The sequence below is a fragment of the Pseudopodoces humilis genome, chromosome 1 (genome assembly GCF_049639895.1).
Source record: "Pseudopodoces humilis isolate 2021_Gansu_Grassland_sample_001 chromosome 1, ASM4963989v1, whole genome shotgun sequence".
Taxonomy (NCBI): Eukaryota; Metazoa; Chordata; class Aves; order Passeriformes; family Paridae; genus Pseudopodoces; species Pseudopodoces humilis.
In genome coordinates this window covers 112887758-113031936 of record NC_142200.1, presented here as the reverse complement: position 1 = coordinate 113031936, position 144179 = coordinate 112887758, and the positions used below count along the sequence as shown (strand labels likewise).

At 40.2% G+C, this 144179-nt stretch overlaps 1 protein-coding gene across 2 annotated transcripts; it reads left to right on the top strand.

Annotated features, from left to right (window-relative positions):
* The first annotated feature begins 55406 nt into the window (after positions 1–55406).
* Positions 55407–100850, top strand: LRRC3B (leucine rich repeat containing 3B). Of its 2 annotated transcripts, none has more exons than XM_005518966.3 (2): positions 55407–55523; positions 98963–100850. In XM_005518966.3, exon 2 carries the CDS (start codon positions 99128–99130, stop codon positions 99905–99907), a length of 780 nt encoding a protein of 259 aa, XP_005519023.1. In that variant the 5' UTR covers positions 55407–55523; positions 98963–99127; the 3' UTR covers positions 99908–100850. The 2 variants fall into 2 exon arrangements, with proteins under 2 accessions (XP_005519023.1, XP_014103917.1); XM_014248442.2 differs by lacking the exon at positions 55407–55523 and adding an exon at positions 67568–67637.
* Positions 100851–144179: the final 43329 nt, after the last annotated feature.

The following is a 144179-nucleotide window of genomic DNA, read 5'->3' as shown; positions in this document are numbered from 1 at the left end:
CTTACTTAAGATCTACAATTACTTCTGGCTGTATTTTCTCTTTTTTTTTTTATTTTAAATTTCTTCCTGCAGTTAATTCTTATCTTTATATTCTTTACTGTATTAGTTGCCTAGAAAGGTCTTATTTTTATACTCTTGATGCATATTTTCAAAAACAGTTCATTAAATTCAAGGTAATATTATTTTTAATCCTAAAATCTTCATGGGGAAAAAAAATCACATCTTGTTAATAAAGACTATGTTTTATTTAGCTATTGTCTAAGAGGCCCAAGTCTTATTCTCCAGTACTGGAACAAGAGTATTTATATTGTGGTGTTAAGAACACAAGTTCTTATCCCCATATTTTACACAGAGAACAGATTATATGTGTTGGAAATGAGAAACAAAAACCCAGAAAGCTTTTCTCCCTGCCTCCACCCCCCCTTTTCTGTATTCTAGAACATCTCCTTATCTTTTTCAAATTTTGAAGTTGTTGGCAGGAGTCACTGAGATTACATGCATCCTTTGACTTACAGCTCTCTTCTGAAAACTTCTGAAGAGCTTAAATGTCAGCAGTTTTCCTAGTGGAAACATTGATCCTCAATAAGGGAACAATGGTTTAGGAAATGGAAATACTGTTTTAAATTTGGTAAGATAAATCTCTGTTCCTGAGAATTGCATTGGACATGAGAAGTATTGATGCTATATCTCATTTTTAGAACTAAGTTTTGTTCTTTTCTTTGTTAGTATTAAGGTTCAGAATGATAGTGAACTTGTTTTTAATTAATATTATTAATATTAATTAAATTATTAATGTTTAAAATGTAAAGTTAATTCAATTTGTTTAATTAAATTAATTAATATTATTAAAACAAGAGAGCCTTATTAATTGAGTTCTTCAGTCTTTTCACATCCCCTTGGAAGCCTTTTATTCTCAGTAAAAGCACTTCACAGTGTGGTACAGGGAGAAAGACCATACATGTCCACTTGTTCAGTTACATAGAAGTATATAGTTTGTATCAAAAATATGGATATTACTCAGCAAGTTTGAGAAGGCCTCAGACTGAAGTCACACAGTGTCCAGGATGCTTTGTATATTAATCCTCTTTTATGTATCTTCTTAATTTGCTGGTTTAAAACTTGTTAAGAGCTTTACATGTGCTTAAGTTACAATCAGTTATGGTTAAAGAGATGATTGCATCACTGAGATGGCAATAGGCATATGCTGGTTTGGGGTATATAAAATTTTTAAGTATCTCAGATGGGATTTTTGCTCCTGTCTTCTTTCAGTGGTTTCAAATGTGAAATATTTTTAATGAACAAAGAAAAATGTTCCCTTTCTAAATCAAGATCTCAATGTTTCAGAAATAATCTTCTGAAAATATTATCTTCATAATTTTCTGCCATTTTTCTCTCTGCAGTTGTTCTATTGTTAGATGCTATGTTTTAAAAATATCTGAACTTATTTTATGATGGGAAGAAGTATTTTGAAAGAGTAGGAGTTGATGAGGGAAGAAAGCCTTAACTGTTCTGTGAGGAAGAATGAAAAAATTGGTTCTAAGAAGAATCAAGAAGATAAAAATGGTGCTTCGCCTCACACTGAGGATTAAATCTGTTTTATTTGCTCTTACCAGGAAAAGTCTGACTTTATAAGAGTGGTTAATGGAAGGCCTTTGTTTCAATTTTAAAGTAATTCTAAATTACTTTAAAAAAGTAAAAGTAATTCTAGGAATTCTGCTAGAGTGTGTATTTCAGAGTGAGATAGTAAAGATCCTTTTCTTTCACTGTTACCATTTTCCTCATCCATTGAGCATCCAGCATTCCAGCATTTGGAGCTGGGTTGGGATTTCGACCTCAGCAGTGGAGACACCAGCCATGCCCAAGTCCCTTCCTGCATATAAATTCTTCCCCGAAACATTAATTTCTCCTCCTTTCTGTTCTTTCCCTTCCTGCCCCAGTGTTAAAAAGGAAAACTTTATATCTTTTTATTTCCCAGTTAACTTCTTTCAGCTGTGTTTCCTGTTGTCTTCTCATCAAGTTGGTCTCTCTAGAGGATTGGCATTCCCAGCATGTAGTACAGTGCTCACTTGTCACTAGCCTTGATGTCCCCACTGAGCAGCAGAAAGTTTGCCATCAGGTGGCTATCCTAACTAGGGGATGTTCACTGGAGTTCTACATTTTAGCTAGTCTTGTTCTACGCAAAAAATTTGGTTACATCCTCTCCTATGGAGGTCAAGCTCTACAGAAGAGCAAAGCACAGCAGAGAGGATAACCAACTCTGCATTGAAACTGAAGACTGGAATTTCATGCAAATACCCTGAAGGACCATGCTGGGTCACATTCATCAGCTCAAACAAATCCTCCAATGTGTCACAGATTTTTCTCTCTCTCTTCATTTTCCAATTTTTTAAAGATTTGTCATTTTAATATTCTCAACGTAACTTTGTCTTTGCATATTATGTTAGAAGTCATGATTAGAAAGCAATAAAAGAAAGCAATTTTGCAGTAATATGTATTCACATTCCCTTTCTTATTTCTCTTACTGTTTGCTAGTGGTACTTCTTACTCCGGAAATTTGAATTATTTCTTCTAATAATGTTTAGTTGCAATGTGTGCCTTGTGTCCTTGTTTTAGACTTTTTTTTAACTGCACTTTCAGCAAAATACACAGCTTAAATTATGGAGAGACAGCCTAAAATAATACAGTGTCATTAGAGGTTTCTTGCCTGTGTTCATTATAGCTGATATTTTTCAGATTTTTCACATTGTGCTGTAGTGGTAAATGCTTCCTTTATGCCTCTGACCTTTAATACATTCATTAAATTTAATGAGTTTAAAATGTAAAAGAAAAATCATCTTGCCAAACAGAATCATCATGACTCTTATTTAATAGGAAGAAGAGGACCAGATTCACAAAGCAGGTCTATACAAAACTGCTTTTTAATCTTTCTACTTCCTATAGTATTCTGTTGGTACAGTATGTTCAGTCTGAAAAGTGGAAGGAAAAATAACAGCAGGCACTTGAATACCATTCTCCCTATGTGGAATTTGCTATTTTTCATGGTTAGGAAGGCACTGTTTATGTCCAGGCATGACCAAAAGGTCTACTACAACATGTAAAAAGTGTCTTGTCAGAGGAATCAAACCTGGTTTGTTGTTTGTTCACTTTTTATTTTATAGGGAGACTTTAGCCACTGCTGCCTTAGTTACCATTACCAGTAGTTCTTGAAAATTGTGCCAGAGTAATACACTATGAAAAATTTACTTGCTTGTCCTCTTGAGAAAGATCTCCCCATTGTATCAGGCTGGCATGTTTTGGGAGTGGGACATGCCCCCTGTGCTGTGTTACAATGAGAGAAACTCCTACAGTACCACTGCAGAGGAAGCCTCCTTTCCAGGGACAGATTCTGCAAGTGGCCATATCTCACTTTGTCAAACTGGAGACTGCTGAAGTCCTTCTACAGACATGCAGGTTCTTTGTTGGTGGAGAGTGAGCCCTTGCCTAACCTTTTCTGCAATTATTTACTTTTTTTTCTGCTGGGCTTGTGAAGAGATGAATAAATTCAGACTGCAAACCCTGTAGCTTCTGTTATGATTTTAACAGTCAAAATTTCTAGTCTATGTGCAGAAACTGCAAGAAGTCAACGAGATGTGGCACAGTATCAGCAGTGACAATGCTGACATTGCCCAGGCTTCTCCTGGGTTTCTCTTGGACTAATCACACTCAGCATGATACCACTTGTGTCCATGGGCTCTTTGCCCCAGCTTCTCCCCCAACATTCATACGTGATCTCCTACCCTGAGCAAGGCATCCTGATACGATCATTTGATTCATACAAGCAAAACCAGAAATACAGCATGGAGTCAAAATTATATTTGCCACTATTGGATTATTCATTCTGTGCATAAGGCACACTTTTATCTGCTTCTCTTTGCCTTGATCATCTAAACAGTAAAGTGTCTGGGACAGGGACTGGTCTGCAGAAACATCGTGCTCAGCTAATTGCAAGGGTGCTCCAGCAGTTGAGATAAGGATGAATTATAATCGGCAGATATGATTAAGAGGGAATGACTCTATTGCTTATTTCCTCGTGATTTACATGCCATCTTGAGCACAGGCAAGGCATGATGATGAACTATCTTTTAAAGAAGGAAGACCAGCCATATCCTTCAGATAATAATTGTGTTTTGTAATTTTTAATTGCAATTACTTTTAGACCATAAAAAGAAATAAGATACAGCCTTTTTACTCATCAGGTTTATAAAGGTCTTCAAAGGGTTAAATATGAAAATATTGGCATCCTGTTTGAAGCCTTCATAAGAAAGGGGAAAAACAGAGAGGGGAATTACCTCAGAGTAATGGTTTGTGTGATATATTTAGCATGGGAGAAATTTGAAGCAGAGCATAAGACTTGTGCAAAGCCACTGCATACATATGATTTTTTGGGGTATGACCAGAGGATAAAGATAACTGCATTGATGATCTCCCAAACTTGTGCAATGACACCTCTGGCCATTTCAAACTGTGAGAACTACAAGATGACTGAACAAAAATTTCTGCTACAAGGAAGTTGCATAAAAGGATGGAGATATTTCTTTCATTAAACATCTTGCCTGTCCACTGCCTAGACAAACCTGCAGAACATCAGTTTTAGGGTCTTCTGAGGGAAAAGAGTATTTTGTTTCTGCTTAATCCTACCATTCTTTAATCTGACACTGTACCATGAGCACTTAAATTCAGGGTGGTTTTGACAGGTTTCATGCTTCATAAGTCTATTTTCATTCTCTAATTCTTGTATTCTAAACCTATGGCTTCTTTTTCTGTTTTCAAAATCATATTTCAGCAAAAGTCATTCGAGCTAAATCTTATTGGAGATATATGAAAAAGGGTTTTGTATGTATTCAGTAAGGTTGTCGTGAATTGGCTCTATAAAGCTCAAATATCTTTACAGTAGCTATTGTCTATTCCATAATACTGCTCTGAACATAAACTATGGCATTATACTGGAATTAACCAGCTTGACAGATGACTTTCTTGTTTTGAATACATTGATTGATGTGTCATTTTGACCTGAAAATAATAACGGAATGCTGGAAACAGTCTACAAATTTAATCATGAAAGAATTGCTCAATTTACTTCAATAACATAACATATTATATATAACATATATAATATAATATCTTCAACCTTTATAACATAACTGCAGAATACATTAAAGATAATTTTGGTACTACAGGATCAGCAAACTGAAAATATTATTTCCATTCCTATTTAAAATATTATTTACTATTTATTACTTATGCTATTAGTAAATTCAAAGCTGAAGAACACACTATATTAATTAGAAAAATAATCAGATTTCATATGAATTCTTACCTCTCTCAGTTGCTTACAGTCTGAGAATGGATAGCATGAAAAGTATTTTTCATAAAAAAATGTTTATTAATTGGATTTTACTGAGACTATGAGCAGAGAGGAGGCATTAGGATGATCTGACCCAATTTTTGTTAGGAGGTACATATTTTACTTTCCAGTATCTAATGAATTCTGACAGCTCCAGCTTTTCTGTTTCCTCCTCCTTGGAATGGTTTTAACACACAACTTTCATTTTCTTGTTTTTAGTTGGCCCACGGTATTATGTGCTCATATGGAGTGTTGTAACTTGATACCTATCTACTGCTTTTCTAAAGAATACTCTGTTTAAGATCAGCTTCTTTCTACAAAATGCTTTGTATTAAGAACATCTTGTGTTACAATCATTATTGTCCTTTGTATTTGTTAAAAAAGCTGAAACTCCTGGAAATACAAAACTTCCATGCTTTTGTCATGGATCCCCTCCGCATCCATCTCTGTTCTCCTTGGTATGATTTAAGTAGGGTGTTATTGGTGTTTTTTAAAGTTGTTAGCAATTTCATATCCCTCAATTTTCTCAACTTTATCTTTTCCACACCTGTAGCAAGCCTGTTCCTTTCTGTACCATAAGCAACCAAAAATATAGACAGTGATTGAAATTAATTTTCATTCCATTGTGTTGGTATAATTTCCTTTGGGTTACATTATTCAAAATATACTCATAGACTGCGCTGGTATATAATCTGATTTTTTTTTTTGCTGACATTCATTTTGCTCAATAATGGCGATAATTACTCCCAGCTTATGGTACCTTAAAATGAAGGGGCACTTATCACAACGCCTCTTAAAATAAATAAAATTAAAATCCTTTCAGCTTTCTTATTTCATAAGCTCTCCCTATTTCATTATTTTTTTATATTTAATTGTCTGGCTCACTTATCTACACAATGCTATTATCCTGACCAGTGTATTTTGAGTTTTGCTTTTCCCTGCTTCAATTTACTGTAGACTGTTCACCCTTCCACTTTACATCACTCCTGACCTTCCATTATTTTTAAACTAAAATTTTTATTTTCTTTCCTCACATCAGCCAGGAGTAGTGAAAAACACTTAATCCCAACACACTTTAGGAGTTGAATCAGCCTCTGTGGCACTAAGTTCAGTCACACTTACCCATTACATGAGATTTTATAACTAGTTTTTATCCTTCCATATCCAAACTTCCTAAGGTCTGATGATCTTCCTCACAGTGAAGAGAGCCAATGGTATTAGGAGCCATGAATGTCCAAGGATGTATTTTTCATTAATTTTCTAGTGGTGCTCTGAGAGTAATTCTCAAATTCACAGAAATTCTCATTGTTCTTCCTTCCCTTTCTCTAGATATTGATTATGAAGAAGAAAAGTCTTAAAAATTATGACTAGCATTGCCAGCACCTTTATCACTAACACAGCACACTGAGTTGGTGGCAGTCCTAAACTCAAGGTTTATCAGAAAAATCCTCTAATGTATCTGCCAGGTATCAGGGCAGGCCTTTCCTGTGAAGAATTGCTATGTATCCAGGAAAATGCCTCTGTGGTAGGAAATCCCCACTGCACTGGATTTATACAATAAACTTCAGGCAGGCGTTCATGCTCCATTTTTCTATAGAGTAGTGACAAGATTATAACTATGCAGTTCAGGTTTTATTTAATCACTGATGGAATTTCTTTTAACAGAATAACATTTGTTTTATTTGGAGAACCTTGAACAATATAAAATGATATTTTCCTTAGCAAAAGATGATTGCTAGTGACAAGCTGGCAGGAGGACAGCTGTATTTTCGGGCTTAATACTGCTCTGACAAAATGAATGGAATGATGCTGTTTTTTACCAGCTGAAGGCTGGTCCCACAACTTGCTTCTGCTGCCTGGCAGAAGGAGAGGCGAAATGTAAAGTTCTGTGGATGTCAGGGCATAAGTTAAGGTTCTTCACAAGTGCTGCTGCCCCAATGTCAAGTACTGCTGTGGTAGCTTAGCACCTCTCCACCTGCATCTCTAGAATTAATCTGGTGAGCAATTGCTGAATTTCTGAGACAAGTGAGCCCCTCTGCAAGCAAACTTGGGCTTGGAGGAACACAGTCTTGCTCCTTGTGGCAAGCCTGGTTGAGCTGGCTCGCCTTTCCCAGCCTGTCTGGCAGCAGATCACACCCCTGTCTCATGGGCTACTGTTTAGGTCTCCCCACATCAGGACTTTGTCTGGTTATTACAGAATCCTACGGAATCTCTATTTTCTTGAAAATACCTCCATCCACTATGCTTTCTATGACTATGCTACACAGTCTTAAGCTGTGTTACTCCAGCTGTCATTATCCCAAAGCAGTCACAGAAGCAGAACTGTGCAGTCATTGGGGGAAAATACTACATAATCCAAAGAACTTTGTATATTTTCCTTTCCATCTCTGGAAGTGTGCATCAAATTAAATTTACTCGCAATTTGATAAACTTGTCCTGGATAAAAAGTGATGAAATGGAATATATGTTTTCAAACACGTGTAATAGAATTGATTTACAATTCGTCATACAAAATGATTTTTATTTTTATTTTATTTTCTCTAGTCCGTGTCTCTGTCACAGGCAGAAGTACAAATATTCTATTGGGCCTATTCTCTTCTTTGAGTTGCATATGCAGTCAAATAAGGCAACAGCTAAAGCAACAATGAAGGATTTAGACTTTTCCAAAGTTTTTGGCTAATAACTGTGAATGTAGAATCACATTTGATTTCAGGAGATTTCTGAATAGCATTCACTGATAACCTCTATAATTAGGATCTGCTCAGTGCTGGTGATGTTTTCAGCCTGGTGTAAACTATCAGAATAAGAATATCCCATCTTTAAGAGTGTTCAGGTTAATCAACTGAAAGAGAAAAAGCTAAGGCTCTGCATGAAGAAGCATGAAAGCTGCAATGAAAGCAGAGTTCTCTCCTCCACCAGCTTGGTTGATTAACATATAGTGGACACTGCTGGTAAAACAAATCTTAAAGAAATTGAAATTGAAAGTGATAAGAGGGAGCCTATTTTGTGAATCCAGATAAGAAAGGTTGCCAGGAGGTCTGTGTAAGATGAAGGAAAGGAGATGGAGGAGAATAAAACAAACACAGCATTGACACTGACTTGGATTTTGTTCTTCAGTTTTAGCTCTAATTTTTGTTTTGCTTTGCTTTTTTTTTATAGAAGGCTATAAATAATCTACCATTAAATGTAAAATAAGTGATTCCGGCATAACAGTCCCCTAAATCTTGCTCCAACCCTACCTTCTTAGTCACTTGAAGTGTATGAAAAATGCAAATCACTGAATTCAAAAACTTACAGCCTCAGTAACTGAGGTAACAGGGTTTTGTTTATAAGAATAGCATAGCACTCTGCAGCATAAACCTTCAATTAATCCTTTAGTGCAACCTACAACGATAGACTGCATGGCATTATCAAATTCTATTTTAGCTGTACCATAAGCAGAGTAAGTTAAAAGTGCTTCAGGCAGCTAAAATGACACACTTGAAATTTTTTGTTGTGTTTCTCTGTTCTGCCTTCAATTGTGCTAACAGGGGAAAAAGGTGAAGGGGAGAGAAGATCAGAGAAACTCACACAGGTTTTAAAATAGAATTTGAAATTCTTTATTTACGTATTTTACTGTGTTTTTTACATTGTGTACGCATATAATCCTTTCAATCTTTGTTTTTTTACGTGGGTGTGGGTACAGATCCTTACCTAAGGCAGGCAAAACAGGTGTCAGTGGGAGTGGCGTGGTGCCACTCTAAATACAGGTTAGATGTAAAGGCTCAGTTTTGACTGCCCAGGTCCTGGTGCTTACCCTAGATTCAGGTTAGGTGCGTAGGATGAACCTGTGGGTCAGGGAGAAAGCAGGCTCTTTGCTCAAGCAAGACCTAGGCGTGCACCAGCCTCTCTCCCTGCACCCTGGGACGTTGATACAGGGAGGGGGAAGCCAGCAGACAAGTGTTCTTATTGGGATAGTGAGTATGTCATGCTCTGCCCACTGTCTCTATTTGCCTTTGAGATGCAGACATACCTGGCTCAGGTTTCCTTGATAATCCTCATAGGTGTCTGCAGAGCTTAACCTTACTCTGGGAAAGCCAAAGACTTTCCTCCAGCCATGAAGGAAGTTAGGACTGAATATATTTCCAATATAGACTATTCAAGAAAATGTCTAAAGCTAGTGGGAGGAAACTACTGAAAAGATCTGTGTGGGGGAAAAAAAAGAATGTGCATGGGATGTATACAGGAAACTATCTATAATGTACCTTTCTTTGTCTGTATTCCTAGTGTGCAGCCTGAATTCTGCTAACATTGAGTGTATGTTTGGCATGGGAATGCACTTAGTGCATCTCAAATATGATGGGATTATTTCTCTGTTCTCCTTTGGCTAGTCTGACAAGAAAGAGAAATGTGTTTCTTCAGTTTATTTGTATAGCCTGTATCTTCTCAGCCAGGATTTCCATTCCCACCTTCCTCAAAAGCTTTTATTGCCCTGTTTTATTTTCTGTTGTTAGTTTTTCTGCTGGTATTCATAAGATATACAGGCACATATGCACTTTCTGTGGACTGTAATGCAAACAGCTGCTTTACTCTAACAGGAGTATTTGCATGAAAGAGGACCAGAGATCTTTAAATTTAACTTTATTCTGAAAAAATCCTGAAGGCTCTGAAGAACATGTTCTGGTTTCATTCCACTGCTTTGAAACAGTACTGATAATGAAATGTCCTGTAGGGATGGCTTTAGAGAGAAAAGAAGTCAGTGTTGCAAGGCAGGGATGGCAGTGCCTGTGGTGCTTTGGACATGTTATTGCCACTGCATTGTGTTCTGGAAGATAAGAGAAGCAGAGTAGTTATGGGCTGTTTGACCAGTATTGTTGGAGTTGTGGTTTCTGCAGTGTGGACTCCCCTCAAGCTATCCTGTGAATGATAGAATCTAGGAGGAAGTAGTGGCATTACCCAAGAGAAAATGAACTAATTGATTCCTTGGAGTGTTATTTCTGGCAAACAATGTTTTTTCCTTGGATAGTTTTCGAATTGCTGGAAGGGCCACCAGGCATCAAAGTGCTAAGGCATGCTATGTTTTCAGGCACCTGTGAAAGATAAATTGGTTGTGAATTTTGGGGTTTTGAGTTAAGTGCCCTCAGGACAGGAGATGAAAAATTAGTCCTCCTGTTTGTGAAATAGTTTCTGTGTAGTTGAAACAAATTTTTAAAACCTGGTAAATTTTTTCTAGTGAAAAACAAATCTGCATAGAAAAATAATTTCCAGATTAACCCCCATTTGTGTGCGTTTATTTTTTCCAAACTGTTGCAATGTGCTCCAAGGCATTTCATTTTACTTTCAATATTTCTGCAGAGGATAAACTCCAGTCTCACATGTGTGATTTCAGGGAAGTTTTATTTTCTTTCAGCATTTTGTGCCTGTGTTAAGATGGGCTAATCAAAGGTATGGATTCACTGCTCTGTTTCTCTCCAGGTAGCACCAGGCAGAATAGTGTGTACACCTTACCACCTGCAGTCACAACTGCAGCTAGACGTGTGCCCACTCCCTCTTTTCTCCCTCATAAATGATAATTATTTTCTCTCACCCTTTATCTTATCTCCTCAGATTATTAACACTGTGGGGCAACTGTATTTCTTTGCTTTGTGTTTTTCCTTCACCAAGAAAAATGGGATGCTGATCTGTTATAGTTTCTGGGAAAAATTGAACCAACCAAAATAAATTATTTATGCATATTACAAGGAAAGGATATGACTCCAGCTAGCAGGAAAGCAACCACAGACATTATTTTTGTCTGTTTCAGGAATGGAAAGAAAAGACTCACGTTATTCAAAAGGCTTTGTCTTCCTTTTATATTACTTTTTCTTCCTATTATGAGTAGTTCAAGTGCTGCCTAGAGCAGCTTCTAGATTTCTAATCTAATGGCCATGTTGTTAAAGGTCTTTTTCTAAGCCCCTGGCTTTGTTGTCTCTTAATCCCACTCATTTTTTTCCTCTGTGTCACTGGCCCTGGTGGAACTACCAGGTCCCTCTTGTCCCTGATGAGCCAACAGCCCAAAAAGTACCAGGGACCTCATTAGTTACAGAGCTGTCAAGTCCCCTTGTGCTGCCTGTGTTTGGTTCTGTGGCTTATACAGACTGCTTTATTTTTAAAAATCTCTTTGTTTTCTGTCCTTCTGGGTTTTTTGTTCAAGAGCTTCATTCATAGCAAGCAGAGAGGGCTGACAATTGATAACTTGGAATAGGTCCTGCATCCACAGTCCTTGATAAACTGGGAAGAGGCTACCCTTCATTACTGATTCTTTTTATTCCCCTGAATATGAGAAAGATGGAAAATGTTGGTGAGCTTTCTGTCCTCATTGTCTGACTGGTTAGAGAGAGAAGTGAGAACTGCAGTGGGGTAGATGCCTCTTTCCCTGTGCTGCCATGGTTATGTGACAGGGAAAGGACAGTAAGAGCTGAACTGATCCACAAAATTCTCTCTCTCACATGTGTTCAGTCTTCTTTCCTATGACAAGTGGATATCTCAACTGAGAAATTACATTTGTCCTCTCTAGCAGATCTGTCCCACAGCACTGCCAGCAGTGGAAGTGGATTCATTACCAAATGTGCATTATCAATCCATACCATATGCAGTCCTTTAAGTTTCATCAGAAAATGAGCTATTTTGGAAGAAAAAAATGCTGCTGCTACTCAGGGTGGGGTAGATGAAGGCCACAAGAAGAGGATCAATGAAGCTGGTGTGTAATGACATTAGTCTCCTTTGAAACCGGCTGAGGTGTTTGAATTTGAAGCCTTTGGATTTCACAGGAAATCCTTGCTGTGGTGTCAGATGTTGGCTGCACGGTTTAATATGATTCTTTATAATTTTTTCCACTTGTTAAATCTGTGTACATAGCCTCATGTATTTTTTTAATGTGAATATTTGCATTTTTATCTTGGGATCACTGAAAAGAAGATGTAGTGAAGCAGTAATGTGTACTGTTGCCCACATTTTCTTCCTTTGCTGTGTGGAAAAATAGTAAACATGATATTTAAAAATATCCAGAGGTCTTGAATGTCACTTTTGCAAGAATAGAGTGCTGCAGATGAAGTCTTTGATCTCTGAGAGGTTCCTTACAACTAAGCTTTAATGAATGTGTTACCTAACTGTCCTTCAAGAAAGGCCATGATTATTATTTGTTGTGTAACATTTCAGAAACTGAAATGCTGAGATTCTTCACCAGAAATGATCATTCTTTCATGTACCTGGCTCTGATTTGCAAGGAAACAGCATCTTCTGTGCTGCTAGAATACAAGTTTGTTAAATGTTGTTTCAGGATGGTCAGTGTGTACAGATGGGCTCCCTTTAGGTGAGGGTGATGTGCCTGCAGACCAGAAAATGTTGCTGCTCACCAGCTGACCTGTCTGAATCATTGAGTCTCTGATCCACAGGGTGTGCTGACATGCAAAATCTGTGGTTTTGAAAACCCACAAAAATGAACAGCCTGACACCCCATTTTTCCCTGGTGGATTCTGGGTAGAATGAAATGGGTATCTGGAGGAATCCTGTGCTGCTTATCTGTGGCAGAAGTGCAGAGGAGACCTGTGAAGCTCTCCTAAAGCAAACATTGCTTCCAGCCAAGGCAGCTCTGGAGCAGTGCAGTTACCAGAAGGCCAGGAGAAACCCATGAAATCCACAGTTCCTGTGGCTCTGTGCTGAGCCTTGGACACCACCTGAGTGAGCTATTAATGGGGAGTACAAAAACCTATCCACTGGTTTCCAAATCCATCAAAAGTGAGGGATTCTCTACAGAGTTTTTAGGTTTAAGGAATATCTTACAAATAAACTTGCAAAGCTGCTTCATGAAGAAATTTCTGTCTACTCATAACATTAGGCATTAATTCTGAGCCTCTGTACTCCTCAGTCCACTGGCTTCACTTCTGACTGATGTTCAGCATGCCTTACACCAAACAAAACAGAACTTTTAATTATAGTTTCTGAAGGTGGGGTTTGGGCTTTAAAATTTTTTTCCCAGTGATTATTCAGTATGTCGTGCGTGGTTAGTGCTTTCCAGAATGTTTAAAAAATGTGGCTTAAAGCGTCTTCAATTTCAGAGCAAAGCAGGGAATGCAAAATCTGGGCTACTTACAAGATTTATGCTTTTGTTTGCCGCCAGCCAGACGGATTGTTGACTTGCAGGTGGGAGAGATTAGAAAAGAGTCAATGAATCATTGGGGCAGCCACTGGTAGAAATGCCTCCAAAAGCTCAAATGAACATTCCTAACAACCATCTATTCAGAGCCTCAGTCTGCAGTGCTCACTCTGCACAGCTTACTTCATTTTACTTGCTCATGAAGAACAAAGCACTTGTCTTGGCAGATTTGTCAGTAGTGCCACGCTGCTCACAACTAAACTCCATTTTCTTCTAAACAGGAATAAAACCTTAAAGAGAGCAACAAAATGTTCTCACACATCATATGGTAAATGATGGCCCAAAGTCAGGGTGTGATATTTACTAACCAGAAGGGAAATGTCTGTGTGCACACTCATTCACAAAGAAGAAAAATTTGCTATATTATTTGTCTTTCCTTAGTAATTAAAGATTAAAACTCCAATCCTGATTTGGCACCTCCTGCATAGCTTAACCCCTGCAAAGATTTCAGCAGTCTCAGGAACACCACTGATACTTTCATGTAATGCTTGACAAATTCTTTAACACTGTGATCAAGAAGAAAGCAAGATTTCATCCTAAAAACTGTGTTTGGTTTATAACCCTGATTTTACAAACAGCTATCTCTGTCACTGCCATGAGATCTGGATGTGTGTTACCTATCTGTGAATGCTCAGAGAGTCTTTGAGTGCATTTGAGGTGCCCCTATGGATATGAGGAGCTGGTGTGGGACCAGCAGCCTGGCTCTGGTCTCCTCTGTCTGCTGCTGTAGGGTCTTCATGCAGGAACGCTTTCAGGTCAGACTTTAAATGTCAGTGAGATGTCAGCAAGATAATTTCCTTTAAAAAAAACCAAAAACCTGAACGCAAAACCCTCAGCATGTTATTTTGCTGTGGAAAATACCACAGAGAATTACATGACTTTCAATAAAGTATGTATTTCAGGAGTTTAACTCCCCACTACTTGGGGGCTACTCTGCCCAGGTCTGGGTTTCACCACCAGGCACCCATTAAATGGCAGTGGGTGCACAGTCTTTACTCACATGATCCTGTTTATACTATGCCCACTCATTTCCTGGAGCCTACCCTGCTGTTCTGATCCCTATTTTGATGACTCTGGACTGCATTCCCATTCATTTCACACTTGGAACTGACGGGTTTTTCAATCTTTTTTTACTCGCTCATCTTGACCTGCCTTGATTGTGGCCTTTGTCACTTGCTTCCACCTGATTGTCAATGCAGCCTACAAAATAGATTTATTGCCTTGTCTCTGTCAAAAGGGAGAGAGCCTTTCTCTCGTTGTTCAGTAATCAGGGGGTTTTGTGCCTTTCCTTGTCACAGCAACCACTAGTTACTGGTGATAAGGCAATGGAGCTGGCGAACCACAGAGCTTTGATCAGTTATAGAAATGCTTTCTTGCTTGCTTTGTGTCATTTGTAACTGCTCTAATACTTGAAGTCAGATAGAACTAAAGAAATCATAGCTAATAAGGATATAATGGAGATGTGTTATTTAACTAGAAATCCCTTGTTCTCTAAAAAGAAAGTTAGACTGTTGCAGAAGGAACTAATCTGGGAGTTAGTTCAAGTACTGAATTTGAGTAGAACTGGTAGAAGGTTGAGATTACAACATGTAACTGTCTATATTCATTACCTTTTCTTGATTTTTGCACTTCACATACAACATGATTCATAGCTTTGTACTCCACTGTATAAAATGAATATTTGTTGTGCTGGAAACACTGATTCTGAAAGTGTCTGACAGTCTGTTTCTCTGCCACATTGTTCTTCTGCTAAAAAAAAGATGATAAGCTCCTTTTACAAGGAATTTCTGTGAGTCTCCCTGGTGTACACCTTGTTTGGAATTCAGATTTTTGTATTATTATCATGGGATCAAATCCCTCTGCCCTTATTCAGTCAAAACTGCCACAGATTTCAACAAAGCCTTGCCTAACTAAGTAGGGTGTGAAAATCAAGAAGGAAGGTCTACGTTTTTGCAGGGACAATATTTAAGAAGTCACAAATATCTGTGTTACTTTCTGTTTACAACATCTGTGGAGAGGATTTTTAAAAATAATTGGCATTTTTCTGGGTATCTAGGAACAGGGAATGAAATACCTATTATGCCACAGGGTCCAGTTTCTTACTTCACAGTTTGTAGGTCTTCAGCCACTGTTAACCCATTGTGGTTTTATTAAATTTCAAGGCAATATCCAGGTTACTGGCAAAACTGGAAGTGCCAATGATCTCTAGATCTGTTGTTTTCCTATAAATATTGAAGACTTTTGTGATTGCAGTTATTTGATAAAATTACACTAGAGATGTGAGATATTTACAAATACAGAATTCAAATACAAATTCAGAATGGGAAGTTTAGCATGTTGGAGGAGAAGAGCTTAAGGTTATTATGCAAGTAACCTTCATTCATTTATGTCTTGCAGTGTGCTCAGGTTAACCCACTTCTCTTGCAGTATTCAAGATACTTGCCCAATTGCTATAGGCAACTAGAAGTCTGAAATAGCTAAACAATTAAATTATTTGATTTTTAGTAAACTGGTAGCTACATTAATCAGCCTTGACACTTTTCTTTCAGGGTTATTTTTTCAGCTTAGGTTTTTACCTTTAGGAGGAGTTGGAATAAGCAGACTAGTTGGACAGCTGAAACTTTACAGCTTAGCACCAACAGAATTGTTCCAGTCAAATTTCCCACTCAATCCAAATCCCTTGCTACTTTACTGAGAAATAAAGTAGCACAGAAAAAGTACTCCCCAGTCTAGAGAATAGACAAAAGCTGGTTCTGCTCAAAAGAGAAGCAGGGACTGCAATAAAGCTCACTTTTTCCAAGTGAAGAATATAAGTGAGAACACTCACTATTTCTGGCAATGCCAAAGAAAGATCTGGTCTTTAAAGCAAATCTGACAGTGACAATGCAGTATAAAACTACTTCAGTTTTGAGACCATTGCAATTTCCCAGCTAATGTGTGTACAGATTGCTTATGAGGCACTCCTGTGAAATGCATTTGCCTGAACATCAGGCTAGACTGCAGTGTATTAAAGGGCACACAGGAATGAATCCTTAATAAGTCACCCACCCAACACCCTCTGTTTCAGCAAAAGCGTTACAAAAAACTGGTAGGGAAGATTATCTTCTTCTGGTGACCAAAAAATCTCATGCATGCCCAGCATGAACTTCTGGGGCAGTTCAGTCCTGGCTAACAGCATGGGCTTTCCAGATACACAGCGCCTCTCTGTTCACACACACTGTCCTCATTAGGGAATCTTTTTACAGACTACTACTCTTTGTGAATTTTGCCAGTGGCAATATTGACAGGGGCTTCTCATGGAGCACAGTATGGTGTCTTATGAAGACTTCTTTATTTCTATTTTTGCAGGCTAGTGAGCCTTTCGTGGTTTTATAAGGGTACTTCAAAATATGAACAAGAACCGAAGAAGAATGTACTTTTTGCTATCACACTGCTAGTCAGAGTGTTTAATGATTTACACCAAGGAGCTTGTATTTTCATTATCTTCCTTTAATGAAAAACTACAGGAAACAAAATTAACATCATCAGGCAAAAGGTCATTGTCAAATTAGCCTGAAATCTAATAATGAAGACTGACCACAAGTTCACATCAAATAGCAATAGCTTGGTTTCTTTTGCATTAGTAAAATGTTCTATAGGTAGGTGGCTTGCCCCTCTGAAATACTTCTGGAAAGAAGAGCAGATGGGCTGTGATGTCCCCTCCTAAAAAGAGCCAGGTGTTCAATGACAGGTACAAAAAGCTGAGCAAATGTATGGCTCCAGATGCAAATCTGGAGTTGTGCTATTTCATTACAAGTAAACCAGGAAGAACAGAACATGTTGTTTGATGTCCTGCTTTATTTGCCTTTTTTCTAAGACTGAAAAATATAAGTTCTTATGCCTGTTCTCTTGTTATGTCTGGTGCTCACCTATTAACCTGGTCCAGGTCCAAGTTGTTGTTTATTAAATCATAACTGAAACAATGATTCTCCCCTGTAGGCATGCAGAAAATTAGAATAAAAATAGATTTTCTTCTCAGTAGCTGAGCTGCATTAAATGGAGACTTATACTGTGAGAAGCATAGAAGTAAATTATTCCATTTTCATATTTATCTGTCCAAATAATCAGTATCTTGTATAAGTGAAGTTGAAAGGAAAGTCTGGTGCAGTTACTGTCCATCACTGCAGCTCAAGTGCTGAGCTGTCAGCTGCAGTGTGGGGATGGGAAAATGAGAACAAACTCTCCTTCTGACCTCTGTAATTGCTATTCATATGTTTATGTTAGGTACACAGATGCAGTATTTGACAGGGCCTTGTGTCTGTCCATTTGCTGGTAAATCAGCACCAACGCTGGCATTTTTTGGGGAGGGAGAAGAGGATAGGAGAGCGGGAGGCTGGATCTCTGAATTTTCCTCAGTACTTCAGAACTCACAATGTGAGCACTGGCCTTGTGTGTTTGGCACCCTACCTCTGCTCATCCCTTAAGTTTCAGCTTTCATATTTTCCAGATTCTGTACTGCCTTAGTGTGTGACTCTGAACTTCATATAAAGTGTTAGCAAGTTTGCTCCACAGCTTAGTTAGATAAAACAATCCTTTTCCAGCCTGAGAACCAAGGACACCATTGCAGCTTCAGACCCAAAAAGTACAAATAGCAGTGGATTGAGGAGAGCAATCTGGAAGGATGGGACTTCACAACCTGAAGCTGTAACTGGGAATTTAACCCAAATATGTGAATGGACCAAAACTTATAAAAGTGGGAAAATGTGTGATCCATCTTGGGTGATCCATCATCCATCTTGGGTGGAGCCTCAGCTGGCCCAAGGTGTATCCTTTGAAGGCCTATTTAATAAATACCTACTTTATTCCTTTAACTCTGTCCAGCCTCTGTTCCAGGTGGTTTCTTTAGGCATCAGTGCTAGTAAGAGATAAAAGAAAACTTGATTTGCTTACATATTTTGACCATCATGGCTGCAGCAAAACTACTACTATTACTTTGATGCATAAACACAATCTCTCACCCACACCCAGAGCACATTTCTACAGACTACATTTGTAAAATAATTTTCTCAAGTGTTTTCTGAGGCCTGGAATCATTGCCAGGTAAATAGTAGCAAATTATAATAATGAAAACTAGTGATGAAACTCCTAAGCCAAATTTATATAGAAGAGAACTTGGTTACTTTTCAGTATTCATATGAAAACAGATCATGATAGTATGAAAGTATTTTTTGTTTTGAATTTTGGAAACACTGAGGAGCACAACAGAAATGAGGTCCTTACTATAGCAATCAATAAAAAATAATTTGCAGAGCTGCCCCTCTGTTTGGAGAAAAGTGAAATTAAAAAGAAAACATTCATACCTTCAATTTTGCTAAAGAACACAGGCACAGAGCTATTAATTGGCTTGCCCAGTGTCATGCAGGATTTGTGTGACTGATCAAAGAACGGAAATCAGGTCTCCCGAGTCCTGTTCTTCTGCCTCGACCACAAGATAATCCTTCGTTTCAAATGCCTGCCAATCAGCTCTCCTGGATATAATGCTGGCTGAAGTGCTACCACTGCAGTATGTAAATGAAACTAGTCAGTGTTCATCAAAGCTGGATGAACAACAGAAACTCCCATTACCCCACCTCAGGACTCCAGGCACTGCTTTTTTAGGATTTAGAACAAAATCAAATGAGACAAACTCTGTGAAACTAGAAAATTCAATAAATCCCCCTTAGAAAACTGGACAGTCTGAATAAAACATGGCCATGGGCAAGGGGATCACCTGCTGTTATATTACTCCTTCAAGAATAATTTAATTTTCAACAAACAACTGTAGATCTCTTTGATTGGGTTTTTGACAAATGCACAGTCAAGCAGTCCAGATTTGCTCTCCTTGCTGTGGTCCAGTTGTTCCCTGTGCCAGAAGGACATGCTGTAGGGAAGCTCCATGGTGCCATGTGAATTTCTTTATTTTTTTTTTTTTTATTTTATTTTGCTGTGCTCAGCTTTGACACGTGTGTTTCGTGTTCTCTGCAACAGGACAAGGGAGGAAAACTGCCCATGAGCCGATATAGGCTGTGATTTCCTCCCTGTAGAGACCTGATAACCCATTTAGGGGAGCAGCAGAAGAGTTTTGTGTATTGAAAAGGGGTCCACAGAGCTGAAAAGATGCACTGACTTGGCAACTGCCCATGCTGTGTGCCAGCCCCTGTCGGCTTCTGAGCAATGAGAGCTAAGAGCCCCTTCCCTGCATGGGAAACCTCAGTTAATAATTTTGTAATTAATAAAGTAATAAAGGGGAAGTAAGGTGTGTAGCCGTAGCCTGAGCACCACTACGATGCAACTCTTTAAGGAGATAGAAGTGAGTTAGAAAACTAAACATAGAACTTTAAAAAAGAAACCTTTCAACTATTTGTGTTAGAATCTTACCCTTAAAAATGAGGCCTAACACCTGAGGCTTCGAAAATCCAGCCTTATACCCCAAATCCTCAAAGGTCTTTAGACAGCCAATTCCCAGCGGCATAAATTGCTTTTGGAAAGATATTTTATGTGTCTAGCACACACAAGTATTTTTTAAAAGAGCTTGCAAAGGCAGCATTGCTGCTGTTGATAATGGAGCTTCTGCATGTTTAAATTTCAAAGAAATTATCTTTCTGAATGAGGAAATTATGTGTTTTCTAATTAAAAAAAACAAACCCAAACCCTAATGTTTTGACTTATTTATTTATATCAATTATTGAAAAGTAAATTTCAGTCCAGGCCTACAGTATTTATCTGATTACACACATAGCTGTATGATGCTGTCGACAAATTACAGGCTTTGGTCTGCTCACCCAAGAGCAATTATGATAAATTTGGCTAGCTTACCTGGAAACATTTTATTTGAATTTTGGACTCCTTTCAGACAGCTGCATGATTTTCCTCCTCTGGGTACCATTCACTAATAGGTAGCTTTGAACTGCAAATTAAAATTTTGCTTTCTGTGACCAAAGTTAATTTTTGAACTGTTTCTTCTTACCCAAAAAATCTCCTCCTCTGAGAGACAAATTTCATTTTATGTTAAAAAGAGGGAACAAGAATCAATTTGCACCAGCTCAGTGACTACAAAAGTGTGATGTGTCATGAGAGCTGGCAGCACTGCAGCTGCCTGGACCTCCCTTGCTAAAGCTGCTGCACGGAGTGAGTCACTGAAGGTACAGGAATATCTGGTCCATAGTGCTCCCACTCCTCAAGCAGGGCATGCTGGTTATGTTCAGGAGTTCTGCACGGTGCTGCTACCCACTGGTGGTGTCACAGCAGCTCAGCCCTTCTCCCAGCAGCACTAAAAGCATCACTGCTTTAGTCTCAAGCAGCTGATGTTGAGTAAACACATTGTTTGTGCTTGAGTGCACGTGTGCTCAGCACAACAGGCTTTTGGGAAACTCTGTGTGCCCTTGCAGCTAATTCCATTGCTGGGGTAGCTGGGAGGGCAGTGAGCTGTAGACTGGTGGTTTTGTTTTTGTGGATAAAACCATGATGTATTTTCCTTACTAGATCAAGCCAACTTGTAAAGCCTGGAAAGTTCAGTGAGGCATTACGGACACTGATTGTACTGTCATTCCTTGATTCACGATCTCTAAACCAGGAACTCAGTTTGGCATGCTGAAGTCTTGATCCCAGCTGCTGTATCTAGCAAGAATTAATGCTTTCACTGATCTGGCCCTTGATGCTATTAGGCACTGGAGCTAGTAGGAATCCTTTCACTACACTGACTTTTGTCAGTGTAGTGAACAGACTTTTGTCTGTTCTAACTATATGGTACTAGAATTTGTAATGAGAAAAAGAGAAAATTATTGGTAACATCTGCATCTTCTTTAGTATCAAGTACTCAATATTATTTGATAGTCAAATATATGCCTCTCACTTCATTAAAAGGGTAATTTGTTCATCTTAGAGCTAACTTTCAAGTGTGGGTTGTGATATTTTTAGCTCCAGACTGTGTGTTTTCTCATTGCTGTATCATATTACCTCCTTGTACACCTCAGCTGCAAATGTCAGAAGTGAAGGATTAATTCTAATTGATAAGAGAGTTGATTTAATGTAACTTCATTTGTTGAAATAACTTATTACCTGAACCAGTGCTTTGTCTTAAGAAACAGACTACACACACAAGACAGTAAAAAATTTTTCAAAGTGTAGAGTCTTTGCCTCATCACATGTCAAAAGATAATATTTGTTTCTCAGATAAAGGGAATCAAAGAAAGAAACTTTCTATTTCTGCACTTTCTAGATAGCTTAGAAAGCTTAAATTCATGCTAGAATTTCATGGTGCATTTAATTAATTGATATTGTCATTTTGAAATCTCATTGATAATGAGCTTGTTCAGGTCATGCTGGTAATTTCACTCCTTGCCCTAACTGGACTGTTTCCCCAGAGTGGCAAGACTAAGCTAGTGATAATTGTTCCTCTTTTATCTTTTTACAGTACCTATGGGCACTGACCTGCACCTGAGCTGAAAAACCTCTTGAATCTTCTTCATTTTTCTGTGTCATATATCTGCATTAAAAACAAAATGAAGAACATTTTAGAGCAAATTATTGTCCAATAAAATATACCAGTGAGTATCATCTAGGCTTAAAAAGCTTAAATCACCTATTTACAGGGCTTCCCTTCTTATCCCACCCTCAAAAAGGCTATATAATTCTGAGTGAAAGGCTCCAGTGATGGCAATCCATCATATCTATTTATGTGCTCCATTTTCTTAATGACATAGAATAGTTCCTAATTTTGCCTCTGAATCCTCTTTGCTGCAATTGAGAACCACATCAAAACTGGCAATAACAAGTTGTTCCCTCCCCCTTTGCAATTGTCTTGTCTGTATTTTTGAGATAAACAAAATTATCTCAATCACTTTGCATTGGTGATGTTTTTTAGTTCTCTGGTACACTCTGCTGTTCTTTCTTATGCTCTCCAGGTGTTCCAGGTCATTCCCCAAATGTTTCATCCAAAACTGGACATACCACTCCACTTGAGATCTTGCCAATAGGTCATCTTTCAGATTTTATTCCTCTTGTTATAATTCAGGGTGATTTTTTCACTTTTCAATAACATTGGCTCATGCAAACATTATAATTAATTGAAATTATTAGACATTTTTCTAGATCTTGCTATCCAGTTCAATCTATACTCATCTGGTTAGTTGTCTGTGCCTGGCTGGGTGTAGTACACTGCACTCACCCCTGCTGAGAACCATCTTGATGTTTTTCCAGAAAGCTTTTCCAATTTATCGAGAGTATTTTGTATTCTAATCATATTCAGCCATCAAAAATTTGCCAAATATTTATTCTCCTGACTTAGGCTCACCTTAACAACTCAAATACCTGTTTAAAATTATCAATGTATTAAAAATTAAAAAGTATCTACAAGATTACATTATCAGAATGCTGGAACTAGCATAATTATATATCTTCCTCTTGGCTTGGTGATTTTTCTCAGTTCCATCACCATACCCATGCCTTTGGAAGAAGGAAAGTCAGAAAGCGTTTCCTAAAGTTACCCTGATTTGATCCTTAGACCTAAAGGCTGGTTTACACCAGCTTCTGCTGCCAGCAGAACTGCCCCAGCATTCAGCTGTGGGTGGGCAGCTCCAGAGTGGTTGTGGGTGACAGGGCACAGGGCACTGGGTAGCAGTGGGGAGAGGATAGAGATAAGACTTTTATTCCCTCTTTGCCATCTTTCTCCCCCCTCTCTCCTTTCTTTCTTCTTTTTTTTTTTTTTTTAATTTTTTAATTCGTCTCCCAAGGACAGCAAAGGTAAAAAGTCTAAATAATGAGAAGCCAGAAGTATTTCTGGGTAAGAACTCAGGCTCATCTCCCCTTACACAGCTGTTCAGCAGAAAGTTTAGATTACAGCTCTTTATGTCAGTTTTGTCTTCTTGCTGTAGACTAATGACTTTGCTTAAAAGGTACCATAAGTAAAGCACAGGTATAGCTTTATGAATAATGTTCAGAAATTTCTGTTAAACAGTGCACAGCTTCCTCCTTCCCTGTCTTCTCTCTCTGTGAAAAAAAAGCTGTGTTTATGAGCCATTCACCCAAACATTTTTCCTTCTTGCGTTCATGGCATAGAGCAATCTGGGGACAGTGAATGTGCAAAGAGCAGCTAAAACTCAAGTCTGCCAGGATTGGGGGTAGCTTTGAAGCTGCTTGATGTGTTGGTTTGTACACTCACATTTTTATATGCATATTCATTGCTTAGAAGCTTATGTAGTTGTTTCTTTGAGGAATCTGGAAGATAAATGTTAAAATGGCACAATCTCAGCATGTCCCCATGGCAACCCTTACACGTGATGAGCTCAGAGTCAGTGGATCAGAGATGTTTTTCTGGAGAAACACCAAATGTGACAGACTTTGACCCAGGCAAGAGGCTCTCGTCTTTACAGATGCTGGTCCTACTCATGCCATAGCTAATGCTAAGGAAGTGTTTATAGACCTTTCAAAGCTGGTTTTATTTCCCATCTAAAGATGTTCTAATTTGCACCCTGATCCAGCAGTTCCTCTAGAGTCAGAGCAGCAAAGGACTCCCCTGTCTCCTTTTCCTGACAAGTTCTCCTGGCCTGCTTTGACTCCCATGGAATGTCTGTGGCAATAAGCACTGAATAGAACTCCTTAATTCCCTGCTTCCCCTAATATTTCTGAAGCTTATTTTGTGCTGGTCTCTGCAATGGAGCAGGGTGGCTGGGGAGCAGTGGGAAGTGCTATTTCCTGTCACTAGTAGTGACTGAACTTCTAGTAATCAGATATATGCTGAAATCCCTTATTAATACAGGACCACTCTCTTCAGTCTCCAAATTCTTCTGCTGTCAGCCGGATCAGGACAGATGCCCAGTAACATCTGTTGAATACAGAGATTTTTTGCCAGCATTGTACAAAGTGTCTGTGTTGTGTTAAATGCCCTGGCTTTGGAAAGGATAGCATGAAAGTGTAGGGTGCCAAAGGAAATTACACATTACAGGCACACTCTCTGTATTCTCCCGCTGTCCTTGCCATTGCAACAGCTGTAGCCAGCAGCAGTACCTGTGCTGGAATAGTTTGAAGTGTGAAAGTGTGGGCGTCTAGCGCTGTTTCCCTGCAGGTCCTAAAGAAATTGTCCTCATCATCAGGAGATGAGCACAGGGCTGAGTGCATGAAGAGAGCTGCACTGGAAAGGGTTTAAATAGGGAACCTGTACAAGGCTGACTTCAGTATTGGGTTGTTTGATCTAATTGGAACTGGTGTTTTTGTCAAAGTATCTTAAAGGACAGTTAACAGTACCTGGAGTCCTCTTGTCAGGTACTTAAAAAACCTCGGGAAGAAATACATAAATAACAGCAGGACCAAGGAACACTTTAACATACATAAGAAATCTGGTCCAATCAAACCCTTTATATGCATCCAAATAGAATTCATGGGAAAACAGCACAATTGCCTGTCAGAATCAAAGGACAATTGCAGCTGCTGTGAACCAAAATAAATCAAGATGGCCAAACCTCAGAGCACAACAGACCCCATCTGACTCTGGTTCTAAATGAAAACTGTGTATTTATGAAATTCATAGCCTTTTTCTTCTTTCCTGGAGATCTCCTTTGACGCTGTAAGCTAATTTTGGTTGCTGTGAACCATGTCTTTTGTTACACTTACGTATCTGCTTATAGGGAGCAGCTGTACCATATCCTGGGGTGTTGAGCTAACCAGATGAAGCAGTTAAGTAGGCCTTTATAAAATGATGAGATGTTACAGGAAGTCATTGCTCACCAGGCATCCTGGCAGCAATGAAGCTGTGGATCTGGGGAGGGTTCCCTAAGGCAGGTGTCAAAGGAAAAGTTTTGGGAGTTGCTCTCTGAAATGGTTCAGTGAGGAGGGAAAAAAAGAAAAGATACGAAAAACAAAATAGAGAAATCAGAGAAAATGAAAGTGATATTTAGTGCAAACCCCTTTGGGAAGGCAGAATCTCTGAATATGGTGATTGATTCTGTTTTGCTCCTGCCATTTTCATGGAAATAGTGCCCTCGGCGGAGTCTTTGTAAATAGAGGAGGGCACCAAAGGAAGTACTTGGCTAGCATCAGATGTTTGTCTTTGACATGAAAAAAAGAGAGCTAGATCCAAAATATCGTCCACATCCTCAGGCAAAAGTATGACAAAAATACATGTGTAATTATATTCCTCACTTTGTGCTTTTCAGAGGGCATACAACTGCCTCTCCCTGCCCCCAAGGACTTTCTGAGATGAAGATAGAGATTATGTATCACCAGCACTCATAGTTAAGAGTCTTCTCATCAGACAGTTGACATTTATGAAGGAAACAGAAAAGCTCAAAAACAGCAACACTGCTGAAGAATAAAAAGTTACTGTGCAAGCATAAAAGGTTTATTGTTTTCACAGGAGTTAATTTTCATTTTTTCAATGAAATTTCAAAAATTTTTCAAATTTACCATTTTTAAAAAACACTCAACACCTCTTACCTCTTCTTCGTACGTAAATACTGTGCAAACAATATCTAATTCTTAGTTATTTAATAAGTAGATATTAATATTTTCATCTTGGTGATAGAACAGGGGAGCAATTTCTTTCTTAATGTCATTTATTGAGTCATTTTCTTGGCAGTGCTTGGGCATGGCTGGCTGGAAAGGGGGTTAAGCGCTGGGGTGTGCCATGAACTAAACAACCTGATCTTAGTCTTCCTGAGTAGACGCACAGCAGCAGAGAGAACATATGTTTGTTCTCAAAATGGGAAGAACAGAAGTGAATCAGGCCTGGCCACCACTCTCCAAAACACTGGCTACCATCTGGCCTATTGAGATCAGACCACAGTGATGATACAGGCCAACTAATAAGACTACTCCCACAAGGAAGCAGGGGAAGAACTGCCCTGATGCTGGCTAACAGGCTCTTACGGAAGCTCTTCTTGCTTGCTACATTTTGGGTACGTTGTCTTGGTCCTCAGCCCTGCCTGATACATAAGGTAAGCAAATTGCCCCAAGTGAAAAAGCAAGCTTGTACTGGTAGGGCTGTAATAGAGCAGATGTGTGGCTGATCTGGGGGCTTCTAGGTTAGATGATTAGTGTTAACTTATTAAATTAGGAATATCATCATCACAGAAATATGTGCCTGTCTTTTTGGTGGATGGTGTAACAAGGCTAGGCACCTCCACAGAAATGCTCCACTATTCAGTGCTCCCAGGAATGAAGAACAAGAGGCTTCACCAAAGAGGTTTCTCTTTCTGCCAAAGAGAAACTGCAAGATGGGTGTGTATCTAATGGGCATCTGAATCAGGTTTTCTCATTGAGTACATCCGTCCTTAAATCCATACTTTCAGTACTTAGTTGTCCTGGGGTGACTTTATGATACTGGTATCCCCAGTCGTCTGGTTTATGTTATATATTAAGTTCTTCACCTTTAAGACTGGCTCTGAGAGTGAAGGGGGGGAAGAAGAAGCGCGCAGTTTGTGGTAAAGAAAAACATCACTCCCACACATCCCGCTCCTGGACTGTGGTGTCTGCAGCACGGACAGACAGCGGGACAGAGCTTCTCTCTGGCTTTTAGTTAGTTTTAGCTAGCTGAGGCAGAAGAGTTCCCTGGACCTTTTTTTCTTTTTTTTCCTGGATCTGTGCAAACCTGCTTTGAACTGTGTTGAGGGTTAGGTGTCCTTTTTTTGTTGTTCTGGCCTGCCCGTGGAATTTTTACCCATTAGTTGCGGAGACAACCTAACTGTGGGTATTTAGTGGGTGCTCGACAAAGGACAAAGAGTAGCCGGGCCCAGGGAGGGGGAAGGGGCAGGAAAGGAGGGTGGGGACAGTTTTTGGCTGGCTTTCTTCGGCTTCGGGGGAAGACATTCGTTTGCTGGGTCGTGGAGCTGCTGCGGTGGGGAGAAGGGAATTTCGCCATCACCCAGACGGAGCTGCTGCTTCTTCTCCTTCTTCCCTCTTTGTTGGTGGCCTCGCACCCCCTGTCCTGCCGGGACGTGTGGCAGTGCCAGGCACCGCCGCGGAGCTGCTGATACACCTCAGCCACCGACCCAGGATCTCAGCTCATCCCTGCTGATACACCTCATCCACCAGCCCAGGATCTCAGCTCATCCCTGCTGATACACCTCATCCACCAGCCCAGGATCTCAGCTCATCCCTGCTGATACACCTCAGCCACCGGCCCAGGATCTCAGCTCGTCCCTGCTGTTCCAGCCGACTGTTCCTCAGAGCCCTGCAGGAGCACCGGGACTGACTGCCCGAGGGGTTTGTGGAAACAAAACCTCTCCTCCATCCCATCTCTGTTGAGGAAGCTGTCACGGGGCCCCTGGTTCTGTTTTCTTGTTAATGTTGTAGTTATTGTTGTTTGTTTGCCTGGTTATACAATTTTCTAGTAAAGAACTGTTATTCCTATCCCCAGATCTCTGCCTGAAAGCCCCTTGATTTCAAAATTATAATAATTCGGAAAGAGGGGGGCCTACATTCTTTCATCCCAAGAGAAGCTCCTGCTCTCCCTAGCAAACACCTGTCTTCTAGAACCAAGACAAACTGAAAAACACCCAGCCAAACCCCGGGAGCTCACGCCTGTGGCCCACCGGGGCCTGGGCCTCGGCACTTTCCAGCGCCGGAGGGACTGATAAGAACCTGAGCGAGCCGAGCTACACCACATGAAAAGGACTTTTCTTCCTAGATTTGCCATCCCATTGAACAGTGAGGGGTTTTATTATTTAATATTATTCAATTTCTGTTAAATAAACAGCTTTTTCCACTTCTCTCCAAGGAAATTTTTTTCCTTTCCCGGACCAGTTGGGGGGGAGGGGTCATTTGAATTTTTTCCCTGGGAAGCCCCCCATTTGGAGTTTTTCTCCCAAATTTGCCCAAAACTAGGACATTAGTCTAAGCCAGAGGGTGGCTGTTTGCTGGAAGGGGAGGAGACAGCTAGAACTTGCTGAGCTCACCTGGGAAGTGTGGGCTCTTCTCAGCCTGAGGGCTTGTGTGTCCCTTCTCTAAAAAAAGCTGAGTCTTTCCCACGAGGCTGAAATTGAGTTTCTTGCCGTTTCTCTGCAGAGAGGCCACTGTGCAGGAAGGCAGGATGAAGCAATGAGGAAGGTCCTGCAGCAGCACAGGGACAGGTACGGGACCGGTTAGAGAGCAGCAAGGAGAATATCATTATAATGGTGACTTTCTTGACCTACTTTATTCAACTATTGCACTTTGAAAGCAGGATCCCTAGCAACAGCATTACAGTCCTGAGGCTTCTTGATAGGGGCTTGGTGTTTGGTTGTTTTCAGCTGCTGTTCCACATCCTGAGCAAGGCAACTTGCCAGCAGCTTAACAAGGACATTGCCAAAGAACCTGTCTCTCTTACCCATGATCTCTCACCCGTTCACAAACCAAACTTTATGCTATGTGAAAAAAAATGTTGAGGAAAAGAATGCTGAAGGCTGCTTGTGCTGAAATGAGGGTTGCTCTGTGTATCTGAGCTCATGATCCTCTGGTTAGATACAGATAATGAGTCACAGCTGAATGCTTCCCATAGAAGCATTAAATTTTCCGTAGCTCAACAACACACTACTGGGGTGGTTTTATTAAGTTAAAAGCACACACAGACATGCACCGATAAATAGACAGTCTTGGGGGAATAGGGAGGGTCCTAAGAGCATTTAATGTGTTTAAGAGTCTATTTAAGCAATGGCATTTGCCTAGCAAAAAAATTTATAAATACTACTTGGATTTCTTTTATTCAGACATTTGCCTCCTTGCTTTTTTTTTACATTTCTAGGAACTCAGATAGAAAATAAAACATTACCAAACCTTTTACCATTTGGGTCCTGCTGGCCATCATATTGCTCATGTAACCAGATGTGGTGTCTATATTGTATAGGTCATATGAAATAAGTTACTGTCTTTAGTTCAGCCTGTAATAGACTGATGTTGAATTAGGTGCAGACACCCTTGTTACCATCCGGGTTTGATGACAATACCTCAAAACCCTGGTAATTCAGATGTAGAAAAAAGCTGTCATACCTGTCTGCTCCCTCCCACTGCTCCATGGCCTTTCCTTCCCCCTGTAGGCAGAGGCCCAGAGCAAGATTTGTACCTCTCATCCGTGTTTCAGTCTCTAATGGGTCTCTGCAAGCAGCGCCAGAAGCATCTCAGGCCATGAAGGATGTTAATTCTTAAAGGAACTGGTTCCAGAACATCCTTCTTTTAATAAACCCAAACAGTTACTTAAATTTTCCTGTCTGTTAAACTGTTCCACTGAAGCCATTACTCTAACAACCTTTTAGTACCACAAATGAATTTCTGTTCTGTTTTCAGTTCTCCTGGCTGTAATAGTTTCCAGGTCCAGAGCCAGTCTCAGATAGAAGAGGCTTTCAGAGACCACCTTGTTGTTCCAGAGATAGGAATCCATCTTATTACAGCTGGCCAGCAGCCTGATGTATTGTTGCTGCTGGAGTTAAACACATTGTGGGAGGAAAGAAAGATGAGCAGTATTACCTGCTATGAACAGCACAATGTAGAATGTCAAATCTCCTAGCACCTAAGGAAACTGAATCCCAAAATATCCATGTTTTGTGGTCCTACATAGCATAATCCTGCCCACAACTTTGACTTGATGATATGAGACTTTGCAATAAAATGTTCAGATTTCCAGAATCACACAGAATCACAGAATATGCTGAGTTGGAAGGGACCAATAGGGGCCATCGAGTCCAGCTGCTGTCCATACAGAACTAAAACAGTTTGCATGGTTCATGTGGGGTTTTTTGAGTAGTTGTTAATAATCTGTTTACATTGATCCAAGTCAGATGCCAGGGGGGCTGGGCTCGGTGCTTTCAGAGCTGTTCCAGACCCGGGGCCACTGAGCACACAGCAGGGACACAGCACAGCAGGCGATCACACACTGTTTGCTCTTTATGGGACACTATGTTGCCTCCTGGGTTAGTATCCAGCTTGATTTGCTAATCCTCTGAGCCAAAGGAAGGAAAGGAAACATTGCCCTGCAAGCAGAAGCAGCTGTGTGTGAGTGAAGACGGAGAGGTGGAGCTGGCAGCCAAGGGGTGTCACAGGGGCAGAGCAGCGCTGTGGTCACCTAGAGCTGGGGCTGGAGGCACACACAGCTTCGTAGGGTGCCAGCTGTAGTTACAAGCTGCAGGCCAAACAGCAGACTGAGGGGGTTACATCATTCTATTGCTTTTGCCCAGACTTTGGAGGCTGTTTTAGAGACAGGTGGCATTTCATCCATGCTGTGATCTATCAATGTCATCCATCAAAACTCTGGCTACAGGGAGATTAAGGAATGAAACATCATGAAGGGGAGCCAGGATTTCATCCTTTGCTACCAGATATCCTGGTGTATACACTCCCTGCTTGCAGCAGCACTGTGGCTTTTCTCCCGGAATGCTGTGGGTGTGCTTGTAGGAATACCCTAAAAGAGGGGCAGAGGATGGTCAGCTGCTCATGTGGATCCCCTGGTCTCACCACACAGCTGTTAAGACCCTGATGCTCCAGCAGAGCCTTAACAGGGACTGAAGCCACCCCTCTGAGCACAGGTATTTACAGAAAACCCCCCTATTTAAAACATGAGTAATGTGTAAGTTGAGTTAGTCTCTCTATATGCATACATGCAACAGGGATCTTGATTTATTGAGACAGGTCTCAGCTACCTGTTGTCAAAAAGGATCTGGGTGTGTGCTACTAACACTTCTCTTTGTTTGCTTTATACAGCTTGAAGGTGTGCAAACCCATGGCTGGCTTTACTTGTGCATAAGGAAAACTTTTTCCTTATTTTTCCTTTCTAAATAAGAAGAAAGGAATAATGGAATTTTATAATTTTTTTAACAGATAGGCAGTTTCTTTTAATCTGTGTTTTACCTCCCAGAATTCACTTCTTTCAAATGCAGCACTGAAAATTCTTCGTTATAAATCGTGCAACAGTGGATGTATTTTATTTGGGCTGATACAGATTGTGTTGCTTTATGCTACTACTACACTATGAGCTGTGCTCTCCTTGTTATGGGTTTTTTTCATGTCCTGAGGTATTTTACCCTGTTTTAGAAGTTCGTGGCAGAACCTTGATTGATTTGAAGGTGCAGAGGATTGCAGTATAATGAAAAATTACATCAAGTTTTTGCTGAGCTCACGGGTCTGTGAACAATAACACCCTCATTGCTATTCATAAACAGTGAGATACTGTATGCTGCTTCTCAAGGATTTAATTGCAGTTGGCATTATAGACCTATTGCTGGTGGCAAGCATCATTACGAAATGGGGTGTTTCTGAGGATATCTGCTGTGTGAAAACTTCCCAGGAATCATTGTCATCCAGTTTCCAGCAGGGCTAAAAAAGAAGCTATCTGCAGGTAGAAGAAAAATCTCACATTTCACTTCTAGAGGTGCATTTAAAGCAGAAAGTTAAATTTAAGCCTAGTTTCTGTTAGAGTGACTTTGGAGGTTCTGATGCCTGCCAATGAGGTGCTGAAAGCTGAGAGGTGTTTTGATGCATGAACTTGGGTCTGGGCAAGTCCACATACGAAAAAACGTGAAAGTCATAACCCAGTGTGCGCACGATCCTCATCTCGTGTTATCAGGCCTTCTGAAGCGATGGTTTCCCAATGTTTCACTTCAATCAATGCTAGTTTTCTTTGTTGTCTCATTCTTTCTTCCTGTTCATCTCCTTGTGAACACTCATTGTTCAACAGTTCACCAAGTTTGTTGCTTTGAAAGTACATGTAAAACTAAGGGTTGCCTGGGGTCACCCAGTTTGAATGTAGACCTCCTTGGTATTGCTTTGATGACCCTGAAAGGGTGGCATAACCAAATGCTAAGTTGGGCCTGACTTGCACTCCCTCCTCTTCTGGCAGAAATGCTGCATGAACATGGTGATTTGAACTGGCTGTATTGGGCAAGAGTGAGAAACAAATGCAGAATAATAACTCCACATACAAGGTCCTGATGGCAGGGAGATTCAGTTCGTGGTGAATCTTTGGGGAAGCATGAATATCTTCAATAAACAAATGGGACATAATCTCTGAGGTTAGGCAGAGGAGGAGGGAAACTGCTGTCAGCCACAGTCATGTTCAATTAGTGGCTGTAAAAGTGACATTTGCTCAGTGTATTCTTCTTAGGACCATTGCTGAAAATGCATCTCATCTATTAGTACATCTGACAAGCCATGGTGTTTAGCCCACTTTCTCAACATCTTGCCCAGGGGAATAGGTGAGTCTGTTTACTGAGATATTTTTCAGCATATTTTTATACCATTACTGAGAAAATGGTCATATTTCAAACAGCAAAATTTTAGGATATTTGAGAATATGTAGAGCACTGTCTGTCATATTGGGCATGGATGGGTGGTTCAATCCTCAGCTAGTGTAGGATGGCACTGCTTGTGCCATAGCTATGAAGTGACTCGTGATGGGTTAAAGGAGAAGCTCTCTTCCTATTTGGAGGCTTATTCATAAGCAAGAGATATAGTTAAATAAGAAATCTCTTCTGCTCTTTAGATAGCTAGATAAACACTTTAAATTACCTCCCTGTGCAGGAGTTCTGAAGTTCTTATTCAGCTGATTCACTCAAGCCTTCCTTGAAAATGCACTTTATTACTGCAGAATTCTTGTGTTTAACCAGATGAGAAACAAAAACATTGTTTGAGGTCTTTGGAAAAGTGCGGTTGAGATCTGAACCAGATAGAAGGGATAAATTGCTGAATTGAATGATGATATGAAGGCAATGGGAGAATGTAAAGTTGCTGTGTCATGACTGCAGCAACAAAAGTATTTTAAGGGGGTGTTTTCTGCTAATTGCCTTGAGCTCTTTGCTGGTATCTGGTGTACCTTACCACTGTTCCAACAAGATCTTTCCTATTTTGGATTGTGTTCTGTAGGGAGAGATTAGTGTCTTCATGTTATTTGGAAAGCACCCTGCCTGTGACTGGGCAGCCAATAATGAGTAAATAACTCATGTATTTTGGGAGCCTGTAACAGTAGCTGTGTGGAAAATGGCAAGTCTTTCTGGCTTGCACTGCTGTGTGTGTGTGCTGTACACAGCACGTGTCTCTCTGGCTGATGTGATCACCAGTGACTGTGCAGATTGTGCAGAGTGAACTCTACAAAACCAGAAGTGAACTGAATAAGTGAGCGTTTCACACAAAGCAGATCTGAGAGGACCTTGTGGCCTCTGCAGCCACCAAAGCTGGTGTTTTGCACTTCTCTGTCCCCATTTTCAGCACTGGCCACAGCAGCACAATAGCATCCTGACTTCTTGGGTCAGGATGAACTGCTCTCCTCCATGACAAGGATTATAAACATGCTGTTTCTTCCACCCTTTCATCATGTCTGGACAATAGCTCTCCCAGGCTTCTCTCAGGGGCTCCTTTTGTGCCCCATGTCCTACTCCTTTTGCTCGGGGAAGGACATTAAGATGAAAGTATGATACCATCAACTAAGCCAAAAATCTCCTGACATAGTTTATGTAACAGAATGGTATGTGCCTTTGTAAACCTTGTGCTGCCAAAGTCATAATTTCTTTACTTTCAGCAACATGAGGATGCTAAAGCCAAGTGCATAAACTGGGTCACTTAATTACCATCACCTTCAAGAATTCAAAGGTATGGGAAGGCAATGCTTCCAGTTCCAACACTGGGGACCTAGGGCAGGCAGCAGATATCTTTCTTGTACTGGGCTGGAAAATAGTTTTTCCTTGGTTCAAACTGGTAAGGTATGTTTTTTTTAATTTTTTTTTTTTACTTTGAATTGAAAATAATTCTTTGCCATTTGAGAGAAAAAAAAAAAAAAGAAAGGCACACTCCCTAAATCCCATGCTGTATTAGTTCAGCATGTATATTAAAAATTTCCTTTTACAGAGGGTTGGAAGGTTGGGAATAGTTCTGCTAGGATTTGCTATGGGAAATGGGAAAGACTAAGTGTGTCATTGCCTGATGTGCTTAAAAAAAGGCTGACTGCCCAGTACTAAGCACTGGAATGGATAGGTGAAGAGCAGTCCCTGTCACCAGAGGGAAGCAGACTCTGATCTGTTGGCTCTTCTGCATCTCCTGCAACTTACAATCCATGAGAAAAATTTATGTATAATGTGGATTTACTGGGATATATTTTGCTTCTAACACATTGCCTACAGCTAGAGCTCACTTTCCCAGAGCCCAGCTTTGCTAGATTCCCAGTTACAGGAACTAAGGCCACCTCTGGTCCTTTAATGCTTGTACGTTGCTTTTCTCACATCCTCTGTGGATGCTCTTCTTTCACCTTCACCAGAGAAATTTGCAGATAAAAACTGGTTTTTCAGCCACTTTGGATAATCAGTCATCTTTTGGTGTATTAATATTTGTTCTTACAGATGTCTTGCTGAAGTTTTAGAAAAATTTTCCTTTTTCTCTTGAACTTCTTGATGCTTTATCTGAACCCTTACAAATAAAGCAGAATTTGAACTGTGGCACAACTTTTAAATAGAAACTTGCTGCAGGGTATTGTTTTGGCTTACTATGTGCAACAACAAAAAATATTCTGGCAATTCCTACACAGTGAAGAATTTGCAGGATGAGAAAAAATTAATTACTGTAAGTAATGGAGCCACTGCACACATCAGTTTTATAAAAAGAAGAAATAACCATCAGATTAAGACACTGAGCTCATCTAGAGTTATTGCAGTCATACAATTCAACAGAGACATTTCTCATGCAACACAATGTATGCTTTCTGAAAATATAAATCACAACAAGCGAGCTGGGAAAGGCATGGCAGTGACACATAAAATTACAGAACAAAAGAAATCTCTCTTGCTTTTCTTTGTTTGATTACAAATAGCTGAAAGACAAAGATTTGTTTATCTTATTGCACAGGGGTATAGCAAGATTAATCTGTCAGGTCTTTATGCTCAGGGCTGTTTCACGTGTGTGGTTATGGCACAGTAACATTTTAGGCACACTATTATTTCTTATAAATACTTGTTAGGGACTTATGGTTGTACTCAGGTAAGATCAGCACACAAGGAACTCAGCAGTGATTGACTTGAAAGGTAAATACCTGTTGGGGGCAGCCTCAAAAACAAAATGCTCCCATCAGAAGCTGATTTGGCGGCTTGGAGGGGGATTTTATAGCTACTGAAGAAGTCTTGCAGCATAAGTTTAAAGGCTTTTCTTGATTCAAGTGGCAATAGTTAGCAGTTCAAAACATGGCTCAAGGCAGCAATTTCATTTCTCTGGATTTCAGCAGGAGAAAAATGTAATAGTTCACATAGTTGTGCTCGACTTGCGACTGAAAAGGAGCTTGCTTGCTCTAAATGTATTTCAAATGCCAAGACAAAGCAGATGTGTTCTTATAATCAGCTTTGTAAAGTCAGGTAATCTAGTCTCTGCATGTATTACACTCTCCTGGTCTCATAAGTCATGAGATATGCACAGAGAGTAGTTTATAATGTGAACACTCAGAATTTATCTGTCAGATATTTACAGGTTGGTACATATTTTTCTTTTTTTTTTCATTATATGTATTAATTTCTTGTATCTGTTTCAACTCACTTAATCTGAGAGACAGATTTTAAAGGAATTCCAGATGTAAGGCAAACCTTGAAAAACTCTGAAGTCTGTCTGAAGTCTCTGAAGGCACCTAATTTTACATGGAAATGTCCAATGGAATTTCCAAAACATCAGGTCTGTTTGACATTTAATATGCATTACTTCTCAAAATGAATTAGTCCTATATCCTGCGTAGGCTTTTTTACAAATCCTATTTGATAACTATCTGCACCTCTAAGTATCTAAATGCCTTTGCAAATCTGGATTCAAACTCTTTAATACTATCTCAGAATTTAATGATAAGAAGAGTTTTGCCTAAGAAAGCATTTCAGTATTCAGCCTTGGAATTAAGCAGGTGCAAGCCAGGGAAGGTTAGGTTCTAGATAATCCCTCCAAAAATTAATATCTTATCATTCCTTTGAGTGCTTAGTCCCATATACTGTAATACAACAAGACAAAGATATATTCCACATCTTTTCAGCAACTCAGTTATTTTCTCTTTTAACAAAGGACAATAGATCAACTTCAGCCTAAGAAGTCAACTGAGAACCTAGTGTCAGATTTTGTTTAATTGGACTGAAGTTCCCAGAAGTGTCTAAATAGAAACATACTTCAATGAGAAATCTTTTTATATTACATTTTTTTCCAGATACTTGAGTCTCAGTTTAATGTAAAAGTCTTGTACTGCCATCCATTTTGCTAGAAAGTGCTTTGGAGAGATACTTTTTAGGGTTTTTTCTTTGCCCTAAGAAGCACTTGAAAATCAGCACATCTCAAATGCAAACCAACAGAAAAAGTAATCTCAGTTTTCTAAATGAGGAAAAATATCAGAATTCTTGCTGTTTATCTTGCTCGCTCCATTGCATCTAATTTTCTAGTTGATATGAGAAAGAAAAGTAAAACAAAAATCAATTTTAGAAGTGAAGGAAGACATCGAAAGGAATACTGCAATATGTTAAGACCATAATGACCCCAGATCTTTTTGTCTTCCCAAATGCTATTGTTTTCAACTCTACACAGATTGCAGCATTAAAAAAAGAAAGTGGCACATACACAAGCTTTTATGACTTCTTTCTGTTTTCTACGTAAAAAAATAAAGGTCAGAATCTTCTTTTGATATATAAGTTACGGATGAAGTACCAGGCAGGTAGCCTTTATATAATATATACATGTTTAATGATAGACATACTTAAAATTAGCCATCTTGCTCTTCCCTGTAGAACCCCACACACTTTCTTCCTGTCTGTGATATTTACTCCAGTGTGTAGTCTGGCCTCTGCAAAGATTGCTAATAAATACCAGGTGCCCATGAACAGAAACAGAGAAGAAATGAACAGGTCTAATCTTGGCTGTGGTGGTGATAGCCTCAAAGTAAAACTGATCTTGCTAGACCCCAAAAACCAGGGACAAAGATGAGCACTGTTCCAGGAGGTGGGACCCTACCTGCACTTAGTTGAGTTCTCATGGCCATAGTAGGCAACAGTTTGCTAAAATGAGGAGTTATTTTTATATATCTTCTCTTTTTTGTAGCAAACTAACTTGTGAAACAATGGATTCAACTTTTCACAATGAACCTAGCTAAGGAATGTTTTGATACCATATTTACTGTTTTGAGTTTGTCCAGCTGAAATGTCATGTAGCTACCTGGTTGCACATATTAAGTCCACTTACAGACCAGCCCCTCTTACAAACATAAATCTATATATTTTATCTCACAAACTCTATTGTTCCTGCAGAATCAGTATTTCTGTAGGAGCTCACTGAAGCATAGGCATGCAACACCACTTCATAGAAAATTAAAAAATCATCAGGTTAAATAAAAAAAAGTTTTCTATTTACTGGACCAAAGCCAGAGGCATTTACAGTGTGGGGGATAAAATCAGAGCTGCCTGGAAGTTGGTCTGTGAGAAATTTGAGGAAGAGACTAAAAATGCAAGTTGACCAACAACTGCTTGTCATGATGAGAAGAGAATTTTGGCATTGTGACATGAATTTAATAAAAATAGTGAACTATTTATAACAATGATAAAAGTGTTTAACTTAGCTAGTTGTCTACTAGTATCATGAAGGATAATTTCCCCTCCCATTGTGGGTACACATCTTCTTTTGCTTTGTTTTCCTTGTTCCCCTTCAGGTTCTCATAAGACCTACAATATGTGAATATCAAAATCTTGTTTGTTTCAGCCAGTATTAATGATCTCATTTTTGATCTTGTTTGCCAATAGACTAGAACTTTCTGCATGTGCCACAACAAAGACAATCTTCTTTGTGAAATGAGCAATATTAATTCTGATCATTTTCTGAAGTAGGAGAGCTTTTCACAGGAGCATTATTTTTAAGTGCTGTTACCGGAATTACTCAGGAGAACTTAGTATAAATTAGTGATGCTTAAATTAATTAAAGAGAACGGCCTCTGAATTTTCCCGTCTGAGTTAGGATTCAAGATCTTATTTGTGAAGGTGATTTTTTTTGTGTGTATATTTTCAGCAACAGCAAATTTGAAGAAAATCTCATTTGAATGTTGTCTGCTGCATCGGAGATTACATTAACATTTCAATTAAAAATTACATGCAGGCAACTGCTCATTTATCCTGATTCCATACATCTTAGTCTTGTGTAACTCAACAAGCAGTGATCTTACAGTACAGTCAAGATCCTAGAGAGGATATATTTGTTAGTGAGAAAAGGACATGGGAGGTTTGGACACCTGCCTCCTTTTTTGAGTACTGCCCTCATTGCACTGTGCCTTCATGGAATAGGGCAGGAGGAGATGAACTTCATGGAGCAAATGTGTGACTGATGAGTCATTTGAAAGTGCATGAGCTAATTCAGCTTCCACGGACTTCAAGTGGATGGGCTAAAGGCAAGAATGAAAAGTACTGCACCTATTTTGAATCATTAATTCATTTATCTAAAGTTGTCTGCTGTGTCTGGGTGCAATAGAGATCAGTGGTCTTAGGGCCTCTAGCTCCTGCAGGACTTGCAGGTTTTACATTATTGAACAGGGATGAGATCAAATGGAAGTTCAGGCAGGAGCTGCTAAGGAAAAATATGACTATAGATGAAGTATGGATGGTGAGAGGTAGTTTACAAAATGTTATGGAAATGTTTCCAAACATAAGCTCATGAAATTTTGTTCTGAAATTTGTAAAGAGGCCTTCTGAAAAAAAATCGTCTTTGCAGTGAAGGTCAAGTTGGCTGGAGCTGACATTTATTTAAATAGCATGAGTTGCTATCCTTTCTCTATATCTTTCACTCTTTTTTTCCCTTTCTCTTGTAAATAATCAAATCCCGTTGAGAGAAATAGAGGGGTTAAAATTTTTACTTTAGGGAAACTGTTGGAATGACAAAGCCTACCCACTAGACCTAATTTATTTAACAGAGATCCCAAAGGCTTTGCTGAATGAAATCAATTAGAAGCTCTTCCTAAGGAAGGGTGTTGGACTCCTGGGATGTATGTATGTGTATTGAACATTTTCCATTCATAAGAAACCATTCCTCCTGAAGACTTTGTTTTTGCTTGCTCACTGGGACATAATCTTCTTTATTAACATAGGTAGCACAAACACCTGTGAAAATAACACAGGAATGTTGAAGATGTTAGGCTGGCATGATGAACTGAAAATGGAGTAATCCCATTTTATGCAATCCCACTGCTCTTCTGAAAAGAAATTAGATTTCTGATTGTAACTGGTTTAATGGTAAGATTCTATCAGTTTTCAAGTTCTGATTTTTGTGGCCCCTCCTCCTCTCAGATAGGAAAACCAGAGTGAAGAGGGCTTGTTTTACATAGTGTTACCTGTAGAAGCAAAAAAAAACCCAAACCAAAATACCTCTAACCATTACAGATGTGTTTGTTCCTTAGAAATTTCTTTCAGGGGCTTAGCGTCTCTGATGAATAAAAAAGGCAGTTTTAACATATATCTCCACATTTAATTCTTCAGTGCATCTACTTGGCAGAAATCATTACAATGGGGTTGACACATCTCTGAACCTGAGAGGCGTTGTCAGAATACGCAGGAAAGAGCACACAAGATGAAGTGAGAGCATTTGTTCCTTGACAGCTCAGAGACACTGGCAGCCAGATAGGGCTGGGAGAAAAAAGAGAAGGCACTCTAGTTCCTCCTCACTGATCTGAAACCGGCAAACAGATATCATTTCAGACATAAACACTCTGAGCAGCACGGTTTCCTCGGAGGTTGTTGCAAGAGCGAAGCATACTGATGCCTTCTCTGAAGGTTTATGTTTCGTGACCCCATTTTAATGACTGATTTTTTTTCTAACAGTCAGTCTCTGCAAAGATTCACACTTAAATAACCTATTTATAGTATGAATAAGAGGTTTTTGGGGCATTTTGAAATGAAATTTATCTCCTTATCCTTATAGCTTGCAAAAAAATAAAGTTCGATGTCTGAACTGAATTATTAGATTTTACATAAATCAAGGAAGGTAAAATCCATTAGATATGCTTACTTTTTTTAGGTTATTAACAAATGTAACTTCATGTCTGTAGGTCTCTTGTACTGTAACTGAGAGTATGCCTACATTACTATCAAGCAGCTCACCTTGTATCAGTATCAAAAATGTCACAACAATGTCACCATTGAAAAATGTTTTGAAAGCTCAATATTGGAAGCCTGGTAGTTTCTACTCTCACTTTTTTTTTGGTTGTTCATTTTTTGTATGGGTTTGGATTCTTTTTTTGTTTTTCCTCCTAGAAATGGAAGGTCAGTGAATTTGAATGCTGTAAATATTCACCCTATGATGTGTTTATGCTTTTGTATCCAACTACTACAATGGCATGCACAGAGATGCATCCATTCTCAGCTGTCCTTTAAGCTGGAAAGCTTGTCCTATAGTATGACATGATTAGTCTTAGGAAAAGAGAGATTCCAATATTCAGTGACTAAAATTTTAGAAGTCTTTTTTCTTCTCTGCAATAAACCTAAAAAGCTTGCTCAGGATTGCTCCTTCTGCAGCTGGTATCCCAGTGTCTGTTCTACTTATAGTGCTATTTATAACTGGTAGTAGTGTCTTACAGAACCCTACCCCGAGTTATTGCAGAGAAACGCATGAAGAAAGGTGCAAAGATGAAACCAGGCCACTTGTATCTGCCTAATTGAGACAGAACATGTCTTTTCCAGTGCAGAGAGACATCAAATAGACATTGGCCCAGCCAAAACTGGAAAGTTGTGTTGCTGTCTCTCATGGCACAATGTTGACTGAGGTTATTTGGTGAACCAACACAGGCTTCTGTTGGTTCAGATTTGGGAAGTCTGCTCCTTCCACCCTGGAAGGAAGTGGATGAGGCTGGTTTTTGGGTGCAGTCAGTAGCAAGGAGAGATCAATTGCCTGGCTGCCAGGCATTCTGCCATGCAGCAGGATGAGTATGTGTTGTGTTCTTCACAGCACAGGTCTTCTGACATGTAATTCAGTTGGCATCACTGAACATAGAGAAAAGGAGTCTAATAACAACTCTTGGGAATTTTAATTCTGCAGTCCTCATTCCCCTAATCATACATGGATATTACTTAGATTCACAATGTTTCAAAATGTATCTCTACATGTCCAGCTCCAAAAATAGGTCAAAACACCTATCCCAGCATCAGTACTAAAAATTCATAGGGTAAGAACAGAGGAAAGGCACCCATAAATGTACATCCTGCAGCCCACCCTGCCTTAACTGCAAGAGGAAAGTGAGTGCAGAGAAAGATGCCTCAAACAAAAACAAACTGCACGGCTGAGAGAAAGATCTAGACCTATACAGAGGATTTCAGGCCAGCACCTCCCTTTATGAGTTTGCCTATTGCCCCAGTGGCACCAGGACATGGAAATGCAGGGCATTTCTCAAATTCCAAACCATTTAGGGCATACAAGGTTAAAGATGACCTCTTTAGTCCCATGAAGAAGCTTGTTGGAAACAATCAGTGGTTCCAGAGCATTTGTACAATGCATTTTCAACAGCTTCTCTGTGTAGGAAAGGGGCTAAGCATCACTTCAACTACACTGGCAAGCTCTAGCCTGGGTGGCACAAATGACTTTAAAAAAGGCTATTCTATTTGCTATAAGATTAAGAAAAATAATCTTTTTGAACAACAGTTCTACACTCCAGTCCACTTCTTAATACCGTACTCTTATGGTTGGAAGATGATTAGCTAGTATTCCCATGCATTTTATTTAACATTTATTTACTCCCAGACTTGAATAACTTAATCATAATAAAAATAGATTTATTGGTCTGTTTCTCCTTCTAGGCCAATTAGGTAAAGCTCTGAATTTTTTAGGATATTTAGAATGCTGAAGCAGATGCTGATAATAACAGCTAATCTTTGTTCATTGTGATACAGCCCAGAAGAGCTTCCAATGATGGCCGAGCTCTGTTATAATGCTGGATTGCATGAAAATTAAAGACATTTTTGAAGTACCTCCTCTGCAGTACAGACCCATTTTCATTTCTGAGTTAGTCCTCTTCTCTCATATGATCAAAATCCCATGACTTTCTATAGATGCAGAATAGCTATTCCTGATCCTATGTTCATTTAGAGGGAAAGATTGTGACTATCCCAACATCTCTTTTAACAGGGCCAAAAAAGACTGAGGTTGCCATGGGTAGTTCCAAGTGTTCCTCCATTTATGCTGATTTTACTGAAACTTAAGTTTTGAAAATATTGTATATATAAACCCAGTATTAATGACAAGGCCACAAGTGCTTTTGGGGGTATCTATGTGGATTCTACAGAGAGCACAACATGTTAAATATGGGTAGTCTCCTATCTACAGCAGAAATGGTCAAAATGCAATAATCCTAATTAAAGTGATGCAGGTTCACACTCATTCAGCAGCCTTTTTGGACTTCATGTAATGTAAGATATTACAGCATAAGGTATTCCTTCCCAGGTCATACACTTGTCCCATGCATATGTATACCTGAGCTAATGTTTTTCAATCATTCTATCTTCTCAACACCGCATTTTTCTTGTCCCACCACTGTCTGGTCTCTCATTCCCAAGAAAATGAAATAAATATAGTCTGAGAGACTAAATTTTAGTAGAAACAGTGCCCGGAAAATTCTCAAGGGTGACACCACCCATCTTGCATGCACTGAAGAAGTAAGTCATGGCAATTAAAGTGTTGTTTCTTAATGAAAATGATACATAGTAGCCCTGGTTTTATTGCATTCCTTGCTGCTTTTTGAAGTATGTTAGACAACTCTAAAAATAGATATAATTGCCAGCAATTGCAAAGGAGCCTGTTTGTGAATGCCAAAGAGATTTAAGGGTAGATGCATTTTGAAAAAAATTGAGGTGGAGTACTTTATTTTCCTTCATCCACCACGTTGTTTGGGGGGGATGAAAGAGAAGAGTGTATACCTGATGAAGTGTAGCTCTGCCAGCAAGCCACAGCAAAAGGGACAGTAAGGTCTGCAGACAGTAGAAATGGGGCTGTTTCATAAAATGTATGACACCTATTTCAATACAGAATTTTCCTCCAAAACAACAAATGCAATGGTTTTGTGAATGTTTCAATTCTTATGAAAGCTACCAGTTGCAGATACTCATATAGACTGTTGCAGCTTTCCTGAAGGTGGCAGAAAAAAGAGAGTTCAATAATTCCCTATTGGTCCCAGAGAAGTGAAAGAAAATGTGCAGTCTTGCTACTTTTGCTCCAACTTGATCCCAATCTTGAGAAGTCACCACTGTGTTCCAGAAACACAAAACGTTTTCTGTGTCCCACTGTGCCTGCTGCCCTTGATGACAACCAGCCAGGGATGACTTAGAGGCAGCAGACAGGGTTTGCTAGACCCCAAGTGTTAATGAAAGCTTGGCTGCTGCTGATGGCATGGGAGCCAGGGCAGCTCAAGTGCAAAGTCTGCACAGGAATATTTAGGTAGGTAGCACCTCCATACTTTGTAGCAGCCACAAATTATGTCGTTTGAAGGGCTGCATAAACGAGCAATGGGTAAATATGGCTTAAGAGAGGGTCGGCTGGTGCTCTTCACCACTCTGCTTTTGTTGGGACTGGGAAAATGATCTGGCAATATCCCCCAGATGTGACCACTCACTTGCAATGTGAGGAAGTTTACACTTGGATCCCAGGGTGGTGACTGCCCTGCAAGGCCTGTTTGGAGACCTGAGACTTAGAGCAACTCTGAGCAAGTGTTTCAGCACAATCGTGGCCATGGAGTATATTACCTGTTGGTAGTAACTAATGGCCAATTACCATTTTCATGAGTCATCCAATTATTTGATTCAAAGCCTCTAAATTAAAATTTTCAGTTGCAAGACTTTTAGCAGTATAATATACTTCCCAATATGCTTCCTTCTCAGTTCTGAAAAGAAAAAAAGTTTCAGCCACAGGGAAAAAAAAAAAAGAGAAAATGCATTCCTAGTCAAGTGTATGCAGTATATGTTGCATCTCACATTTTTATACTGCAACAGTTTTCACATTCTTCTTTCTTGAAATAATTTTAGGTGCAAAGATTTTTTCTTTGAAGACCTGTAATGGGCAAAAATGTTTAGTTTTTTACTGAGTTATATCTTTCTTAAACAATAACAACTAAATGTAGTTAGGTGTGAAACATGAGTTCTTTGACACATCTCGAAACACCTTACGAAGTGCAATCCATCATCATACCCCACCATGTCAGATGACTCATGCTGTTATGAACAGATATTTAAAACCAAATTCCATGGAATTTCAACTATTTACTGCATTATCTCTGAACATTATTTGTACCCACTATTCTTGGGTATGTGAATATTGAAACATTTCTTGCCTAATTTGGCATGGCCATTAGCCCAGATTATGAGCTCTCATCTTCCTGGGCAGTTAGCTTTTAAAGACAAAGATGCCTTGTGCAATCTGAATACAGTCTCTAAAATCTGAAAACCACCACTAGCATTTTTGCTTGTCTTTGAGCTGGGTAAGAGGTGAGCAATGTCCAAATAAACCATCACTCTTGTGCTGGTGGACTTGTGTGCCAAACAGTAGCCTGGAGCAGAGCTGCTTGGCACTGTTAAACTCCTGAACTAATTGGCTCATAATGAAAACAATTCAATGAAACCAACCTGTAAGATGCATGGAAGGGCCTATACGTCCCTCATTAAAATGAACCAGTTTCTTCATTGCCATTCTGTGGTAAAGCATGTGAGGCCATGCTTTAACTCACCCTCCAAAGTGTACACAGTAATTATGCACTAAACCTTTCCACAAGGAGATTCCTCAGTGCATGTAAGGGACAGGAAACAAGGAACCAGGTGTAAATCTGTGCTTGACTTAAGAAAAGGTAAAGATCCCACTTCAATTCTGTCTTGAAGGCTAAAATGGAAGAAAAGTGCACAAGCCTCCTCCTTCGTCAGGGGTGGATGTTGTTCTAAAACGTGGTGCTGTTTAGCATGCCCAACAGGAACAGCAGAATACTGCGTAAAAAATCTGCTTCTTTGTAGGTCAGATACAGATACATGTCTTGACTCAGTGATGACTAATAAGAACTTCAAATTCAGTTATTTTTTTCTTTTCCAGTGTACAGTTCCAAATGAGTTAAAGGATTTCTTTCCACCCTGTTTTTTACTGAATCATATAATTTCCAAGATCGTGATCTTCTGATCTCATGTATACACAGAGCTCTTATGATCAAAATGTCTTCAAGCACTCGTCTCCCTCAAATTAATTTCTCACGTATTTTCATAATGCTTCTGTATGATCTAGAGAATATTTGTCCTAAAATTGAAAACTGATGTACAGCTGGCTCTTTCTTTATCTGTTCTCCTTGACTTTTGAAATGGATCTGTCTTTGGTTTTAGACAAACAATGCTATATCAGAAATGTTTCATTAGTGAAAACAATAATGGAGTTGATGTTTTTGTCCTGACAGTGCAGCATCCTAATATACATAAGATGCAATATTATTGTGCTCATGCTGCATTTCTGCAAGCACAAAAAATATATCATCACTGGACAATAATTTTGCCAGATGAAGGCTGTGACATTGTCCTCTGAGGGTTGTCTGTAAGCAGATAATACTGCTGAACTAGACAGAGGGATTTACAATGAAACTCTTTTTAGTTATCATGCATAAGGCCAGGGAGCTTTTGGAAATGGTCCCTCTCTGAGTAATTTTAATATGTTTCTAAAAGATTTAAAGTGATATAGGCTCAGTGTCAGAATGATATGTATGGCTATTTTTAAATGAAAGTGTAAAACCCCAGCAGCACAGCTTTGTCTGTGTTCATATTTTATTAATCAGTCTGTTTTAATGTCCTCGCTTCTATCTCGCTCTCTCTCATTATCTTCCTTTAAGTCCCTGCTCAGATACTTCCCAGAGACCATTTTAAAATTAATTCTAATGATTTTAGGCACTTTTAATATGACTGTCATCATAAGACTGTTCTCTTAGTGAACCAAGTTGTTGGCTGACAGCAGTATCATTTGGGGACCTTGTCTTACTGTTTCCCCCAGGTTAACAAGTCAGGCCAAATCTTGGTCTAATCCTGTTTACTTATTTACAATTTAAATCAATTTAAATGAATATGCCACAGGATAATTGGCTCTCTTAAAATATAATAGGAAAATAAAGATGGTCTAAGTTCCAGCTGTTTTTCAGAGAGAAAGACAGCTCAAATAAATGCTGTGACCAGGCTCATTACCTGCAGCCAGAAAAAACATGAGCACAAGGGGCATTTTCTCTGGCCTGTTGGGGATTTGGGCCAATTTCTCCCCTCTGATTAATGATCAGTATGGCTAACAGCTTCAGATACTCCACTGAGTCTGAAAAAGTTCTTGGCAGACAACTTATTTTAAGTGGGATCTAATGTTTTTGGGTTAAACACTCTGGATGACAATCTTTAGTGCCTTTTAACACAATGGTGAATGAGAAGGCTAGCCAGGATTTGTGCACTTGACTAGTTAAACAAGAGCAAAAATGTCTGATCTTATTGACATCTAGAAGAAATGAGGCAATTATGCTTCAAAGACTTCTGGTTACTTGAACTTCTTTTCTTTTGTTTTACCGTTGTTCTTGTAGATCACTGTGTATCTATCAAGAGTCTGTAGCTTCAGCTTTGGCAATTTGCCTAAGATCAGTGCCTTGTAAAAAAGAAACAAAAACCCTTAGTGGACTTCTTTGCAGAAAGTCATGCCTCCCCCATTTCCTAAAAACCAGAAAGACAGTGTTCATGCATGTCATTTTCTCTGGACCTCTAGTTCTTTCATGGTGCTTCTCCATACAGGTTGTACTGGCAAAACTTAATTCAGTGGGGGGGGTTCACACTGGACTTTCTGTGAAATTCTCCAAAAAAGAAACTGTTGAAAAGTGATAATAAGAATCACAAACTGTGTTAAATCTCCACCATCTTATTTTCAGAGTTTGTTTTATTACTGTGGAGAAATGCACAACTTCTTGGGGTTTCAGTCTTGGTCCTCCCTGATGTTCAGCACCAACCAAGGGATGGCTGATATCTGAGAAGGAAACCTTCACATGTTGGATATATATATAGGTTACTACAGATCATGCCATTTCCCCTGTAATACCTGTTATTGCACCATAATATATTTGTCTATATCAGAACACATCTGGTTATTACACCATAATGTAATTTTCTCATGAGACAATTTCAAGGAAGATAAAAGCACTTTTTTTCAACAAACTGGCTGCAGAAGAACAATAGTGATCTCACAGTAATAACTGCTTTTATGGAATATTTTTCATCTTGTGAGCAAGATCTACCTTGAAAGTAAATTGCATATACTTTCCCATTTTATCCAGGTGCCTAAGCATGAGGTATCATTTAACCTACATGTTTTGTTCTCCCAGTGTTTCTGCAGGTATTGTTACGAATGTCATCCAACACAAGACTTAGGCACATAGTTTACTTTAACACCTTTAAAAGGCTCAGTTGAAGTCAATATCAGTACTCTCGGTACATTGTACTGAGCAGATGTGTAAATACCTGCAGGATCAGAATCTTAGGTTGGCAGCTCCTTTGGAGCACACCATACTTCTATTAATGCAAAAATACCACATAAATATGTGGCAAAATATGCACATTTTCTGTAAATATGCATAATATGCCAGTGAATTTGGCTAAGTGTTTTGTACATAAAAATAATAGACATAATTGTAAAAATTCAACCTAAAACCAGTCAATCAAGCAAATTATTCTGAAAGGCTCAAGACAACAGATCCTAGGTACCATGTGAACTCTTCCAGAGCAACCAAGTTCTGTAAGTCCTCATGATACTGTACATAAAGAAAGAAATATATTCAATATTCTCTGAACACTGTCTCATATGTCCACATCTCAGATGGCTGAAATGAATAGCTGTTAGGCTGTGTTAGATGTTGCTTGACTACATTTTAATTTTTTTTTTCCTGTCTAAAGAAGACAATAAATCCACCAAAGTTTTTCATTTTCTGCCCAGACACCCTGCAATCTGCTTCTGGGATAGTGCTGGTTGCTTCCTATATGTCCCATCATAAACAGTGATTCTTTATTGAAGCGTCTTTTCCATTTAGCTACTAAAACTGACAGCAAAGATTATGCAATAGAGGATTGACTTGGAAAACATTATTTTCAGTCTGTATATACACTCAGTGAAACAAGCCCATTTCTTAAATAAAACTGTAGTTTAAGAGAAACCTGTGATAAATCTAAACTGAGAAAAATATCTTGATGAGCTGAGGCTATAATGCATCCTTTTCTCCTACCTTCAGCAACAAAAAATACTTTCTGTGATGATAAGCATTATATGAAGCTATGCCTACTGTGATTTTGTAGGCTTTCAGATGTAAACACTTTGGGGATCTATATACCATTTTTGTTTATAAATAATTTTCAGTGTCACAATGTTCATCACACTTACTAGTGATACATACACCTATTTTACGAGTATATTAATCAGAGGCAGTAAGTCGTGGAGATGTGTTTCTACCTTGTTTCACCAGTCTGGTTTGGTTTCATTCCTTTTCATGACTCTTTGGGTAAGATGTTAGAAACAAGTTTTCATTAATTATGTCAGTCTATGCAGAGAAACAGCTAATTCATTTTTATTAAGTAATTATTTTCCTGGATGCAGCCACTCGCACCTTCCAACCACACCAAAACACCATGATGTGTTTATAAACATTTTGCCAGAGAAGGTGTTAAATACCCAGATTTTCATTCAGGGATGCTGGGCTCCCTCACCTGTCATGAAGATGGAACACCTCATAGTTTATGGCTGGAAGTCCTCAGAAACCTGCTTTCAATAGGGCTTTTCCACAATCAAGCCACCTGCAGTTGTGTCCTGTCAGCCTAGGCAGGATGGGACTACTGATGGCAGAGGCTGTGAGGAAAGATACAGCTAGATACCTCCAGTAAGTTCTTCTGATGCTTGCAAGGCAAAGACATACAAGCAATTGGCAATATTTTGTGCTTGCATATTTTTAAATTTTGGTGGGAATTGCTTGGTGTTTGAATTCTCAGTGAGATTTTCTATCTCTGACCAGAGGCACTGGAGACTATTTGGCGCTTGTGGCTCATGGTATAACCATGTGCATTCATGAGAGCCTTGGAGGCTGTTGTTACGTACAAGTTTTAAATTTCCTTACAATTTAAGGCCAAGAGACATGATCAGAGTGTCTGTCTTGCATAAAGGCATCTATTAAACGTTGTACATGTACTCCAGGGTGGAGAGAACTACATTCATTAGCCCATAGTATTTTAGTCCTTGAGAAACCAAACTAAAACAGTGTCTAAAACAGTACCTGAGCTTCCTATGATACTTGAGAACTGATTAGGCATACCCAGACAACCACAGAAAAAAAATCCATGCAAAATATCCCAAATGCTTGCCAATCTGAGCTATTAAAATTTCTACTGCTTCTGGACTGGGCTTAATTCAAACCCAAGCATCAGATGTCTAAAATAATTTTCTGCATTGGTTTAATCTCTTCCTGACTACAGCAAGATAAATGATACATAGTTCAAGAGAAGGCAAAAAGTTCTGGAGAATATATGAGACCAAATATCTCTCAGAGGAGTGAAGAAGAGATTCTTTCTCCATGCTGTAGGCAGCCAACTGGAGCTCTCAAGTATGGGATTTGATTATACTTATTACCTTAATGCCAGCCTGAAAATGTCTGTGTGGGCAGGGTACAATTCAAGCCATCTTGTTCCAGCCATAATGGAAGAAGTTGCACAGATGCATTGTTTTAATGGATGTAGGGCCAGAGGGATCACCAGGGGATCTAGCCTGATGTGACCCTCCTTCCCTCCCTGAGCATGCTCTGTCCATTAGAAGTCCTCCCAGAAGCTGAAGTAAGGCTGTATTTAAGAAAGACAGCCTTTTTTAGGACAAGATCAACCAATGGTGAGTGCACCACCTCCCTTCATAAGCTGTTACAGAGTTTAATTACCTTTACTGCTAGGAAATTGCATCTGATTTCAAGGTTGATTACATCTAACCTGAAACTTCCAGTCACTGGATTTAGTTGTGCTTTTGTCAGCAAGAGTGAAAAGCTCACTGTTGTTATCTATTCCCTGTGTCCTCTCACTCTTTTCTTAAGTGGAAATGTCCAGCTCTTTAAGCCTCCCATCTCAAGACTTGTACTTTACATACAAAATATTTGGATTTTCTCCAACATTTTCTCATCTTCTTTAAAGTGCAGGCACCAGAACTGTGCTTGATATCTTGGAAACATGCAAGGACTGTGCTGATACCTTTCCTCACCAAGGTACTGAGGCCTCATGTAAGGGAGGTGATTAGGATAATCGCTTTTTATCATTCCCTGAGTCTCTCCTCTCTGAGCCAGTGTCCATTCTACAAGCATTTGGACTATAGTAAAATGAATTTAGTCTGCTGCTTGTTGGACAGCGATCATTTAGCCAAATCAAATTACTGCAGAAGAAATATATCTTCTTTATTTATTGTGCTATATGCAAGCCTTTAAAGCAAAGATTCTATCGCATGGCCCAAGTGCTGAAAACAATAGAAAGCAGTATCAGGCAAGGACTGTTTCTTGTGAAGAAACACAAGACTCCTCACAATGAATGAAATCTCCCCATTAAAAGGCTACATTTTGAAATTTGTCAGTGAGACACTTCTTAATCCTCGCAATAGGTGATCTGTTAATTCCATGTAATGCAAGACTTGAAATCAAAATGTCATGTGGTATTAAGTTAACTGCCTTGCAGAAATCCAAGTACTTTCTATCAATACAGCTGCTTTTCTCATGCATACCTGTAATCTTTTATATAAATCTTTGAAATAACCAAAAATTCCACAAGCATATGTGTTGAGAACTAACTGCCACTAACCTGTTTTGACCAGGATTAAATAGAGTTATTCTTTTTCTAATGCTTAAGTATCCCAGAAATACATGTTTTTTTGTGAGAAGACCAAAACATCAGTTTCAACTAATGGATGGCACATAGTAGAAAAATGTACTTCCCTACTTATAACATTCTCTAAATCAGAGCTAGGTGGAGTATGAGCTGAACTAGCTGAGTTTATTTACAACCACTGTTTCTCTCTCAGTGTTCATGAATTACTGACAGTCTAAGGATCGACTGTTATTTAAAACAGAAACTCTCCCCCAATAGTCTCTTCATCTCTTTTCTATATAGAAAAGGGACTAAGTAAAAAACCAAGAGCTTTCAAATGACAGAATCTGCCAAATACAGGAACACAGAAACAACTGGTGCTTCTTGAAGGGAGTCTTTAATGCCCAGTCCTCAAAGACCTGTAAAGGTAGCTGTGCTTAGAAATCAAGTTGGGTTGCACATTGCCAGCACAGAGCTTAAAAAGATTAAGAGATGCAAAAGATTTGTACTGGCCCTCTGTAAAGAGGACTTTGATTCATTACTAATCTTCTCAGGGAAAAACCTTATCACCTGTACATGCAGTAGCAGTACCTATGGGCTGAGAGGAGAATGAGGACTGCTGGTACCATCAAGCCTAGAGAGAGAGCAGAAACAGGTATACAATTTAGGAATGCAGTTATAGTGTGAACACTGTGGTTTGTGTTGCTTTTAGTATTTCCAGGTTGCAAAATTTCATGCTTTTTGCTGTTCTTGTGGCTCAACGCAGACTACCTGCTTTGGGCCCTGCCCATGTTCTCCCTTGGAGTATGGAATAATCCCAGGAAGAATGTGCCCCTCATATGTCTTTGCACTGCTCTTTACAAAATATCACACTCTGGACCATGAACAGAGTATTCCCTCTAAGCTCCCAAGTATGTGCTACTAGAGTTAGAAATGTTGTGAGATTTAGCTCTTTAATGTACCTACATCTAGAATATTAATTTTATACTACCATTGGCTATGAAAAGAATTGATCCTGTAATGAAAGGAATATTAGTCAAGGGATAAAGAGAAGGTCACTCAATTTATCTCAGCACTGGAAGAAGCGGTATTCTTTGCTGATTTTGTAAAAAGCTATTAATGTCTTAGAAGATCAAGGGAATAGATGGTACCAGATGATTCTTTAATTTAGCCATTGAAATACTTTGTTAATATTTATAAATTTTTAAGGATCTAATCCTCTAAACTCTTGTTTATATGAATAATCCTTACTCACAAACAGTCTTGCTGAATTATGTAGGGTTTTTTGCGTTAGGAAAAAAAAAATGTGTAAAGATCAGTACTACTGGGCCCTTAAATATTTACAAACACTCATCAAAATTATTTTATGAGAGAAACTGAAGAACCATCTGGTATCCCCTGTTATTTAATGCTCCCTGATTTTCCTAACTATGTGTAGAAGTCAGCAAATATTAGCATTTTGTTTTTTATCTGAGGGCAGCCAAATTACCTTCTCCATATCCTTTAAACTTACACTCCTTCCTAACAGAGGACTAATCCTTTTCCTTCTACTTATGTAAAATGGACAGGTGATTCCAGTAAGCCAGTCAGCAAATCTGCTGCTGGGTTTGTTCAAGGACCAAAGCTTCTTTCACCTAGAATAATAATAGTCTTTCTTCTGCTTACAACCACCATGTCATCAGCAGTATTTCAGTCTTTAAAAATCCACAACATTTTTAATGGCAAGTAGATGTGCATCCCTTTACAGTAATTTTCCCCAGAAAAAGCACTCTATTCCCCTCTTCAGAGATATATACTAAACACCCACTCTTCAACTGAAGTTGTAGATGCTTAGCTGCTCTCAGGAGCGAGTCTTTGAATACAAACCTGCAAACCAGCTACACATGTGCAGCTGGTTGAAAAACTTCTTATTAGGTACAATTTCAACAATGACAAAAAAAGTATTTCTATCTTTTTGTGAGGTTCTGTTTTCCTTGGCAATTATACTTAAATCATTAGGATGAATGACATCATGGCTAATGCAGTAAGTTAAGTTATGCATGCTAAGATCAGTCTTCTCTTATATTGTTGTGATATTTAAGAATGCAAACAGTACATTCCACAAAGTACCACTAGAGATTCAATTTTAAAGTTAAATGATTGCATTTTTATCTTTTTTTGGGAAGAGTGGGGTATGTTGAGCCAAATAAAAAGCAGATCTGCTCTTTTTTTTTTTTTATTTATTACAAAATATTTTAACAACAGCAAACAACTCTAAGGAAGTTTGCAATTCTGCTAATGTGGTGTATTGCAACGAAGTGCATCCATTCTGGGTACTATACCCAGCTGTCATATATCTATACACCAAATAGTAAAATTATGAACACAAGATGTATTTGATGCATCACATTAGATTTTGGGTTTGAGTTATCAACAATGATTAATATTTTTCTACTTCCTTAAAATGAATATCAGTCAGTTTCAGCTATAGGAATAAAACTCACAAAGCCTGAAAATTGTTTTCCATTGCAAATAATGCAGGGCTGGTAATGCAATCCTGGCTTCTTCAGTCCGTTTCATCAGCTTTGTGACACAATCAAACACACTGCAAAAAGAAATGTATGCTCATGTACTATGTTTTTATTTTTTAACTGATTTTGTCTTCAAAGCTGGGTTGAGTCAGTGTGAGAATTGTGTAAAGAGCTCATAAAAGTGATTTTTATCAAGTTTCTTTTTGTATTTGTTATTTTCTCTTATATTGACAAGAATTTAAAATGATAGGCATACAGGTAAGTGTTCATGAGCCAATTTGCAAATATTCTTAGGAGAAAAAAGAGCAGGTTTTGCTATAGTACAAAGGGCTGGTCCCGCATATCTTGCTAATATGAGTCAGATAGATTACTCAGAATGATAAATATTTACTTGTGTGTAATCTCACAGGAGTGAGGTTAAATGATGAAAAATGACATTTGGCCATCTATTAGTTGTGTACCTTTTCTTTGGCCCCCCTTCCCTCAAAAGACCACTTGTCTGTGGCCATAGCACTGACAAACTTCTGACCTAGAAGTTTCTTTTTGACAGTGGCCGATGTGGAGATAAAACAGTTTTGGATAGTTAGAGGGGAAAAAAAAAAAACCAGCCCAGAGGAAGTCAATGCCAATTAATTTTCTGTTTCATGCAGCATCTTAGGCAGCTGTCACCTTAAAGCAAAGCAGCTAAGATGGATCTTTCTAAAACCCATCTAACCAGGTGCTCTCAACTGGACACGGGCAACAAAATTCTTTGCTGCAGGAAATGAATAGAAAGTTTACTTTGCAGAGCCAGAGTAGAAACGTGCACAACAGAGAATGTATGTTTGAGTGAGAGAGGCAACCAGGTGCTGATGTTTCTCAAAGTCTGCGTTATGACAGGCCATGCAACTGCTGCAACACAGCACATTCCGCAGAAGCACCTCTTGGAGAAAAAAAGTCATCCTCACAAGAACCCGAAGTAAACGTGAAGGAAGATGTGAATAACTGGATCATCACAAAAGGCTGGTAAGCCTGAGCATAGCATAAGTTCACCTATGCATTATATATTATACACCTATGTATTACACCTAAGTATTATACACTGGCAATGACAGCTGTTCACTTAGATGAGCAAAACAATTAACCTTATTCGTATTTTGCTGGGGAACCTGGTGGGCACTGGGGGGAGCAGAAGCACCCTCTGAAGGCACCCCACGGCGCTCCCGACAGGCAGGGCCATCTCTCTACGTCTGCCCGGAGCGGGCGGCCCCGGCCTTAAAGCTGGGGGGTGAGAGCCACAGTCAGCCCCGAGAGGGAGACGGGCAGCATCACCCCTCGCGGGCAGCACCTCCCCGCTGCGCGGTGGGAGCGAGAGGGAGGTCTCCTCCTTCTCTCCCTCCCCGCCCCGCTCTCTCCTCCCTCCCTGCCCGCCTGCCTCCGTGCCTGCAGCCGCAGCGCAGGGGCCGGGGAGCGGCGGCGCGGCAGGCACAGCCTCCCGGCGGGCGCCCGGCGGAGGCAGCAGGGCGGGGGGGCGTTGGCTGCGCCCGGCCCCGCCGCGCCGCCCGCAGGCCCCGCCCGGCGCTCCCATGGCGCGGCGGCCCGGGGCCAGGTGAGCAGCGCTGCCTGTTGCGCCGAGCGGAGCCGAGCCGTGCCGCCGGGGCCGCACGCCGAGAAGTTTTGCGGGAAGGCGCCGCGATGTGAGTTGCGGCGCCCCGCGGATGCACTGGGTGGGGGGCGGCAGCGCCGGGAGGAAACTCGACGGGGAGGCAGCGGGGGGAAGGCGATCGGTGCTGCTGCCTCCGAGGGGCTACCGCCGTGCCGTGCCACCTTGCCCGGCAGCGATGGGCGAGGGCCACCGGCGATGCCCCCTCCCCCAGCCCGTGCTGGCGAATCTCCGGTGTCCGTGAGTCCTGGGGGCTGACGGGGTCGGGATTCCGCCGAGGCAGCGGGAGATGGGGAGGAGGGAATCCAGAAGCAGAGGCTGCGGGAAGGGGGTTGGTACCCTCTCACTTGGGAGCAAACGAGGGATTTGTGACCCGCAGCTCCCGATCCCGTACTGGAGCAACATAGAAAAAGGGGTGGAAAATAAAGCGCCCCTCCCATCCGTGTGTGCTCCCGGGTGCCTGGCCGCTGTCCCTGCCCGGCCGTGTGCGGGAGGGCTGCCGGAGCTCGGTCGCGCTGCTCAGCGTGCGGGCGGCGGCCGGGGCGCCGAGCGGGGCTGCCGGGGAAAGGGGGCGGCGGAGGCGGGGACGGGTGGGAGGACGCCGTGTGTGTTGCCGTAGGATTTTTCCACTTTGAGACCTGCCGGGACCAGTTGCTACGGTTCGGGCGGCGGTGGCCGCGATGCGGGGCGGGGAGGGGAAAAGGGCATCTCCTGCGAACGCGAGCAACAAATGGCAGCGGCGGGCGGAGGGCGGGCTGCAGGGCAGCGGCGGTGCCTGCTGCGCCCAGGTGAGCTGCGACGCCCCCGCCGCCCGGGGAGGCACCGGGCGGGACCGCAGCGGGCGGCGCTGGAGCTGCCCCGGGGGACCGAGCCGGGGTGCGCGGTGCACCCGGCCCGGGACAGGAACGGGGATTCAGGGGTCCGCGGGGGGCTCCGTGCGACCCTGAGCTCCGAGCGGGGCACGGTCGCCACCTCTGAGCCCGAGCAGAAATGTGGTCTCTTGCAGCGAGCGGGTACTGGGTACTGTGTGTCTGTGGGAGCCGCGGGCTCTTCTCTCGCCTTTCTGGCAAGCTACTCGTCCAGAATTTCCCTCACCAAAAATTTGGAAAATGCCTCAGATGTGCCAGCGAGAATTCTTCTTTCCTTCTTTGCTTCTGCCTTTAAAAATTAGGAGACTGTAGAGTATCGGTTAGAAAACGTGAAAGCGGTTCAGTCTGCAGGTTATCGTCTAATCTTTCTGATTGTCCCTAGACAGCAGAAATGGTGTAATTACAGAATGAAAACAGCCAAACAACTTGAAAAGCATAAATAGACCAACCACCTAAAGAGTCAGAATGAGAACCAGGCAAGCAACATTTAGTGCTCTCCTCAAAGAAGTAATCCTAGAGTTATTTACATAGATATGAAAATGACAGAATAAGCTAAAGCATTTGAGATTATTTGAATTAATTAAAATATAATAGCTATGAGAAAGTGTTACAGATTTAGTAAGGAAAGAAAAATAAGCCTTCTTAAAGCTGAAAACTCTGATTGGGGTAGTCTTTTCTGAATGCCTAAAAGACCTGTCAAAAATTTCCTATGGTAACCTGTCTAATAATTTGTAGGTTTATATTGGAAGGTGTGCGTCACGCCCTACTGAAAGCAGTAGCTTGAAGGCTTTGATATAGAGCACCACAGTGTTCATATGGCTTACCTATTGATATTATTCTTAGTAATTTAATTTAAAAAGAGTAGGCTTCTAGTTTGGCTTAAAGGGAAGGAAAATAAGCTGTAGAATGAACTAAATTTGCAAAACCTTTGCTACGTTCAGAGTCTAATTTTCTAGTTTAGTTTCTAAATAGCAAAATTGCTCAGAATTAATTATAATCGTGATTGTGGCAGCCCTTACTTGTTGTGTAAGTTGACTGGATTTCTGTGGGATTACTTCTACAGGTAATATTCTGATGGCTCAAGGTAGCAGGATCAGGCCCATGGTCAGAGAGTTCAGCGTGCAGCACCATGTAGGGTTTGTGCCCATTGGTGTTAATGAGAGGATTTGGACTTCGCTAAGAGAAGAATGTGAGGCTAACTCTAGATCTTCTGCATTTATTCAGGTATTGCTGCCTGAGTCACTGAACCCTGATCTTGCCTTCTCCTGAGGTTTGCTGTAAAATTTGTGCTGACTTCAGTCCAACCAAAATGAGCTTCTCCTGTGTGATTGTAGTTTTCAGTTGCCTTAGGGCGGGTTGAAGCTGCTGAGTGTCTTGAGATCAGGGCCTGAGTGTATGAGGATTGTACTTGCAACTATCAAGAATCAATGTGTTTTGCCTCAAATGTGAGATTAATTGAAAAAGAAGTATCATTTAATTGGCATTATAAGTCTGTGCTCTTCATCCAGTGCTGAGCTAATAAAGTCCATGAGAGCTTTGCCATATATAAATGAAATAACAAGACTTGAGGGTATGATTTGTCTTTTCCGTGTGCTTTATGAATCTGTATTTCAGATCTTTTGGGAAGTAGGAAATTCTTCCTGCTCACACTGAAACAGCATTAGAGTAACTAGAGTAACAGAGCGAGTGCATGATATGTCAGCTCAAGAAATATCCTCTCAGCAGGAGAACTGGAATTTATAAAATTCAGCTGTATTCAGAAGTGCTAACTCAAGTGTCTAAAGGCAGAGAAAATGTATTGCTTCATTTCAAAAGCACCTTTAGATGTTCAGTTAAACAATAACGTGCTTCTGAGTCTTGTTTTTAAGGATATTTCGTGTCACTTCACTGGCAGTATTTATGTGAGTAACACAAGGGATACATGGCTCACTGGCAGGAAGATTTTAAACTTTTTAAGGAAGTGGATGATTTAAACAAGAAGGAATATGAGTAGAAATATTTGTTGTTGCCACTTCAGTTAATCAGAAGATGAACTAAGGAAGGTTCTTCCTCTCAGAGTGGAATACTGCATTTGTAATGAATTACAGGATTTGCATGTAACTACTGTCCTTGTCATCTGCATGCCTGGTCTTTGGATCAGCACTCATTAGAGAATGCAAATTAAATTAGTGTTCTGTGGCTAGCAAAATAATACCCCTAATTTCGCTTCATTCAGTAAGCTTTGTTCATAAGCTTAGAGAAAACTCTTGTGAAGCAGTTTAAAAACTTATAACAATGTTAAACAGAACCTTATTTCAAAATGATCATATTTTGAGCCAAGAATACATTATCTGAGTTCATAGAATATGTAGCATTTACCTTGGCTTGTTTGGCCAAGCATTTTTAACTTAATATTTTACTGAAAGTAACCTGCAGAAAGTGCAGTTTTGATAGAGCACTTCAGTACTGGTACGAATCAAATGCCAATATGTCTACAGAAAGTACAAGCAAAAAGGATATAGGAATTTCTCAGCACCTTCAATAAAAGGATTACAGCCTGTGAATACATGGATGAGCAAGGTATATCTTCTGCTCTTAAATCCAATGTGCTATGGGTGAAGTAGCATCAAATTTTGAGATGTTTAGATGAATTTAATCTCTGCTTCTAGTTTCGGTCCAGCTCTTTTCATAAGAAGTTTCTGTGCATCCGTCATTCTGGCGCAGTTTGTTAGTCTGGATGTAAAGCAGACTTGTGGGTGCATCCCAGAGGGAAAAAAGAGTATGATGTGGTATTGGTTTTACTCACTGCTTCATCAGAGCTCATGGTTCAGATAAATAGTTGCTGTGGAACTTAGTGTGGAGGAGGATGTCTTTAGTTCACAGTGCTTAAAGATACATGATCCCGCTGCATGGAGATTTCTGTGGGTGACTGGTGCCTGTGTCTGTACTTGCCACCGATGACCTGCACTGCCTCCCCCTGTAGGCTCATGAGCACTTGTATCCAGCACTGGCTTGCTCTACACACTTAGTTTGGACTTGGAAATGCAAACTCAACACTTGCTGTTAGCAAACAACAAAGTACCTTTTACTCCTCTCTCTGGATATTTAAATGCTCCATTGAGGGCCTTCAGCAAGCACATCTTTTTAAGAAGTTATTATTTCTGACTGACTTCCACAATGGACATGGGAAAATCCTTTTACCATAAGGATCATCCCTGTTCATGTGTACCATTTTCGATCAGCAAGGAAAAGGCAACGGTTGCTGAATTAGAATGGTGTTTCTTTCTCTGGAGGGTATGAACTTTTGTAGGGACGAAAAAAAGAGAGGTAGACAAAAGGGAGCAGATGAAGAAGGCCAGGTGCCCTCGAAACTGGGAAGAAGTAGATGGCAGCAGGGAGAAAGTAGTGGCTGACCTGAGTAGTTTGAGTCTTGAAGTTGAGGTGATCAGGGCTGTACCATATCCCTCTGGCCTACGGAAAAGATGTGTTGGTTGATTTCAGTGGGACTAGAAGCCTTGCTGAGGAATTGAAATTGGCTTTAGGTATCTCAGCTCCACTGATGGAAAGGAGATAAAAAATGCCTCTTGAGGAAATGGGACTGCTAAAAGGCCTTTTCAGAGATACATTGAGCTGGATAATTGGGCATTTTACTTAAACAGAGATGAAAATTAGCACTACAGATCTTGATGTACTTGATTAAGGTTTACCTCTGCTTTTCAACTAGCTAGTGTGTTTTAAATGAATTTGGCACTTCATTAATAGCAGTTTCATAAAGCTGCTAACTTATCCCTTGATAAGAAGAAAAAATTTAACCTCTGCTTGCCAAATAGTGCTATAAAGATATGCTAATAAGAAAAAATGAAAAGTGATAGAAGTGAGTGACAGTACATAAATGGGATGCTACTCTGACTTGGAAGCAGGAAAGCAAATGGAGACTATTTAATTATTTAAGGAGCAATAAATGAAAAGTCCGGTTCTGAAGTGACAGTAAAAGGAGAGACAAACAGAATTTTAAAAGGTCAGGAAAGGGGAAACAACGCTTAAAGTAGAAGGTGGACAGGAAGGAACCAGACGGTCAGGAGATGGACTTAAGATTTCTGTGGAGTTTTCAGCTGGAAAATACTACCTTTATATTGTGGTGCTTGCATAACAGAATTTTACTCAAATTGTGGAAGTTTGGCACACAGTCTTCTCCTGGGGCATCACTTCATGTTCACACTTCATCCTCTGGATGCACAACCTCAGTAAATAGGGCATGTGCTTTTGAAGATGGTATGTCTTAGGTCTCGGGCTTTCTTAAGAGGTTTAGTTTGTGGATGTTGTTAGCTTTACTGGCGCTGTCATTTACTTCTGTCAATGTTGCTTCCTCCACCAAATAATAGCATTGATTTTAAGTGAAGTATTTTTAGCAATTTACCAAAACTGGGTTACACACTTTAGCAACTATACTCACTAAAGATACGTTGTATGTCAAGATCATGAGTACTCAGCGTTTCATTCCAAATGTTTGCGTTGGGAGTTAGTGGGAAAAGCATGAAAAGCTTGGGAAGGCTGTAGATTACAAATGTGTATTGTTTCGGTGGAATTTGCTTAATTCAAAATGTTCTTGTAATACTTACAAAGCATACATTTTTATGTGCTTGTGAATAATTTGCAGCAAAAGGGTGAAGCCTTTGGATGTGAAAATAAATCCATGGTGCTTGCCGTTGTAAAGGCATTTTAATTAAAAGAAAAGGAAAAGCACTGGGTCAACAATGTTGAGTTCCTGCAAGTACTCCCTCACCTTTAAAGGCAGAGACAAATACTTCTTCCTGGAAGAAGAACTGCAACAAAAATTTTGTATGAAATTGCTTGTTAGGTCAGATACGGTTAAGCAAGCAATGGTGGTTATGTATCTTAGTGATAAGACTTCATCTTAATCAGCACCGAAACCAAAACAAATTTATGTGACTGGTGTTTTAATTCTTGACTTTTCAACCTGTTTCTGTTCTGTTTTTGGAAATGAAAATAGGCACAATCTCTTTAAACTTCCATTTCAACTATTTTTATTTTTAATTCTTCACATTGCAGTGTTTGTATATTGTTTTCAATACACTCTTTTCTTAAAAAAAAACAAGAACAAAAGAAAAACAAAAGAAAAAAAAAAGAAAAAGCAAAAACTCCAGAAAACCATTTCTTACACTTCTAAAAACACTTCTATAACGCTTTTTTTTTTTTTCACTCTGAAGATTTATTTGGAAATGTTGATGTTCTGTTATACTTACCTCCAACTAGGCAAAAAATCTTGGTATTTGTCAGGAACAAGAATTGCAGAATCAGTATGTGCAAATGTAGGAATTGCAGAGGAGGGAAGGTCCTCAATAGCAGCAGACTGATTGTTCACAAGGCTGGAAATTGGTAAATCCAGGGGTCAGTCTTTATAGTGAATCTTGCTGGATCTGGGTTTGGTTTTGCTGGGTTTTTTTTCCTAGATGTACTGCAAATGGTCTTTAAAATTTATTTTGAGTCTTACATTTTATTAAATGCAATTATTGTTATAAATGTCTAAAGAGTGACCCTTAGTTCTTTTCTCCGAAAATGAAGTTAACAGGCTAATTCTGCTATTGCAACATTCAAACAGTGTTCCTAAATGTCCTTTTTGCCCTTGTTTTCAGCTTTGTTGACACTAAGTCATTGAGATGAGAATTGGTGACTTTTAAACAGTCTATTTTTAACAAAGTTTGTAATAGAGTATTACTGTTCATGAGTGTGTGTCAGTCCCAGTCTGCGCAGGCACTAAAAGGGAAGGCATGTATCAGAGGAGATCTGCTTCTAAGTCATTTTCAACTTTGTTGTTCTCTGGGTGTGTCTGGTCCTGTTCACTAGGTGGAAGTACCAATTTTTACTCTGCTGTTGCAAGGACATCTCCTCTTTTTCAAAGCTGAGAGATTCCAAACTGAAACCTTTTTCAAAGGAATGGTCTATATCGTGTTATAAAATGAGGTACAAGTGGGAAATTCTGGTTTCTAGGATCTTCTAACTTAAAGTGAAATAACTCCTCAAACTTCAGATCACAATATTTTTCAGACCTTCAGCTGTCACTTCTAACATACTGCATATAACCAAAGCACACAATTCATGTAGAATATAAACCTCTCAGCTTAGACTGAAAAGCAGCACATGGATGATGGCATGCAATCCAGGAAATCCTTTCTTTTCCTGTATGTTTTGAGGCTGCAGAGCTGACATGTCGTGTCCCTGTACACTGCATTTGCGATCCCTTCCTGGCTATAAGCAAGACCGTTGTCATTGAAAGGTTAATAATTTCTGTTCAGAAAATGTATTGGTCATTTTCTCTTTCCAGAGTCTTTCACAGGTTTTTGCCCTTTGACAGCAAACATTTTATCTGTATTCTGCTCATCACTTTCATCAATTACTTGGTATGCTTATTGGCATCTCTGATGCATAGTGGGTGTTAGGAATAATTTCTTGATGGAAAGGGTTATCAAGAGTTGGAACAGGTATTTGAGTCACCATCCTTGTAGGTGTTTGGAAGATGTATAGCTAAGGCACTTAGGGACATGGTTTAGTGGTGGACTTGGCAGTGCTGAGTTAACAGTTGGACTCAAAGATCTTTTCTAGCCTAAATGATTCTGCGATTCTATAAATACTTATTTTGCTAGAGTAGGACTTGACAGGATTTAAACATGCAAGAAACCTAAATCTTTGGCTCAGGAAACAATCCTGATGGATACAAATGGTATTTCAATAAATTTCGATCCAAAAATGTTTCTTGCAAAGCGACAGGACTGTTCTTCTTGCCAGTCATGGCAGGTGCTCCATCTGTACAAATACCACCTAATTTGAACGAGTCAAGCTTAACATTTGGGGTTTTTTCCCACTATCTGCCACATCTTCAGCAATTTTTTTCTCTATTCTTTAAACAAGTGTGAGGCAGCAGTATGGAATGAAATGGACAGAGGCCAACCAATTACTTAATTATAGTAGATTTTTTTTAACACATTGAAAATCAACAGTCAGTCGTGCAGTGTCAGTAGCACTGCAACTTCCCTTGGTTGTGAGCAAAAAAGAAAAAAATGGCATGAATCTTAAAAATTGAAATGCATGGTGTTGTATTGTCTAATGCCATCTCAGCCCTTCCCATTGTCATGCTGTGTGAACAACTATGTGCTGTGTGCTGTTCTTTCAGTCTGGTTTGTGCAGCAATAATTGATGTACCCTCTTGTATTCAGGCTTTGTTGTCTGAGAACAGCCCTTTCTCACAAGCTTGCCATAAGGGATATTTGCTATTATACCTTTGTCACTGATTGCAGCTCATGGGTGTGTATTTATTTTTTCCATGTAAAAGCCTGTCACGCTAGGGATCTTTCTTGAGGTGAAATCTGACTGTGGGTCAGATGCAATAAAATATATTTTACATTACTTTCAGGATTAGTTTGTATAAAAGTACCATTCCAATCTGGACTTTCCATATGACTATATCACCACAAACATAGTTCTACAGACCCTGTCCGTTCTCCGAAGAGCTTCCCTGAGAGAAACAATCTCTATGCAGTGTCAGCTCCATGCACTGTCATCTTAGTGGTTTTTTTTTTCCACTGTGGCATGCATGACTTGGCAGGCAATGCTTTGATGATAAGTAAATGGATTTAAAAAGCTTGTGGACATTTTAATTGACTGAGAAATCATAAGAAAAACAAGGTGAGTGAGGTTGCACAGGTCCTTTATTTTCCCCTTGCTGTGGGGTTGCAGAGAAGGTGCTCTGTGGGGTCCCAAAAGTAGTCTTGTTGACTGGAGTTAGTGTGTCTTGTTTCATTGAAGCAATATTTAATCAGTGAGCTAAGACTGCTAGTTTTAAATTCTGATTCTTGAAGCTGTTGAGTGCAGCTTTGAATACCGAGTAAATGCTTGGGCATTTGCAGAGGGACACTAAAATATTATCAGGCTTACAGTGCAGTTCTTCATTAGTGTAAAGCATTGCAGGGTTAGGGGCTGATTCTGTGACCTCATGTGTCTTTCCATTCACTTGGCTGCTCCAAGTAGCCTCCTCCATTTCCTATGCATCCACAATTTTTTTTTTTTAAGGTATATTGCTGCCTTTCTTCTAAGAATGTGTAAGGCTAGGAGTTTGACTGTTGAATTTAAACAATATTGGCATTTTTGTAAATTTAGATGTGATGTGTGTATGAGGAGCTAATGTGACTTTAAAAGCATTTGGTCTCAGCCTTTCTGACATTGTTTCTGCATTTTGGACCTTTTACCTGCATTTTACTTGCAGGTAAGGGGCACTGACGGGGTAACATTTTAATGACTTCTAATACCACAGCTGACAGAGAAAGATAGAGTTTTTAAGGATCAGCTATCAGCAAAGTGCACTTCAGTATTTCCATCCAGAAAAAAAAACCCAAACATGTTTGTTTTTAATTACAGATACTGAGCTTATGGTCAGTTGGTGCAGAGGTAGCCTGACTGCTGAGGTGGAAAGTTTGTGATAGTGAAAGACTGGAGATCAGTGGGAGGTGGGCTTCTTGCTAATGTTGATATTACTCAGATTCACTGTTTTCACTCATACATCTGACTGTTCTTGGACTTACCTAGCAGCATTTGGCATGGAAGTGTTGCTCCTGGAAACACTCTTAATCTGTGAAATTAGCCATAAACTTTGACCCTTTTCTGGTATAACTTGGACTAGATGGTTTTATTTGACAACTTAATAGTTGTACCTAAGCTGCCTCTAAAAATATTTTACACTTGAACTTTATTAGTTTTGAATATGTTACTTTTTCAAATGAATTTTTATCATTCCTACTAAATTAAGGATGAACCTGGAAAAGGGAAATTAAAAACAAGTGATCTGTATCTTCACTTCCAAAACAAATGCAATATAAATAATTACATTCTTTTCAGCATTTTCACACCAGCATGGGAAAAAAGAAAAAGCCCGTCTGTGTAAACCTTCTGAAACCTGTTTCCTGTGCCATTGCCTGTGCTCTCCTAGAGAGAAACACTGTATTCCTCAGGTGCCATAATGAGAATATCACTATTTTTAATGCTTGTGGCAACAAGCAAAGAAAACACTGGGCTGAGTGCCAGGTGCCCTGCACTGGGTCACAGTGCCAGTGCTGCAGGACACGGGCATTTGCAGGCTCCCTGTGAACCTCCTCACCACAAGGACAGGGTGCACCAATGGCCACATCAGGCCACAGCTTTGGGGTGCACCTCTGTCCTTCAGGGCTCTTGGCTCCTTATGCTGTGTTGTAGTTCCCCATAATGGTGAAAGACTTTAATTTTTCATTAGGGATTTGACCCTTGATTCATTTGAAGGGTGAACTTGATTTCCTTGCTTCTACAGAAAAAAAAAAACAAAACAAACAACAACCAGAACAAAAACATTTGCCACTGTCAGTACTAATTTGTCAGGTGGTGGGGTTGGTGTTCTTCAGCTTGGGTTTGCATGTCAGGATTTAGGGAAAATGGAATGAGAGGGAAGTGCTGTCTATAAAGAGCTGGCAGGGATGTACGAGATGAAATACCCATATAAGAAGGCTCACCTGAAGAGATGAAGGGCAGGGTAATCAGCACCTGCAGAAAGATTTCCTTTAAGGTTCGTACTTGTGGTGAGAGGTAAAAGATAAAACACGCCACTAATACTACACAATGTCCTCGCTAAGCCTACAGCTGCTTTCATGGCAGCCCCAAGGAGGCATTTTGACAGGTCCTGAGAAAACAAGTGTTTTGGACATCCATAGGTCACGGGGATTTGTCAAGGCTGAGACATAAACACTGGTGGAAAGGCCAAGTCACGAAGCTCCTAATGCATCCAGGGAGGCATCTCAGGCAGGAGCTCAGTCTCTGGGCTCACAGCTGTCAGCAGTGATGGGCGTCCCTTAAAAGTTTGTTCAAGAGCTGAGCTTTTCTATAAAAGCAGAGTTTCTTTAAAGGTTGGGTGGCTGGTCCAGGGTGAAAAAGGAATGATGGCAAGTTTTCAGTACCTACTGCTGCCAGATTCAGTTACGCTTACTGCACTCTGAAGTACCAGTTTGACTGTTAACATGAATATTGTCAGTGTAAGTAGATGGTGTTTTTAATTGCTGTTGTTTTCATAAGCCTTCAAGGCTGTGATTGAGGACTGCAGGAGGGCTTTTCCAAAACCTTACTGAGCAAAAGGGCTCAGTTCCTTTTCCTTAGTGAGTGGCATTGTGTAGGGATGAAATGGGTAGATGGGATTTCAGTGTTCTCAGTGGGTGAAAGGGAGGCCCCATGTGACTTTTGCAGTATGGATTTGCAATATTTTCTAACTTGCCAGGCATTTCTCCTTTGTTTTGTTTTGCTTCCCCAGTAGTTTTAAAACCTTGTTCTAATTTTCCTCTGAACCAAAGTGATGTTTAAAGAACAAAGTCCATGAAAGATGTTGGTACAACAAAGAAAAAAATCCTAGAAGAGGCTTAGGAGGTCTGAAATGGGAGATGAATAGGTCTTTTCCTTTCTCAGGGAAAAGTGGTCCTTCTAAATAAGAAGGTGAAGTGTTCTCAGGTGACAGAAGAGTCTTCAAAATGCTTAAGCAAGTACAAAATCTCTGTGTTTCCCAATGAAGGGGGAAAGATGTTTTATTGTAACATAGATCTGTAATAAGTTAATAAAAAGTAAATTTTATGTAATGTTCCTTGAAAGTATATTGATACTAATGAGAATCTTTACAGTCCCTAAACTATATAGAGCTTTCTTTTATCCTGCTGTCTTCCCTTTCCACTGGTGCTACTCTCAGAAAACGCTGTTTACTCCTCTCTTTGAGGTGTCAGCTACACAGGACTCTTCCAAGGCACCAACTTGACCCCTTATAAGTGTTGCATGAAACAGGGCAGCAAAAGTCTCTCAGTGCAGGTGCCTGGAGCTGGCCTTCCTCTACCCTTCCTGGAGCTGATGGCTGGATCTGCTGGGGAAGATGCTGGACTTTTTGAGGAGAGGAAACCACGGGAATGTGCCTGCGTTCAGACCTGAGACTGGGGTTGTACAGAGGTTGTGATTAGATTGGTATTTAGTTTGGAAACATCAGTATTGTGGATTTATTTTTCTCTTTTTCTTGAGAATCACTCATATTTAAAGATTTCAGGTAAACCTCTGTCTGAGCTTGGTGGAATTGCTTTGATTTATGTGGGTGTAAGGCATAATAGATTTATGTCCATAATGTGCATGCTGTCTCAATTTTTTACAGATTTATGCAAAATCATAATGAAAACACCTTGAGAATGGATGTTATTTGTACTGATTTGAACACAGGATATTTCCAGATGGAAAATGAGGTATTGTTCCTAACTTGCAATATAAAAATACTTGAAATAACTGTTTCTGGGGCTTTAGTAGTATCTATTGAATTCATATCTACCCTTGTCATCTGACAGACTACTAAAACAAGATTCTGTTCAAAATTATAGAAGTGACAGTCATACAATGCATTTCATTTCTGCTGAGCCCTGTTAGTAGTTAGTCTGTGGAGATTTGGATCTTGCTTCAGTCATTCAAGGGCAGTCCTTTGGATGGAATTTACAGAATATGTAATTGTGCCTGTAAATCCGTCACTCCCCCCTGCAAATAGGGCAGAATTTCTGTTGCAGTCCTACTGTGTTGAGGAAGCATAATTTTTCCTCTTTTTTGGTATTTTTCCCTCCTTTTTCAAAGCCCAGCAGTTGCGGTGAATTCCCTCTGCCGTTGTCCATGCTTTCCTTCCTCTGCGGTGTTGTTACGTAGAATTGCTTCTGTGTTCTGTCAGTGTTTGACCCCTTCCAGCTGGCAGTGAATCAGAGAAGTCATATGTACGGACACCCAAACTCTGCCCTTAGCTACACTTGTGAAAACCTGTGGCATTATACGGTTGGCTTGGAAAGGCTTAAGAAATCCCACGAGATCCACTCCGCTGAAAGTCGCTCTGTAAATGCTAGACAGGGCTGTTGTTTTTGTTCTAGTACATTTTACTTTAAAGCTGCACCTGAGCTGCAGTCGATGATACTGTTTCATAACACCAAAAAAGAGGGACGGATTTGGAGTATGAGATGTGCCGTACTGTCAGTGGAGTTTGTCACTGAAGCTGTCACGGCTGGGCGCCACGGCAGTGTCTGTGCTGCGAGGAGGACGTGCATCAGTGGGCTTCTGGTTCCTGGCAGCGTTCAAGCCACTGGTCACCATGCAACCATCCTCCTCAACAGCCTGATCTCCTTTAGGAAAGAACCAGGGCCATCTGCTAGCAGGGCTGGCAGCAGTGGTACCCAGCACCCTAGGGCATCTTGGTGGACCTTGCACAAGAGTGAGTCCCAGGCAGCAGATGATGTTTCTTCTGGGCCAAGAAAACTATGTTTGGGTCTGACACATTCCTAGCATCATCCAGTATGGAGGAAGCACAGGGCTGAGGAACCCCTTTGGTCTTCAGGCTCTGGAGAAGCTCTGGGGACTGTCCCATGGTGTATTTGAGTGCCCTGTGACTGTGAAACAGTGTAAAGGAGATGTATGTTGCTGTATGGATGGCCCATATGACCCTTTTGCTTCATATTTAGTGCAGAACCACAGGAAACAATGTTCAGGTAGATACTCTACTGACACAACATCTTTGACTCTTGCTGATCTCCACCAGTGTAGAGGGTACTTCACGCAGCTGGTCCACAAATAACTAAAGAGCTTGAATAGTTGTATAATTCTTCTTTTTAAAATTTGTTGCGGTGGTAGACCTGAACAGATTGAAGTTGCAGTCAAAAAAGCCCTGTCCTGAGTAATTTACTTTAATTCTTGGTTTCTGTGTCTTGGGATCCTGTGGAGACAAGGAAACGATGAGATGTGAGGAAGGTAAGCAGAATATACAATGACGGGTATTATACACACCTCCAGGACTGTCATTGGGTATTTTTATCTACTTCTACATTTTGGAAAATTTTCAAAAAGAAGAGCTCTATGTATTTTTTTCCAGACTGAATGGAAATTTTGCCATTGGTTAATACAGAAAGGAGGTTGGAAATATCAGAATTACATGTGAATTATTTATGTATCCAATTTGCTGTTGTGAATGGAGGAACAAGGATCTTAAATGCCGTTAATTACTGTGGATTTTATTTCATTTACTATGGTTGTAGCTGTAGGCCATGTAGCTTGCAGAGGTGACCTGGGTGCCATGCAGTTTAAGGGCACTTCTGGAAGGGAGGAAGGAATGTGCAAAGCGTTCATTGCTGGGTAGTCAGGTGACATCTGGATGTTTTGTCATGTTAGCAGAGAAAAGTGTTGTTTTTCCTTTAAGTCCTGAAGGATTAACAGTTTTTTATATTTCTTCCAGATATATGTCCGGAACAGAAAAATAATAGAAAAAAGTTACAATTCTGTAGTATGGCATCTTCACATTTTTTATTCTGTGCTTCCTATATTCAAGGGATTTCCTAGCAAGAACAGAAACATCTGCAGTAGCAGCTCCTATTTATGTTAATCTTTTCCAATCAGCATGCAGCCTGAAATAATTACAATAAATGCACTGTCTGCTCCAAACACTCACAACTTCCATTTATTTCAGGCTTCTTTGCTTCGCGAGTCTGAGAACATAATCCTTCATTCTGCTCTGCTTCATCTCCTTCGCATGAATTTATCCAACAGTATCTTTTGTGAGCTTCATTAACAATGGTCATGCCATGATAAATTACATAAATTGAGAAGTTTCTAATTAAGTAAGTTAACAAAACAGCCTCACAAAGCATAATAAATTTAATTAGGTAACATTTTCCTGTAATAAGTTTGTACACGAGGTATGTAATGAAGTAGGCCTGAGTAAAATCTGTAATCTCAGGGTTTTTAGATTTCTTAGCTGCAGAAATGGTTTATTTTTAAAAAAGGTATTTTTAAAAGATCATGTGCTAAACATACCTTGTCGTGCAAAGGATTATGCAAACTTGGCAGGAAAACAATAGTTACTGACAAAGACATGACTAAGAGTATGTTTGAACAGAAGAACATACAACTTCCAGTCTTTCCCCCTCTGCTTCTGCCAGAGCTGCTTCCCAAGTCAGGGTCATTTTCTCCAACTTGGCAGTGGTGCTTTGGCTCTGTTTGGGTTTCTTGTTTATTTTTCCGGTTCTGGGCAGAATTGATGGGTGGTTTTGGTCAAATTGACTAATGTATGTGGTATAAAGATTCAGAGCAGAGTCTCCTTGCTGATGCTGTGTGTCTTTAGCTGGGGTGCTTGCCCAGGTGTGTGGGAAGGAAAAGTAAGATCAGCCTTGGCTCATGTGTGGAGTGCTGTGGAGTGACTTCTCAGGTGTCCTCTGCATCTAACAGCATCTGTCTTCGCTTTTTCTTTTCTGAACTTGCATCCAAAAATATTAAGATTGTTATCCCCTGCCTCCCACCCTCTTACACAGCCCAGCCAGGCTGCTTTCACTTGGGCAATGCTCCCATCTAAGGAATTTGGTTCGAACATAAGAACTTTGCTTTTCCTTTATGTCCAGGAGAGCTTCGTGACAGTAAATGGCACTCTGATTTTTGATGGTGAGACCACGAAGCAATTAAACAAAAACCAGTAGGATAGGACACAGAAAGGAAATCTTTAAATCATGAATATTGGTTTGCATTTTTCCCACACTCTGTGCAGTCATAGAGAGCGGTGTGAAGGGAGTACGCTGGTACATCACATTTACTGTTTCGGTTTGGTGATGCGTAAAGTCAGAGTAAGGCTTTGTAATAGTCTTTCACAAGTGCAAATGAGTGTGTATTGAAGGCTGTGAAAATAGTATTTATTATCTCTGTGAAGTATCCTTTTTATATTTTAATTTAGGGCTGATTTAGAGAGATGAGTTTGATGTCAGCAACATCAGTTTACAGTTTGGGGTGGATCTCTGGTTTTTGGAGCCTACGCACATTTTTACCATCAAACTCTGAAACTGGGGAATGGCACTTTTGGACATTCTGTGAAAAATACATAGCACTATGTCATCTGATTTGTCCGTACATATAATTATTGTGCTATCTGCAAGAGATATGTAGTATTTAATCAGGTGAGTGAGGTCTGTTATGAAGATGGAACAGTAACTTACCTGGGCTGGTGTGTAACTCCTAACCAGAAAGGTTACAAAGTTGTGAGCAGGTGGATCTCTTACAGTTTTCTGACTCACAGACTACAGTTAATTGTCCACCAGAAGACATTATAAAGCATTTCAGTGTGTCTATATAACCTATCTCTCTCTGTTCCTGCCTTTTTACAATCAAGAATGAAGCAGCTGTAATTCTAGAGAAGGTAGGAGGGAATAAAGTTTATGTAGCAGAAGCACATCTATTTTACAGAAAATGTTCCACTTAAATTTTAGGGTTCTACCTGAACAGTTTGAACAGTTGCCAGACAGCACTCCTAGGCTTGTAGGGTATTGCATAGAAATCACGACTGTACTCCTTTGCAGAATTTGAGATAACTTGTAGCACACATGGTGGTCTGGTGGTAAAGAGGGACACACAGGTCTGGAGAGCAAAGCAAAGTGAAAGGAAAGAGTTAATAGGAACAAAAAGTAGGGGGGGGAAATTAATGCACAGAAGCAGAGGGAGGAAATTAGTGAAGGAAATATAGGAATTAAAATACAAAGTGTTGGCTGAGAAAAGCAGCTCACTAGCAGTCGCTCACTAGGGTGAGAACATTGTATGTTCAGGAGGAGATTCGAGCAGACCTTCTCCGGAGGTTTGTGAATCTTCCAGGAGAAGGACCTTGGGATGATCAAGAAGGCACTTGGCCTCCTAAAGTGTTACAAGTTAGGGTACAAGCAGTACAAGGTAGCTGAGGCAGAGAAATTTTCTAATAGTATCTGGAAAAGGAGATATTAGAAATTAATGTCTAGATGACAGGAGTATGTCAAATTAATGCATGATGTATTTTTGGAATTATACAATGTGTCATAAGCCAGTTTTGTTCCAGGGGAAATGTGACATCTTCTCCCTTGTGAGGGAGGTTTCCAAAGGGCTGAAAAGCAAAGAAAATGGAAAGCAAAAAGTGAAGTTGTCAGGTGGAGAAGAAAAGCATCACCTGTGCTATTTAAATTGTATAAATTGGTGTGGATGTATCCTGCTCCTCAACCCCTTCTGATAGCACTGTGTGTTTTGTCTGCTACACCTGTTTTCCATTTTCAGTCTGTTTCAGGACAGTAAATTTTACCTTGACCTGTGAAGCCAGTCATATCCTTTTACATAGCAGTGGCTCCCCAGGAAGCGGAAACATAAATCTGTGCTGTTGCAGTGAAATACATGCTGTGCCTCTCAGCAGATCTGTTTTTTAATTCACAAGAATGTCTGCAAGAGGATTTTGCTGGGCTGCTGAAGACATTTGAGCTGCAGTTTTATATACTGTATTCTTGTTTCTTCTGCTTTAAGGATCTGGACTGTTTAGAAAGGAAATGTAGAGTTAATATCTGCACTCTGATGTGGTCTTCCTTTTCAGAAAAATTCTGTTTCTGGCATTCATGTTGGGAAAGAGAAGCTATCCTTTCCAAGACTTTCAGTATAGGTATGAAAATGTTCAAAGAGCTGACAGTTAGTAATTATTATTCATTGGTGCTACTTTGCTTCTAGTACAGTGAACATATTTTTGAAGTAGAATTAAATCCAAGTCTCTCCAGGGGCTGTTGGTATTTTGCTAATGCTAAATTAAAGCGTGCCATGTGCTGTGCACTAGAGGTGGTCAGTGGTGGCTTGGCAGAACTTAATTGTGTGTGTGTGGCAGGGGTGCTCTGAGTCACTACGTGGTAGGTGTGATGCAGCCTCAGTCTGGTGGGAAGTCAGTCTCTCACAGCCCCTTGTGTTTTCATGAACAGGAAGAAGACATTCCCAAGCTGCTTTCCATCCTGCCTGCAGGTTAGGCAGTCCAGCTCCTGGAGTGGTTATCCTCCATAGCCAATTTTTGTTCCTTCTGCTCTTCACTTTTCCCACTGCTTTTTCAACTCCCAAGCTGTAAATACTGAGAAATCAGCTAATTAGAAGCCATAATTAATAAATATTAATATAAGCTAATTAGAAGCCATAAATAAAGATGGACAGTGAGCTTCCTTAAAAAAATCAGTAAGTGAAGAAGCAGGTCCAGATTGGTGAAGAAGGGATGCAGTCTTTATAATTTTCAAAATTATCTTCCTATTAAGCCATTCAATCATGTGTTTGGAGGTATTAATATAAAAATTTGGTAGTATTCCATCTTTGGGACTTGCTAGTATATGTTGGAAGTTCTCAGATGTCACTGCCCTGTTTTGAGCACTCATTCTCTTAGTACATTTTTGGTATTACATTTCTTGATGAGGTCCTCACCCTTCTCAGCCAGACACTTGGAGGGTGTTCACCCTGCCCAGATGACACAGTCAGTGCACAGGATGTTGCAGCATGGCTGGGCTGAAGTGTTAGCAGGGAACCACCACAGTTTAAACTTGTGAATGGTGCACCTGAGCCAGCAGAAGTCAGCGTTTGGGGAAGTTTCCTGAAGAGCTGAACTGAAGGCTTTATTCCCAAGCTCTCCTTCTTCCCACTCTCCTTCTCTCAGAGAGGGCTAAACTATCTCAGGCAGTCGTGCACTGGATGTGGATAAGGTTCCCTGGAGGTGGTAAATACGATCTCTGTCTCATGCAGTAACTAAAGAGAAATGAATGGGTTGCAATGCTCAGTGGGGTACAGGTGTAGGTGAAGGACTGGGGGGAAAATCCCCCTGATGTGTACTGCACCCACAGTGACCCTCTGTGCTGCCTTGGAGCTGGGAAGGAGAAGGAGCTGTGGCTGCAGCTCACTGCAGGTGCTGTGGCCGGTTAAATTAGACAGAGCACAAGAGTTCAGGAGGAGAGCAAAGCATCTGAAGATTCATAGGGCTAGCATGATATTTGGGAATTGCTGTGTGGAATGGTGGCATTTTGTTAATTTATTTTGTAATCTGTGATGACAGTAAGCTGAATATTGAACAGCTTAAATCTAAGCAACTGTCATTTCATGCTTTGGTGAAGAGGGAGTGGGTGAGTGAGATAGTAGGGGTAAATTGTTAATAGGAGTGAAACCAATATGTGCAGCTTTCTCTGAACCTGCCCACCTCTTTCTTTTTTTTTTTTTTGTGTGTGTAATACTGGGCAGCTTGGGCTGTGCTGTCTCAGCTTACCATCACTAATCAGGCCATAGATCTCTGGGGACGTGATTTGCTCTCAGTTGCTCTGGTAGAAATCTAAACTTATTACCTAGGTTACTTGCATATAGACTAGCAAAACCACATAAACAGATTTTAGCCTTTTTTGTCAGTGTGGTTCATACTCTCATTTTTTGAGAGTGCTGTGTTTAGTCAAAGAAGAAACCACTTGTACTCAAAATGAGAGAGCATTTGCACAATTGCCTTTTTTTTTTCTTCTTCATGGAAAATTGTACTGCTTTTAGTAAAATTAAAACTCATAAGAGTTCACTGGAAATTAATTAAAATTATTTACTTTGTTTAAAAATGACATCTTCCTAGTCTGTATCTTTATGCACGCCTGTAAGACCATAGGACACAAACTTGACCAACTTAGTTACAGAAGTGCATGCTGCTGTAATTGAATTTCTTCAGCTGTTTCAAGTATCTTTCAGGGAGACTTTTTCCACTTCCTTGAATTCCATAGAGTTTTCCTCTTAAGTATCCCACTGATGACCCTATATATGCTTTTAAATGCTGTGTTAAGTAGGTCTGTTTATGAGTTGCCATTCTAGACATCTCTGTCCACAGATATAATTTAGAACTGGTGTTCCATTCATTACTATGCTTACCTTGGTCTGAATCTTAAGATTCTGTCTGTTGCTTAACTTTCAGATTGATGACTCATTCCTTTGCTCCATGGGACTGCTGCATGTGATCTTATCCCACTCTGAGATGAGCTTTGGGAGTGAGCTAACAAGAAATGTTTACAGAATTCAGCATAAATCACAATTCCACAGAGAAAGTTATGGGAAAAAATGGTTTCCTATAGCTTGGAGATAAATCTATACCTAAGGTACTCCGTGTTTTCTTCCAGGTAGCAAGTGACAGGACCAGAGAAGATTGCCTCATTGGAACAGGCTGCCAGGGAAGTGGTGGAGTCACCATCCCTGGAAGTGTTCAAAAGGCGTGTGGACATGGCACTTGGGGACATGCTTTAGCGATGGACATGGATGTGGCCAGGTTGATGGTTGGACTTCATGATCTTAGAGGTCTTTTCCAACTTCAATGATTCTGTTATTTTAAACCATTTTAATAGTTTATCTGTTTCATATGACTCACTTGAGTCTCACTATATGCAAGAAGATGCTCTCTGCCTCTTTCTAACCTTCGTGAGAAGGTGTGCAGAAGCAGGTTGATACTTCCGTTCAGGAATGGGATGTAGCAAAACCACCTATGGGAATCCATGTGAAAAAAGAAATCTTAGTGGGATGTCCATTGTATTTGCAGGAGTTTTCCTTAGAAGAGCAGTTCCCTGCATGCCATGTCCCTGCATGACTTAGCAGCATCCTGTAGGTGTGAATGCCTGTCTCTGCAGAGCAGGATATGCAAAAGATGAGGAGATGGGTGGTGGAGGTAGACATGGTGACTAACTCTTTATTCCTGGAAGTGCACCCTCCGTGTGGAGGACGGCATTAAGTATGTCCCAGATAGGCTTCTCACACTGCGTCATTGCTGGGGACTAAGTCATTTTCCCCAAGGATTCTGTACTTGGCAGAAAGCTCTGCAGGAAGTGGTAGTGTGCCTCCAGATTGAAACATACTAGGACTTGCATAATAGGTTTATTCTTTATTATGCACCTCTTTTTTTTTCCTTTTCTGTGGCACGGGCTTCAGATTCTGCACGTGATGATTTTGCCCCTGCTGCAATGTGGTCCTACCGCATGGTGAAGGAAGGATGCTCAGAATTGAATTATTTCATATCCCAGAATCTGACAGTTTTACATTGCCATTTCTCTTTGTTTTCTTCCTAGTATATCTTCTGGTATTTTTATTTTATTTTTTAAAGATCAAACATTAAGGCTAGTGATTGTTACCACAAAACTTGTTGTTCTTGTTTCCAACTAAAAGGTATTTAGTGAACTGCAACTGAAAGAATTATCAGGGTGTAATTTTTCCTTTTTGGGGAGGCGGGGGTAATTTGCTTACATCAATCTTTCTGCTTTGCTAGGTCTATGAAGAACACAAGGCTTCATTTTTCTAGGTGATTCTAACTTGTTCATGCTGATTTTGAATGATAAGGGGAAATTTGTGAAAAAGACTCATCATGAAATTTGAGGAGTGAGTACCTTTATGCTCAGAGTAAATAAATAATCTTGTTCTGTATTTTGGTGCAAGTCTCAGCCAGCCCTCTTGCTGATGGTGTCCTTTAGAACTAACCTGGGTTATTGTATGTGTAGAGTGCAAACTGAAATGATACCAGGCAGTGTTTTTGTGGTTATGTGTTTGTAAGGGGTGTCATGGTAGCTAAAGGGAGCATAGAGTTTACACTCATCATGTTCAGCTTGTCTTCCAAATGCTGTGTTCCTACCCCTTTGCTGCCAGCCACCTGGGACCTGTTCTTACCTGGTAAATGTTTCTTGTGGCCATTAGAGGGTCTGCATGCTCACAGTCTGCAAGTTCTTTCTTCAGCCTGGCTGCCAAAACCACGTTTGCACAAGTTAGTAGCTAGGTGGTAAGGGTCAAAACAGGGATTTCTCTAAAGTCTGTGTATTAGGTTCCTTCAGAGCACAGGAAAAACACGAAAGAGGAGTGTGGACTAATTCTGTTTAACAGCTTGTGCAAAATATATGTAGGAGTGTAAAGAAGAAACTGTCACTACTGAATCTCAGAAGAAGTGAATGTAAGAAAAATGTTTAGAATTTAGGGAGGAAGGAGAAAATGAAGTGCACAGATATAATGTCAAGTTCTTTTTTGAAAAGGAAAGCTATTCAAAGGCCGTTTGGGAAATCTGTGTAGTTTTCAGTGGGCATATTCTGTTGTATCTTGCTACCAGTTAAAGAGTCTCTAAGTTTTTGGTGCGTGTCATAGTTTTGCCACATACCACTGCAGCTTGCTGACTAAGGCTAGTGAAATTTGTTTTTACTGAGGATGGGTATCCTCACAGGACATGCCTAAAGAGGTTGGCTGATTTAGTCTTTACCTTTTGAGAGAGCTAAAATGTTCATTACAAACAACTTGTAAAAAAGCAAAGAGCATTTTGTTGATAGTGTTATGTGAACACAGATTTCCTGAGTGATTTTATATGAAGCAAATGAAAAAAAAAAGCGCAGCAGTTTACCCCACGTATTTGGCTTCCATCAATGTAGAAAAATATTTGCTTAAATGAATGTGACTTCCATTTGGTGTTGTAAGGGAAAATATGTTTATGCTTCACTTCTTCTTTGCCATACTGTTTAATCTTACTTTATGTAGTCATGCTTGAATATACCATATTAAATAGTGTTTTTAAGAATTATCTGGGTATTTGAATCTCCTCTACATGGCCTTTTTCCACCGTGAGAAAAACTGTGAGCAGCGGTTTTCAGTGCTCAAAATTAATGACTGTGGGCAAGTATGTGGTGGGCTCCCTTCTTTTAGGCTTAGTACCTAAGGGAGCTTTTCTTCAGTGTAAAACAGAAGTAGAAATTAAACTGTTGTCTTGAAGTGTAAAACCAAATTGTCCAGGGCGTTTAAAAGGAATTTGTCTCCTATCAGTGCTATCACTACATGAATTTTAAAGATATTTCTGTTCCTGTGAACTTGAAAATTCAGGTGGCAGTTTGGCTTTTTTCCGAGGCAGGAACTGCATGATCCTGTGATATCGGTCCTTTGCTTATGTGTGGACTCCTTCCGTGGCTTTGGAAAAAGTCTGGTCAAGCAGAGGTGCCTCCTTCTCACCTCCAGATTATCTGGACCTGTAGAAATACTGAGCAGAGGTGGTATGCCTTGCTTCTGCAGCGTCTTCTGGTGCCTTGAACTTTCCTTCAGAGCTCAGACTCCTGGGAGACCCTGGGATTTCTAGGTTAAGCAAATAGAGTGTTTGAATGATACCAGGAGATAAAAACAGTTGTGCTGGCTCCACTGGAAGATAGCAAGAGAAAGCCACACAGAATCCCTGAGTGAATGCCATGACAGATACCAAGCAGACCCAGGAGCTCTTTGTTTGGCAAGCTGGGGACCAGCATAATAAATGCCTTTTTTCCTTTTAAGGCTGAAAATCCCAACAGGAAGCTTCAGGGAAAACCCTTGGTGGCTTGTTCCTGCGGAGTTGTTTTTTTTCTCTTGGCAAATGTCATATCCCTGTAGAGGGTTGTGAATTGGCCTCAGATGTTCTAAGAGAGTACTGTAAATGAAGGATGGAAAAATGTATTGCCTCTTACAATCCATTTGACTGACATCTTAAAATTAATAACAAAAGTTGTAATTTTAGAAAGCTTGTTCAATGGGTTCGTTTTGTTTTGAAGCTTTATAGCTACGCTTTGAAGACTCTCTGTAATTTGTGTACAGAAAACAGAATCAAAGGTTCCCCTAGTTTTCTTGCTGGCTTGAGTGTCATTTTGGTACCCAAAAGCATTTTAAAAAAAGGCTTAAACTTCTTTTCTCTCCCCCTCTGTTTGGTTTCTTTAAGAGCAGTGTTTTTAAAACAGCTTGTATGAGAGTAGGCACCCAGGTTGGTGTTTGATGCATTGAATTCAGTTAATCACTTAATTGGTCCATTAGGTTCTTAGGAATTTATTTACCTAAATAAATTGACTGTGTGTGAGTTGTTGTCATTTAAAAAAACTTCCCCTTTCAAAAGTTTACAGATAATTTTATGCATATTTATTGGGGATATTGTCAGTAATTCAATTTGTTGACTTCAGTTACAAAAATGAACATTTGCAGTTTTGGTCCTTTGCTTTTGGATGTTAGTGTGAGTTAAAAAAGAAGAATACTTTTGATTTAGAGTCACAGAGCAACACAGTAATTGTGTCTCTTTAATGTCGGTTTGCTAATACAACCATTTCTCAGGAAGTACTGTTCTTGTGTAAAGGAACATCATTTAAATTAATACTTTGCACCATGTTCCTTTCAATTACTGTTTTTAAAGGAGAACATCTCTAATTGGATCAGTTTAGTTACTGTAGTCATAGTGGAAACTATACTCAGTGGTAAGATACTTCATAAAAGCTGAGAGATAGAAAACATCTACAGCCAAATTCTGGTTTGGGATATGTGTTTATAACTAACTCCCTGTTCCAAGTGAAGAACCCCCATGATATGCATCTCTTCTTTACAGACAACACAGATTGTTCAGCCATGTGTAATATAAAGAGAAATAAAAATGTTCATCTGTAGGGTTTAAGCATTATACTGCAAAGCCTACAATTACCTCTGTCTTAAGTTATGCTGCTTTTGAGTAGTTTCTTCTTGAACTGTAGTTCTTTCAGCTGTTTTGTTTAACTTGGTTGGAAGTAATCATGGAAGGGCTTAGGCTGGAAAGAGTCTCTGGAGATTGCTTAGTCCACTACCATGCTCAGGCATGTTGCTCTGAGCTGTGTCCACCAGGCTTGGATGGAGATGCCACAGCCTGTCTCAGCAACCTCTTCCAGGTGTGACCACCCTCACAGTAGGGAGAGGGGAAAAAAGAAAAATAAATTATTTTCTTACTTTCAAATGGAATTCCAAGTATTTCAATTTGTGCCCATTGCCTCCTGTCCTTATGCTGGGCACAGCTGGGAAGAGTTTGTCTTCATTATTGTCTCCCATCAGTTGTTTATACATACTGATGCGACCTGCCCTGAGCCTTCTCCTGGCTGAACAGTCCTGGAATCCTGGCCAGAAGAATCTATGAGAATGATGTATGAGAATACATCATATCTTTCTGTTCTTTTATCACCTTAGTGGCCTTTGCTGACTTGTTTCAGTCCATGTTTTGCATATACCAGGAAGCCCAGGACTAACCCAGCTCTGTGCAGGTGTCTCACCAGAACTGAGTGGAGGGGGAGGATCACCCTTAACCTGCTGGTGATGCTCTTTGTGATGCAGCCCATGATGCTGTTCCCACCCTTTCCTTGAGGGCACATGCTTTGTGTCTGTCAGGACCCTGATGTTGCTCTCTGCAAACCTGCTTTCCAATTGATAAGGCCCCAGCATGCAGTGATGCATGGAGTTAACCATACCCAGGTGCAGAACTTGGAATTCACCTTTGAGCTTCCTGAGGTTCCTGCCAGCATGTTCTTCAGCCAGGCCAAGTTTCTGCATGGCAACACACCCATCTAGTGCATCAACTGCTCCTCCCAATTTTCTATTATCAGCCAACTTGTTGGAGATTCTCTCCCACCTTCCAGGCTGGTTGTGAAAATGTTAAATGATGTTGGTCCCAGTACTGGGACCAGTGATGGGCCCCTAGCTGGACTTTGTGCTGCTGTGCACAGCCTTTTGGACCAAGCAGTTCAGCCACTGTTCTCTCCACCTCACCACTTATTTAGTCTGTACTTCATCAGTATGTCAATGAGGATGTTATGGGAGACAGCATCAAAAGCTCTGCCTAAGTCAAGATAAATAACATCCACTTCTCTCAGCTCAGCGGGCATCTCATTGCAGAAAACTATCAGGTTGGTCAGATGTGATTTCTGCCTTCATAAATCTATGCTGACTACTCCCAGTCATTTAATTTTCCTCCATATGTTCAGGGAATTGTTCCCAGATTTATTTGCTGATCACCTCCCCAGGGCTGGAGGTGAAACTGACCTGCCTGTAGTTTACGGGGTCGTCTTTCTTGAAAATAGGACTGGCTTTCATACGGTCCTCAAAAAATTCCTCTGATCCCTATGATCTTTGAAAGATAGTTTAGAGTAGCTCCCTCAGCACTCATGGATGCATCCCCTCTGAATCCGTGGGCTTGTGTATGTCCAGTGTGGTTAAATGTCCCTTAACTGCATCCTCCTCTCTTGACAACAAGCCTTTATGGCTCCAGATTTTCTCACTGGTTGCAGGGGCCTGGCATTTCTGAGCGTAGAATATTGAAGGAAGAAGTACCTTTTAAATTGACAGCCTTTTTCCTGGTAGTCTGTCTTTACAGATATCAGAGATTCACTTAATATGCTTTAGACACAAACCAGTCCTGGGCAGAGTGTGTGTGTTAAAAAAAATTAGAGTCTGTTGATAAACCTGTATTTGAATTAAGCTATTTGATGTCTTTCCATGCTTACACGAAAAAAGAATTCTGCACGAAGCAGTGAATCTACCAAAAAGGTGCAAGGTTTTTTTTCTGTGTGCTTCTTTCCTGTGTTGGCTTGGCTGGGTATTGACTGTGCAGAGATGTGTAACAGGAGTGACTACAGACAGTGCAGCGATTTCAGAAATGGTTTTCATGTGTCAGAACAACAAGGTGAATTAGTCTGCAGTCACATTCATGTTGCCATCGAGAGCTGTCGTCCGTGCCTGAGCAAGGTTGTTTTAAGCTTGCAGGGTTGTAACGGTCCCAATCTACAAGTGTTTATGTGCAGTTGTCAAATGGGGAGAAAGAAGGAGGAAAAAGAAAGTGAAGCTTTTATTTCTAGCTCCACAGGAACCTGACAGCTCCTGATCTCAGCAGGACCAGAAACTGCTGCTTTTCTTGGGTGGGGCCATGAGCCTGGGGCAGGATTCTGGCTCCTGCCTTCTTCCAAGCTCCAAATCCAGCAGGAGTTTGGGCTAATAGGGGTGCAAAGCACAGATCATCCCTTTCCTGCTGAGCATGTGCCACTGACGGGGAGCATAGGTTAGTCAGCCCTGCCCTCCAAGGAGATGTTGGACATCTGCACTGAATGGAGCCAGAGCTGAGAAGCCACTCGTCCTCAGCAGTGTTCATTTACCTTTCCAGTATGGCTCCACCAGGTTTAAGTTCATTGTAACTTTTTAAAAGCCTTTCCCTTTTTTAGATTCCAGAAACAGACAGTGACTCTCAGAGGGTTGCACAGCACTTAGGACTCAGTGTAGCAGCACGTGGAGGTCTGCCAGGGTTTCTCCTTATCCTGCATGAAAGCAAGAATGGCTGTGCATGGGAACTGTGGCACTGCCTCAAAACTAGTGGGAGGCTGCAAATGCTGCAGTAATTATTCCCAGGAGTAGCTGTACCAACTTCTGGGCTGCTTTCTGCGGGCACTGTTACACAAAAAAGGGTTGTTTCTTTTCCTCAGCATATCTGCTGTTGTCATCACATCTTGTGAAGTCAGAATTGCAATGTGTGTGTCTGTTCATGGCAGAGCGTTCATAACATCAGGTGTCTCATCTGAAAACACATTGCATGATCTCACCACAGCCATCTGAGCTGCTGCTTCAGGTCATTGCTGAGTTCCTGAGTGTGAGCCCAGCCAAGCAGCATTCAGTGGGACACCTTGTTCACCTGTAACTCATAAAGAGCAGCAACCTTTAGTGCACCAAAGATGCACCGTCTCTGTTTTGGAGAGCTGACTGAAAACTCCAGGAGGAGGAACTGCTCAAGAAAAAGTACCATATTTTTGGAAAGACAGAAAAATGCCAACATGGTTTAAATTTTATATTTTGATTGAAATTTTTCATAATGTATAATGTTTTATACATGTTTTGAGTTTTTCCAAGCTTTTCAAAATTTGTATTTAATAAAACATGTATGTTCCAGTAACACTAAAATATCCAATAAAATTTTAGTAGCAGTATTGATACAAGTGCTATGAAAAATGAAGCACAAACAAGAAAATACTTAACTGAAAGAATGCCACAGTATAGGAAAAAAATATTAAATTTTTTTTTTCCTCTTCAAACTTCAAGCCATGTCCTATTTTAGTGAGTAAAGGTAAGATGTACCATTTTGCCTGGGAAATACCTGGATAACTTTAAATAAAATACGTACTAACATGTTATAAATGGTCTTTTTTTTCTCTCATTTTACTACTAAAATTCATTCTAAGAGAAACCTAGTTATTTATTTTTTTATTAATAAATGATTGCCTTACTAAGGCAGATGTTAAAGTCATTGATGGAGAATTAATAATTCATTCTTAATGGTGGTTTTTGTACTGCGATGAAAGTAACTTTATAATATGAAATGATGATGTGGTGGGTTAATATTGTAGATGAACTTGTAAGACACCTCCTGGGCTGATGGTTGACTTGCCCACTGCTCCCTGTTTGCAGAGAGATTTTTGCCAAAGTGTATTTCTGTGTGCAACTTTGAAGAATTCTGGAGGGCTTATTTTCAAAATAACAGCTTTTTGGTGGAAAGAGAAAGGAGAGGTTGACTGTATTAAACAGAAGGAAAGCAGACCCGTCACAGTAGCTTTTCAGGGCTGTTGAAGCTCATGCCCCAGGGAACCACAGGCTTGGCAGCCTGCAGTCTCCTTGCTTGCCATAGTGCAGCCCTGCAGTGGCTGGTGGCACACACTGATGCCATAGCTGTGGGTGTCTCCCTTTCATGTTCTGGGGACACAAGCACAGAGCACTGTGAGAGCCCTGGTGGTGCAGTAACATATGGCTGTTGCCACTGTGAGCACCCTACTGCTGCTCACCTGACATGGATCAGCTTGACAGTGCTATGTTGACTGAGGTTTAGCACTGGGCTGCTCCTCAGGCTAGCAAAAGTTTTAAATGTAGGATTGCAAAGATGGACTCTCCTTGCAGCTGGAAGAGATGGAAGATTCGTCATTTTCAGATAGCATCCCTTTGGCGTGCTTGCAACTGTCCTTGGACCAGAAGGAGTGGCACTGAAAGGTGTATGGCACCTCTTCATTACAACAATTTGTTTTGTTGTGCTTGAACTTGTCTGTTATCCTCACTGTCCAGTGAGGAAGGGCAGGATGGAACTGGAAAATACTTTGGCCAGACTGAAAGCAAGAAGGGAAGCAGTCAGGAGAGCAGGAGTGCTCAGATCTGAACCAGCTTATGAAGATGGCTGCATGTTGCTGCAGCACTGTGGCATCTATGGCAGCTAAGGAAAGGAGAATAAGTAAGATAATGTTTCCTGTGACGGGAAGCACGAGGAAAAAGACTTGAAAATGCTGCTCTCAAGTGATACAGTTTGGTTTATTCTTTGTTGTGGTGTTCTTCATAGTATATAGCCTGGGAGTTCATAGCAGTCTTGTTTAGGCTATTTGGACTTGGTATGTCTTGGACTCTTGGCTTTTATTCAGATGTTGGAATTGAATATGTAAGAGGTAAAGGTGCCTTTGAGAAAAGGAAGACAGATAACAAGGTTATTGACTTTCTTTGTGAAGATGTGTAAATACTGGGAAAACTATGGTTTTTTCACCATACCAGTGCATCTTTCTCTATTGTGATAGTCAGTAGAAACTGCTGCTGCTGCTACTGCTGGGCAGTTTCATGGTTTGTCATGTAACTCCCAGAAAGATGGTATAATTTATAGAACTTATTAAGGCTTGGCAGTTCTGCTGTGCTCCAGGTTGTATGGAGTTCACCCATGGGCTTGTGAGCCAGTGTGGTCTCTCGTGTGAAGCTTCCACATCTGGCTTCCTCCCTTCATGGTGAATGAAGGGCAGGCCTGAGATTAACCTCTGGTTCTCTTTCTTTGCTCTTCCTACAATTCCACAGGTTCATCTGTCAGCCTTAAACTTTCCTGTAGGTACCACTGTTCCTCTAGCCTGTCTTTTTGTCCTTGAATTAGGAGTCCTCTCAGTGAGACAAAGACTTTGCTTTGTAGCTGGGCCATCTCTATAAAGAGTCCCCGAATCGTAATGTTTGCTTCTGACAGAGGAAGAAAAGTGGGTGAGTTGCTTTGAATTCACATGCTTTTATTTGGGCCAAACAAAAGAGCAAACCAAAGGAGCAAACAAAAAAGAGGCAAGTGACAAATAAGCAGATAAAAATGTCTTAAGTTCAAAAGAATATCCATTATTTATTTGCTTTGCCATTATATTTCATTACTTCTCCATTATTTATTTTTTTTTTAAAGAAATAATTTCAGGAGAGGAAATAGAAGTCTCATTTTACCAACCAGTGCCCAGACCATTTTGGGAAGGTGTGACACAAGGGACTCTTACTGGCAGATAAAACCATCCTAGTTGTGCTCAACACATCTCACTGGGAGTAGCTGTAGCTTCAGGAGCTTGAGGAGAAGCAGGCAAGAAGAAAGGGTGTATGTGTGCCATGTGCCAGTCACGGATTCCCTTTGCTTTGATTTGACTTTTAAACCTCTTGGGTTAGTGACCAGGCAGGGATCACTGGTGACACACTGGGGCTTGGCACACCAAGAAAAACCTGAGGCCGCTTGGACTCCTGCACTGAGTGAAAAAATTCAGCTTTATGGCTCTCCTGGAGTCTGACTGAAATAAGACTGGTAGTAAACAACTTATGTGCTAATAGCAGGGTGCCTTAGCGTGCAGGTGGCTTGTAACAGAAGTGAGTGCCTTTAAGCATTGTTTTATGGTGTTGTGCATTTCAGACTGAAAAATGGCCACAAGCTTTATTACTTTAATATTAACACTTTTCCATTACTCTCTCCCTCCCCCCTCCTGCAAGCTGCTGCATTCATCCATTATAGTGACTCTTTTTCCCCTTCACCTGGCGTTTTTCGCAGCGTGGGACACGTGGGTGGCAGGAGGGACAGCTGAGGGCATAATGGCACCTCATCTGTTGCTGAGTGAAGCCAAAGCCCAGGCTGCCACCAGATAACCTCTTGAGGTAACTTGCAGATCCCTCAGTGATAACAGCATCCCTCCTGCCATTGCTGCTGCTTTCCAGTGACCTGCAAGGGAACTGCATCTCTTAGGAGGCCTTTTCCCATTAGGTTTTTCCATCCTCGCTGCTGCTCCTTGATGGTAGGGGCTCTGCAGTGCAGATGTTGTTATCCATCCTTTCCCAACCCTTGCTGTTTCCACTGCACTTGCCACTGAGGGCTGTATGCCAGGATGTTTTAAAATTGGGAAACAAGCAGCCATGATTCACAGGATCGAATTTGTCCTGCTTTCTCTGGCAATGTGGAAAAATGGTGTTAAAAAGTATTTTTTTAAACAAATCCTATTCTTATATTCTCTTTCCCATTCCAAGTGTGTCAAGTTAAGTTTATCTCAGTGCCAGTACCAGCTGTAACCAGAGTTAAATTAGCCTTCATGTTAGCTCTGCTTGGGTTTCACTTTTCAACAAGCCATAGTAAAATAAATCATGTCCCACATGTCTTTAAATTTCATTATCATGACCTAACTTAATTTGCTATAAATTATTTCTACCTGAGCTTCTTCAGCTGTGAACTTGCAGCCTCAAGTGTCTTGCTTATTGGATCATTGCCCAGCTAATCAAGATTTTTTTTTTTCCTTCACAACTTCTGCTTTTTGTATCAGCTAGGTCTGCCAAAGTCAACTTGGCTGTGTAACCTCAGAGGAGAAACACAAAGAGCTGATACATTCTTGTCTTTAAATAAGGGTTTTATTGAACCAAATTTCAGTCTGCTCCTGTTTTGCTCTAGTGCTGGTGATAAAGACCTCTTTTCCCTTAGTGAAAATGTAACCTCAAGGGTTTCTTCTCTTCTTGGAGGTAGCCATTGCAACACTTTCTTTTGGCTCTTCCTTTCTTTTGTTTTCTCCTTAGGAAAAGCGACTGACTGGAAAATCTCTACACTCAGTGTCAAGCAGCTGTGCCTTGTTTTTGTTTTTTTGCACAGCTAGATTCCGTGTCTGATAAAGTCTGGTGTTTATTTCCACTGAGAAAAGCAGATTTATTTTTTTTTTCTTTAGAGCTGTTCCTTTTATTTAGCAGTTGGTGATAACTCTTATTTCAGCACCGTGAATGTTGAAGGCTCACTTGCCTCTCACCAAGCTGATGAGCTGCGAGCAGGCTGAAGGTTTTTGCTGAGTAAGGGTCAGAGAACCCTTAAAGTATTTTCAGCCTGCAACCTCAAGTTGTAATAGTGGCTTGCTATCATTGTATGTCCTCGGAAGAGAACTTAATGCAGCAAGTTTTTATGACTTTGGAAAAGTACTTCATGGTTAAAAATAAATAAATAAATAAATTACCTGACTGCCTGGGAAGCCTTGGGGATGCTCCAGAGCACTTCAAAATGAAAACATGCTGATTGTTGCTTAGATGTAACACATGTAATTTGAAAGCTTCTTTAATGGCAGCTGAGGGCCTGATGTAACTCACCAGCAGATTAAAAAATAGCCAGTTTGTCTAACTTTCATTTGGAGAAAGTGGTAACATGCAGCTGTTGATGATGAACAGTGGAATATTATCTTTCAATATAGCTTTTCTTTTGAAAACAGACGCTCTTGCTTGGTGTCTGGATCCTGGTAGAGCAGATACGTCTGCTCCATATTCTTATGTCACCAAAAGAGTAGTTTAACTCTTATGGTGAATGTTGATACAGGATGCTGCAAGAACAGTGGGCACAAAGGATATTGCCCTGGGCACACAGAAGTCTTCTCAGTTCAGACATGCTTCAGTCTGACCTAAATTTCTGGGCTCAGTGTGAGGTTTACTGGTAAAATGACACGTCATGTGGTAGGCAGGGGGTCAGATTAGATGATCTAATGGCTCCATCTGGCCTTAAATTCTTAATTAGGGAAGTGCTGCCAGCACAAGATGGCATTGAAGCTTTATACTGCTAGATTTTGCTTGCTTGGAGGATCCTCACCTGAAGCAGGGCTGCAGAAGTTGTACTTGGGTTTTTTCCTCAGCTTCTAATGGCAGTAGCAGCCAGCAGAGCTAAAAGTGTGTCCTGATGGGAACCTGTCCATCTTGCTTTCATGAAGTTCAAAATCCCTGTGTCTGACTATTCCAGAATACCACATGTTGAGCTTTTAGATTTATAATGATACCTAAATACAGGAGGAAAATCTATTATTAGGACAGAAAAAAAAAAAGAGGCAAGTTTCTCTGGCAAGCTAATGAAAAAGCAATTACAGTTATTTGAAGCTGCTTATGGATTAAAATATTAGAAGTGGGGATTTTTGTGGTGGGTGGTTTGATATGGTAGGTTATAATACCTTTGGTGCAGAAATGGGAAGTACATAGTGTGTTTGAGTGTGTGTGGTGGTGTAGATGTGCTCTTGGCTCTCTCAGCTGTGCAAGTGGCAGTGTGCAGGTGTAATAACCACTGGCAGAAAAACCAGCACCATTGATCAGCCAGTTTCTTGGCAAAGCCAAACGGCTTGTAGCTAACTCTGTGGGTCACTTGATTGTGGAAGGTCACTTGAATGTCTTTTAAAGTTGCTTAATTTCTTACTGATCTCATAATTATTCCATACTTGTTGTCTCTTTTGCTGTTTTCTGAATTATATTCATGAGTCACAATTTTAATTTCATTAGGAGAAGCTTGTGGTTTTGTGGTGTTGAGCATTCACTTTTAGGTTTAGAACTTTTAATTGGAACTTTCAAACTTGATTGGTTTCTTTTGCATGCTGGTACACATTTTATTTTTCTCACATTTTTCTAAATGAGTTACTCTACTTCTGCATGCTTCTTTAAGGTCGTGTTAATATACAGGTAGCATATTTCAAAGCACAAGGAGCTGAATTAATAACTGTGGAGGTACTATATTTTAACTGCTGTCCCCTTTTTCTAATTTATCTTGCGGGTTTTTTCTCCGCTTCAAGATTTTTTCAGAGTAATTGGTCTGAAGGTATGTTCTTTTTCTTTCTAGTCTCATCTTGTGTATTACTGTTATTCAGGTTGCTTCATTTTACTAATAGCTTCTGCTGGCTTCTTTCCTCGCAAATTCTTTGTGCCATTTATTATTGCTTTATGTTTGTGTCACTGGGAAGTTGTGCAGGGAGAGAAACAGCCTTGACTTCCTGGGTTTTAACACAAGACTTCTGTCTTCTACTAAGTTGCAGGAGCATTTGGATGAACCTCAGATGAGCCTAAAGATCGCGATACACATAACCAAATAAACACTCTTAAAGGTGGAAGAAAGGTCTCTTGGTGGTCTGAATCTTGCTTATCTTTGCAAGGTGGTTCCTTAAAGGCCTGTCAGTTTCTGATAACACGGTTTTGTTACCAGGGGTTAGATTTGCACTTTGCAAAAATAGAATGAGATTTTCAGCTGGGCAGGGACACCATCTGCAGTCACCAGATGCAGTTATCAAGATCAAATTGCAAGACTTGCCACTGATTATGCTGGTAATCATTGAGGTAATCAGTGTAATTATCTTGAGATCAAGACAAGATTTTCTCTGATCTGATAGATTCTTCCCAATTAAGCTGAAGGAGCATCCATCATTAGCTACTGGAAAAAGTATGGCTCACACTGGGCACTTGTCTATTTCACTTTGATCATGTTATTTTATAATATGGGAGAAAAATAAATCGGCAAATATTGTAAAACTGACATCTTATGATGGAAACTTTTTCCATTGGGTTATATCAGATATCTTGAAAACCTACAGCATTGCTTAAAGGCTCCTAGGTATTCTCTTCATAACCAGACTTTAGAAAATACTTCAGTCTGGATCTCTTTACCCAAGGAAGATGAAGTATTTCCACTTCAGGTTATTTCAAGCTTTCAGAGTATATTTTTTTTCTACTATAGATCATGTAGAGGATTGACTCAGCTGCAACTGGAAAGGATTTTCTTGCCAGATACAGTGCTTGTTGATGTTTTCTCAGAAAATGTGGCTGAGACTTGGTAGAATATAATCCCAAACTCTTAAAAATGTTTTTTACCCCAATTCACAGTAATAATCTAGAAAAAAATGATGAGACTTTGGAGAACTCTTCACAAGTAGTCATTTGTGTGTGTTGAATCATTTTCCTTTAGCATCTGTAATGTGGCTCTTCATGTTCTTACGTAGTGATAAAAAAATCTTTTTGCAGATGTGTTTGCTAAGCAGTAACTGGCTTATCTTAAGCCTTTGTTCATTTCTTCTATAGGTTGTCAAGACAATTTCTTCCAAATATAGTAATAAATTATGTTAAAGATTATGATGTATCTTACATCCTGTGCCTTTCATTTTTAACTTGCTTTATGTTGCCACTACATATGCACTGTAAGTGTATGTAACATTTTCTTTTCTTTTTCAAATGGCATAGATGTGCATACAAAATGCTTTTTATATTTCCCATCAGGGTATACTGCTCAGGGAAAGGACAGGAGCCATCTGTAGTCTATGTCAGATGAAGAGGATGCAGGAGATAACAAGGAAAAGTAGGCAGCACTGAATACCTTCTAAAAAGCAGGTGATCCAATCTTTATTAAAGCTCAAAAGAACGAAGTCTAACAGCATCCCCAGAAGCTGTTTAATTTCCAGCAAGTTATCAAATTTCATTCCATGAAATGTGTTGCCACAGAAGACTTCCAACAGCAAAGCATCATAGGAAAGTTAGGAGATGACTGGTAATATTTTTTTGTCATCAATCTGTTATTATATCTGCTAAGCTTCACACAATTATTTATCAGCTGAGAGTTATGAAATAATTCCTGACTTAATGTGAAAAGGGAAAAAGAAATCAAATATATTTTTTAACATGAACGCAACCCATCAGTCTTAAAGTGCTGATTCATTTGCCCACACAGTATAATTAAGATGTTAATCTGTAATAAGGAGTGATAAATTCAGTGATCTCACAATCAGAAAGTAATTATAGCTTAAAATGTTCATTTGGCTCTTCTCAACCATTTTATTACTCTGTGACAGGTAAGGGAGGGCATTCATAGCTCAGGATCTATAAACCTTTACCTACACTCTTTACTTCTACAACTGGAAAAGGTTTGCAGTTATATATAGATGCCTATACTGGAAGTTTTTTGGGAACAAAATGTTGACTGGCATTCTGAGTCCTGTCTTAGGGGAGAATATTATAGCTTGAGTACATTTGGTGTTTCAGTAGATAATGAATCCATTATGTAGTTTAAGTTCAGGCTCACACTGATTAATCATGACATTTCAGTTATTCATAGACTCAGTGATCTTTTTGCACCCCTTTTTTCCCACCTCATTTGCCGTTGGCTTCTATTAATTCCTCTTTGTACTGCTTTAGGATTTTTCATCTTGCTATATTCTGAAATGCTGAAACTCTTCCACTGCTGGAGACTCATCTGGGAATTTAAAAGACTTGGCACCTTGCAAGCAGCTCGTGGCATCTCTCTGGTTTGGTGCTTCGTAGCATCTTAACCCTGCCTACCTTCAAGGTGGCTGAGCTGTGAAGCAGCCAGGCCTCCACGTTTGAGGAGTGACAGGGGGAGATGCGTGAAAGACACAGGTTGTCCTGGGAATCCAAACCAGGTTCTTGTTTCATCTGCTAAATGGAATTTCCTCAGGTTGTCCTGGAGCCATGGAGAGGGTTGAGTTACCTGACGCGCAGTCCGTCTGTGCAGCTGGTGAGATTGCCCTTGGCTGTGGTGTGCTGACAGCACGCAGGTGGCATTGTTCTAGAGGATTGTATGGTTTGTTTGGAGAATTCACTTGGTACCCATGCAATTTGTTGTTCTATAGTGCACAGACAGCACAGAGGTCAGAAGCGGTTGCTGCGTTCCCCTTTGGGTCCTGCTGCTCCTGTCCACCTCCAGCTCACAAATATCATCACTTTCCAGCTCAGTACACACTCAGTCACATTGCCATGGTGTAGTTTTATCATGTATCCATAGGTATGTAAATAAAACCCTGCAATTTCTTATTTTTACATCAATCCTGTGTTTTTAAAACTTGTGGGCTGATTCAGCCTGCAGATGCTGGTGGAGCCAGGCAGGATTTCATGGAGGTTTTTCCCCAGTGTGCACAGACTCTGCTGGCCTCCAGAGGCTCAGCTGCTCTCAAAACTGGTGCACAGGACAGCCCAGTGTGCAGCTTACTGGAAGGCCTGTGTTTACCAGTAGTGTAAGATTTGTTAAGGGTAGGAAGTATATAAATAGGTCTTTTTCCAAATATCTTCTCTGTTTTAACTCTTCCTAAATATGCCATTAGCAATTGTTTGGGAGTAGTGGTGGCAAATCTCTTTCTTTGGGTTCAGGTAAAATTGTCCTGTCCTCAGACCTCTGGCAAACTGCACTTTTCAGGCTGTTCACCTGTTAATTTTAGCCTATAATCTCCATCTTATGGCTGCCTTGTCAATACTAATTGCAAGGTAATATTTTTAGAGATAAAGCAGTATATGGCTTTTTATGACAATGGGGGAGAAAATAGGAGGACAAAGTCATAAAACACAGCTCTCTGGTGGGGAATAGTAAGTTGGGGGTGTGTGTGTTTTGTAGCAAGCAGACTGGCATTACAGGAAGTGGAACTCATGGGAAACAATGTATTAGAAAGGGGCATATTTTCTATTTCAGTGGTTAATTTGCTAAACCCTATGTAACCCAAAAATATTCAATATGGCAAGGTTTTAATAGAAAATAGAAAACTAGATTTGTCAATGAGCATCTTTTCTATAAACCAACATAGTTATAAAAAGTTACAATAATATCAGGCCTTTCAAAACTATAAAACATCTGAGTAATTTTCTGAAAGTCAGTTAAAATAATGATCTTTTTACTGTGCTGCATTTAATGGATTTTTAGTTATAAAATTTTAATATTTATTCAAAGTGCAAGTTTACTTTAAAGATGTCTAAAAAAAGAGCCCTGTAGGAGTCTTATTTCCTGGACTTTTCTAATTCTGTATCAAAATTCCGATGCTGGCATGCAAGAAAGTTGTTACTCTGAAGGGCAGGACTTTACTTAGACCAGCCTTGAAAAGTTGAGCTCTTTTTCAAGATCTCTTGAGGGCTTACTGTGAGTTGAGAGCTTCTTTTGGAGGCAGTAGAGCTGCCCACAGAAATAGGAGCTGTCTCTAGGTTGTATAGAGTTGTATGGGCTGTAGGAGAGGAGGATGGGAGGCACTCTGACATGTGCAGTGCACCTCTGATGGGAAGGACCTGCAGTTGTTCTTGGGGATACCATCAGTATTAACTGAGGACACTGTGATGTTTGTTGTGGCCTCTGTGATCCCAAGGAGTTCTGCAGTGCCATTTGGGATCTGTTTTCAAATGGGGGCTTCTCTGGGTGCTGTGCCTGAAGTAGTAGCAAAGTCACTCAAGCTTTACAGCTGTCTATTCTCAGAGGTGTGGTAAGCCTAGTCAGCTGAATTGTGCATCAGTCCCTATGATCCACATTCTTATGAAGCTGGGTTGTACATAATTTTTTCCAGTTTTTCTGGTGGTTGAAAAGTGACAGACCAGACAGATTGAGTACAGTCATGATGCAGCCAACAGCTCACCCCCTGTGGTTGATCTGTTGGCTTCTTCCCTCTCCCTGTTTTGATCTTGCCTGCTCCTTTGAGCACATTAGCTACAGTAACAAGAAATTCCCTTCTAATGGTGGAGCCTTCAGCAGTCTGAAGTACAAACTGTGTGTGTAGTTGCTGAGTGTTAGTAGTTAGCTGTGACCCCTCTGACATTGCTGGGGTAATAGATGCAATCTTTTTCATCAGTGGGCCCAGTTTTGAAGAGGAGACATTGTTCTAGTACCTTACATTATTGATAGGGAAAATGGAGTTGCTATCACTGCATTTCCTTTGCAGAGAGATGTCTGTGCTGTGCAGCCCTTTTTGCATGTAGAGAGGATGGTGTAGTTGCTCAAGTGCCAGTGAAGGCATAATTTAGCATATGGGGTCTGCACAAGTGGTGGTGCATGAGAGGGAAGTATTGCTTGACATAAGAGATCAGCAGTGAAAACCCTTTGTAACTTCTGACCCTGCAAGCTGCATAAAGTTCTGTAGGTGGCTGCCAGCTATGCTCTCCCTTTAAGGACTGTGCTTTAGCTGCAGCTTGATGCCACAGCACTTTCAGGGTTTTTTTCCTTGGCATTCCATGATATTGTATCCCAAAGAAAGAGCAAAAGAATGTCTTCCAAAATATCTGCAGTATTTAGCCAGTTGTTACTGCTAGGAGGGTGTGTTCTGCACAATCCCTGCGTTTGTCAGCTAATGGAATGAAGATGCTTTTAGGATGAGATCTTTTTCCATTTTCCCATTTTTACTTGTTTGTGAATTATAACAACAAAAATTAAATAGTCTCTCGAGTCTCTTGTCACTGAGGAGTCTTTACAGCCTGTGATCTGGGGAAGGCCAGTGTGGTACTGGGAGCAGAGATCTGCTGCTTATTCTTCCCATCAGTGTTTGGCAAGCAGGCAAAACGAGTGAGGATGCTGTGTGTGAGTCTGGGGGCTCTTGTGTTGGCACGTACGTGTGTGATCCTGTTTCTAAAGACTTAATTTGTGGCCCTCATTCTGTGATTTACAACAGGAATCTTCCCATAAAAACATTTATATTAAATACATTAGGTTGTGGTTTTGTCCTTATCATGTGAGATCTTGCTTGATGAAGAGCTGTCAGGAGAAGGACAATGGTCTTGATTTTTCCTCAACAGAAATGTTTGGGAGTTCACCTGACACTGCCTGAGAAGGCAGGTGAAATTCCAAGTAGAAGTGTTGTCCTACTGGAACAACTTGAACAAAGATATTTTACTGTCACAGGTAATTTTTATAGTGCTAGAAAGTAATCTTTGAAGGAACCCTGCTAAAATGTAGATACACAATGCATAGAGAGGGCATCTGCTGAACAAATAGGAAGTAAATCCCTCTCTGGCACCTGAAAGATACAAATTTGCAGGAAGAGTGTCATCAACAAGTGGCTCCACTGATTTCACCTGGGGGCTGAGGGGGTTGTGTGTGTGGGCGTGTTCAAAATACTATAGGCAGAATAACTCTCAAGGCTGGTTGTAGTCTCTGCTTTTGAGTCCTCTGAGAGCAGTGGCTGTCCTTCAAGTGTGAGGATTTGGTAGCTGCTGCATTCTCTTTTATGGAGGCAGGAGATGTGCGAGTACTTGGGTGATGACCAAAGCTGCCATGTGGACTCTGAAAGTCTCAACACCACAGCAGAAAACCCCTTCCCCGAGTCAGACATCTTTAACACATATGATTGATTGTCTTTTCATGCATCTTTTGTTGTCTTAGTATTTCCCTAAACAGGAAAACATCTCAGCCTGTGTCATTTTTCGGCTGTTCTTTGTGATAGTTATAGGATTTCCTATCTTCCTATATCTTTCTCTGAAGACAAAACAGCATAAAGTAATATTGCAGGCAATCTTGTCCTGGTGTGGGGCCTTTTTCCATGTTGGTAGTTGGAGGCACAAATGCTTCCTTACATCAGTAGTTTCTTGTGGGGAGAAGTTATTATTCAAATAGATAATTTAGTAGTGTTGCATTCAGGAACTAAAGTAACAGTCTCTGCACCTTGTTTGCAGTAAAGACAAACACTTGCAAGTACCTGACGCCTGAAGCTCAGTAGAAATCTCACACTATGTATTAAAAGCAATGTGCTTTCCCTGAGGATTTCAGGATTTGTACATTTTCCTACATCGTTGGATGTTAGCACTGAGTGAATAGTCTTGGGGGAGCTTGAGAAGAGGAAGCCTTGGAAACCTGTTTAAATTACAAGACTGTAAAGAACTCTTCTGTGCAGTCTTCTGTCTGTAGTATTATTCCCCTGCAGTTTTAGGCTTGGCATTTGGTATTCTATGTTTGTACTTGTATTTTAGAAGTATGCACAAAAAGCCTTTTTATACCACACTGCTACAAGTGCTTCTGGTATTGCTGTCATTTCCCTGTGCCGTCGTTCACTTTTACATTTTTTTTTCTTTATTTGTAGATTTATAATTAATTCATATATTTATTTTAATTCTCTGTCTTTCATCCCTTTGTTGGTAGTCATTAGTGTTTTTTCTGGTATATCTCTCTTGTGTTTGTTCCAGCTTTGACACATTCTTTATTTATTGTGTTCCAAGCAAGAGGAAATTCAATATAGCTCAAGAAGCCACAGCTCTTCCTATTGGCGTTAGAAATGTGTGAATCCTAGTTTTCTTTTCTTTTCTTGCAGTCACTAGAAGTAAAGAAAGTTCTTGCTCTACATTTATTGTGGAAACCTAAACCTCAGAGATCCCTTAGATCGGATATTCTGAAGCAAACAAAGCTCTGTTTGCCCTGACTGATGCTTGGTCCCATTGTGTTTCTTCTGGTTAATTTACTGGGAATTTGCTGAGCCTTGTTCTTATTCAGACAAGTTTTGTTGACTGGGTTGTTAATTGCAGGTTTTAACTTGTATTTGCTCTATCTAACAACTTCAAACACTGCGAGTTTTTTCCTCTCTATATTCATTTACTTAGTTAGGCCTTTAGAAGAGGCACTGCTTCATTAAACACTATCCTGCTTAGTCTGTAATGACTCTACTTTTTCCACTCTAAACACCTTAATACATTAGGTAGTTTCATTTGTCTTCAGTGCGATGAGGATGTTCTACATTATCTTTGGCGCTTGGGGCCTCTTGCATACACTCTCTTTGGTGGTGTAACAGTACTGTTACTCAGCAGAGTCCATGCTGTATTTCCAGGCTGACTGGATTTTTTTAGCCTGTAATGAAGCAAATTCAATATTTATTTGTCACACTCTGATGAGAACAGAGTGTGCTTCTTTAAAATGAAATTTTTGTGCTTCTATAAAATGAAGCACCTGAAACAACTTCAGGTCTTTGCTCTTCCCCCCGGTCTCTTCCTGCAGTGGGACTCCAGTGCCAGTGGTGGGAATTCACTGTGTACAAGTAGTAGGTGATGAGATGATGCTGTGGTGATGAGCTGGACCACTCATCTACTCTTCTGGTGCAGCAGCACAGTAGTGAGACATGTGAACATGAAGGGAAAAGGAAATAGGTGGCTGTTTTTCCAGGGGACAGGCTGTCCTGCCACAACACCCAGGGCTGCTGGAGGGAGCAACAGATTGCCAGCTCTGAGTGCCAGGGGGAGCAGCTGCCAGCTCCAGCTTGGCCTCTGAATGGGCTGCACATTTTAGCAAGTACTTAGCGCTTTTGGGCAGGCTGGGAAAAAACAACTTCTGGAGTTTATCTCCTTCAGTAACAGATTTCTGTCTGGTCTGAAGAGCAGGCACTGCAGTGACCAAAGAGCCAAAGGGAGAAAAGGGAAGGATGCACCCACCGCAGTAGGGTTCTTTCATGTAAATCCTGGTTTTTTCCACAGAGGTCATAAAGGATTTCATTGAGGTGCTACCTCACCTCTCTCTCCTCAAAGGGAGCTTTTCATGCTCTGCTTAGTTCCCTTCTGAACAGTCTCATGTTTCCAGGGTTAACTTCACAATTTCTCATTGCTAACAATTAGATTTCTTTTTAATTTTAGAGTAGAAGTTTTACGGAATCCAAGTGTAACCTTTCTGTTTAGGTTCTTAGGCAATCACTGGTTTGAACAATAGGTAAATTGAAGATCAGTGGTGATACACTACTCTCTCCAGTAGCTGCAGTGAGAGTGTGCTGAGCTTTCGCCATTCCCAAGCCGTGGAATAATCACAAGTAATGTACATGCTGTTAAGATTGTTTTGTGTTGGTTTGTTTTTTTCTTTTCCTGTGGGGTTACAGGCATACTGAGCCTCAGCAAAAAGGGTTAAATAGAACTTGAGTTATGAGTTTGGAATGACTGAAAAAAGTGAAATTATGCTTGACACATCTGATCCGTATTACTGCAATGTGTCAGCAACTGCAGTTGGTATGTCAGTTCTGCAAGCAAGAAAGTGATTGTAATGCAATTTATTCTTTTTCATGTAAAATCACACATATCCTCCATGCAGGGATTTTCTTGTTCAGTGGGCTACAGTGTGGATTTAGAAAAAAACATAATTCATTTATATGTAAATACAACCTGAAGGCTACACATATCTGAGCTGCTACAAAGACAGAGAGCATGTACGTGAAAACAAATGGACCTGTTGTTAGAAATTCATAGTTTACCATAATAGGGGTGGTGGGGGGGAAGGGTTGTCTTTGAAACCATATAGGTCAGCATTTCAGACTTCTGTATTTGTGTTCCAATTAAAGGGGAAAATGGAAAAGCTTCTGGATGTTTGCTATTTTAAAGTCAGCTTGAGGGGGGGAGAAGCAAACGCAGTATTTTTCATATGTCCTATTAGGAAATTACATGCCTTGAATAAGATATTTTAATGTTTGGCTTGTATATAGGTTTTGTGAGTTTTATTTGTTTTGGAGGGTAGGGTATATGAGTTTTTGGCAATTGTTACATTTCTTGTTTTTACATGAAAATAAAATTTTCCAAAAAAAATGGAAGCAGAAATTATGTCTGTGGGTCTCACGAAATGCTGGGATGTACCAGAAATCCAGCATTCTAAAGCAAAAGAGAAGGAGGGGGAGAAGAACAAGTAGATGATGGGTGATGGTGGTGTCTTGCAACAGCATTTGCTTTACCTGATTTTTGTTCTTTGATATAGTAAAAATATTTCCTTGCTGGCATACTTTGATTTGGACTTAAAACAGCATAAATTATTTTGAGATAAGTTCACATTAACCACCACAAATTCCTCACTAGACCTGTCACTGTTGCTGGAGATGTAAGTCTTAGCTTCTGTCAATGCATCTTCTACTTCAGCAAGGGAAAATGCAATTTAGTTTTATAGGTGTTTTAGAAGAATCTGTGATAAAAGCAAACCAATGCCTTCTCTAGTAAGTATTAAAGACCAAACTCATGCAATTTGTAGTAAGTGTAGTCTGTCCTCTTAAAAATGTCCTGGGGATTTATGCGCTAAACTCAGATTAATGCTAATAGGAGTTACCTAAGATAATAGATCATTTATTTAGTGTGGCATTTCACTTTAACATCTTTTTATTTCTATTTTTTAATGAAAATATAGTTAGGATTGGAATTTATGGTATAAAGAACTTTTTTTCCTTCTTCTCTGTAGGCATGCTTCTAAGAAGCGTATTGACCATGAGGAAGCCCACGTGTTACTAACCAGTTTTTACTAGTCCTGCCGAAGAAAATGAAGCCACGTTTCAGCTTTGCCGATCCTTTTCCCACCCTGTTGGCTGAATGAGAAATGGTTGCGTGATTATGCTGACAGCCCAGCATGCATTTGGTAGACCTGTGGTTAACTCGTTCCCTCTCCATGTGTCTGCTCTTACAAAGTTTTGTCCTCATGATACTGTGCTTTCATTCTGCCAGTATGTGCCCAAAAGGCTGCCTCTGTTCCCACTCTGGAGGTCTGAACGTCAGCTGTAGCAACGCAAACCTCAAGGAAATACCCAGAGATCTTCCTCCAGAAACAGTCTTACTTTATTTGGACTCCAATCAGATAACATCTATCCCCAACGAAATTTTTAAGGACTTGCACCAATTGAGAGTCCTCAATTTATCAAAAAACGGGATTGAGTTTATAGATGAACATGCCTTCAAAGGGGTGGCAGAAACCTTGCAGACTCTGGATTTGTCCGACAACCGGATTAAAAGCGTGCACAAAAACGCTTTCAACAACCTGAAGGCCAGGGCCAGAATTGCCAACAACCCCTGGCACTGTGACTGCACGCTGCAGCAGGTGCTGCGGAGCATGGCCTCCAACCACGAGACGGCCAACAACGTCATCTGCAAGACCTCTGTGCTGGACGAGCACGCCGGGAGACCCTTCCTCAACGCTGCCAACGATGCTGACCTCTGCAACCTCCCTAAAAAGACTACTGACTACGCCATGCTGGTCACCATGTTTGGCTGGTTCACCATGGTGATCTCCTACGTGGTTTATTACGTCCGACAGAACCAGGAGGACGCAAGGAGGCACCTTGAGTACTTGAAATCCCTGCCAAGCAGGCAAAAGAAACCAGATGAAGCCGATGACATTAGCACTGTGGTATAGTATTCTGAATACAATGACTGCCTTTGTGATGGAAGCTAGAGCTGGATGATGCTGAAACCAGAGGTTTACTTCTAACGTTCATTGTAAACATTAAGACTTTTGGGGCTTTTTTTTCCTGTTTAACTGAATAACGCCACTGTTGAGCTTTCTAACAGAAAGTTTTGTCTGGGTGGTAAACTTCAATTATTTCTCTGGTGGTATCCTAAAGCAAGTGAACTAATATGTAAACATTAGTTTAGACCCATTCCACTATTTAATAACGAAATTTATTTTTTTAATTTAAAAACCAAATAAAAGCTTAAATTTGAACCATGTAAAGCAGAGTAATTTATTGATCAGAAACCTGTCCAGTCCCTGAGCACTCTTGGCTGGTTCAGTACTCGTTAGGTAGAAGAGAGGAGCGCTGATGAAGTGGGCTGTGAGGGGTCCAGGACTGGAAAGTCCCCAAAGGGCATGTCTCACCCACGGGTGCAAGGTGAGCAGCTGGTGAATGGTAGCCCGTTTTGTGGGCTGCCTGCCACAGTGGGAAAGTGGCACGGTGTGGGCAGAGCGGAGTGCCCTGGCTCTGAGTGTAAGGGACTGATGCTTGCTTAACCTCTTGGAGGGCATTTTGGCAGTGCTGGGGAGCAGGCGACCTGGAGGAGCTGCACCTCAGGATGTCGAAGAGAGGTAAGCCAGGGGCATGTGGTAGTTTTCATCTTAAACCCACTTACTGCCTTGTATGAGCTTCAGGCAGGTGACCTCAGCCCTGGGGAGTACAGGAGAAGGCAACAGCAAGCTTAGTATGCTGGTCAAACTAGAATTCCACTAGTGATAATCTAAAAAAGAAAAAAAAAATGTGGTGGGTTTAAGCTGTATATTTGTTCATAAGTAAATGTGACTTCTATTTTTTAGTGAGCAGCCTTTTAAAAAACTGAAAGAAATAAATGAATATATAGGCTAGGCATATTCTATTGTGTGTTAGGATATATGTATTTTTTTATATGATTTTGTGGCTAAATGTTTGGAAAAATAAAAAGTCCACCTGCAGTTAAACTCAGCCTTGCATATGAAATGAATATTTTAAATCTCTCCTGTCTTTAAAAACACAGTGTTTTTCTCTTTTCATAGATAAAATTTTCAAAGGGATCAAATCCACAAGGATGTATTCTTCTTGTCCTTTATTAGCATAATAAAATGATGCTTGTCTCTGGATCCCTATAGATCCAGTCTAACTGACGTTGGAATATGTATTACAGAAGCATGGATTAAAAAATATATAAAACACTGCTTTGCAAGAATAAGTGTTAAAGGTCAGCTTAAAACCCTGCCAGAGTAATCTCTCCCATTATTTTATCCATTATTTCTGTTACGGTTCTGTTACGAGGGCAGAAGCTTGTTTATCTTAGATTATTCAGAGCACTGTTAAAATAATAGCTAAAATTTGTTTCAAAGCAAGTGAGAGAACAGGAAAAAAAAAGGAAAAAAATGTTTTAAATGGACATAGAGTCAACTTTTTATGTCATCTTTGCACTTTTTTGTCATCTTTGTAGGGTGAGTCCTTGTGACCTAGTTAGCTGTTTGCATATCTTCATGAGCAGTTTTTGGCAAATTAAGAGAATGTTAATGCTTGTAAAAGATGCAGTCTGTCCATAAAATATCCACTGTCTGATATTTCTGTCCCTGCCACCAACTTCCTTAAGTAAAAATTTTAATTTCTAAGGAGAAGCGCTTGTTGATTACACATTACATTATTACATGCTTAGTTAGCATTTTACGCTTTCCTGTTTCCAAGCTGTCTGACTGTCTACCCCAGCCCCCCAGGCTCTGTGTGGCCTCCTGCAGGACCCAAAAGCAGTGGGACTAAATACACATGTAAGTCTGAAGAGAGCAGATAAAATGTTTCACTGTACTGGCAATATAACAAACTCTATTGAACAGGACATGTAGAGTCTCTGTGTAGGCTGGGCAAAATTACTTTCTGATGTAATTCCCCTAATTTCTCTAAAATTTCCTTCAGAGTAAAATTGGTCTCATCTCTATCACTGTGTTCCCCAAGCAATGTTTAGGCTCCCAGCTAATATGCTACTGTGGGAAAAAGCAGGGGGGAACTAGCTAAAAGATTAGTCCAAGCTAAAGGTACTAACAATCAAAAATTTGGTGTTGTTTATTCACAGCTGAATGAAGGAATTTCTCCACAAAATTTGGACAAAATTATTTTGTCCAAATAACATTTAAGAATTTCTGGCCAGTCTTAAAACACTTTAAAAACAATTGGCAGGTTTTAAGAATTTAATTTCAAGCAGCATTTTCAAAAATATCCCCTCTTCCCAAAACTAAGAAAAATATAAATAAGTTTTCTTTACGGTTTTTTTCTTTATTACTTGATCCATGAGACAGGCTCTAGTATAGTTTTCCCCAGATGAACTTCTGGCTTTCCTACTTTAAATTGTGACCCAAACAAATTTAAACCAAGTTAAGCATTACTCTGTACAAATGCTTTGGAGTGATGGTTCCAAGAGGATAAGAAGATGCTTGTTTTTACTGTGTATGCTTCACACCTTTCTTTCCAAAACTACTGACTCTAGAAAAGCCTATGTGCTTCCCTTTGAAGTTAATGGCACAAACTTTTAGACTTTGCTAAAAATTAAACACTTCAAGGAGTTACTTCCTTTACAAAAGCAGTTTTGCTGAGAAATGGGTGATTTGGTGTATTTTTATCTGTGATACCTTAGCATGTAAATACAGATAAGAGGAAATGGATATTTTCTTTTTCACAGGATACTCATAGCATATGATGGAAAATAAGAAGATAATACATAACACAGTGATTTTTTTATTTTTTTTATATTAAGATGCTTCATGAAAAGTAGAGCTAGGGCTTAATAGCTTAAATGTGATTAATTTCTCTACCCTGATTATCTTACAGAAAACATCCATATTTTTTTTTCTAAATGGTAAAGGATAACTCTCTCAACATTATTTTTTTTCTTAAAACTAATGGTGATTTTTCTCTGCTAATTTTGTAGTGTTATGTTCTGTGGGTTAGATCTGTGGCAGTGCATTTGGTCTGTGTGTATTAAGACTCAGGCTTTATGTGTTTCTTTTATTCTCAGTTTGGTACACTATTAGGTACAGATATTTTCACTGTCAGTGTACATTATATTCCTAAGTCTTTGGTAGCAAGATTTTGCACTGCAATTGCCATAAACTTCAGGGGTTGAGTATGAACAAAAAATACGGTGATCCATGTTCTGGTCTTCCCAGGAAGAAAAGAAGATAATAGAATTTTTGTTTACCAAATAGATGCTGGGCAGAAAATCTACCACATTTCTTTTCATCTTGAAAGGGGAAAATCATAAGCATTAGAAAGCAAAAAAAGGAAAGTAAAAGGAACAGCTGGAGGCTTAAACACTTAAAGGTGTCATGGAGTCTTGCAGCATGTTGAGATGTGCAGTGGCATCTTGGAGTGAATCTTAAATCAATTTTTAAAAGGATGTCACTCTACTTCCACACCTGGAAAAAGAGCTAAGCCGGTTAAACAAGCTAAACAAGAATAAATGAGATCTGTTTTAAAAGCAATCTTTAAACTTTAGGAGGGAAATCCAAAGGAGGAACATATAGGAGGATATAAATTCTGGTGGGGTTACATGTAAAGCCATAGTATCGGCAAAATAAATGGAAACATTTTTTTCCTAAGCAAGTTATAAAGAGGAGTCCACCTTTAGCAAGAGCCAAGAGTTAATGGGTATTAATGAATAGATAGGGCAAAGGTTTTGAAAGAAACCAGGCTAGCATTTGAGAAGGGAAAAAACTCACCTATCCATTAGTCACTGGTTAAAAGAAACAAAAATAAGAAGAAATCATCTGTTGACTTGAAGGAGAATGGTTACTGAAATTTCTGAGGTATCCAACAGAAATCCAAATGGGAGCAATGCTGCACAGTTTTTTCCTGGGTGATGTGGAGAAGGGAGTTGATAGTGAACCAATAACATTTGTGGGTTATAAACAGTTATGGAGGGCAGTCCAGCCTACAGCTAACTGTGAAGAAATACAGAAGGTTCTCACATTTCTAAGTTGGCAGATGATGATATAAAGAAGGTTGGATTTGGTGTGAGTAATTACAAAGTACTGCAGATGGCACATCTGAACATGAGGATATTCTCTAAATTGGCTGTAATCAAATGGAAAAAACATCTTGGAGGCACAGTGTGAAGCTCTTCAATGACAAACACCAGAAATTATTAGGAGGGAAATAATCAAACAGCATGGTGTAGTGGCATGATAAACCACTGAATAAAATCTTTCTTGAACACACATCTGGAACATTGCATTTCAGTTCAGGTTCTCCTTGTCTTCAGGAAAAATGAACTTACTTCTGAAATATTGAATATGTGGAGAAAGATAATAAGATAATCAAGGATATGAAGTTGTTTTCATAGGAAAAATCATCTAACATCCCCAGTCATGGAGGTGAGATACCATTAGAACTCATTGTAATAGCTGGAGTAAACGAAAGGGAAATTCAGAAGCTCTGATCTGTTTCTTGCAACAGAGAACAGGAGTCTGGTTAGACAATATCCAGCAATGGATGCAGGGGGGGGTTTTAAAACATTTTTGTAGAGAGAATGCATTTAAATGAAGTACAGGTTACTGTAGAGAAGAAAACATATCAAATGTAGGACTCCACAAATTCTTGGAAGTCAAGGTTGTTAGCAGTTAACAACACTAACATTATATAGATACGATTCTCAACAAGGAAATCCCTGCTCATCCCAGGAAGCGAGGATGGTTTCCCTAGGAAAGGCTCAAAGGTTTGTGCCTCTCTTACTCTTGGAGATGCTGCTGTGGGTGTTTGTTGAGGAAGGGAAGGTGGGCTTGATTTGTATGGCGCCAATGCTCTTATATGTCCAGTGGGAGACAAATCAAGCTGCCTCCCTGAGAGACAGGAGAGAGTATTTGTAGTGCAGACAAGGAGATTTCCCATGCATGGGCTGGGAATGAAGTCCAGGGAAAGCAAAATCCCACTTCAATGTTGGTGTCTTCTCACTGCAAATTGCAGCACTAACTGCTGGACAAGGTTTGAGCACTCCGTGCTGAGTTGTGCCAAGACTATGTTAACTAAAGGAATGAGAGCTTTCCACTGGGGATCTGTAGGAAAATTAATTCAGACCTTGCTTGACGTATCAAGGCAAATTGATGCTACTCTTACAGCTCAACTGGTGGTCCATCTAGAAAAGATGGGAATTTCTCTGCAGGTTCTTCATTAAAACACTTCATTTAAAGCACTTGTTTTTCACTAAGAAATCCCTTCATTGTTGTTTCTTCAAGTGAAAACTGGTGTGATGACTTCTTGAAAGTGTAAGTAATTCAGCAGTGCCACTTACGACAGGGAAATGCCTGGAAGCTTTGGTTTTGTTTTTCTCAAGCCAGTCTGAGGAGCAAAACCCACCGACAAGCATCAGACACAGCGTATACGTGCCATGCCATAGCAGTATGTGAAGGAGGTGTTTTTGCATGCCGCTGCATCCATGAGTATGTACACGTGCAGGGCATCCATACATCTCTCAAGTTCACTCCTATTTCCCTGTGGTTAGTTGTGTGCATGACTGTGTCAGTTAGCTGTACATACACATGCGTGCAGATAGAACAGGATCTCCTTTGGATGCGTTCATTTGCCCTATTTAATCATTAAGAGGGTTGCTTTGTTGCTTCAAAGCCATGATTCATGCTGCATTTAAGCCAAGTACACCTCCATCCTTAGCCTTTCACAATGCTCCCTGATCCCACTACCAGCTACACAGAATGTGGAAGAAAATGAGGTACAGCTCATCCTCTTTCTGAGATCCTTAGTCACAACCATTGGCTACCATATCATGCTATTACAGACCTTTGTGAACAACCTTTTGTTTTCCAGCTGGCTCAGACAGCAGTACAACTTCCTAGAGAGCGAGATATTTAGGTGGATGATGTAATGCCTTCTAGCTCACAAGGAACAGCCGTGTTTGTGAAAACCAGAGAGTGCAAGTGCAGCTCATGTTCCTGGATCAGTTCTCCTCTTCTGCACTTGTAAATGAGTAGGTTCTTGGCATTACAAGTGTGTTTGGCTGTGTTTTTCTCCTAGGAGATAGTTATGGCCCTTGGAGGAGATTCCTTTAGATGGCTGTGTGTCTGATTACAGCTGCTAATTCTAAAAGAAATGCCAAAATGAAAAATTAGATGGTTTTAGAATTTCCTTACTGCAAGGAAACTTGGGAAGCAGTTAAGTTTTTGGGAAATCAATCATCTTTATTATTCTTAATGCTGTTTTGAGGTTTTAAAAGCATATTATGAGCATCCTACTGCTTTGGTGGGGCAGTCTGCAAGCAGATTTCATAACAAAGCAGCAATCTCCATAGCCCATTAATGGCAAAGTGAACTGGACATTGAGGGGGAAAAACAAACAAAACAAAACCAAACCAGCACAACAAAAACACTAACAACAGCAACAAAACTCAAATAAGCAAAGAAACCAACCAAACAAAAAGTCCATGTGTTGAGCTATGTGTTATATGTTTAGGTATCTTCATCCTTCACAATTAGTAGTCACGGCCTTATAATGAAAGAGTTTGTGATCTCTTGAATTCTTCATAGCTCAATTTTAATTTGGAAAATATAGGTCTGTTTAAACACATCTGTCCTAACACTGGTAGTGTATGAGCTGACACTACTCATATTTAAATGGAGATTGAAGTTGAACATACTAGCTAAACCTTGTCTGCACTGAAGTCTGTTTCTATGCCTGTCTGCACATCTCTAAAAAACCCTTTAGGTATATATTGGAAAAATACATGTTTTCTTTACATAGGTGTGGTTATAACATCATGTTCTTTCAAATATGCTTTGGAAATTTTTAATATATAAAAGCAAGGATAAACTTTCAGGTTGCCTTCAAACATCAGAGCGGGACAAAAAAAAAAAAAGAAAAAAAGAAAAAAAAACCCTTTCAAAACCTATAAAACCTATTATTTTTTTCTTCCTTTGAGGATTAGCTTTGTGCTCAATGCTGCATTTCATGGTTTACCAATTTTTTATTTCTGTGCCTAAGCCAGATTAACATTCACTTTCAGCAAAGTCTCTTATAAATGGAGTTCTTAGCCACAGAGAATACTGAAATATAGCACATTGTCTGAAAAAACCTGTGACTGCAACAAATAAGCCCTCTAGGCAATATCTCTATACCCTGTTAATTAAATTTATAGTGGTAAAGGAAAGGAGTTGTTGAATTTAGGTAATACTAGAGAGATTTCAGGTTCTCAAGAAGATGCTGGACTTTATGTTCCTCATGTGACTGTGTATGGGACGACCAGCACACCTTTTCACTAGTCTATTTCAGAAGCTGCGGGTCTGGTTACACAACACAAAACCCACTGTCCCTTTCCTGGCCTAGTCCTTAAGGACAAGGGCTTTGGGGAGTGCCGTGTCTGGGAAATGCCACCCTGACAGCAGTTTGTTCAGAGTCTCACCTCAGCACTGCCAGCTGTGTTGGTTTAGGCCACTTGTAAAAGGAGGGAAACCGCTGCTGGGATGAGATCTGTGAACCCTCTCCCTCTTGAAGGGACCTGCTTACCACTAGTAGCAGATACATCACAGGTCAGGATCCCAGAGATTTTGTCATTTAAAATCATAGAGAGCTTGCTTTCCTTCAGAATTATCCAATTTAGTTTTGGTACATCCAACTTTCCAGTACTATAAACTGAAAAACACTAGCACAGCCTGTTTGATTTTCAGGACAAGGGCATCTAACCAATTGCAGCTGTACTCAGACTAGAATATTTTTCCCTGTCTTTAGTCTTTTGTTTACATTTGTGTTTGAATAAACTTCATGGCTCTTCAGATTGAATCTTCAAGCAAGCTTGTTTTCACTTATCAGAAATTATTTCCGATTGCTATTAATGGTAAACCTCACTGGGAAGTGTATTCATGGGTCAGCAGAGATTTGTTCTTTCCTCATGTTTTTTGCAAGATTCATGAACTGATTAATATATTAGGGATTTTTACAAAGTAAATGAGAAATGTATGCACAAGCTTTTTTTAAAAAAGGGCTAATCAAGAAATGAACAAAGTGAAATTTACTGATTCTGTTCTGAAGTTCTGAAGTAGAAAAGGACAATCTGTTTTGGAGAGCTGGGTAAGGTACAAAGGCATTGCTTCTAATAATAAGCTCTGAAGTACATCTTTTTCTTTTCAAAAGCTGTGGCAACCCTGAAACCATAGTTGCATGACAGTAGATGCAAATTGCAATGCTGAAAATAGTTTGGAAAATTTAAAAAAAATCCATCTTTCTCTTTGGTTGTCACCCTGTAATGTACCAAAATTCCTGGCTGAACTTGAAATTGTGCTCTCTTTTTAGCAAATTTTCTTCACAAGTTCAGGAATGTACTTTGGACTGTATGTGAGACAGAAGTTTTGATACTGCCTTCAGTGGGATCAGCATTTCTGCAATAAATGTGTTATTGATTCAGGGTGAACTAAGCCATCATAATGGCAGTTGCTTCTGTAATTTCAAAAGGGTTAATTTGGATCTAATATCTAAATAATGACATCACACAGCTCTGCAGTGGTGCACCCTCAGACTTCTAGTGTGGCAATGAGGAACTGTCCTTTCCTTATCCTGGTGGCAGATAGCCGTGACAATTACCTTATTTTTTTATTGTTTATATGACAAAAAGCATGTAGTGACTTTTTGTATTTGGCTATACATATACCTCTGGAACCTCTTAAGTATGTGTGCACGAGGACAGGCTTTTAGAGTGAAGAAAAAGGATATTTAAAAGGGTTGACTGCATGTTATTAGCTTCCATAATGGGTCACAGTTCAGGCAGCATCACCCACAGTTACTTTATAGCAAAATCACTGGAGTCAGCAGGCTTCTGGAAAATACCCACCACTATTGTTTAAATGCTTGTGTTCCAGTATTTTTCCACAATTATATTTGTTTCTGCAGCATTGTGTTCTCTCTGTGAGCACCACTGTGGAGGTGATTGTTTCGGGAGGAACGAGCTCTGAATTTCCAAGCTGTCCTGAGGGTGTGGAAAAAAGGTCTTTCATGGAAACTACCTCAATTAAAAATATGACAGTACAAAATTGTGGACCTGAGGAGACCTGACACACATTCCATGCCTGGCCCCTGACTGCTTGAGTAAATAGATGCCATACTTAGCACAGAGAACAAATGGTTTGGGCTGAGAAGGGTGAGTCATTCAAAGCCGAGTTGCTTTTCCTGAAAGCACACAGAAATGCAGTGATTAAATAGGCTTTACATTTGGAAAATCCTGCAGGCAAGTCTTTAATCAGTCTTGAGATGCTTTTCCTTGTGCTGCCAGTAGATTTGTTTTGACACAGCGTGGTGATGACTCTCGGTACGGCAGTCAGTTTTAGCTGGTAGAGGCGTATGGGTGACGACTGCTCACGTTACGTGAGCACAGTGTTGGGTGTCTGACGAGTGTGCTCCTTCTGCTGCAGGTGCTGGATTGAGCTCAACGGAGAACCAGCTTTTCCACACAAACTGAGAAGATGCCTGAGCTGTGTGGGCCGCCTGAATTCAGGGAGAGTGAGCAGATGGCACCCCTCACTACAGGCCTGATGATGCTGTTCCTGATGAACTTGGTTTGAAACACTTGTTCTCATCCCTTGTGGAAAACCACAGTGGTTCATGACACATGGACCTCAGCTGTTCCAGTTTCCTGTTCCCATGCTTGTGTGTGTGCACTTGTGTGGGTGCAGCAATGTTTAACTCAGCTAGGTCTTGCTGGTGGGAGAGCAGGAATTTCTGTGCCGGACCTTGTGAGTTTCTGTGTATACAGATGATAAGGTTGAGTGGCAACAATATCCCTGGGAAGCTCTCTGCATGCTTGTTGGAGAGTGGGTGGGAGAGGGTCAGAGGGTGCTTGCCATAATCATGTGCTGTTGCAGTATTCATATAAGTGGTTCATGTTCTGTTTTCTGTTCTCTTACTGGTTTAATAATGGAGCCTCTTCTGTAAAAGTGAAAGAGTAATTAAATCATTACTTATCAGTAATGCCATCATGTTTCTGACATAATGAAGAAGCACCTAATTACTGTATGTTACATGTAATATCAGAGCCTGTCATGTTGCTTTTCTCTGGGAGACTCCCCAGGGAGGGAGTCAGCCAAGTTCTTGGTACATCCCTGCCTGACTGCAGGGCACACAGCTGAGCAAAACACACCTTGTTCACCTGGCAGCTACACTCAGGGGGGTTCTCTGTATCTGTCAGAGGCAAACTATCTACTTGTCTCTCAAACATTGTGCATTTCCACATGTAAACTTTATTTCTTGTTGGAGAAAAGACGTCATTCAGAGGAGATAGGTGAAGGGTGATGAGAATCTGCAAGTTATGCTCCCAGGGAGTAAAGAGTGGCTGGAGTGGATGAAGCAGAACTTGATTTGAGGCAAGGGGTTACAAGAGTACCTGGAAAAGCCAATAAAACCCAGAAATTTGGCAGTCTGTATATGGGAGAAGCCCTGAAGTCTGCAGAGAGAGGAGGAAGAAGAGGGAGAAACTGAGGTAGGACACCTGCCTGGAGAGAATGCTCTGCATGGAGATACGCATTCATTCAGGCAGGTGCTGGGGAGGGATGGGAGGATGCAGGGAACTCCCCTGTTCAGTTGCCCCCAACCCTTGCTGACACCATGACTTGTTTTCCACCTCCCATAACACCATTGATCCTGCTCTCTGCTCCAGAGAGCCTGTCTGGGGGCAAAGCTGAGCTAGGAGGGAGAGGTATTAGGATGTTTGTGCTTCTGATGGTCACTTACCCAGTCCTGTCTGGGCTGGCCAGAGTGTTTCTATCTGGACAGCTGGAGCTCCTGAGACCTGGGTTGGTGGAAGGCATCCCTCCGCTGATGCTGCTCCTGCTGCGAGGCTGTTTCCCACTGAGTGGGGCAGGGGAGGGAAGGTTCCAGCCTCTCTGGTGGCTGCTGGGTTGATCTGCCTCTGCCACATTGCCACCCCACGGCTTGGCTCTTCAAGCTGGTACTTGGCTCTTCCCTGCCCAGCCCTCATCAAGACCTGAAGAGGAAAGGTATTTTTCTTTCTAGGAGGTGAATCAGAAATAATTTTCATGCTCTGCTTTCCCACTGAAAGGTTTTTAAACCAGCTGCATGTGCCCTTTGAAACACAGGGAAGATGTAGTATATATAATGAAGTCATCCCTTGTATGCTTCTGTCTGCTTTGTATGTATTTCTAAAAATTCTTAATCTGGGACACCACCTACCCTGCTGTAATGTCTTCCTGGGGGAAATCCAAAAGAGTAGAGGGTCAGATACTTACCTGCAGTAGTTCAGTGTAATTCCATTAAAATTAAAGGAGCAGTTCTCATTGATCACAGTAAAGGTCCTCTTGCAGAAAGTATTTTTAACTGCCAGCATCCTCACTGAGTGTGAGGGAAAGAAGTCCATGGTAATTTTGGGGGAATATTTAGCCAGTCTACTTTAAAGGTTCTCCTATTTCAGTTGTGCCTAGGGATTCCTTTAAGAGAAAAAGATGCTGACATAGGGGATGGTTTGGCACAAGTTTAATTCAACATTGACTTAAGCTGTCAGGACTAAGTAGATCAAGAAGAATAGCACTCAAATTATGACAGCTTCAAGGCTTTGTAGATAAGAAAGAGAATCTAATTTTAATTATGATCTTCGCTGAATTTTGAAAGGATTGTATTCTTTCATCAGTGCATAGAAGGACAAGAATCATATACATGAACTCTTCCACGTTAAAGGTAGGAGCAAACCTGTTTTTGTTTTAGCCCAAAGCCTGTGAAGGCCAATATAACTTTTGTTCCTTTTCCTGGAATTATGTGGTGCAATATTATTGTTGCAAAGTTATTACTATACTGAAAATGTAGTTGCTATACTTCAGGGACAGTAAAGCAGACTTTGCTAAAAGCAAAATTTTTCTTCAGTTGACTGAAGGCATGCCTCCCTCCCAGTTTAGTGGTATCTCTCTCACCTAACAAGATCTTTAAAAAATTAAGTTACTTTTAAAATACCAGTCTCAGGCTTTGTCTTGAGTTAAAATGTTTTAAATCAGAGGTTTATTAAGGCTATTGCTTATAATGCAATATTATGTTATGTCACTTGCTTCTATGAGGATTTTATGAATACATAGTTTACAAGCAGGCATCCTGTATTTAAAAAAAAAACTTGTTTTGCAGGTTTATGTAACTTATTTTGGATACAGTGGCTGTCTCTACCCAAGATCCTTATTATTGTCAAGGAAACGAGACTTTCTCAGGTCTGTTATCACTCTTAATTCCATTAAATGTACTCAAGCACCATGAATGTAAACCCTTGTTGTCTGTTGGCAGCCTATTCTAAGACCCCCTCATTCTTAGATGGGAGCCCAGTCTGCTGGGGTGCTTGATCTCAAAAAAGGCTGAGAAACTCCTGAGGAAATAGAGGACAATTGTTCAATTTTTAAACAAAATGTACCTGGGTGAAGCTCAGGAAGGAAAAAATCTATGGAGCATGATTGGAAAGGCGTTTAGAAAACAGATGGTTCACTTTTATTGTTTCCCTCTTTCTTCTTTTTCACTTTTGAAATTGAAGTCCTGAAAAATTTTACAGTGATTGGAGAAATAGAAAAGTAGTGAATTGCCACAGCCAAATAAGAGGATGTTTAATAAGAGAAAGGAAAGGGTTTTAAGACAGATTGTCATAGACTCTGCTAGCATATAAATTTTTTTTCAGTGGCTAATTAACTTCAGATAAAAGAGATTGTAAAGTCTTTAATATCAATTTTGGTTCTTCATGAAGATGCAAGAATTCAAATATCCTTAATGCATCCTTTATCAAGCCATGGAAAGTGTGAAAGACTAAGCTCTTGATCTTTCAAATAGATCTAAAGTAAAAGAAAATGAAGAAGGTTTTTGCTTTATTCTCTTCATCTGTTCTTGACCCAGTAGCTGTAATTTAGCCACCAAATTGATGGGGAAGACACTCCTCATACAAAGTATATATCTTCTCTCATGTCAGCTACAATGGAAGGAATATTTGGTGTAGAGGTTTTAATTTCTTTTTATTTACCAAAATTTCAAACTGACCTGTGCAGATCTAAGTATACAGATACTTAAAACCAAATTTGCAAAACCTCAAGCAAAAGTCTGATTGAATTTATTAATCTGGCCTTAATGAGGAGACTTAAGGCTGGATTATTCAGATTGTTTTGGAAGTCAAGGTGATTAAAAATTTTTCTGAAATAAAGGAAGGCATCCTTTAGCATCTTCTTAATTAAGACCCTAAGATTGGAAATGCCTGCTTAGAAAGATGGCAAAAGCCAGAAATAAAAGCATCTTTCTTTAATAAAAATATTTTTAATTTCAAAAGTGCAGAGCAGCTTGGGAGAATGAAGACAATCCCATGACCTGCTCTTTTTGTGTTGAGCTGTGGTGCTCACAGATGCTGAGTGAGGGTCTGTGGGGATACTGCTGCCAGTGGGGTGAGAATCAAGCAGATGGGAGCTACTCTTTCTGGCTCTTCTTGGGGTCAGGGCAAGGTGTGGCTTAGCCAGTTTGGTGGGTTGTCAACCTGATCATCAGAAAGAGTTTGCACTGCTCCTGCCTCCACGCCTTGAACCTTCCCCACCATGCATGGGACTGGTGTGGGGCTCACCCAGATTATCTCCTGTACGCCCCCCCTGGTGTGGGGATGTTTGTGGCCAGTGTTTCTTCCCTTTCCACTTGGTTTTTTTACTTCCTCTTCAGTCCTCTGTGGGGATTCAGTCCTCTGTGCCAATGCAGAGCAATGACACACCCCAGCAGGGCCTAAGGGCCTATAAATCTGCAGATATATCCAAATCCAAACTCTGCAGAACAGTTTGTCTTCTCCACTCGTGATTCCCAAAATGGGAGGAAGCATGTCTAGAAAAGGAGTCTCGTGTTTTGAGAGTGCTGTTTTCTACATGGAATGTGCTCTCTGTATCTTTTGCACACAGAGTGAGAGGGGCTCTGGCATTGTAAGAACAAAGCCTAAAGAGCTCCTCTAGAACACATGCAGCTTGCTAGTAACCACTTTTAAAGAGAGGACATTGCTTTTATATGCTGTTTTCTAAGACTATTGCCAGAGGAAAACTGCCTTTACTTCAGTGTCTTGAATGAGGATGAAGGGCTCAGAGTATCCAAATTCTTGGTTACTCATTACAACTAAAGGTCTTCATGTCAGACATCATATCCTAATGGAGTAGGAATTAATCAGCTGGCTGGAAAGTCTGGCTTTAGAAATATGCGACATACTGAAGTGCTTCCACTTTTGGTCATCAAATTCAGTATGAAGATCAATTTGTGCATCTGCAACCTCTTGAAAAGTAGCTGACAACAGAATGGCTTGTTTGCTCAGAGACAAACTTCTGTGGCTTGTTACATGATATGGAGTATCTGAGTTAACCTTCCTGTCTTGTTTTCACAGTTATCCTAGGAAAAGGGGTTGGGGAAACAACAGGAAACCTTGAGAGAGACTAGGATAAAAAATATACTCTGTGACAGAATTTTACGATTGAAATAAACTGTGTTTTATGTCATCCCCTTGTACACCCAGCTGTCTAAACTATTTCACTCACCTGAGACCTGTCAGTGTTGGGAGCATCTGCTAAGATGTTCCACTGCTGATGATGGGTATGACATTCAACAAAACAGCTGCAAAATTTTATATGTAGGGCGACACAATGTGTTTTTCCTGATCATCCCTATCTACCATTAAAGAACACCAAAGTTCGCACAAGGATTTCCAGTTAGCTGGTTTTAAATCAAATTATCCAAGACCTTACATTACTCTTAAGTCCTCGAGCACATTTGCACTTACTCTCCCTTGTTTAATGTACTTGTTATAAAAGTTACTGTCTTTTCTTAGACTTGTGAATATAGCTGAGAAAAAGGGGGGGCACCTAGTAGACAAGATCTTTCAAACTGCAGAAGCTGAAAAAATTCTTGCTTGTTTTTTTTTCTCCCAATTATGTCAGTCGGCTACAAAAACATGTCAACTTCTCCCACTTATCTTGCCAGAGGCCTTATGACAGCTAAAACAATGCTGTTGCTGTTTAAATGGATGCAGTGTTTTCAACTTTTGAGAACAAATAGTGTTCATCATCCCACTACTATCGATATTCATAGAAGAGACCACTGGTTTACCAATCAACTGCTTATTTTACCAGTCTGTCTCAAACAGCCCCAACACCACTGTCCACTTTTCAATATAATCTTGTTCCAGCCCACTGACAACTTTTAAGAAAGAGTTTTCTGTCAAATTGAAGAAAACACGGACTGGTAAATATGGAATAAATGGGATTTCAAACAATCCAAATGCAATGATTTTCACTAGATGGTCGCCTAGAGTTTGCCTATTATTAAACAAAGTTTGGACAGATTTGTTAATGACATCTGTCATTGCTGCAGACTTGGTATGCGATTTGTGTTACTGCAGAGCCCCAGACACCCTTGTCTCTGCTGGAAGAGCATAAACACACAGTGCATCTTCCTCAGCATTTCACTGCACCATCCTAAGCATGTTTCTCGTGACCCTGTGCAAGGCTAATGCCAGAATTTCCAGTGAGGAACAAGAAGGCTCTTGTTCACAGAAGGCAGAGAATACTCATGTACATGGATGGGTTCACTCTAGAAAAGACCTGGAAAAAATCTACATTAATAGAATGCAATAAAAGTGGTGACACGGTGTGTGACCAGTTGCACAGTTTCTAAACTTTGTTTAGAAATGTTTCTAAAGTGATTAAGTATAAATAATCAAACCATGAAAACATTTTTGCTGCTCAACAGGCATCTTGGCACCATCATATCAACTTCGCAGGGACAGCCGATGACACGTTAGTCAGAGGACAAAGTAACGGGTTCACAGAGCACATCAGCAACAGATCTGTATTTCAAGCAAAACAGAACTAATGAAAAAAGAATCTTCAGGGTATTTTTGTGCAAAAGAAAGCAAGGGGAAAATATTAAGAGAACAAGAAGAGTTGTGTTATCCTACTAAACTGTGTTTTGTGATGTTGCAGCACAGAATTGAAGTTGGTGCCAATTCTTATCTCTTAGAAGAGATTTCTAAGCTTTTGAGAAGAGTTGGTTCAAACTGATGTGAAAAAGTTGCAGTTTTTTCTTTTTGAAGAAATGTTGATGTTTTGCAAACAGATACAAGTAGTGCTTAAATTTTCCTGGTTTTCTTTTTATTTATTTTTTTGATGTTATTCCTCAGTTTGAAATAAAGTGTCTTACTTTACTTCTCCATAGAAAAATTATCTTTTAACCTTGAGGCACATATTTTAATTTCATTTTAGCCTATTCAACTGCAAAGCAAGTAGAGTGAATCAAAGCTGTTGGTTTAGATGTTTTATAATTTGTTGGCTTCCATTTAAAGCAAATAACCCTAACACTTCCATAACACTTCGTGACTGTGCTAGTTCTCAAAGAAATAACACACACACGCAGCTTTCATTGATCTTTGGGAAGGCTGGAACACTATTCTGTTAACATTTTAAAACTTATTAAAACTTTCAATTAAACACTGTGAATTTTGTGCTTTTGAATTATTCCTTAACCTTATTGAAGGAGATGACAGAGCCCTTTCTGCCACTTGTCATTCCTCTGTTATGCTGAGGTGCACCACTCTGAAATGGCTCATAGGAGGCTGCTCAGCTATGAGTGTGTGAAATGGATGCGATGACCCAGCAGTGTGTCTGGGGAGCTGGCTCTGCCACAGGGCTTTGCATTTAGCCACTGTGGGAGAGAACTGCTTCTGGATGCAATTATCCTGGCTCTGTGTGAAGGCTCAGCAGTTGAACAGCCCTGCTTCTACAGGAGTCACAGTCCCGGGAGGTTTAAATCAGTGTAGTAAGTGCAGCGCTGATTTACAACATCGAGTATCGCTCCTCACGAGCCTGGCAAGGGTAACGCTTGGCTTCCTGGAGCACAGCAGCCTTGGAAGGAGGCGGTCTGGTCTCAGCTCTCCAGGAATGAAGTTGCTCCTTCAGTGCATGGGAACAGTTAAGCTCACTCTCACAAAACATATGTTGCTTGCATAAGATACATTTTGGGTGAAAACTCTGCTTTTAATTATAGACGGTTGCATAAAATGTCAGTGATTAAAGCACAGATTTAGCAGTATTCTTGGCCTGAAGGATACCAGCCAGAAAGCATGTTTCTCCTCCTGTTTACTCCTCTTGGAGCAGAATTTTTCCAACTTTATGAAAGTTTTCTATTCAAGTGAAAAAAAAAAAAAATCAACCAAGAGGAAAGTGGAATTTCCTCATCTATTCTGTCTCTCAAGTTTTCTCAGCAGTGATATTTCTCTGGAGCTGAGCAGGGAGGTTTTGAAACAGGGAAGACTGAAGATCTAATATCTCATTTCAAAGCAAGAAGTCTAAAAGTCTTCTTTGGACTTTTAGTCTGCTTATGTTGTCTGAGGCAATCTCAGCCTTTGGTTTCCTTTTGTCCACAGGCTGATGGGGAATGCCCATCCTTTAAAATCACCAGTTGCTTCTGATAAGTAAAATTCCTTCAGTAATCCTCCAGAGTCTGAGATAATTGTATCCAAGGCAAAACTGGCAAGGTTTGAAATGTGATCAGATATATACCCAGCTGAGCAGGATCCACTTAAGTATTTGTTCTGACTTAGCCATTGTCATTCCAAAAATACTGCCATGAGGGAAAATATAAACATGATCCCTTCTTTTTTAGGATTGGTACCATCTGTATCATAGTTACCAAATATTTCTTGCTTAACTTGCATTTAAAATTAACTGAGTCTATGCATCGCTTGCCTTTACTGTAATCATAATATAGTAATCACAGCTCTGCTCACAGAATGTGGTCTACTTCGATAAGCATTTTGCTTTAGCTTTGAGTAATGTTTTTTGACAAGTGCTATTTTTGCCACTTCTTCTATAAATATATAGGTTATTATTATTCTGCTGTAGTGATTCACTCCTGTACTCATTCCTCTGCAAGTACATTGAATTACACCAGCTGAGATTATGGCCTCTACTGTGCTTTTCAGAATGTTTTCTTTTAGTCTCATCTATTTTTAGGCCAATTACTGACTCCAAATCACATTACATGACTGAAGATAGCACCTGTCCTTTTATTTATATCCTCATATTTTCTGAGTTCCTGTTGCTGCTTTTTTTGACCTCCCTTCTCCATGTAACTGCTTCTCATTATGCTATTTCCTGACTTAGCCTAGATTACACAATATCTGTGCAGATTCAATAATCCCTTTGAAAGAACTAATTGAGCAGAAAATGCTAACAGGAGACCTGCGGGTTAACCCCAACAAAGGCAAAATCCTCAAGCACATAAGGAGGATACTTTCCTTTTTAAATGAGGTCATTAATGGTAAGATCCTATTTTACTCTGAATGCTGTGCATGAATTACTTTGGCAAGGTTTGTTGAGAGCAAAATCATATTTTAAGGAGTACTTAAACCTGGAAAACCAGGTTCTGGCTGATTCTAAGAAGGATCCTTACCACCAGGAGGGAACACAAAAAGCTGCCTTCCCTTTCTAATCTCCAGTTTCTGCATTTCTTGAAAAGTCTGACAGAAGTAATTTGATTCACAAGGTGATTGCCAGCTATGTGTTGCCAAATGTTGGAGAAGTGGGGAAGAGCCACACATGTGGCTCTGGTCTCTGTCTGCAGTCAGACTGGCAGCTTCTGACAAATGTGGAAAGTGAACCAAAGCAGCAGCCCTCTGACCCTCAAAGAACACTCACTTCGAGTTACCAAGTTTGTACTGTCAAATGTAATGGCCAAGAGCCAAACCTCTTCTGTGTAAAGTGCCCAGTTAATAGCTGAATAAGTATTTGGAGGTCTTGGCATATAGTTAGGCTTTGTTATCATCTGACCTTTTCTAATCTAATTTATTATATGTAACACACAACTTTCTTCGTGTAGATTATTTTTTGCCTTTTATAATTACACTTTATTCTTAAAAATAAGCAGTAGTGATGTATCTGTGGTGGTGTAAAACTAGAATTACTCACAAGTGTGGCAGATTTTAAGCATATTTCCAACATGATTTATAGAGATAACTTCATATGCTCAAAGAAACTTAAATTTCAAGAAAGAACAGCTCTTCCCAAAAATCTGCTTTTGCTCTAGGACGGGCTGTGGTATGGTTTCAGTAATTTTAGGCTACTCAAGTGTGAGAATTCTCCACATCAGAATTCAGTCTATATTTTACCATGATCAAAATAAGGCTATCAGTTTCTTGTGCTCTATCTTCGATTCTGCTTCACTTTACCCATAAAGTGCCATTCCTGTGGGTTTTTAGCTGAAATTTGAGCTGTGCCAGACTTAGCATGACTTCTTGGATCCCCCCAGTGAAATGGCCATGTAGTACCCTGACAGAAAAATAGGAGCAAAACAGTAAGTAGTGGGTGAAGATTCTACCAGTAATAGATTAATCCTTTTTTTTTTTTCCAAATATGGCACTGAATTTGACATGTTTGGAATGTTGTCTCAAATTTCTCAACAATGTAAAGCAATTCCAATTTTGATTGTCAACATGTGTGTCTAAGGGTATGCCTTGAGAATGAGGTTGGAGTGAGTTATGTGGCAAGGGTTAACAGTTCAGTGTTTGAAATCAGTTTTTGAAGAAACGCACTGCTCTCATTTTCCAGTCAGTTTGAGCTAAAACAGCACCTGAAGGACATTTATGTTTATGGTGTTTGGAGCTCCCACCTCTGGTATTGCTGTCACTGCTGTTAATTACTTGCTTGGGTTTCTTTTCTCTTAGTGCTGATTCTTGGCCCTGGCAGACTGACTCACTATAAATTTACTGAGAAAGAATTCTTTCTTTGTCCTCAGCAAATCTGAATAATTAATTTTTATTTTAATCATTATGCTCCTTAGCCAACAGTCTCTTCATGAAATAAAGAGAGAAAGAGAGAAAGAGAGAGAGAGAGAGAGAGAGAGAGAGAGAAAGAAAGAGAGAAAGAGAGAAAGAGAGAGAAAGAGAGAAAGAGAAAGAGAGAGAGGGAGAAAGAAAGCAAGAAAGCAAGCAAGAAAGAAAGAAAATAAAAAAGAAAGAAAGAGACATGTTTAATTAAAACAAGAAAGTGCTGAAGTTAAACAACATGTCAGTCACTCTGATAGTTGAATAAGATGTTATTTTTTCAGGGTTACACACTTGCCTTCTCAGCACTATTTACTGTACCGCTAATGCTTCCAAAGCTTCTTTTTGCAGCAACAATCTGCCAAAAGCTAAATAATTTGCAATTAGCAGAGAGGAAGCTTTATGTTTGCACCTGGAAAATAATGGTCATAATTCCCTGGCCTGGGGAGTGCCAGGAATGGAGGCCAAGGGCATGCCCAGAACTGTGGCATGACCATGGTCAGAGCTGTGTCCTGTGCAATCACCTTCCCCACACAGGTGTTCCCAGTGCAGGAGACTGAAATCTCCAGTTCAGTGAGGTGGTGCATTATCAGCACCTCATTAGCTGCCATCCTGCAGAGGACCTGCAGTAATTGTGTGGGTGTTATGACCAGTGCCAAACACGAGGTAATTTGTGGTTGCTTTGGGCTGAGTGAACAAGGTGCGTGCAGGGGAATTCACTGTGATGTTTATGAATGCGCCTATTTTTCTTCCTGCTTGGCATTCCCTTGGTCTAACAGTTTGGTCTTCGTAACTAAGATACTCCAGAACATTGTTGCCTTTATTGAAGATCTAACAAGCATCAATTTAATCTGTACTGGCTCTTCGTGCTCAGTCTCAGATTTATCTAAATCTCTTCAAAAAACACAAGGAAAGATGTTTCATATCCCAAGATGTCTGCTTCAAGAGCAAAACCCAAAATGAATAAAGAAAGCGTTAAAATGGTTAAATTAAGCATTAAGATAAGTGGTTTAAAAGTTTTAATGTAAATTTGAATATTTATGCACTTTTAATAGACAACAACAAACCCCCCACTGCAAAAAAGACAACAAAAAGGAAAAGGAAAGAAAAAAAAAAAAAAAGAAAGGAAAACCCACCACACAATATGTGCATAGAAATGGTATTCAAAATTTAAAATGTCTGTCCCAAATAAACAAACATGTTTCCAGGCCTGGCTTCATGTGAATAAAGCATTCTGGCTTTCTTTTAGAGAAGTTGCTTGATGTGTTGAAAAATAATCTAAACACTTCTTTTTAGTATATACATGCTTATCTTTCCAGCATGAATAACTGTATAAAGCTCATCACTCTGATCACAAAAATGACCCAAGCTGGAAGCTGTTTGCTTTGGGCCTATCCTGCTGCTTATGCAGAGCAATAGCAGCATCCTGTTTTCAGGATGTCACCCCCCCACCCAACAACAGTAGTTTAGTATGCTTTCTCCAGTTTGGGGAGAAAAAGTGGTATGTACAAAATTCTCATGGGTGCCAACATTTTCTTGTAAATGACTGGGTAGCTAGAAGCTGCAGCATCCATCTGTGCCAGGGTAACTGGATTGGGATAGAAGGGGACTTGCCTAGGGCTGAAGTGCATAATGAGCTGTGCCAGTGGCTCGGGAAGACGTGTTTGGTACGGATATTAACATGATGGATAGGTTGAAAGAATATTGAGAACCTTTAGGATTCCAAATCAGGAAACCCAATTACTGCGGGATGTGGGCGAACTTTATAAAAAAATAATGATGCCAATGAAACTGTAGCCCTTCTTCATTGCCCTCCATCAGAACTTCAAAAACAGATCTTAAAAAGAACAGAGGGAAGGATCAGTGTAATAAACCTTAGTGCACATTTCATTAGGCTTGAGCCAGAACATGACTACTAGAACTACTAGAACTACCAGAACACTACTTGAGCAGGACATGCTAGTAGTAGTGATTCCCTTTCAGAATGGCAGCAAGGGTGCTAGGAGCTGCACTGTCATCTCATAGCAGAAGAGTATGTGCTATTCCACAATCAAGGCAATAAAACCCATAACCATTAGTCTCTTGTCCAAATCTCCTTTCTGACCCTAAGCAGATTTCTGAAACAACCATGGAGAAACCAATCTCTATATGACCAGCCCAGATTTTTCATCAAATCTGAGGGAACGCAGAGGAGGAAGACTCTGAATGGATCCTTTGGCCAAAGTGGAGTTATCTCCCAAGTGGGAGAAAAAGACACATTTTAGAGCACAATTAGAGCACTTCTTCTGAAGGTGATGCCTAAGTGACTGATTGGGCATGCCTTGTTTTTTCCAACACAAAACAAAACAAAACAAAACAAAACAAAAAAACAAAACTAGAGGGAGGGAGACTAGAGGGAGTGACTTATTATTATAAATGTCTTTACTTTAGATGTCTAAGATGGGGTGAGACCAGCCTTCTTGAGGAGTACCCAATAAATATGCTCAGTGAAGCCTCCTCTCTAATACCAGGATGAAGAGCTCACTATACATGCCTTGGTACATATATATTGGATGGGTGCTTCTGTGCACCAAAGTCTGTAGAAAGAATTATAATGAGTTTCTAAAAACTGGATCTGATGCTTTTAAAATTTTGTCATGTACCTTTTGCTGTTCAGTTTCAATGTCTTCAAATTTTCAGTTATTTTACCCTCCTAAAAAATCAGTGAAAAAATGGTGCAGTCATATGGTACTTCACAATCAAGGGTACCTGAAGGAAATAATTTTTTGTTTGAATGCACTGAATCTTTCTTAAGAAGACAAAATTCACAATAAATTTCCTGATATCCTATACATCAACATTTATTTTACACTCATTCTTCACTGAAAACAGGCTTTATCAGTCTGTCTGATATATTTAATGCCTCTGTCTTAATTTGTAATGATTTCCAAGGCACCATAATCTGAATAAATGGATGAAATGTCCCTGTGTAGCTCAAAACAAATAATTTTATCTTTTCATTACAATATAGGTGCTCTAGAGCATCCATCAACACCAAATTAAGGTCCTGGGTTGTAAAACTAACTTTACCATCTGCTTTGGGCATGGAGTTCAACCAAAAGCCTTCAGAGGCTACCCCCATCAAAGAGTAAAATCTGTTTCCTAATACAGAAACTTGGGCCCCAGACTGGCACATCAGGTGAAAGCACAGGAATCAAAGCCAATTTGGGATCCAAACCGGAAGAAATAGATTGAGGCATACAAGAGCTCATTTCTCTAAGGCTAACATGTGCTCTGATTTGTATCTTGCACTTATCACTGATCTCACTGAAACTTCACAAGCAAAGTATGTGCAAGTACATAATTTGTTGCTTTGAGTTTGAAGCAGTACTTTTGATTCAGTTGGTGAGAAACAGAAAACAATTAAGGAAGCAGTTGTTTGGGCTGGTGAAGAAGAACAAAGAAAATTATGGTGACAAACTAAATGCTCATATATGAGCAAGGACAGAAAGTCTCACCTGAATGTTTTTAAAGAGCAGGCAGAGATAATTACAGAGGCATTATCAATCATTTTTGACACCTCATTAAGAGCAGATGAATTGCCAGTGGACTGAAGGACAGGAGAGCCAAAGAACAGCCAATAGTTAAGTAGGTAATAAACGGAAGATGTGGAAGATGTGGACCTTTGAGGCAAGCTTCAGTATCCAAAGAAAAAATAAAAGGGTTTATTCCTATTGCTATGGCTTCCAAATGTACAGATTTCAGTGCCTGTGGGAGGAAATACTCTCAGGTCCAAGGACAGGCAATCAGATGGGCAAGAATATGCTGAGCTAGTAGTTGCTGACTGAGAAGTAAGACAACCCCCACTCTCCCCCTGCCATTCCTCATATGTCAACACCAAACACTATATTTTATATTTAGAATATATTTGGACAGGATACTGAACAAAGAAATAGTTATGATCAACAGAAGAATCCAAGTAAAGGATTAGACACATGCTTGCTCAATGATAGTTAATATAATTTAGGCAATCCTTGCACTGGGGAGTGATTTTGAATACTAGTATTGGCTTTAGTTTAGTAGACAGAAGCATGCAAGCATAGAGGCTAGAGGTACAAAAATGGGCAGCCATGTCCTGGCAGAAATAAATTTCTTCATTTTTCTTTCAAACAAATCCCAGGCTGAGTTACTCACATTGTTTTGGAGCTCTTGAATACATTCCAATATTTCTTTCCACTATGGGGTAAATTGTTTTGCTCCATTGATTTAAGGCAGCTCCTTTGAGGGTTTCTTTGTTGGGATATGTATGAATGTCCATTAAGAAAGAACATCAACAGAAGCATTAATAAACTGGGGCAGATGTTAAATTAATATATGAAGGCAATGATGCTATGCTGATGTATGCAAGCTAAAGATCTGTCCTACTGAATACTCAGAAAAGTCACTTGCCAAACCATAATATCTATGCTTCATTGCCTTATTTTCTGTATGCTTGAGAAAAGCCAAAGAAAATTAGTTCCTTCTTATACCACTCACAGCTAGGAAAGGATCTGTCATCATCAGTCATGAAAACACTTGAAATATGGATGCACTGTCTTCATTGCTGTGGTCTTCCATGTCTAGCTTATTACCTTGCTTTAGAGGACATAGCGTTTTTTTTCGTGTGCATGGGTTTCAGGCATTTTTGTCAGCAAAGAAAGGTGGTGGAGGGGAGAATGTGTTTTGCTGCAATCTCTTTTTTGATTTAGAACTTTATTTACTTCATTTATTTTCAGGTACTTGAGTTTTCTATGTATGCCCCACTATTATGCATAGACCATTAATCTATTCTGAGATCTCCAGCTTTTAACTTTTGGTCATTCATAACATTTTCAGTCACCTTTTGTAGCTATTGTAGTCTTTGAATGGTGTATTACTAGAACTTTTTAGAAATGTCAGGATGTGGCATTGGCAAGTGCCAAGTGACCCTACGTACCTTTCTTCAGAAGCCAGCAGAAGACCAGGTCTATGATATGTGAGATCTCACTCTTAATTAGGATTGTTTTAATCCTTTATTTCATTACAATTGTAGCTACTGTTTTCATTTTGTATCTAGGATGGGCATTAAACTAAAAAGTACAGCTGCTTTCAATTATACTCTAATGTTCTGTTTGAAGATAGCTTTCATATTTTGTGGCATTGCTTAGTTGCCCTTCCCCCTTCCCTGCTGTCTTCTGCACTCAGAGCTTTTAACCACTTGGGAATGATGCAGGGATAGGAATTAACAGATCTCATTTGCCACCGCTTCTGCATCTGGTAGCAAGACAAATTTCACTTAGTGAAAAAATTATCTTCTTACAAGGCAACTAAAATCTTCTGTCCATGGGGAAGTGCTGGAAGAAGTTGCTGAAATGAACAGGATGCTGTTAGAGAGGTGCCACTGCTAAACCCTTTGTAGGCCTAGTCCTCCCTTCTCCTTCTGTATCTCTCAGTCTGCAGTTGGGGTTACCTTTGCTGGTGAGATGGAGGAAGGGCAGCAGACACTGCACCTGCAAAGATAGCATTCCTGCATGGAAAGGAAAGGTGTCCCAGCCTCATGAAGTCAGTACTATCAGCAGTTGTGAAGACCCAAGTTAGGAGGGAGAGATAAGAACCCTGGCATGTCTGACACAAACCTGGCAGACACTGAGGAGTTCCTATGATGCCCTTTCTAATGCCATGGTTAGACTGAGCTTGCCACAAGTGTGGGCAGGTTGAGCAGCCTTGGGGTGAGACATTATGACAAAGATAACAAGGGAACAGCAGAGACCCTGGGAATCACTGGTGTTGCTACAGGTGAGTGTGCCTTTGTGCAAAGGAGACAGGCTTTCCCTACCTCCCTCTGGTGAAGATGAACTCTGGCTGTGCTTATTTGATGCTGGGGTTTTGTTAGCCTCCATCAAAATGAATAGAGAGAAATAAAGAGCAACATGTGAAATTTCGGCATGTTGGTTCATTGTCATTCATCCAGCATCCAGAGATGAAGAACCACCAGCAAGGACAGTGGGGGTGGTAAGCCTCATTCTGCTCATTCTTCATAGTTTCCTCAAATTAGAAATCTTTCCTCTTTGTTAACAGCAATTTCAAAGAGAGAGCAGCCTGCTCCCATGCAAAGTAGCCACATGAGAAAACAGGCACTCTCTTGGCAGATGAGGAGGCTTTCCCTCTTACTTAGCAGCTGAAAAATGGAATCTAATGTATAAAACACCTCGTGTAATTAATCAGCTGGCTTGTTTATGCCTCCTAATCTCAAATTTGAAAGCTGTCTGGAAACTTGAAATGCCTTGGGGATAAAATAATGGGCATTAGGCTTATTTTCTAGCAAATGAAACTTTGGGAGTCTGCCAGCAGTAACCAGGCTTATTGGACCATACCTAATCGAAGCAGGGAAAGTCATAAGCTGAAGTCTTCGACTACCTGAAAGTTCAGAGAGTGATGAGCAAGAGTGGCCTCTCTCAAGATGTGAAATAAATAATGAACGGCCAAAAAAAATGTGGTAAAGAGCTAAAAATAAAGTCCAACTACACTGTGAGCCCTAGTAGAAATGGTGAAGATAATTTCACATTTCAGCCTCTTCTCCACTTCATTGCAGGGAAAAATGTGTTCACAGAGCTCCTCACTAAGCAGGGTTTTTGCCCCTTGCTGTTCAGCTTCAAGCTCTCTGTAATGAATGTGTCAGTATTCTAGCAGAGCTGGGAGGGGAATTTGCGCATCTTGGTTGGGGGCCATATGGCCCTGAGGAGTGTGGCTGTCCCTTCACATCCACACTGAGAAATTCCACTGACTCTGAGGAAGCAGGTGCCAAGCAAGGGCTGTGGTATTAGGAGGTGAAAATGTATTTGTAGCGTCTTACCTTTTTAGACGGGAAAAAAAGGCATCTTCAATGAGAAATAGTCTAAAGAAGGTGTTGAAGGGGCTTATTTGACTCATGCTAACAAACTCTTTGATGAAGCAAATTGTTTTTAAATGGAGGAGCTGGACACACACAGTCCACCTGACCTGAGAGAAACCACAGGCAAGGGTAGAAAAATGTGGGACTTTATGAAGCCTTTTGGTGGAAAGAGAGAGATGTGGGGGCAGGTTGATGAATCCTCCAACTGCTGTCTCCAAGCTCTTACCTCACTGTGAATGGACAAACACATATAGTCACATTAAAGGTATTTACTGAATTTGACCAATACAGAGAGCACATTTTCCACATTAAAGAAGGTGACTTAGTGAAAGGAGACAGAGATGTTGGCTCTTTCCAAATCTCAGGGTCCAAAGCTGAGCTGAGAAATTAAGAACCCACCTCAAACTGCAAAGGAGGGAGTGACTTGAAAAGGAAGAAACACAGAATCACAGAATTGTTAGAGTTGGAAGAGACCTCTGGAGATCATCTATTCCAGCCTCCAAGGAAGAAAACATTTTGCAAAAAGCTTTTGCTTTTGAAAGAGAGTAATAAGATGGAGCTGTCCCCCTTGCTATGCGCTGAGTAACAGCTGTGAAGGTATCTTCAGTCAAGGAGCAGGGGGAAGCAGATTAGATTCATCAGAGAACTGAGACTGAGCAGCAAGGAGCTATGACAGGAACTGCAAAAAGGGAACAAGTCAGAGACAACACACAGAGACAACGGTCTCTTCACAGATCCTCCTTCAGATGAGAATTTCCTGTGAGTGGCTGTCAGGGATTAAAAACAGACAGGATAATGTTGGATGTGATCATGCTGGGATGTCAGAGCAATGAGACTGCAAAAGCTGGGGGAGAGAGAGGAACACTGAGGGCAGGTGGCTGAGCAGGGCTTTGGGAACATGAACTCAGAGTGAAACAATTCCAGCACAAAGAGAAGCAGCACTGCAGATGCACGAGCAGCATCTTGGCTCCAGCAAATTCATTTGGGAAAAATACAAATGGTAAAGGCCATTCACCTTGGTTGCATTGGCAATTTCCACAGTTCACAATAGTGCAGTTTTGCTTAATCAGTTGTGCTTGCATGTAACAAGGCCCAGTCCAATATCCAGTTCCACTGGAACAGACCCTGCACGTCACTGCTGATTTGCCCATGTGTGTACCCTCCTTTGCCTGCTGACTGGGTCTCACTTGACAGAGTGTGGGTTGAGACATACTGTGCTTGCCACACATATTTGTCCCGTTTTATTTGGTACCACCACCAGGATGCTTCCCTCTGCTAGTACTACTGCAGTCTTTATTTCACTACAGAAATAATGCATGTCCTTCAGTTGTTTCCATCACACATCCTCTGTGTCTGGTTTCTGAAGAAGTTTTTAAGCACAGCGCTCACTCAGCATCTTCTGGCCTGTGTAACATGTGAGAATGGAAAAGGGATATTTATACTGACTCTTAATTTGGTCTTAGACAAGAGGTGAAAGTGAGAACAACAACTGAAGTCAGAAATCATATATTGGAAAAATAAAAATATTTCTTTTAAGACGTGTTATGTGTATTAGGAATCTAAAGTCCTCTTTCACGTAAAATTTCATGGCGGTCTGGATTTTTAGAAGTTGCTCAAGGAGCTGCTTCTTTTGTCACCTACAGTGCCATTTTTTACATGGCAGCTCTCTTATTAGCCCATTTCAAGCACTGTTGGTATTTTAAAAGGCTTACTGGGAAGTTTCTCATTCATTTGAACAGCATAAATCTACAAGTCATAGGCTTCTCTTTGGTATCAGATTATTCTCAGTTAGTCTGCTGCAAAGTCCCCTCCTCTTTTCCATTGCATTGTAACTAGTCTTCCATTTGCAGGGAAGTCTCACACAAGTAAAATTCTATCCAACTCTCAAAAATACCAGGTATCTTGAACTAATCTTTGCTTCTGTTATCCTGCTTCACAGTCCATCTCTGACAGAGATGACATTTTCCCAGTGAAGGAAATAATGAGATGCTCTCAAGTCACTTGACTAGTTTTATAGCTTTCAAAAACAGCACTGTATCCCACAGCACACAGGGAGTCACAGAGCTCTCTGCAAATTTTTCAGTAATGCTGTTTTCCTCTCCTAGCACTGAGCTGCAAGAGTACCCAGCCCATCATTCCTCCTGCAGCCACTGGGAATGTGACAGCCCTACCTCAACTTCAGATTGTCATTTATAATTAGAAAACACAGAGAAACTGCCACCACTGTATTATCCACGTGTCACCAGTGTAAAGTTCAAACTGGCTTTCTTTGGTTTGGCCTCAGGTGGAAAGTGGAATGAGTCTGTCACCTTTTGATATCAATGTTAGATCAGTCCTCATTTGTAATGAGCAGGGAAAAAAATTGAGAAATCATTTTCACTCATTTATAAGCGGTGTCCAAAGATTGCTAACAAAGACTGGATGATCAGAGCCTGGATTGCCTCTCTGCACTGCTTACAGTAAGTGCTCATCAGCCAGTGTGAATGTGCCCTTTTTTTGCATATGGAACACAATGAAATCACATCTGCTCCTTTTCGTGTACACGACAAGTGTGACTGTGGCCCATCAGGGCCCTTTCCCTGTGTTGACAGGTGGCAGAAATTGAGTTGGTCGTAAGACCCTAAAAGTTAATGAAGGCAGACATCTGCAGAAGAGCATTCTGTAGCTGAGCCACTTAGAAAACTCCCTGTGCAGCCAAGAGAGAGAGAAGACACTTCTGTGGATCCTTAATTTAGATGTCTATTTTAGAGTGGGCTGAATCACACTTTGATGCCCATTCAGTACTGACCTCTCCGGGTCACCACTCAGCCCAGGTGACCTACATTTAGGTGAGTGAATCCCACCCCTGTTTAATTCAGGCAGATGAAGTACCTCTTCAGAAGAACACTTTTGGCTGGGTGATGTCAGTAGCAGTGCTGGCTCTGCCTTCCCTCTTGTAACCATGACTGCTTGAAAGGTTATTTTGGGGCACTCAGGAGAGGTTTAAATTTGTTCTCCCCAGTCACAGGCAGTTTCCTCCATCTGGTCCCGAGGTCCATCAGCTACTGCTATTGGAAATGCAGTTTGTATCCCACTGCATCAATAAAGGTGAGTCAAGCACAGTAAGGGGCTCTAAAGGCTCATTTCATTGATGTTTGCTGTTATTGAGTACATACATAACTTTCCTGCCAGCTGGAGATGGCTGTAATAAGACCAGTCTCAATAATATGGAAAGGGATCCTTCCAGAGAGAAAATACAATGGCTCACACCTCCTTCACAAATTGTTTCTTACTTACTTACTTCTTACAAGTTTCAGAAAACAAAGTTCTGTTGGCAGGATGTTTTTCTAGTGTTTCTTCCCTGCCAGGAGGGAACTTGGGGGCAGACACAGACAATTCTTCTCATTTCAGAAAGACTGTGATAACCATTGAACATGCAACAAAAAGGATGAGTATGACCAGTGTTGCAAGAGCACAGACAGCCCCACAGGTGGGGGTAAACCCTGTAGACATTTAAACTAAAAACATAATCACAAGCATAAAATTACCCTCACATGCCAATCCTTGGACATCTCTGAGAGACCTAAGTGGTAACAGGAGGGCAGATCTCAAAGTGACTCTTGTCTGTTTAACCAAATGTTTAACTGACTTAATGCTTAAGGACTTTTTCTTCTACCACATGAACTCTATCTGACTAAAACTTATTTTTCAAGGCATTTTCTTCTTAACAGAGGTGAAGATTCAGAAACAGAGTTTTAATTTAATTTTTTTCCAAGATTCATACCCCAGTGTTAAAAAAACAGTGGATCTTCTCGTCCTACAACAAGACCCTTGTGGCTTCCAAAATTTGAGCTCAATAGCTGCTGTTCTTATTCTTACTGAACTCTTCTTGCTAGATTATGTATTCACTGTGCCCCACCTTCCCTTTTTCCCCTATTTCAGCTGCTATCAAGCCACTTCACAATAAATAGATCAAACCCTCTACCAATAAACTATTTTCTCAAACTCATCAGGCTTCAAATCATCTCTGCACGTTTTCATTTTCCAAAATGTTTTTCAAGATGCCCGCATCACAACTCCATGCAGTATTTCAGTTCCAGTGGAATAACTTCCCTGCTTCTACTTGTTTAGTTTATGTTTATGTAGCTGAGCATTATATTTGCTTGTATTGCCAGAGCATCACAGGGAGACTCTGCTTGCACTGTGGCAACTCTAAGACTCTTCTTGTCAATGCTGCTTCCACAGCTCTGCAGATACAGTCTCAGTCATATTAAAAAGCTTTATTTGATTACACTTGTACACTTAAACTCCCTATACAATTTCATGTAGTTGTCATGTCAATATAATTTTTATTCCAGCAGCATATGTGACTGTCTTGTTTGAAAAGACAGGTGTCTGCTAAGGATGACAAAAGCCTCCCTTGAAATGGAAAAATGTAAACCACCCACCCCTCTGAATTACTATAACCTTGAAATCAAGGGGCTCTCAGGCAAAGATATGGGAATAGGAATAACAGTTCTTTACTAGGAAAATAAAAATGCAGTAGTACGAAAACAGCAACAACAACAAAAAAACACCCACTGACAGAGTAAGAATACAACCTGACACCCTGTTGGTCAGGGTGTTGGTGGCAGTCTCATTAAGTGGTGGCTGCAGCTCTCCTGGAGTGACAGATGTGGTTCTGTTGAAGCAGTGATCCTGTAGAAGGGTGTGGTTTTCTCCTAAAGGTCCAGTGGTGGTGTACACAGGTCCTGTTTTCCTCTGGGAATCCAGTGGAAAAAGGCTGCCTGTTGTCCTCCAAGTATCAGATTATATCCAGACAGGAATGCTTGGCGTCTGCCCCTGGGTGGAGCACTTCAGAATAGGATGATGTAATTTTATCAGTCATGCAGTGAGACTCAATGGCCCATTAACAGCAGATATCCCTCTGGAGGGAGGATGGGTCATGGAAGAGGTAAAGAACGCTGCCCCAGCTGGTTTTAACAGATGGTAATAGAATTACATTCTATGGAATATATAATAGATATATATATTCTATATATATATATAGAATATATATATATTCTATTATAATAATAGAATTATTTTGGTTACATGTTGTATTGCAACCCAAGACAGTGATATTCACAGGTTTGTTTTAAATCAACAGGAATGTTGCCTTTAATTCCAGATCACCCATGAAATTGGTTGGTCAACACTGTTTCTAGTAGATACCACCATGGGATGCCGCTAGAAATATACTCATTTAGAGAAAATTTCATGTTAGCAACAGCTTTGCAATCTGCCATTTAGCAAGTTCTAAATTCATCTTATCCAAGCTTTATTGACACTAATTTCTCATTTTTGCAACCTTGCCATGCAATTGCTCATTTTTAAAATGCTCAGATTATCCTATACCAGCAAACAGTACACATTGAGCCATAGAAATCTTTTATGTCTACATGACAGTGATTATCAGCCAAACACGTAATTCATAGTAAAATCAGACTATATTGACAAAATTTGTTTTTTAACAGCATCATATTGACTGCCATGAAAAGGTATTCACACATTTTACCTCTATTTACATTTCATTAATTAAATCTTGTTAATTTTTCTCTTATTTTGCAAGGGACATACATCAGGATAGCAAGATGATTGCCCATATTAACCCATTTTTCCTTTTGACTGTACCATCACCAAAGGATTAAAGCAATTGTCTGTACATTTTGATGCAAATCACCCAGGTCTGGTGATTTATAAACGTTCTTCTTAAAGACATGGTAAAAATTTTCTTAGTTTTCAGTGGACTGAAAAACATTTGATGTGGCATATCACCTGCTTTTCTCCAAATACAGAATATAAATATCTATTATTAATTTCTTTCCTTTTTTTTTGCCTATTGAAGTTATGAATGGTCCTATTTGCACTTTGTAAAGGTGGCCTTTCATTACTTTATTTGCTTGTACTATGACTCAAAAATGCTAAACCTGACAGACCTTTTCTCTGTAATTTCTTTACCTTCATTTGTGTTTTCTCAAGTGCTAAGTTCTAACTGGTAGCAGTTGTTTTGAGACTTACATTGTTACAAACCATGGGCCTTGTGGTTTACTTCTTTACTTACAATAGGAGTTCAAAGCAGAGAATTATCATACCTGTATAATAATAGCAAACCAGAGGGCATGAAAAGAAGATTAACACCATTTCCTCTGTCACAGTCTGAAAGAAAAAGAATACCTTAAACTTCTCCTGGTACCCCAGTCTTTGACTTTGCTGGACCCCTAAGCCATGTAGAGCACCCAGCACTAACTTACCCTTAAGAGGACCCCGATGGCCTGAGAGCAGGAGCTTTTTGGCTTAAGGTAACACATATAGGGAACATTTCTCAGTTTAATCCATTGTTTCATGCTCTCCACAGCCCTGAACTGCTGTAGCTCTACTGAAGACATTGAGGTCAACATTTCAAGGTTTGTTTCTTAAGAAAATTAAAATATTGCAAGGATCCTGGAGCTTGGAGGCTTGAGCATTTTTCATTTTCCTTGAGGTTAGGAGTTCATATAGTGGCTGTTTTGGATGATGACTGAAGTGGATGACTGAAGTGTAGTGAGCTGTGTAGAGCAGACATTATATTTAGTAGGATGGAGGGGCTGGTAATCAGGATCACAGAGTAACTCAGGTGGAAAGGGTCAGGAGGTCTCTGGTTCAAGCCCCTGCATAAAGCAAAGTAAGCTTCAGACCTTAGTTGCTTGAGGATTTACCCATTTGGGCCTTGAAAATCCTCCCAGAGAGAAGACTGTCTGCACAGCCTCCCTGGGCAGGACACTTGGCTGCCTGGCTTTCCTTGCAGTGAAAAATCTTCTCCTTACATCTCTATCATGCCCAAATATGAACAGCTTGGTTCCATCTTTTGTGTGACCTCCTGGTACTCACTAGGCGTCTGTTGTTCAAAGCCTAAAAAAAGCCTAAGCCATTGTATCTCCTGATGGAAGAAGCCCACCTCTCTCAGCCCCTCCTCACTAGGCAAGTGCTCCTGCCCCGATCATGTCGGAAATTCTCTGCTGAACTTCCTCTGGGTCATCAATGCCCTTCTGGAGTTGCAGGGGCAAAGCTGGACAGAGTACTCTAGATGTGGTCTAACAAGTGCTGAGCAAAAATTTCCTTCACCCAACATCTGTCTTTCAGCCCCGATCCTTTTCTTCACAGCTTTTCCAGGTCCCTTAAGTGGATTGCTTGTACCATGCCTCCATTTTTTGTGTTATTGCCACTTCAGTACAGCAATTTGTTACCCTGCTTTTGAAACTACCACAGCTCTGCCTTGCAGTCTGCCTGAGTAATCAGCATTCAGAAATAAAAGTGATCTTTTGAAAAGATGAACATGGGTCTGCTTTTGCTGATGCTGGCTGCTGTGGCAGACTATACAAGAGAAACCAAAGAAATTAAAAAAGTTCTGTCCCTTCCCAGAACAGAGTGACAATAATGGATCAGTTTCCTACAGCAGCAACTGTGAGGGCCTTTTCTTTGCTAACAAAATATGCCCTCTCTGCCCAGCCTACAGCAATCTGTATCAAGGAAAGCCTCTCAGCACTGCCTTGTTATTTATTCTGCCTGCATGGCCCCTCAGTGCAGTGGCTGCCGCCAAAGGCAGACTCAGGATGAGGCATTGCCAGAGAATGTTAAAAGCAGAAAAAGTCCCAGAAGCCATACAAATGGATGCAAAAATGTACATTCTCTTCTCACTCCAGAAAAAAAACAGCAACTGTTAGTTGTACACAGACTTCACGGAACATTTAGCCTAAAAAGCACTGAAAAGTCAGGGGAATCATTCCAGATGTTGTGAAAATGGATGTGATTTTACAGACAGAATATTGAACGTTTCATTTTATGAGGGTTGCTCACATCACTTACCACAGTGGCCAGATAGACCTGTTCAAGATCAGACTGTTTTATTAGGCAAGGAGCAAACCTCAGCCATGTCTTCATGTCTTCCAGGTTGGTGAGCTCTGAAGCAAATATGCACAGGAGTGCCCAGTATGCCATAAAAACGGTAATTAATACAGGAATTAGGTATCCCTGCAAGGAGAGGACAGAATATATAATATTCAACAACTAAAACAAGGCAAATTTTCATGGCATTTCAAACTTCTGTGTGTTCTTAGAATTTCAAATTTCCATACCTTCCTTTTTCCACATGCTCTGTCACAATTCTTTCTCAGCCCAAGCCTTCTTTGTCCTTCCCAGCTGGTGACCCTGGATGTCACCTTTCTTTCTCAGGGTCTCTCAGATTCTTCCTGGGGGGATCCATCTTGGGTAGAGTCTCCACCTGCGTGCTCTGAACCAAGAGCCACAGAACAAACAAGGTTGTGATTCATCAGGCCAGTGGGAAGCTGTGCAAAGATGGAGGTTTTAGTGTTCTTTGACAGCATTATTTTGAATAAGGAAAAGGGAAGTTTTCCAAGGGGAATTTGGCAATCAATCATGGCACTTAGCAGTGAGACCCCATATTGACCATGTTGGGGTACCTGTGGAATAGCTGCAATAAATGCATGAAAATGAACCCATGTGATCAAAATCTGCAAGACAGCCTGATGTGCAAATAAAAGGACAAGAAAAAGTTTGGGGTCCTTATTTCTTATGAACATGTTTTTCCCATCCTTCAGTTCAACCTGTTGCAGCTGCTCTCACAGACATTTCATAAATTTGTAAAACTTTTAAGCTACCAGGCCCAAAACCCCAAATAAATAATTCAACTGTTTTCCAAAAATAACACAATTCTGTGATCTATGATAACAGAAGTAAATGAAGTAAAACGCACAAAAACCAGCTGGTGATTGGGGTGCTCCATTTTAAAACAAGGTTGTTGGACATTTTCAATACCATAATTAAGGATAATGCAAACTATCCTTGCATACTAGTTTGCTGTGATAGATCTACATTTTCCTCAAAAACTGGAAGTATCAATAATTTTAAAGATTATGTAAATCTGGTCAATATAACACCAGCCTGAGTGAGAATGTATTTAATCACTGAAACACATATATTGACAGTTGTAGGAACAGACTGAAAGCTCATTAAGGCCTGCCCTAAACTGGGGGCTTAAAGAGGAATTTAGGCTGAGCCTCATTTGCTTAAAGTAGGAATGAGGTATTTCCTGAAAATACTTTGTTGGGAAAAGTGAGGTGAGAAACTGCTCAAATGAAAAGGCTCTCTTATGTTATAATATCTATTCCATACAATCCAGTGCATATGGAAGGTCATTCAAGCTCAGGGAAATATTGTTCCCATCACACTGTTGCTTGTTCCCAATTTCTGGAATACAGCAGTGTGCAGTGGTTGTGCCAGCCGCTGGGGGAAAATGTCTGCCCCAAATATGCATAGTTTGAATGCATCAGAAAGATGATAAACAGCAGGAGCTTGTGGTACAGAGGCTGACCCAGAGACACTGAGTGACTGCACTTGCCAAAGGTGACAATGGGAATCAGGAGCAGGGCCAGGCACTGGCTTGCTGACTGGTTTATTGTCCCTGAAATTATCACTCTCCAAAAGGACATATTTCTCTCTGGTTATTTTTTTTCTGAACATGCTTTGCTTTTTAACGGGTGGTGAAACATAATCAAAAAACCTGTTCATTACTGATGTTTGTCCAAGAAGTTTCTACTAACATCAGCCTCATTTCCTCTATACAATGCCAGTTTCACAGATCCATTTGCATCACATTGGGGAAGTCCTATTCATGCATCATTTGCAATACGAACCATCTGTTTTACTCAAAACAGAGATAACAGACAATGCAGTCTCAACATTGACGGGATTCAATTTTTAATCTTTGTGCACATTTGTTAAAATAATCATCTACCTTTGAATTTCAAGCTTAAAAATACTGTCAGACCAAACACTGGCCTGCAAAAATCATAGCGATTTAATTAAAAATGTATAAAATGTCAAAGTTGGCTTAATGCTCCCATGGGAAGGAAATATGGCCAAGTTTAAGTTTCCACCCGTCTTGAGTACATATTGGCTTATATTAATTTCACTGGAATGAAAACAACCTTTTCAATCAGAATTAATTATAAATTAAAATTATTTAAAGTGTATTTACCTTTGATGGCAACACTGTCACATACAAAATTATATACAATCTCTATTGTAATGCTGAAATGTTCTATGACCCATCCTCAAGATTTCATGTCAGAGGAACCAATAACTTCCTTTTCAGCTTCAGTAGAGTATTTATATATTCACATCCTCAATAGTTATTCCATCTCAGCAGAGAAGTAGCCAATTTTTCCCTAATTAAAGCCTCATTATGCCATCTTAATAGAAACACATAGCTCTCTTCCACCTCAAAACACTTGCTAAGTTTTAATAGTGCCCAAGGACATTCCATAAATCAGTAGTGGCAGTACAATTAGTACTGAGGATTTCTTGGCTCTCAGGTCTATATTCAGCTGCTAAGCCAGCTCTCAGTTTCCATCCTCTGCCCACTCTTTTTGGTCTATATCAAGATTTGTAGGTCATAAATACATGCAATGTCAAATTAAGTACCCCTTATCACAGCCTGCCCACTCACTCAACAAAAAAAATTGTGCAGAAAAGAAGGTGAATGAATATTCCTTGTCAAGGAATAAACCATTGTATATTTACCAAAAGAGATAATGTGATACACCTTGAGGTTTCATGGGCTCTTTTCTTCCTCTTTCTGGAAATATATTCCTTGTGCCATTCTGGCAATACAAAATATTCTAAATAGAAAACAAAGAGCTAGTGGTTTTTGTGTTTTGTTTTTTTTTTTTATTTAACATCCAAGCAAAGGCTTCACAAATGGGGTTGAAATGTAAAGCAAGCTGTTTCCTAGCACTAGTGGTAAAACCTTCCCAGTGACATTAAAGGGAGATCTTCATGGACTTAAACTTGTCCCTGGTTAACCTGGCACACAGTAGAGCAGGATGGCTGTATCCCTCCTACTGTGCTGATACCAGACAATAGGTTAAGGGGTGGGAAGAACCATTCATGTATTTTCTCTGCACCCAAACAGGCACAACCAGACAGATATATTTAGTGGTGTTAATTCCCAAGGTTTTCTTCCCTGAGATTTCTTTGCAGCTCCTGTTTCCACATTTTGTAAGGAACTATTTCACAAGCCAGTGTCATACAATAGGCTTGATACTTCTCTTGATGTCTAACCTAAACCTTACTCTTATCCATTTTCATCTATGTCTGTGTGTTTCTTTTTCATTCCCTTCTCCAATTCCACAGCAAAATAAACTCTCCTTAGACATTTAAATGCTATCCTTCACTGAATGGGGTGGGATGATCATGTGTGTCTCTGCTCACAATGTTCCTGAGGATGGAGCCCAGGATCTGATTTGCCTTTGTGGCTGCAGCAGCACAATGGGGGACTTGGCTTCAGCTTGTTGGCCAACCCCCACAGGAGAATCTCTACTACTGCATCAGTCAACATTTCCTATAATTTCCTTCCAGGTCCACCTAACTCTAATAATGATCAAATCTTCTTGCAGTCTCATCTTCATGTAATTTTAGATGATTTCTCAGCCTCACTTTCTAATCCTGATGCTAGGAAAATGCTTGTTTTAAATCCATTTTGTGTTAAAACCCCCACATTAGTACCTCACTGCTTCTGCTATCTCAGTCAAAATTGTGGTTTATTTGACTACTGCATGTTTGATCTTGTTCAGTAGTGTCCTTCACTGTATTTTTCTTTCCAAAAGTCTTGGTGAATTCCAGGGGAGGAAGTGCTCTCATCATCTGCACTGGGATTTTGTACAGAATCAAAATAAACAACAGTTCTCTCATGTGTAGCGACACATTAATTCCAAATTTCTCTGCTTCATCTCCACAGATCTCCTTGGTTCTCAAATGACCCACAATTTGTGGAGCAGGAAAGATGGGCTGAAAGCCCTGGTACAGCAAACCTTTCCTGAACCCTACAGATTGTACTGTCCCACTTGTGTAATCTGAAGCTGTCACTGCCAAATGGATAAAAGCAGCTTAGTTTAGAAGCAGGGAAATGTTAAACTTATTAAATTTACCAGACCTTCAGCTACCTTCAAGATGTGGTTCAAAATCCTGGCTTGACTCAAAGTCTATTGGTAATTTCTCCAACATCCAAAATTGTTACTGAAACAGTTATTTTAAATCAAAACAGCAATTTCTTTTTTTTTCTTTTTTTCACAGACATAGAAAGGAGACAGATGTTCACCTACCCTCTGACCCTTTCCCTTTTATTAATTTGGTGGTTTAGGGAGTGAGACTGGGGGTGAGGGGGTATGTTGGGCCTTTTTTTTTTTCTTCTTTATTCATTTGGATAAAGAGAGAAACTGGGTTTTTTTTCCCACTCCTCTAGTTTACAGCTGAAGTATTATATCTTCTGTATTGTTTTTTTTTCAGTTCAATAAAAAGGATTGAATAAAATACAACATAAAAATCTTATGATTATCTCATATGGTTTTTCAGATTGAACTAAATGACTGCTGAGATGTAGAAGGGAATGAGGAGAGAGCTCACTTTTATACCACATCCCTCAGAGAAGTTTATTTTTCTGACAGAAGTTAAATCTACATTTATTTTTCTGTAAGGCTACCTTAAGCATAATCATCATAAAGGGCTTATATCATGTTGTAGCTTCTGGGTATTTCTGTATTGTTGTCAGAATAAAGGTAACCCTGATGTCATGAAATGCCAGTAACACCATGCCCAGCATAACACAGATAAGCTAAAAGCAATGTAACCTTTAAAAAAAAATCAAGCTGCTATTTAGCTACTGCACACATTAGCTATCTTGCACCCCAGGCTAGAAAAGTGGATGATGCAAGTGTCTAACCTTTAGTGAAAATATATTTATATGTGAATTATCCAAGCTTTGTGACCTGTGGCTTCCTAACCAGACTCACCTTCCGGCACAGAACAGCATGGGATGAGACTTTTTTCAAATCGTGGCAAGGAAAAAAAGAAGGGGATTTGGCTAGAGAATGGGAACCACACAACAGGGGATGGGGAAGGTGGTTCAGCCACTGGTTAATGAGAATGGAAGACATGCAAGGAGCTGATGAGCATGCATGAGAGCAAAAAATATAAAGGAAATATAACGGAAAGTTATTAGTCAGGCACCATGGACCCAATGCTTTTAAACAGCCTGTGACTCCACATCCCCCTTCTTAATGTCCAGTCAGCTGTAAGTAGAAGATTGTAGGTTAAATAAATACCATTGTAAATTACAACATTTAGCTGTCTAATTACCTGCTTGTCCCTGTAATTTATTGGACTTGCAAATCTATCTCCAGGAAGCGAGAATAATTGAATTACTCCTCAAATGCAGGAAAACCTGGCAGGCGCAGATCTGTAGTTACAGGTGCTGGAAGTGTTTTCAAGCATAGTATAATGAGGTATTTTATTCAGGTAATACTCTGACTGTGTGTTCTTGCTTGGAATCTCAGCTGAAATTATGATATACTGTTCTGCTCCATATTCACACACAGAACATATACTTGCTTCAGCTTTTAAAAGCAACCTTTTAAACAAAGAGGCGTGCAAGGTACTGCATGCCTGTTTCACTTGAATGTTTGTGCACACTGTTTTTTTCTTGAGTCTGAGCAGAAGGCAACAGCCTATAATTAATAAATTATTCTAGTAAATTATATTAATGACAGACTCAGGCCTCCTCTTCAGTAGTAAGAGATACTCCCCTTAGGCAAGGTAGGATAAATAGGAAAGGCATGAAGCTATGTCCAAGGGAGGTTGTAATTGTCTGTGGCAAGTCAACTGTCTTTGGGCTTTAAAGTGTTTCTTTATAGGAGCGAAAAACTGAAAATATGGAAATAGAAAGTCTCTGCGGACCAGTGGGATGTAGGCAATGATTGTTGTGCAATTCATTTAGCAGTGGCAGATAGCTGCCTTCCAGGCCCTCTCCTGCTAGAACAGAGAGGACTTTATAGGGGAAAGGAACTAATTCCCACAGTGGCACGTAGAGGTCTGGAGAAGCATTACGCACACTTAACTGCATTATATCCAACTTTCCTTATGTGATAATCCTCACACTGTGCATAGACGTAAAGAGGTATTTGTTTTTAGCACAGCCTTCTTCTCAGAAAACTATTTTGAAACTCCTTTCAAATAATTTTCTAACTAGCAATTTATCTTCTTTTGATATAACGATGATTGTTCATGCAAATGCAAGGCAAGCCGAACAGGGATATCTCTCCAGGATTAGAGTTGCTGAGTGTCCAGTCTGGGAGACCGGCTATAGCAGCACCAACACATCCCTAAGCAGAAGGATAGCACCTGGTAATGCACAGAGCACAGGATTGCACAGATTACAGCCTTCTACGCCCTCCTTGTCAACTGTGTACACAATGGTGCCTCTCTCAAAAACAAGCCTGAAGCAACCTGACACACAGATTAGGAACCCACTACCCTCATTACAAACCTCCATTTCAGATGTACACAACCTGCAAGGCTTGCCTTTCTGTTCACCTCGGTGGTAAAATACTTAATGGATTTGAAAAAGAGAGGCATTCTTTAAGACCTCTGTTTTAAGTATTCATAGTCCTTGGGGCATTAGTTTGGAAAAACTTCATTGGCAGCAGTCTAAAAACAGTTCTGCCACTTAAAAGTTTTAAGTGGTACCATCTCCTGTGCCTTTGTAAATAACTATTTCTTTTATATCATTCACCTTACATAACTTCAGTTACATTTGGCTGATGACTAGCTGACAATTGTTCAAGACTCTCTCTGCAATTCATGGAAATAAGTAAAGATTTCATTATCCACATGCAGAGACCAGTGGAGTAGCTCAGGCTACCAGAGAGAGGTAAAAAAGATTATTACAATTATCCTGCTGCAAGGCACCAGGAGCAGAAATCCTGAGGTGGGGGGGCCTGCAGACACCCTTTTCCCTGCCTTTGCTTTCAAAACCTGCTTAGGACAGGCACCAGCTGTGCTGCCTTACACTGGGGATGGGACAATGTCACTGAGAGCAGCCAGGATGAAATGCCAGGTTTTAGCTTGTGTCAGAGTGATGCTGACTGCACCCAGACACAGCTTTCTCATTGCAGCCTGCCCAGTGCCTGGCTATAACCCATTAGAGTATCCTTCCCAGCTTGGGTCCCAGAAGGAGCCACTACCCACTGCCCCTGTGCATCTCCATGACAGATAAACTCAGCATGGGTTGGGGTTTTTTAGTTCCAAACTGCTTCCAAACTGCTGTATAGAGCTGCTATGCATAGCACAGTTGGTTACTGATACTCAAGTGCACCCTGATCCACTATTGGAGGGAACCATGAAGCTTCTGAGAGGTTGACCAGAAAAGTTGTGCCACCTGCTCTAGGACAACCCTACCTGACCAAGGAGGCTGGACCCTATGACCCCACTTCAGTCCTTTCCAACATGACCCACTCTGTGATTTTGCGCTTCAGTGAAGTCAATATTTGCTTGAAAAAAGGCCAGGGAAGTAAAGGACATCACATCACACTACAGCTCAGTAAGAGTGACTGTATACCCTTACCATGACCAGGGACTTTTTTCCCTTGATCCCAGTGGCACCTGCCAGTGTCACTGGGAATATGGTACCATCATGGAAGTGAGAAAGCCACAGCAGAAAAAAAAAATTTGAAGGAAATTAGAGTAAGAGGAGCACAGTTTAGAATACATAGCACATAAACATGTACAGCCCTTGGCACTGTCTACTCATACACAAGGGACTCCTTGTCCCAGCCCAGTGCAGGTCCAGCTGCTGGTGGTGGAGCAAGAATCCTCCTCCCACTGGCACTGGCTGCTGGCACCTGGTGAACTGGTCAGTCTGGAAAGGGCAATGACAGATCAGTGTTTGTGCTTGATATGCTCACAGCCATACCAAGCCAGCTGTTTTCCACATGTCTCTGCTATTTACTCTCTCCAGCTCATTAGCTGGTGGTCAGCACAAACAGCAGTGGTATGGGGCACAGCTCTGGGTGATACTGCTGGTCTCATGTCTCACCTGCTGCAGGTGTGAGCCAGAGCTGTTATTCCTCCCTCCACTGCTGCCAGCCCTGCCCACAAGGGAGCTCTCTTGGCCCTCCACGGTGCCCAGAGAGTGCAAAGCCCTGGGAGCTGGGACAAAGTCATCTCTCTCCCTGTCTGTTGGAGGCTGGATAAGCTTAACCATAGCCTGAGACTTCACTCGAGGGACACCTCGAGCTGCACAACAAGCTTGTTACATCCAGATAAGGTAAAAGTCACATTTAATTGTGCATGAAATAAAAACTGACCCCCAGGTGGAGATGGCAGGGTCAGGCAGCTGAGCCAGCCTTACTGGGGCTCTGTTGCTGCATCCTAATGCCCAATGCAATTTTCACAGCCTCCAGCTCCACAATCCCTCCTTTGATGTGACTCAGTGATCTTTTCAGGTGGTTAATTCCACAGCCTGATCTACTGGAGAAGGTTTATACCTGACCTGAATCTCTGTTTCTTTACACAGAGCTGATGAGCCTTCATTTTATCCCTCACAACTTTGCATGAGGGAAACTGTTTTTCTCTCACTTCTTTTCACATTTCAGATTATTGTACAACACCATTATATTCCTGTGGATTTTGGCTATTTATTGAAGTGATATGAAAGAGGGGAAGAGAGGGCATACCAAGAAAGGGATACTTAGAGATTTCCATACTAAATTATGGGGGAAACTGAGCAAATATTTGGTATGTGTATATGCCAATGTCAAGGTAAATGAGTGTAGGATGATGCTGGATTTTCACCAAAAATAAATGCACGTGCATAAATACAAATTATTTTTCATCATAAAAATGCTTCATTAACTAGTTGCTCTTTTAATTTTATACAAAAGCTTTTCTCTCCCTTGAAAAAAAAAAAAAAATAAAGGAATTCTGAATGCCTCTAAATGTAGCCAGTTTGAATCTGAACAAAGTCTCTGTGAGAGAGGGTTAGGGAGAAATTTATTCATTTACATGTCACTTACTGGGTCTTGTGAACCTGTTTTTCAGAGCACCTGATCCCAGAGCAGGATACTGGCACAGATGCCTCAAGCAACCTGATCCTATAAATAGATAAATCCTATAAAATAAAGCAGGCTTTATCTATTTGGTTTTAATTTAATTTATAGAGCATCAGGAATACAAATATTATCTGAATACACGGTAAAGGAGTCACAGAGCACAGCAGTGTGGGCTAGTGCATGGGCAGAAGCCCCATAATCTCCAGTGCCTATTTGTCATAACACCTTTAGTTCATCTCTGTGCTTCTGCAGCCAGCAAAGCTGGGTCTCTCTAGGCACCCTACCAGACACCAGATACCCAGTGCTTCCCACAGGCATGGAATAAGTGATGACAGCTTTGGCTGCTGCTCATGTCCGGATCACACCGAGGCAAGGGATGGCTCAGTCCTGGGCTTTACTCATCCGGTCCCTGCATCTCTGCTCTGCACAAAGGATCTGTGCCCAGATACTTTTTAATGGGTGAATAGAGCTCAGCTCTATTCACTGAATATTCTCTGAATAGAGCCACACTCAAAATATGGCTCAGGTGTACACTGGACAGGTGCTATACT

Coding starts and splice junctions, on each gene's coding strand:
- LRRC3B (XM_005518966.3), top strand. CDS start 99,128: ATGCATTTGGTAGACCTGTGGTTAACTCGTTCCCTCTCCATGTGTCTG.